This window comes from Watersipora subatra, chromosome 7 (genome assembly GCF_963576615.1).
Source record: "Watersipora subatra chromosome 7, tzWatSuba1.1, whole genome shotgun sequence".
In the NCBI taxonomy this organism is placed as follows: domain Eukaryota; kingdom Metazoa; phylum Bryozoa; class Gymnolaemata; order Cheilostomatida; family Watersiporidae; genus Watersipora; species Watersipora subatra.
Window position 1 is genome coordinate 25,146,584 of NC_088714.1, and position 102,647 is coordinate 25,249,230.

The 102,647-nt window shown below is 35.5% G+C and overlaps 4 protein-coding genes across 6 annotated transcripts; 1 reads left to right on the forward strand and 3 right to left on the reverse strand.

Moving 5' to 3' along the window:
- Positions 1 to 10,403: 10,403 nt before the first annotated feature.
- On the reverse strand, positions 10,404 to 11,933 carry LOC137400582 (general transcription factor II-I repeat domain-containing protein 2-like). Its single transcript, XM_068086913.1, has one exon. The coding sequence runs from the start codon at positions 11,931 to 11,933 to the stop codon at positions 10,404 to 10,406; it is 1,530 nt and encodes a 509-aa protein (XP_067943014.1).
- Positions 11,934 to 17,682: 5,749 nt separating this feature from the next.
- Positions 17,683 to 61,356, forward strand: LOC137400319 (uncharacterized). 3 transcript variants are annotated; one of them, XM_068086646.1, is made up of 15 exons: positions 17,683 to 17,781; positions 17,865 to 18,195; positions 18,646 to 18,794; positions 18,899 to 19,034; positions 20,440 to 20,589; positions 21,506 to 21,684; positions 24,008 to 24,130; positions 24,331 to 24,424; positions 24,502 to 24,605; positions 26,771 to 26,906; positions 34,143 to 34,282; positions 37,288 to 37,496; positions 58,992 to 59,166; positions 59,741 to 59,853; positions 61,051 to 61,356. In XM_068086646.1, exons 1-15 carry the CDS (start codon positions 17,695 to 17,697, stop codon positions 61,193 to 61,195), a joined length of 2,271 nt encoding a protein of 756 aa, XP_067942747.1. In that variant the 5' UTR covers positions 17,683 to 17,694; the 3' UTR covers positions 61,196 to 61,356. The 3 variants fall into 3 exon arrangements, with proteins under 3 accessions (XP_067942747.1, XP_067942748.1, XP_067942749.1); XM_068086648.1 differs by having other exon boundaries at positions 17,703 to 17,781; positions 18,026 to 18,195; XM_068086647.1 differs by lacking the exons at positions 58,992 to 59,166; positions 59,741 to 59,853; positions 61,051 to 61,356 and adding an exon at positions 40,297 to 41,001.
- LOC137400317 (ankyrin repeat and EF-hand domain-containing protein 1-like) lies at positions 41,144 to 54,023 on the reverse strand. Its single transcript, XM_068086645.1, has 13 exons — positions 53,888 to 54,023; positions 53,569 to 53,661; positions 53,144 to 53,273; positions 51,924 to 52,103; positions 51,168 to 51,503; positions 50,902 to 51,060; positions 50,544 to 50,780; positions 49,680 to 49,883; positions 48,912 to 49,092; positions 44,511 to 44,702; positions 43,524 to 43,750; positions 43,132 to 43,301; positions 41,144 to 41,694 (listed from the first exon to the last, which is right to left on the reverse strand). The coding sequence occupies exons 2-13, from the start codon at positions 53,602 to 53,604 to the stop codon at positions 41,398 to 41,400; spliced, it is 2,349 nt and encodes a 782-aa protein (XP_067942746.1). The 5' UTR covers positions 53,605 to 53,661; positions 53,888 to 54,023; the 3' UTR covers positions 41,144 to 41,397.
- LOC137400320 (stress-induced-phosphoprotein 1-like) lies at positions 61,331 to 88,290 on the reverse strand. The gene is made up of 9 exons (XM_068086649.1): positions 88,158 to 88,290; positions 75,084 to 75,210; positions 74,666 to 74,768; positions 72,924 to 73,044; positions 70,537 to 70,633; positions 70,217 to 70,378; positions 69,744 to 69,847; positions 62,647 to 62,804; positions 61,331 to 61,561 (listed from the first exon to the last, which is right to left on the reverse strand). Exons 1-9 carry the CDS (start codon positions 88,167 to 88,169, stop codon positions 61,489 to 61,491), a joined length of 957 nt encoding a protein of 318 aa, XP_067942750.1. The 5' UTR covers positions 88,170 to 88,290; the 3' UTR covers positions 61,331 to 61,488.
- Between the last annotated feature and the right edge of the window lie 14,357 nt (positions 88,291 to 102,647).

The following is a 102,647-nucleotide window of genomic DNA, read 5'->3' on the forward strand; positions in this document are numbered from 1 at the left end:
ACTATGTCTATACGCATACACAATACAATTCTAAGTGATTCAACTCCCTATTACAACTGTCATCATCACACATAGTCTGATGAAATGATGATGCAATACATAGTCTGATGAAATGATGATGCAATGCCAATATACATATTGAGTAGACAACTCCGACATTACAGTGATGTGAGGAGCTGAGAAGCTTATGCCGATTTCTGGTTGTATGTGGATTTATTAAGTGTTCAAAAGCACCAGAAAGGTAAGTTGGGCAAAGGTTATTCTTTATTAGAAAACCAGAGAAGCAGGTAAAGTAGATTGAGAGGGCTGGCAGAGGTAGTATGGCTGTCTTGTTTATAATTAAATGTGTTGATAGAGTTTTAGATTTCACTTGCCGGTTGGGTTTGAGACAGATGAGTCGGAGAGCTCTCTTTTGGAGTAGATATAGTTGGTTAGTGTGGAGAGTTGGGCTTTGTGAGTAATATAGGTGGATTCCGTATATGAGGTAAGAGTGGATGAAATTGAAGTAATACTGTTCTGAGGTGGTGAAGTCTAAGTGGTGCCTTAGATTATAAAACAATCTAAGATTGGAAGAAACCTTGCTGGAGATGTGTGATATGTGGCTTTGCCACTTGAGAGAATCGTTGATTACGAAGCCTAACAACTTAGATTGGCTTTTTTCCTCCAAGAGATGGCCACTGATACTAATGTTAATAGGGTTGGTTTTAGGGGCATTGATAAGTAGCTAGTGAGACTTAGAGAAATTTAGTTCCATTTTGTTCATGACACACCATTGCTGAATGAGTAGCATGTCTTGGTTTAGTTGCTGCAGAAGAAGTTGCAGGAAGAATTAAAGAAAGTGGTGTCATCTGCATAGGCATGGACTTTGCAATAGTGGGGCAAGGATAAAAAGTCATTGACGTATATTTGAAAGAGGGTAGGCGCTAAAATTGATCCCTGAGGGACACCAGATGTGGTTGGCAGCATGTTTGATAGAACGTCTCTGATTTTCATGCATTGGCGACGATTAGGTAAGAAAGATTGAAGGGTTTTCAAAAAGTTACCAGCTATTCCTTTGTGTTCCAGTTTGCTCAGTAATATCTGATGATTGACTACGTCAAAAGCTTTGCGGAAGTCTAGAAACAAAAGTAAGAGAAGTTTGTCACATTTGACTCATCAAGCCGAGTGGAGTAGAGATGGTGCATAGCTGTGGTGCAGGAATGCAATCTTCTGAATCCTGATTGGGCTACGTTAATGACTTTGTTAGCACTCAGATGAGATTGAAGGGCAGACAAAATGTGCTTTTCATATATTTTAGAGAGGACGGGTAGCACCGAAATAGGTTGATAGTTTGACAAAGCATTAGGATTTCCACCCTTATGCAGTGGTGTTACAATAGCTACTTACCATTAAGAAAGAAAGATGCCTTCTGTAATGCATTTGTCGAGGATGTCGGTGATTAAGTGAAAAATGAAGAGAAATGCTAACTGGAGGATGCGAACTGACAACTTGTCAAAACCGGTGGCTTTTCTATGGCCAATTGCTTTGAAGAATAGGATTACTTCTGAAGCGTTGATGTTAGGTATTGTGTGTATTAGGGGAGGTGGTGGTACAACTGATGTCAATGGTGTTGTCACATTTTTTGAGGAGCCAATTTTTGTTGATTGAGCTATATTAACAAAGCGATGATTAAGCAAGTTCGCTACTTTTGTGAGGGACGAGGTGCAAGGATCTGTCGGAGACTGTGGTATGTTCGGAATAGTTGAGGATAGCTGAGTGTTGTGAAGTACATTCCATAGATGTTTAGTTTGTTTGGTGTCAGATTGAGATACAAGATTGGCAACATTGTTTTTTCTTTTTCGGTATAAGGTTGGTGGTGAAATTTTTCTGATGTTTATATTCAGCCCAGCGTTGAGCTTTTTTTAGAAAGTCCCAACGTTGGATGCTTTGTTGGACTTTATGATCCAACCAAACTGGCATTACTTTTGATTTAACGTATCTAGTCTTTAGTTTAAGATGACTATCAACTATTGACTGTAATTTCATATTGAATTTATCCAGCATAAGCTCTGAAGAGTTGGCTTCATACATTTCCCTCCAGGAAGCAAAATTAATGTCTCTTTGGAATGATTGGGTCGAGAAGTTTTTCCAGTCATAGTATGTGATTTTGGTGCGGCGTTTTGTGGTTTGTGACGCGACCCCTAATTTGCGTCTTCCGTACACCATGTTATGATCACTTAAACCAATATCAATGATACCGTGTTGGTGGATGTTACTTGGATTGGTCACATAAATGTGATCAATTAGTGATCTTGAGTGGGCTTGAATCCTAGTAGGGGATTGGATAAGTTGTAGAAGACCAATTTGATTAATTAGGTCCGTCCACTTTTTATTTGATGTGTTTAGATCAATGTTGAAGTCTCCTAGAATAATAATTTCGTCACAGATTTCATCACATTTTGTAAAGTGTAAGGCGAAATGGTCTAACCAACTGGCTGGGGAATCAGGAAGTCTGTAGATAACTGAGGTGATAAAAGGTTTGGCTGAAGGTTGGGATATTTGTATAGTTAATGGTTCAGGAAGAATATCGTCAAGATTAGTTAAGACTATGATTAAAAGTTGAATGAATATAGGTCAAACACCGCCACCATGTTTCACAGCTCTGTCTCTACGAATAATACTAAAATTTGAAATATCGAGCAAGTTTGAGCTCAAGTTAGGTTTCAAAAATGTTTCGGAAATATGTATAATTTTCAAACTATGTTTGACTACATGGTGTTTAAGTTCATCAACTTTTCTAACCAGGCCTCTGATATTTAGATGCGCAATAATCATTCCAATAGCTTTTTCAGACATTGTTAACAGTATTGGTAGTATACAGAGGCTCGACTCTGAAGATCATGTTACAGGAGTCAATAGTGATGCCATCTTTTACGGCTGCAGCTAACTTATCTTGGTCTGTAAATATTATTTTGATTGTACGTAGTTTTTGGCCATCTTTTGAGAGCCGAGTAGTTTTGGATCCAGTGTATGCTGACTCAGTAGCTTGTAGAATGACATCATCAGAGATATCTAGTGGCACACTTCTCATCATACCTATGGTTGTGTTGTTATCAGGCTTAATTGTATGTCTGGCAGCAGAGCCACCGAATGATTCTAAGTTCCAGTTAGAAACAACCCTCTCTGCCTCTTCAGTGCTAGATAATTGTACCAAGTATTTGGGTTTGTCGGATTTAAATTTGTAGCGAGAGATGTTGTCAATCATTATTGGGCCATGATTTGCACTGAGAGTGTGCCTGATAGAATCATGGTTGAGGGATCTTATGTTTTCAGCAGACGTACCACTAATCACTACGCATTTCTCAAGTTCGAATTTGATATGAGATTTAACAGCCTTGTTTACATTTGATGAGCTGTCTTGATTTTTCTTATCAGAATGGCGAGAATTGTGAGCTGTTGAGGGAGCTCTATTGGGTTGTGTTGTCAGAGGTGGGGATAATGTGGCATCTCTGTAGGACTACTTCAAAGAGTGTTCAATCTTTGATATGCGGTTTGAGAGGGTAGACAAGCTCGCATCAAAAGAGCTGGTTTGGTTGTCTTTCTTGTTTATATTGTCAAGTTTGGACTCAAGTTTATCTATGCGTGATGTGAGTTCTTGAACAATCACTGATAGGTTTGTACAGTTATTACACTTGTTTGCACTAGATGGTTGATTACAAGTGTTGATCGATGTCTTGTTAGCAGGGTTGGAGCAAATATTATTGGTGGTGGACTCTAGTCCTAGAAGGTCAGAATCATTCAACGAGGTGGAATTATTAGGAGAGCTTGATCTAGACTGGGATACTTTATTAGGTTTTGTTACAATGTACTTTGGCTTAGTGATGCCGACAGATAGCATAAATTTCTCAGCAGCTCGCTCACTGTTAAAGCCTTTGTATACAGCTCCACTGAATCCTACCACCTGCTGCTCAGCTAATGCCCATTTGTCAAATATACCTATCTGTCTGCCCGTGTTGACTGCGTAAAGCTTGAAGCGGTCAGTGCCCAGAGGCATGACTCAAAATATAAAATCACAATACAAATATGTCAGAGTGGTTAATATAATAGCTAATAAAAACACAAGATACATGTGTAATAACCAAAAACAGTTAACAGGTAAACCACTAGTGTAAAAAAAGTTCCGCCATTTCCGGAACCGGAAGTCATGTGGTTTCATGTGGCCAAGTGTCTGTCTTTCTTGGAAGCTATCTTCTCCTAGCTCACCAGTAGCTATCTCACTCTCCACTCTTTAACACTTCCCTCTATATAATTAGGGTAAGTGCTAATATTAGATTAGTATAGCATTTATGCGGATGCTAGGCAAGTTTGGTACACTTTATGCGGAGTATACTGTATGTAACGACAAGGCTAATCCAAACAAGGAGATTGCACTGCTGCTTGGTAAATGAATTGAACGAGTTTATTTATTCTTGGCGACGAACAAATCTATACATGTTGTCCAACTCTTAATTTACCAATACACCGTGAAATCTAAAAGTTTAAATGAATATGTGACATGTGGTTTGCGTTACTAGAAAAGATATAAAAGTGTACATAACAGCCATAAAAACATGCTAGCAAAAATGAATTTTGCATTACATTAAAAGTAGCATACCTTTAATTGTCCAGGAGTTCCCTTGTGTACATATAGTAGGCATGAACTTCTGGAGTAAACAGCTATTATAATCCAAGTCCTTTAGTCAAGGCACGAAAAAACCTACTGCCCAGGCCTGTCAGAGCACCCACTGGTCGGCAAGAGCAATTACTGGTGTCTCCAAATCCCATTGGTAGGTGTAAGGCGATGACCTCCAACAAACCTGATCACAAGTCACCAGACTACCTGCTGCCTAGGCCTGTTTATTACAAAACAAACCCAATCACAAGTCACCAGACCACCTGCTGCCTAGGCCTGTTTATTACAATTAGTATACTATAGAATTACATGTTCCTGGTTGTCGTTCATAGTAAGTAAAGGCATAATGTTATCTGAGGTGTAATCTGTTCAGTATCTCGGTATAGACTGACTAAGAAAAAGAAATGCACTTGCTATTATACTGTCTTGTCAAGTGTGAGTTGTCTATCACTAGGCCAACAATATAATCATGGAGCGGCAACTCCAAATCTCAATAATTATGTGCCAAGCAACCCGGCACTGCTGGAATTATTAATGACTAAATGAATATGAATTATTCTACTCATATCATCGGCATGTGCTGAAATGTCGTACTCGTACCAGTTGAGTAATTCACCACTTAACTAAGAAGACGTACACCGTTCTTTTATGTGCCACTTTTGATTTGTAGCTAATTGCTTAGTTTTGTATTCTGGTTTTCTACAACTGTAAGCAAATTACACAAGCCTAAACTGAACTTGAGCATATTGAAATGGAATTCGCCCTGGTTAGGGGCAAACAATTTCCACTTCAGTAATTGGGGTCCTTTTCTCAGTGATTATTCAATCTTGTTGTCTTATGAGCTTACGTTAAAGATTCAGTAGCAATAACCAAAGAACAACATCAAGATCAAGACAAGTCGAATTATTATTAAGCACCATATAGATATATCATATAAACATTAGCTTACCATGGTTACCATTAATACAAAATATCGTAAGGGAAAGTCGTTAAAGCAAATAAATCATTGAAACACAGTATATAGTAAAAGAGTGAATGCATATACGTCATGTTACCAAAAAAAAGAAACGTTTCCTAGCTCTGCCAAGTCAAGAGTGTCTCTAAATCCTAAACACAACAAATCGGTCCTAGCTTTTGCGAGACTTTTTAAGAAAGCTAGCCTTAGTGCAAAAGCAGACTACTGCGGGGACAGGGCAACTAACCAGTAGTTGTGGGTTCCCGGCCAGCAAGCCACAGAATCGAATCTCACTGACTCGCTAAATCCGGAAATCCATTACAATATGTAGCATGAATATTTTTCAAGCTGGTTAGGCTGACTTGATGCATGAGCTAGCAAATACACAGAGACCAATACTTATACGCACACAAACAGCTATATTGACATTTATCATTTTTTAATGTCAAAAAATTGTGACTAGAATTACCTTGTTTGGTGTTCTTGGGACCTTGCCATTGATCAAAAACTGTAGAAATATGCAGTGCCGATCCAGATGACTGTGTTATGTCAAATAACTTACACTCTCGTAAGCAGACGACTAATTTCCTTTTCTAGGCTTTCTCTTCAAAGTCTTTTTAATCCGTAACCATTAGCTCACTCCTGTATCGCCAGTTACTATAATGTGATATAGCCAGATGCGCAACCTAAAAGTTATACATATATAACAGTAGTAAGCATCTAACTTTTGAGAATAACCTGGTCGAGGGCTTGAGATTAGTTTTAAGTTTAGATCCTCAAAGACTCTGTACACAAGATATGGTTCCAACATTTCTCCTCGAAAAAACACAAAACGATAAATTTATGAGTGCCACGTAGTTTAATTAATAAAATCTTAAAATAATTTAGCCTTTTGTACTGGTAGTTCATTCTCTAAAATTTTCTTAGATTTCATGAAAAGAATTCTATAATAGGCTTTAGATGCATTTTAATTCAAGTAGTGTTAAGAGCTAAAAAGGCTTTATAGTACAAGAGTTTGACAAGCTGACTTGCAGCTCGCATGCTGCATACCACTGTCCAAACTCGTTTTAGGCATTCAGTTGGCACATACAATTACATAGACAACAAACTAGTGTTCCGTTGTCTGCATACAATCCAACAAACTGTTTATACATTTTTCAACTTTCTTCAATGGTAATAGCATAGTGATGTAACCATCACTGCCTTTGTGAATTTGTTCTTTCATTGTCTTTAGCAAGCTTATATCCACAATTGAAAGTGTTTTAGTTTCATCTGCACATGTGCTTTTAAAGTCTGAGCTTAATATTTTAAATGTCCTCTTTTCAAGATCGTCATCACGTGTTTTAGGTTTCGCCTTGAATGTAATGTTTGATCTGCTCAATTGGGCAGCAACAGATCTCTTCACTACAATGTCTGCATGGTTAGCTACGACCTTTTGGTTAGTTTCTGATGTGAAGTTACACATGAGTGCCCATCCTAAATTGGCCAGTCTTGCAAATGGCTCGTGATCATCCTTTGCAATGTCTTTCCTAGAAATGAACACTTGAGGTAGATTACTACCAATAAGAAGGCTGAGTTATAACTTGTTACCTTCCTCTACAGATATTAGTTCCTTAGCCAAGTGTTGCAGATGAGGCTAGTCTTGAACTGACGTGACATTGGGAATATCATCAGCATTACTTGGTATCTTTGATTGACTAATGTATGTTGGTAGCTTGAGAACCTTTTGTCTGCGGTAACCACGTACCAGGAGCCCAGGTGCAGCTTCCTTTACAGACTTTGTTCCTTCTGTGTTTGTTAGCGTACTTATGTTCATGTTCAGTACTTATGCATGTACTTATGTACATGCATTGGCACGCATTAGCTTTCTCTTCATTACTGATTTTGCTTTGCTTTGAATTGTTTTGATTGCCAGAAGCTTGGTTTTGCATTTCTGATGCAGATTTGGCTGTATCATTTGTGTGCATATAATGCTCATGAAGCATTGTGAGTTGTTTTTCACAGTTAGCGTTTTTGCATTTTGCTGGATGTCTACATTCTTTCATTTTGTAGTTTGCCTTCGCACATGCAAAGCAGAGTTTATGATCATGAAATAGCTTTTCAATATCAACGTGTGGTAGCTTACCTAATTTGAAGCATTCATCTATGGTATGATTGTCTTTTTTTGCAATATAAGCATGGATACTTTACGCGTTTGGTTTTTGTTTTCACTGGATTTTGTGGCATTTGCTGGGTTTGTAGAGGTTTTACTCTGACATGTTGTAGAGTCTTTTGTTTCACTTGCTAGAAGCATAGTTGCCTTTTTGTCTGACTTTTGACTTGATTATTTTTCTTGATCTTAACAGATTTTTCTTTCTGGTTCTGAAGGGTTTTTGTCAGAAGGTTTTTGGCAACATCACAATCATCTGACAAGAATGTTATGAAGTCTTTCAAGAGAGGAAATTTTCCATAATGTTTCTCCAGCTTGGTAGCCTTTGTTGCCCACTTTTGTGCAATCTGATGTGGGAGTTTGAGGATCAACTGCTCATTTGCAGCCTTTGAGTTCAAGTCTAGCTCGGTGGAAATACATCCAACAACAGACTCAAAAAAGTCTAAAAAATCATGTAGTTTCTCACCATTGCCTGACTTGATTGCTGGCCAGCTAGTTAACGTTTCCTCATAGGCTTCAGCAATTATTTCAGGTTTTCCAAATCTCTTATCAAGCTTTGCCCAAGAGGCTTAGTAGGCAACCTCTGTCTTATGCCTCCAGTAACCCTCTACTGTTTTTAATGCTCAGCAATCCACGTACTGGCGCAGCTTTAGCCACTTTTGACCTGGTGTTACTTTTGAGAGGTCAAATGCTTCCCCAAATGGCACCATCCAGTCATGGTACTGGAGAGGGTCACCGTAAAACATTGGGGGTTCAGATGGGCGCTGGCGTACAGTATTTATGGCATATAAGGTTTCAGCGAATACCTCATGGTTAGAACTGATTGCGACTGGGGTGAGGGTAGCTGGTTGGATTGACTGGTTCCGAGTATCATATCTATGGGGCGTGTCTGCTAAAACACTTGGAAGCTGTGCAAGAGAGTGTGTGTCGTGTGGTGCATTCTTTGCTGTGGCGCACTCATTCGGAATGAATCTGTCACGACTTGGCTTTTGGAGCTCTTGGGATTTGAAATGATCATTTTGTGGGTTTGAAGGTGGCACTGGCTGTTGCTCAGATACATATCTAAAAACATTTGCACTGACAGGTGAAACTGAATAAGATTTGGGAGTATTTTTTAAAGGTCACTCATGTGACTGCGTAACTGGATGTGATGCTGCAGGATTCCCAGTTGAAACAGCGATTGGTTGATTATCTATTGTGGGTGGGTGGAATAATGATTCAACACCATCTTCAAGCGTCGTGTTATCACAAGCTGCTTTGCCTCTTCAGCCTCTATTTCAGTTTGCATTTTGCATTGCTGAATGGATTGCGACATTTTCAATACCTTTATTTCCAGCTTATGAGTTTTTCTTGCAGCTGCCAATCTTTTTTTCATAGCAGCAAAGTTAGCAGCTGTTTCAAGCTGCATACAACAAATGCTGAAGCTCGCCCTAGAGCTCACATAATTGTATGACTTGGACTTGAAGTTTGAAGTGTGTTTGAGTGGTTGAAGGCGCAGGCTCAGTAATTGAGAGTTCATGACTATGAGAAGCTAGTTGGTTAGTTGGTGATGGAATTGAGTGAGGAGTGCTAATAATTGGGATGTCAACCAATAAACTAAGTAGTACAACACTTACTCCTTACTCATTGTTTGCTCATTTGTTCCAAAATTTGAACAGCTAAATGTTCAATATCTGCTAATACTTTGTCTACTGGATTAACCAATTTTATATCTGGCTCATCTCTCTTAGTATGCTCCGTCACTAATCATGTGTTTGTTTTATAGTTTTTCATTCTTGTTCTAATTGTGCTTGGCATTCTGCCAAATGGTCATAACTCAAGTGTTCTGATACAAGATCTTTTACTAGCGATTTGTGAAAGAAACTGCAATTCTCAATGATTTGAAGTATCTGTTTAGCAACATTACTAATTGCAGTCCTATTAAACTTCTTCTAAGGTTCAACTTCAGTTGCAACATTTTCAATATTCATTTTTGGTTGAATTGTGCGATTAAAGTCTTCAGTGTTTTTAGTAGCACTTGCACCTGTGGTTTGTTCAAGTGCTAGCTCTACGCTATGAAAATCTTCATTGTGATCAGATAAACTACCTTTCTTAGACATGGTTGAATTATGATTCAGTCAACTGACTTGTCAGTGTTGCAAATGAGCAATTCAAACAAGTTGCAAAGAGAAGACAATTGCAAATCTTAGTAGGGTGTAAGGCAGTGCTGCCCAACCTTTTCCGAACATGGGCCGGATTTAAAAAAAAATGACGCCAGTGGGCCGGACTCACATTTCTAGTCTTACATTCTTTAATAGAACTATTTGAAATGGTTTGGAAAAGTATTCAGAACTGTAAATATTGATTGTATTTTTTATTTATAGAAATTACCCTTTATACAATTATAATTCATAACTCAATTTAAACATAGGGGGTCCTACATATGATACTACATGTATTTCTATTACTTTTATTGCTATCAAAAGATTATAGTCTCCAGATATTACATGAATACGAAATGATCATTAGAAATTTTGATTTAGTGCCTTAAATTCTATAAAATAAATTCAACAATTTATCAAGATTAAAAAAAACATTGTTCAAATGGCTTTGTATTTCAATAATAAAACAATTTCATTTTAGATGTAAACCGGTAATGAACGAAAATATCAGTGAGAAACTTGAAATTGTTTCGAGTCATCAAGAAGCTTTTCGATGTCTGCCGGAATATTTGTTAAGGCCAGTCGGAGTTCATCTTCGAGGTGAGCGTCACTCAAAGAATTTCTTTTGTTCGATTTTATTAATTGCATGCGACTGAAGAGATATTCACACATCCATGTCGAACCGAACAAAACGAGAAAGCGTTTTGCGTAGCATGTAAGATTTGGAAATTGAGTGTGAGGCAGACCGTATTTGTAGAAGTCCATCAGATTCCTATTTAAAAATTGACTCTTGACATCAAAATCACTTTGTAATTCATTCAATTCCATTTGAAGCTCAACGGGGGCATCAGCAGGATCCACGTCAAAAGGCATTGAAAAAAATTTCAGCTGGTCTTCACAAGCACGGAAATCCTTAAATCTCCTGGCAAATTCTTCCTGCATCCGTTTTAACTCACTCACAAAGAATTCCCGGTTCATGGTTGAAATGTGCGACTGTTTCTGAAGGCAAGGAAAGTGGGCATAATTGCTGTCAGCAATTTGAGCAATCCACAAATCCAGTTTCTTTTGGAAAGCTGTCACCTCCCCAAACAAATTATGGATGAGTTTTTCTTTTCCTTGTAACCGCACATTCAACTCATTCAGTTTGTCTGTAATGTCCACCAGAAAAGAAAAATCATTCATCCATTTGTCGTCATCAAAATTGATGCATAAATTTCCTTTTGCTTCAAGAAATGCTGCCACATGTTCTCGAATATCGTAAAAGCGTTTCAAAGTACGTCCACGGCTGAGCCACCTGATCTCGGTAAAGTAAGGAATGCCAGAAAATTCGGCGTTTATCTCATCGAGAAAATTTCGAAACTGTCGATGATTCAATGCACGACTCCTAATGAAGTTGACAGCTTTCACGACATTATCCATGACGTGATCAAACTTAAAGATTTTGGAGCAAAGTGATTCCTGATGTATAATGCAATGGTACCACAATATTTGGTCTTTACTCACATTCAGGGATTCCAGTTTTCTTTGGATGAAACCACGCAAGCCTTGCTCCTTGCCGATCATGGCCGGTGCACCATCGGTAGCAATTCCCACCAGACGATCATAAGTCAGTCCCGCCTTTTCGAGTGCAGTGTCGATTTCTTTGAAAACAGCAGCACCCGTGCAATTTCCTTTCATGGGGCATAGAGCAAGTAATTCTTCAGTGATATTAAAAGTTGAATCAACACCTCTCACGAAAATCGCCAGTTGTGGTGTATCAGTAATGTCAGTAGATTCGTCGATGGCAATGCTGTAAGTTTCGAAGTTTTTACAAAGTTCGTTCAACTGCATTTTCGTATTTTTGGCCAGTTCTTCAATCCTTCGGGTTATTGTATTACGCGACAAGCTAACACATTTTATAGCTTTCTCTTTCTCTGGGCACAGAATTTCAATCGCCGAGGTGATACATTCTTTGACAAAATCTCCTTCCGAAAAAGGTTTCATGTTGCGTGCAATCTTTTCAGCAATGACGAAACTCACTTTGGCAGTTCCCCACATTTCCACGTTTCACATTTCCAGTTTTCCAGCGATTCTCCTTGTCTACTTTTCTGATTTTTCTAGCCGACGCCATGGATGAACAAAATTTGAAATTTATTGTGAAAAAGAAACTACTGTAATTTGCTCATCGGTATAAGAAGGCTTCCTTATCAAAGGTTGTGCTGGAGTATATTTGAAATTGAATCACCTCAAAAGCCAGTTTTATTGATGCGGAAAGTCAATAAGGCGTGCGCGCCTCGGTGGAAAATACCATAGATATTTCAATAAGCGGTAAAAAGTTCAGCGTTTTCTATTGAAATATCTATGGTAATTTCCCAGCAGTCCTTCTTCAACCAGCTGAGGTGAGCGCCCTGAGGCTTTTGATTCGACGATCGAATCAATCAATCGTACACGCTGTGATACTTCACTTTTTATCAATTTTTCAATGTCAGCAAAGACACTAATTTTTGACCTAACGCTACTGAATTCTTCAAACTGAAAACTATTGATTAGTAGCCAATCATCTTCGAAGAAAAATAACAGTTGTAAGCTTCTGCGTTAATAACAGGAATAAGTTAAAGACTGACGCACGGGCCGGATTCTAAGGCTTCATGGGCCGGATCCGGCCCGCGGGCCGGACGTTGGGCAGCACTGGTGTAAGGTTTCAGTGCACAAGGTGATTGTATAAACATGGCTGTTTTACAGTCTTATCCACTGTCAATAATTTCTGCAAGGCTGTATACCCACATGCACACTGCCAAATACCCTTTAAAAGCAAATCGGCTTTGCTAATAAAATGAAGACAGATATCTTAACCACAGCTTATCCAATTTGAGTTAGATATTTGCTTGACATTTGATGTCGTCACAGTTGCAATTACTCTGTTACAATTATTCAAAATTCAAATTGGGCATGCAAATATAAGGTAAAGACAAGATTTTCTCCAACTATTCAAATTGAGTGTTCAAGTTCAAACTAAAAATGTGTGTGAGCGATTATACTTATTTACCGTCAAAATTCTGAGTAAAGGAATCAAAGTGTTAAACAACTTATCTAATTAGAAGGAGATGTGGCTGCTGGCTCTGGCTCTAAGCTCTTGCTTTTTGGCTGCTGGCTTATTGTCTGACTGGCTCTGGCACTATCTTTTCTTCTTTGCATTGGAAGTTGGATACTGTGGGGTAGGATTCTCATGTACTTCTATTGCGAATTGTTGTAGACGTATTATAGGTTCAGCTGCAGAATGTATTGATGTAGAATGGTGATTCTAAGTATATTGCAATTGTGAAGACACAGTCAGCGGTTTGGCAAAGTTATAAACTCTATGTAGCTGTGGTAGCTGTTCTGGTGTAGAAGGCTCACTAATGTTCATGTAATATGGGAGTATACGGCTATTTCAAGGTGATTAAAGCAGTGGGCACATTGGGTCATGACCTCCTTGGCAGCAATACAACAACGGAAAAGCATCCATCAATGGCAAGATAAAATTTTACAATTGAACAAAGAACCTTACAAGCCATTTTCCAAATAACTGGTAATTCACCGATGTTTAGCGAATACTGAAAAATAAAAGCCAGTATCTGACCGGTGACTAAAACATCAAGATTCAAATCTTCCCTTCACAATTAATCTGGGCCTGGGGCTTTACTTGGCTTGAGGCCAATGAGCATTTTTTCAATTCCTTTACTTGTAATCTGTATTGTTTGGTTAGCACCCTCATCACAGTCCACTGGATCCTTTGAAAAAACACTTTGAAAGCATGAGTTGAAAATCTCTGATGATTTTATAGCAGACATATTTTTAAAAGTGACTGAGTCGAATGATTTTACCATTTTTTCTTATACAAAATTTGTAAAAAGGTTTACTATTCCCACTGCTTAATGGTTCATATAAAGCTTCATAAAATAATTGTGTTCTAATTTGTGAAATAGCTTCTTATTGCTCCTCCTCACAGTTTTATATATAACCAAATCAGTTTCAAGTTTGGATTTTTTAAACTTGTCGTACAGATTTCTCTGTTTTTTCACTGCTTTTTAATGTGATTGTTAAACCAGGGAAGCTCTTAAAGTTTTTACTCTTTGCTACACACCTAGGTGCAAACTGAATGGCAGCAGATTTAAAATCACTCTCAGCTAAATTCCAGACTAAACTAATGTTTTGCTTTCTTCAATCGCCTGTTTTGTTGTTATCAGGGTGCGATTCAGGGCCTCACTGATTACAGGAAAGTTAGTTTTAATATACATTTTAAAAGAGGTAGTTCTATTCCTCGGATATCTGAACTGCGCTTCCAGTTCAAGTTCTACCATGTAATGGTCACTGAGACCAGGATTTACAACGTTTAGGTCATAGATGAAACTAGGCCTATCCGTTAAAATCAGGTCTATGGCATTACCAAGGTAATGGGTAGGTTCAGTTACTATTTGACTCAAGTTATGAGACGGTATGCAGTTTATGAATGATCTGTGAGTTGATCTTTGGTTAGAACATAGTTTAACCAAGTATTCAGACCAATGGATGTCCAGAAAATTAAAACCCCGATAACTATAATAGTTGATTTCAAACAATTCAAAAAATCAAGTCCCACAGCTCATCGAGTGGATCTACTGCATCTTTAATTAAACTAGGAGGAATATATACACACAAAACAACAAATACGAAACCACTCTTAAAACACTCGATATGAGTACAAACAAATTCAATAAAGAAAAATGACCTACGTAGTTGCACATGTTGGTGTAGTAAACTAGGTTGTAGAGCAATCATAACTCTACCCCCATGTCTATCCTTATGACATCTGTTTATAACCTTTTGCATTGAATTCAGAACCATGTTGCTATTACAACTGGGGTCAAGATGGGTTTCGGTCACACATAAAATATCACACTCTGAAGCCAGAATTTGCACCTCATTTAGCTTTGCTTTCACAGATCTGGCATTTGTTAACAACGATCTCAAATATTTATTTTCACTACTTTTTACCTGTATATCTTGAACTTTCCCATTAGATTTTCATCTCTTGTTTTCTATAATGTTTGAAATATCCGAAAATCCTAATCTCTTTCCTCTATAGTCATATCTAACTTGGCAAAAACCCTAGGTTTTTTCAGACCGTTGACTGACTCTTTTAACTATCTCCCATTTTTTCTTCTTTTGAGCTGGTGCAGATCTTTCAAGGCCTTATTTTCTGCCCTCTCTGACTGTTTTCTTCATTAATTCTGCCTAGTCTAAATATGTTATCTGGATCTAAGTTGTATGATATGTGGCAATCACCGAGTCAACTTTTTACTTTGTTCACCTGTATCGTTTTTATTTTGGCTCTCAATTCCGAAAAGAATCAGCTTTTTATTTCTGGCTTCTCTGGAATTTTCTCACTTAGATTAATGAGCTTTTGCGTGGCGTTTGTTATTAGCTGAGAGTTATTTTCTAGACTTGACTACACTTGCATATAAAGCTTTCATTGATTTCAGCTTCGGCTCCACCATACTACTCAGCATGTTTTGAATGTTGTTGATGGTGCTGTCCAGTTTTTTAATTTGGACAGGTATGTCATTGATCTTACTATGCAGTCTAACAATAGTTTTATAGTTGGAAACGTGGCACCCTTTACAAATGTACAACAATGGCTCAGACTGGCAGCGGGGCATTTCTGTATACATTTTGGCTGACATCCTGTCAGCCAAAATGACGTCCTGTCTATAACAATCTCGCATCGCATTTTATTTAGTTTATGGCTAAATAAAATTAGTACGTTTGTTATGTTATATTTTTCATTGTTGCTGGTTGAAACTGCATTGCTACAATACTTTTTTATTACTCAGTATGAAACATCAAACGTGTAACGATATTCATTTTCACAGTATTTGTTTTCTGTAGTTTGAATTTTGTTCAATCTGACCAATGGTATTTCTTGGTGCAACAATATACAACATGACCAATCTTGATTTTAAAAATATGGTGAAAGATTTGCGAATAGCCACATGGTTGTGGCGAACATGTTGTCTTTGATATGTTAATAGTCATTGATTGCTATACTCATAAATATCAATATAGGTTTTCAAAAATTATTGAAAAATCATAAATATAATTTTTTAAAAAGTACCCTACAAAATATCTGCAAGATACAAATATTTGACACATGGGATTAAACCTGCCAATATATAAAATAAAATATTAGTGTTAATATATGATCATGGAATGTTGGTCCTGTGCTAGAAATTGATGTAAAGCTAGTTCCTCGCCATAAACAAGCCTTTTTGTTGCTTTTTGTAAGGGATTCACTTGCACTAGTATTCCTTTGTTTAGATATCGAGTCTTCTTTTTTCTCAACAGCTCAAGTTAATTTTATCTTGTAATATGTACTTTCACAATTTATTGGAAATATAAATGAAGCCTAGGAGAATGTTACAATAACAGTTTGGCACTTTAAGTATCGCTGATGCTTGTTCAATATCTATCTACAGGTGCTGCAACCCCTCTAGCAATATGTACTTTCACAATTTATTGGAAATACAAATGAAGCCTAGGAGAATGTTGGAATAATAGTTTGGCACTTTAAGTATCGCTGATGCTTGTTCAAGATCTATCTACAGGTGCTGCAACCCCTCTAGCAATATGTACTTTCACAATTTATTGGAAATACAAAGGAAGCCTAGGAGAATGTTGGAATAATAGTTTGGCACTTCAAGTATCGCTGATGCTTGTTCAAGATCTATCTACAGGTGCTGCAATCCCTCTAGTAATATGTACTTTCACAATTTATTGGAAATATAAATGAAGCCTAGGAGAATGTTAGAATAATAGCTTGGCACTTTAAGTATCGCTGATCCTTGTTCAAGATCTATCTACAGGTGCTACAACCCCTCTAGGCAACCACTAGCATCCATTGAAGTAAACCCCTTGGTATTGTAAACATTTATATATACTAAAATCAGTATTGCTTTTGTAACCAACTGAGCATATTCTACTCACAATATGTGCGACATGCTCTGATGGAACTAATAGCCTTGCTAACTTGACTTAGTAAAACATCACTATTCTTTCTTTACAAATTTACTTCCAAGTATGTAATAAATATTTTTGTTTAGAGTTCGAGTTATAACACCTGTTATTTTATATTCCTTGTCAGATTTGAAAGCACAGCCACTGCTTTGGAGCACTTTTCTTGGGTTTTTTGTATTTGTTCATTAATGCCAAAAACTAGTGAGTTTTAATGTCATACCACGTTCTTGGCCAATACTCAACAGCTGTCAGGATCCCTTAGCATCGTATTTCAACTAAGCTTAGGTACATAATGGTGTAACAACTCCTGCTTTTTATGCCCTAGATGGCAACATGGTGAGTTCCATATCAGACTGATTCACTTAACTAGCCATTTGTATAAACTATCAACTGATTTTCCATCTTCGAATTGTGCGATATTAAAGCTGCCAAATTATTATTACTAAAGAAAAATGTTTTTTAACTTTACTGAATGAAAAAACACTGTAATAAAACTATTACATTATTTGTTTAGAAACAGAATACATGCACACCTGACTTTATATTTTTTATTTGAACATTTCCTGTATAGAATTGTGTCTATCGCAGTGTTGCTTGCTATGGCTATGGAAGGCATTAAGGTATCTGTTTGGCTTTTCAAACATTTTTATTGCTAATGCACAAGATAATGGTTAAAATTCCAAGATTAACCAGACTTAGATATTGATATGCATATAACCCCAGTGTACATCCTTTGTTAAATCATGTTATGGCAGGCTTTATTTCGATTTTGTAGAGGACATTAGGCATGAGATCCAGTAGCAAAAGAAAACTTTTATTCTGGGTTCTCATCATTGCCATTCTTGTCACTCTTGGATACAATATGGGCTTACAGGTGACTCCATATTCCTCTAATCTATATGTGAACTAGCATTTGTAAAATGGCTTCGAGTTAACCATGTTTAATAAATTTATCAGGGAGATAGATCGACAGTATCTAATCATCCTATATCTCCTATAAAGAAAAGTCATACCTCTCACATGACGGATGGTCGACTTACGATTCATCGAGAAGTAAAAGTAAAGCAACATGATGACTTTGGAGCAGCCATGTATGCTATTAGAATTTTGCATCCTAGACCTAAAGCAGAGGATGATAAAAATAAAGGGGTTGCAGAGAATGTCAGATTTCCAGAAAACTTAGAACTAGCAGAGAAAGTAGCATCAGATGAGAAATTAGGGTCCTTCGAAAAAGAGCCAGAAGAGGAGCATATCATCGTTCCCAAAGATGCATTGCTTCTCTCTGATGGTGAGTGTGAATATCTGGTATAAATGAGCACACTAAGTAACATGCAAAGATGCTTACATAAACAAAATCAAGTAGACTAGCTAGATCTTACCTAGCTTTAAAATTGTCTCTCTATTGGATTCCTTGTCGCAAGCTCTCCACCATTAGCTGTTGCAAAGCTCTCTTTCAACTAGCTAAAGCGTATCTTTTGCACAGATTAACCAAGGAAAAACTAACATGTTTGGGTGGCTTTATTTTTCTACTGCTCTAAACTTGAAACATTAACACCTACAGCAACAACAACATGCGGTCATGTTAATTTTTTATGGATAGTAACTTGGTTCGCCTTAAAACTTGTTGACTGATATACACAGCTTGTACTTGTTAGACAGCTTTCTTTCTCCTTTTCTCTCTCTCCCCTCTTGGTGTTTGTACATAGTGGAAATGTTGTACAACATACAATACTTACAGAAGGCAAGGGGATTATTCCTGATAAACTAACCTGTCAAGATTATCAAAAGTCACGGAACATTAAGAACGTGTGGACTTCTCCAGAGATGACTCTGCATCTCTGTCGTAACCACTGCTTTACCGTAAACTCTACTTTCATGGCACTAATGGTGAGTTGTGGTTATTATTGATTATTCGTGTAAACGACAAACATTTTCAAACTGTAGAATACCAGATAATGGTGGTTATTCATGTGCATTGTCAACTTTTTTAGAATGGCGACACATGTTTGTGTCTGAACCAGCATGGGGAGAGTTATGTTCTCAAGGAGTCAGAATGTGATGTGCTTTGCTCTGGAGACAACAGCACTCTATGTGGTGGGAGGCAAAAAATGATCATATACAGAATAGGTAGGAGGTTTACAGTAGAATTCAAACTAATACAGGTTTTTGTTACTGTCAGTGCTGTTTTCATTGTTTCTGGAATAGTACCTTGTAATCTGAAATCAGTTGGCTTAATGACTTGGTAGAAGTTGTTGTTGTTACTGTCTCTACTAGCGAGCACAGTCTACTATTCCAAAATAATTACCACTTGTGAAATTAGTCTGGGGGAAGCTTTCTTTGGGAAAAGCTTGTTGCTGTTTGTTTTTAATTCATGTTTGGTCTCTTGTTTCATCCCACGACCAAATGAGCGGAGCGAAGTTTGAGAGTTTTTATGATAAATGCATGTGCACACAACTTAGGAAAATTATTCATCAACAATGAGACGAACCCTTGTCCCGAAATCTCATCAACAAATTTAACCATCGTTTTGTAGAGAGTCGTTAAAGTATAATGACGATACAAAACACATATAAGCCTATTTAAACATGTTACCAAGTCTTTGTAAATTGTCGAAATTCTCTTAAAACTTACCCATCTAAACGGATTATACACAAATAGACAAATTAATTTGGCTGAAATTTTTCACAAAGCGCTTGACAAGCTTGGTGTAATAAAAGTTAATACTGGAAATTGAAACGCCGAGCGACAGAGAATAGAACGATTAAGTCGTGTGCATTTCACGGAAAAATAACGTGCACATTTCACCAGTCTATAGCATTGTCGAATTGCCGAAGGTTTCTGTAATTAACGTAGGAGTACTGAAATAGGAGTACTTTGGTATTCTAACGGATGTCCAACGCAGTGTAAGTAAAGGAAATGATGAGGATTTTTTTCTAACGATCCCAATGAGGTTATTACAATATTTAATTATAAGTTTGGATGACTACAGAACAATGACTACGTAGAACAGATTTTCGAAAAGCCTATATAAATATCACAACTTATTGATATTGCTAGCTATGACATTTTGAAATGTCGACAAAATTGTGCATTGGTTTTATATTATTACTATATTAATAATATCGGTTATTCTAATAGTATCATTACATTTTACTTCTAATATTAGCCAATATTACATTTCTCCTATTGCAGGGGAGAGATATAAACATATAATCTTTTCCTTTCATTATTGCCATTTGTTGTATATATAATAACTCCCACACCCAGTACATTACAGCTACCATTGCAGTTATCCTATTGCACTGCAGTGCCATTTGACTGCTAATATTGCATTTCTCAACCATCAGAGTACCCTTTCTTTTTTTCCAATATCTCTTTGGTCGTGGGCTGTATGACAGTGGAATTTCTAGTTAATATATTTCGACTTGAGAGTGTGTTGTGCATCATTGAATACCAGGGAAACATGTCTGGTGCTTTTTCTCAAGATGCTAAATAGCTTGTGGTTCATGCTGCGGTTTCTACTTGTGACTAGACTCTCTGGATGGTGAACAGTTTTGGTCCTCTTGGTCAAGAACATCAATTGCCAAACAAAGAGAAATCTGGACGAGGTTCAGGGGATGTTCACTGGCATTTAACTCATCTTCTGTCTGCACTGCTGAGTTACAGCGGGACTTTTACCAGGGTAAGCTTGGTACTGATAAGGTCGATACTGATAAGGTCGGTACTGGTAAGGTCGGTACTGATAAGGTCGGTACTGATAAGGTCGGTACTGATAAGGTCGGTACTGATAAGGTCAATACTGATAAGGTCGCTACTGATAAGGTCGCTACTGATAAGGTCGCTACTGATAAGGTAGCTACTGATAAGGTCGCTACTGATAAGGTCGCTACTGATAAGGTCGCTACTGATAAGGTCGCTACTGATAAGGTCGCTACTGATAAGGTCTCTACTGATAAGGTCGGTATAGGACTTTTTTGGCAGAAATTCTGTCACACAATGTTTTGGTGTGACGATTTCGGGCGCAAGAATTCTTGGCGACAAGTTCCGTATTTATCAATCTTTCGTTTTGACTTATGGCTCAACAAATTTTAAGTAAAAGTGGAACCGAGATTTACTCGAGTGCAACTGGATTTACGTATTTGACAGGTGTAGTTCATGAGATCCTTCAATCAAACGTTGATGATGTGAACGTATAAATTTTTTCTTTTATGTGTGTGAAGTTTCATGAATAAAATTATAGTTGTCCGCATTCTCTTGTTATTATCGTGTTGTTTATTTACTGTATATAAACATAAATAATTTTTTTGATGTAAAAATATCAGTGCTAAAATGTCTGGCACCAAAGAGTGTGAACCAAAAAGTCTGGCACCAGAAAACCTTAGACCGTGGTAAGGTACAGTGGAATAAGTATAATAAATGTGATGCACGTGAAGTACAGCCCAAATTTATAGTTTGAATTGTAAAAGACTATGTTCAGGATAATTGGCAATATCACTAAACTGTTTCTATGTCAAGTCATTTATGAACTCAGAACCCGTGCCAAACATTATCGCCATCTTAATTTGGTACAGGGAATGTTGAGTTATTATTTGTTTTAGTGTCGGAGAAGAATCTATTGGAGCGTTTTATTGGCTGTTTCACTTCAGGAAGCTTCGAAGACCTGACCTCTACTTTCATTAATTCGGTTGGGAATTTGAGCAATGCCACTACCTCAGGCTATAATCATTGCGTAGAAGAGTGTGCTCGCTCCCCTCCATCCTTTTACTCCGTAATTGTGGTAGGTTCAAGGCTAAATTGTTTAAACGCCGTTATATTTCATTATGTTGCTCTTCAGAAGAATTGTAAGGGTGCCATATCTAGCGTGAGAGCAGCATTTTTGGTTTTAGGGCTAAGATGCTACATTGTAGCTAGCTATATGCAGGTTCCCTTGTTTATCGTTGTCTTTTCTCAAATTCGCATGCTCTTGTTTATGGTCATTCACACTCTTTACTCACTTTCTTTTGCATAATAGGGAATGGTTATTTGGTGAACCTATGAAAGAAGGCGTTTGTTAGAGCCTATCTCCTATCTCTATAGTATAGCAACCAGTGAAGTGATTTTTCTTTCTTGTGAATTTTCCACAATGCATTGACAGTCATAACTAATAGAAAGACGCAAGAAACAGAGTACGAGTACGCCAATTATTAAAAGCAACGTTTTGCTAGGAAGACTTTTGACTCCAATCTTTTATTGCTAAAATGCACAATTAATATTTAGAGCGAATTTAATGAGTTTAATGCATTCAGCTGAGAGAAATCATTTTTACTATTTAGTTATCTCTTGTTTACAGGCAGAACTTGACTAAACTGTTGGTGTCAGATGCTAGTGGGCAATTATGTAAAGGACAACCATTCACACGCTTTGACAAATGCCTCACTAGAAATATTTATTGTTAATTATTGTTAATAAAGATGAATTTACTCAAAGTTTTAATAGATTTTCTCAGAAAGTATCGGTGTTTTTCTATCATTTGTGACTGTTTTTGATGTTTGAGGTCTGACTGCCAGGATATTTAAAGATTAAATCAACAAAACTTGATCGCGTTTAAAACGCTCAGATTTATGCGAAAGTGCGATTATGACGTTTATCCATCATTTTTTTACATCATCAAGCCATTTGCACATACGCTCATTCACGAAAAATCCGCCATATTTGTAGAAAACGATCGTTATTCTTTTATTTAATTGTACTTTTTGGTGTTGTTTTGATACTATAATAAAAAAAATTGCAAACGAAAGCATCGTTTTCAAAAATTCATTGCAAAAGCTTCGTGCTTTTAACGATGAAATTGTCTATAAAGATGGACAACAACGATAAAATGACGTCACGAAAAGACGAAGGTATCTTTCGTTGCACTTCGGCAAAGAGGCCAACAGAATAGAGACGTGTAACGCTACAACTTGCACTCAATAGCTGATATCCATAACGAGAGAAACAGGCAGCTGCCAAACTATTAACATCGGTTTTTTCTGAGCGTTTTAACCGCGATTAAGTTTTGTCAATTTAATCTTGAAACATCCTAGCAGTCAGACCTCAAACATCAAAAACAATCACAACTGATGGAGAAATACTGATACGCTGTGATTAAATCTACTAAAATCTTGTGTAAATTTATCTTTAATGGTTGATCCCTTTATCTTGGAAATAAAAGCAACTTTAAATGTCTGATTAAGTTCTATTTCAGACCAGCAGAAATACTTTTTGTAGTTCTCGTTTTCACAGCGCCAGGCATCATGTATTACCTGGCTCATTGAGAATAGCGAGATGGAGGCGTACTCGTATTGGTACAGCTGTGATGGTGTCTCTCCTTTCTATTGTGCAGCAAGAAAAGGTCTCAAAGCATGTTTGCACACTCATGGTTGTTGTTATGCCTTTTACACTTGAGATGCAGGAATACGATAAAATGAATCCCCACAATTATTAGCCTTGTGTACTGCGCTTCAAAATATGTGTTGTATTAGTTTGCATGTAGTTTACTGTAGAATCCAAGAATCCCAAGCTAAACGTAATTGTTCTGCTCAAGGAGACATATTACAGATGCACTTGTGATGTCACAGTTACATGATTTCAAGATTGTTTTGAGAATTCTTTTAATTATTTTGTTATATAGAGTAGAGAGATGCTGATCCACTGGTGAGTTTTTCTTGGCCGCTGATTGAAACAAGATGTGCAATAACATGGCTGACATATGCTAGCAAGTGCTTGGTCTATTGGTTCAGTTGAGACTGCTTGGCATGTGCTATCTCGCAGACAAGTGCATAGGGCTTATGAATTTATGTTACACCTCTCCACCTACCCTTGGATGCGCTAGACTCTAATAGAGGACATATGGCTGCTTTGCATTGCATAATTATGTATTAATTTATCTGAATATTTTTTCATTTCGTGTACTAATGCTCTCTTCTTGGTGTTCGTTTCCTAAATGCACCCTACTTGTCTACTATGTTCACATCTTCATGGAGAAAATCTGTACTTTGGAGTTGTTCTCTCATTCTATTGCTTTAAGATTTTATCCTATGCTGTAGTAATTCCCATTTTATCTGTAGCTGTTTTGCTTGCAGAGACACAAGTGCTTGTGCACGATCAGCTTAGGATGGAGCCAGACTACTGAGGCATGTGCCTACGGTGTAGGGGCCTTAGTCTATTCCAACACACCTATCTCTCACAATCGAGTTACTCTCAGGGTAATTTATTTATTTCTATTGAACTATTGATTGTAAATACAGATAACGACTATTAGCCAGTGATGTTATTTAGTCATCATATGAAGCTTTTTCACGATGGCAGGTGTGTATATTTGGCAGATATGCATTTGCATATTTTCAATGTGAACAACATGTGTCTATGAAGCTGTTCAAGAAATGCATGCCCTTGTGCTTTTTAGTTTGAAAAGAGAAGGACAGAGAAGAATGTAGCTATTATAGCCCACTACAGAGGTGGTAGTACACTCACTTCGGCTATGTTCTCTCTTAGAAAAGGTACAAACCTGGTACTTTTGATTGCTTTTGAAAAGAAAAGATGTGTTCCATTGTCTCACATCTTTGCTTGGCTGTAGGAAGCTTATCTGCTTTTGAACTTGATAAGCTGCTGGGCTCCAAGTGGCCTGGAGTTTCTATCATGGGTCAAGAGGAGGAGAGGTCTAGCATTTTTCTGAACAAGGTATGGCTAGGCGTAAGGCAATTCATGCTCATAGTTGATCTCTAGTTATAATTAGAGTTGCCCCGATTCTAATATCGGTATCGGTGCCAATATGGGTGTTAAGCATCTGAATCGGTATCAGCCGATCTTTTCTTAAAAATTGGAAACTCCAGATACTTTTTACAGGTCAACTATTTAGCAGAAAACCATATTTTAGCCTGCTACACTAATAACAAATCATCAGCTGCAAGTTCCTTCTTTTTACCTAATAATTTCCGAGCCTGTCACATCCACACAGCTGAGGAATATTTTGGCTTTAGTCAGGACGTAATCACAAAGTGCGGTATTTCCCAATTACAGTCATATGATTTATTGCAGCCAATCACGAACAAAAGACCAATCATGAGAAACATGAATGCGGTGTAATGTTTCCATTTACTAGCATTACGAAAGTAATTTGAGCAGCCGATGCATAAACCCCTAAAGTTATCTATCTGTCTCTTGATCCTGACTATATGATGTATCATTTATATCGCATAGTTCGCATATCGTTTTAACCTCAGTGGCTTTTCAGTATTTAGCCTGTCCTCCGTCATCTGTGGCAAGTGAACCTTCAGTACTACTGGCTTCATCGATAGTGATAGAAGATAAAGGCGTCTCACTGAGATAATTGAATCACTAACGGTAATAAAACGAAACACATTTATTTGCTCTAAACAGTACAGGCACAGCAGTTCGTTCAGCAGTAGAAGAAAGACTTAATTATCACAGATAAAGCTGTACCACTAACAGTAATTACCATTATTAATAACAGATTTCAAGAACCATGGACTGTTTTGTTACTAGATGCATGGTATGGCAGTATATGAATGTATATACATGTATGTCTTTTTTTCATAAATACAAACAAATAATACATGAATATTTATATTTTCTTTGCATTACATTTATATTTGCATGATAAAATTAACAATTATCTATGCAACCTAAAAGATCTGAATCGGTATCTGAATCGGATTATTTTTCAATAAGAATCGGTATATCGAATCGGTATCTAAATCGGCTGGTGAAATTAGAATCAGGGCATCTCTAGTTATAATGCAATGCGAATTTTTGCTGCAAATTAAAAAAATACTTGGCAGCTTTAGAGCTTTTATGTAAAACAGATATTGCCAATTATGATGGTACAGTCATACCTCGACATACAAGTGTTCCAACATATGATAAATTTGAGATACGAGGAGAATTCCAAGCAAATTTTTGCTTCGAGATATGACACAAATTTGAGATTCGAACATATGCTTCGGTTCTCAATGCGGTTGCTAGGTGGCTGAGTATGCGAGAGGTCGCTTACAAGAACAGCATCGCTCGGTCTTTTTCGTCGTAGTTTGAAAAACTTTAAAAAGGCCGGCTAAGAGTAAAGGTGAAGGCGAGGAAAAATGAGCCACACCGGAAAAAGATAATAATTAAAAATAATAACGAGGACGCAATCAGTATTAAGTCTAATGTAGTATTATAAAACTAATTTTTAAGTGTGCGTTTAGTAAACCAAATTAATTTAAATTAAATTCAAAGGTTATATTATGTTACGTAGCATCACAAGTGTAGCGTATCGAACTTGACATGTAATCTCTCTCACACTGTCGTAGCCGCTACCTCGGTCTCGAAGGTACAAACTCTACAGTACTGTATATAATAACGTTACATTTTATTGTAGACCATAACCACTAGATAAGTACCCTTTTTGTCACTTTGTAAGTGTAGGTCGAGAATTAGAACAATTAAATACATGTTGTTCATCATAATGTCTCATTTTTTAGGTGGTTTTTCGAAGAATAGGAATGGATTAATTTGTGTTTAGTTACTTTATATAAGAGAATTGATTTGAGATACGAGAGAATTGACATACGAGCTTGGTTCCGGAGCGCATTAAGCTCTTGTGTCGAAGTATGTCTGTATATATCTATAACATGTTAGTCGGTGTGACAGACTGTCATTTGAGTGTTCCAAATATTTGACGGTCAGCCAACCACCCAATCTCACTCTTAGCAACCAACTCAACGACCCCTTTTGTGACCTTTCGAAGATTCGTTTGAAGTTGCTTATATAACATTTAGACTTAGGACCTAATCAGATGCAGTGTGCTTTATAAGGTCTAACGGGTCAGGTGATTCTGCCATTTACAGATCCTGCCAGCGTGGTTCAGCTGTGAGGCCATCAACATACCTGCAGTTTTCTACAAAGTCTTCCCAAAGGACATCCGCTTGTACTTTGGATTTAAGACCATCTTGACATGTATCTATGCTGCTAGACATCGCAGAAGTAAGTGCTTAATGACATGTATATACCTCTAATTAAAAACCTTTAATTGAATGCAACCTCTATTTAACCACCACCTCCATTTGACCGCCACTATAGGAGAAGGGTTAAAAAATAGAACACCACCCTTTAACTGAACGCCACCGCCATTCGACCGCCACTTTAACATTCTTTGATCTTTATGAACCCATAATAGAAAGTGATCAGTAGAAAAGTGTCCTCAAAATCGTACTAATAATCACTCAATTATATCGATAATAATTAATTTTTGTGTGGTTGCTGTTCGTATCGAAGTTTGTTTTTAACTTTAATGCTTACGTTTTTTTCTGTAAAACTTTAAAAGCAGCACCATAGAAGTAATTAATAACTGTATCATGCTAATAGTAGCTCCTTGTTCAATGTGGTCTTGATACTTTGACATATTTTAAAAATGGTTTACATTTATAAAAGTACTAGCTGTGCTACCCGGTGTTGCCCGGGTAATAAAAAGTCTTTGGACAGAAAGTTGATTTGTATTCAGTATTAGACATATAACAACATTTGCCATTCTAACTTTCAAACTACATATCATGAGAGAAGTGTTTTGTGTAATTTGAATAAATTGAGAGAGAAAATAAAAACAACTGTAAAAGTTTTCAAACACTGTCAAACAGCTTTTAAACTTCATACCATGAGGAAAATGTTTCGTGCAGGTCAAATAAATTAAAAATAAAACGACTATAAGGTTTAGATGTAAATGTGAAATAATTAGCAAGTAATAGCTAAATTAAGTCGGTTTTGCTACGATTACAATAAACGATGATTCGGTAATATTACAATTAATACGAACTGAGAAAACAAAATAAAAATCCTGAATATGTAGAATTAATAATAACAATTCTTGCATAGAAGTGTGTGTGTATAAAATAGGTTACTGTTCCACCAGAAGCTATCCATCAAAACTTTGAATACGATGATACTGGTACCTCTCGATACCGGTACAAATGTAAAACTGAGATATCGTACTATTTTTGTCTGATTGAACAGAGAGATAATGTCGAGGCTCTTCCCACGGAGACATCATAATTGTCCGCGTGAGAAGAATTGGTCTTGACCACAGATATAGTCATTCAACCTTACGAAAAATACTTCTTAACAGGGGCATCGTAACACGTGGGGGCCGCATTGGTAAAATAATCAGCTTGCGCTATATCTATAGCCGGAATGACACACAGATTCACATACTTTGAGAAATATATATATTATATATATATAATATATATATTATATATAATATATATTTTATATATATACAATATATATACAATATATATACAATATATATACAATATATATAATATATATATTATATATATAATATATATGGATGACTGACTAGTTTTAGGCTAAAAGTTGTGCTTCGCGATGCTGCTAAAAGTTTATGATTTGTGCGAAATGCAACGTGTAAAAGTTTTGCTCTGCTAAAAAACTGTTTGGACGCTAATATCGACTGGTTCAGCAGTGCAGAAGAAAAGTTGAGGTCAGGTATTGAACAGCCAGAAGATGTTCGTTCCGTCGAAAGCAACAATCAGAGGCAACTGGCCAAGTAAACGAGGCAAATACTTTTGGTTCAAAAATGTTAATTTTTGCTTCTGCGTGCACTTTAAGTATGATTCGTTTATGTCACTTGTTCATAAATATATATTTGTATCATTTGATAGATTATTTTTGTATAACTTATAAATATGCAAATTTATAGCATGTTATTTAATAGCATCCTTGCGGCTATCTTAACACGGCTTACAATGGATTGATGTTCATAACTCCACTTCTATTGCATATAAAAAGCTAGTTTTGGCTGCAAACTTTAGCAAACAGTGCAATGAGCTTTTGTTCAACAATGTTAAATATAGATATAAAATAAAAATGTGTTTTCAAATTTAGATTGAAATAACCATTGAAAATGCCAACAAATTGCAAAGAAGGACACAATCTATAATATCGTCGCAGGTCAATTGCAAGCAATAGGTATTAACTGGTAGAGATGTTTCTTGGTTTCTTGAGAGTGTTAAGAGTGTTACATACTAGCTGTGCAGTCAGGCTCTCTTTTAGTAGTGTTTTAATTGCATAATTGTCTAATGACCCATAGCTATGGTATTACTAACTAGGAGCAGTTCCTTGATGTGCTTCTTACCAGTTAGCTGTGTTTTCTGTAATTGCTAGTGACAATAAAATACAACAAAAAGATCTTTGACAAGTTGACGCTAAGTTGGCGGATTTATTGCATCCAAAAGGTTTAATATCGCTCTACCGAAAAAAGAGCAAAATGTAGGTGACATTTGCTTTGCTCGTAATAGGACCAATTTTATTTTCCGAAAGTTCTGACGAGCTATTTGAAAAATATACCACCAGCCTCTATTTGAACGCCGCCTCCAAATGACCGCCACCATAGAGGAGAGGTTGAAAAATAGAGCGCCATGGCGTTCAATTAGAGGTTCTACGGTATACCCTATGGGATGAATTTATTCGCGGAGTTAAGTTTCGCGCAAATTGCCTTTTTCATGCATATTCGCGGATTAATTTATTTGTGGGTGAACACAATCACTCTCTATTAAGAGTTAACTCTATTGCGGCTAACAATAGAGTTAACCTTTCGCATGCTCACACCGCGTGTTTTGGTTTTTATTTAGCTTACAACTATGAGTCGATCATGCTAAGCTATAAATTTCTTGCTGCGTTCAGAGGTTTTCACGAATATTCATCGATTTGGAGGCCTTTGATGAACCAGCAACTTGTGGTAAGTAATGAGTTTTTTTCAAAACCGTTAATTAAATTAATAATTGAATTTTACTTTAGTTCTTCGGTAAAACGCAAATTTATTTTTTTCCATCCTACCACTTCGTTATTTGTTTTAGTGTGAGAGAGATCTTTCATCATACACGGAGGCACGATGACTGCAAGGTTGGTAGATGTCATTCCTAGAAGATCACCAATCATTCAGGGAGGTCTTGAAATTGAGGTAGAAGTGACCGCAGGTGCTAACAAGGAGAACATATCTGTTCTAAAGACGGAACAAAAATGCCTTTACGAGCACAAATTTTTGGCCAACCTGCAGAACTTTGCAATAGTATGCTACCAGGAGAGTTCTGATGATAACTCCCTTACTAGCCATGCAGTAGCAATAGAATCGCCCTTGACATCTACCCTAGACAGTGACAGCGATATAGAGCACCAGTCAGAAAGCACCATTACACACTAGTATTTACTTATTAAGAGTATCAGTTTAATTTTATTGCCAGACAACCGCCATATGGGCTAAACTGTTTTTATTTACTCCATTCATCATTTGTAAAATTTTATTTGTATTTGAAATATTTTATTTGTACACTCAAGTTTGCAATAAATTATAATATATCTATACATGAAATAGAATATATAATATAATCATATTTGCTTCAGCGATATCAAGGAGTTGTTGTTGATGAAGTTGGGTTGAGGTTGACTGGTTGCTTCTCTGCCAATATTCCTGCCTTGGTGAATATTACTATTTGTCTCTAGTTTTCGTAATCGGAATAGGTTCTGTTTCATTCTCAACCTGCAGTTAACACAAAAAAGAAAAAATATTAATAAGTGTAAAGGAAGTACAAAAACAATAGCTGAAGTATTTAATGAAAGCGATCAGTTTTTAAACAAAGAATTAACTAACACAGTTAATTATGAAAAAACGTATCTGCACTGCAAATCAAATACATACCATAATGTCCAGATCATAATCGTTATTGTCCTCAACTTCGGTATTAGAGGTTGATGGAGCTGATTTCACTGTAAAAATACTAGGAGAGAATTTTTTGCGATGACGAAGCCATGCCGAATAACTTGTGAAAACCTTGAATAATTTTGTAAAGAAGTTTGATGCATTGGCAATGGAGTTAACTCGAAGCACCGGTGATGATTTTAAAAAAGTTTTGGAACTAGGCTACGTTTAGTACTTCTGCCTAGTGGCTAGTTTTTAATTTGAGGCAGTAATTATTCCCCCTTGTGATTCAAAATACAGTCATACTTCGACTTACGAGCTTAATGCGTTCCGAGAATCAGCTCGTATGTCAATTTACTCGCATGTTGGTGCAATTTATTTATATATAGAACAATTAAATATATATTGATTGGTTTCCATACTCTAAAAAAATGCAAATAAAACACTCAAAACAAGATATTGTAACAGAAAGAACATGTTGGTTATTGTCCTAACGTACCGCATGCTTTCCAAAAGCAACAAATAAAAACTAATGCAAGGAAATGTGATTAAGTAAAATGTAAAATTAAATACATACAATAGCAGTAAACGCTAGCATTTGCCAGGGAGGGAGATATAAGTTATCCTTTGTTACAACAGTTGACTTTGATAAATTTGGATTTTATCAAAGTGTTAAAAGACAATCATAGAAGCAAACCTAAAAGCAAACTTTCATTTTTAACTAAACGTAATTAAAATTTCTTCGGCGTTCATAGTTTTTCATAGTTCAAGTTTTTCGCTAGTTAGCTAATTTTTCCTTTGTTTAGCTTTCACGACTAGCCGGCCATTTTAAGATAAACCTATCTAAGGACGTTTGCCTTTGTCGCCCTTTCAACATGTTGCGATTAGGACAACACAGGTGTCGTCCCAAAGGGTTAATGCACGACCACTAGCCAACTTGTTCGAATGTCTAATAAACAGTTTGGATAGATAGCGCCGGCCTTTTCACATAGCTTCGTTTCAGTTACGCTGTCACCGGCCAATTGTTTGTCCAATGTCATCAGCGGTCGTGAAGATCGCTGCACCGTTTAGAAACTATGGTTAGTCCTTTTGCGAACTAAATGCCCTGAATATAATCCTTCCATTTGATAATTTTGAATGTATTTCTGTCATATTGCCAAGCTAGCTCAATCAAGCATACACATTTCGCGTATTTTTCAATATTTTCCCGTTTAATATCAATTGTTATCATTTGCTTTCTCTTTTTATTATCTTTCAATTTACTGGCAAATTTTCGGTCTACGCGCACAGTACGTTTAATTCACATAATTCTGCACAGAAAATCGTGCACAAAAAACACGATACAAAAATATAACCTGAGCAGTTGAAAAATACAGAGTGATGCTGTTCTCATAAAACACCTCTGGCATACTTGGCAACTGACTCAAGTGCTCGTATCTCAAACATGGCTTGTATGTTAGTGCTAAAACTTGCTTGAAAGCTGGCTCGTGTCTCAAGTTTCTCGTACGTTGGAGCACTCGTAAGTTGAAGTATTACTGTAGAACTAAATATTCGCGGAATTTAATAATTCGTGAAATTGACTGTTCGCGAAATCGCGAATTTTTATATCTATCGAATATTTTCATCCTGTAAGGTATAAATTTTTATTAGGCAGTTTGTAATCGTTTTTATAAACAATTGTTTCACAGATGGTGCCACAACAATAAATGAATAAAGAGGAAGATATTGCCATGTGATGTCATAAACGCAAACAATAAAATTACATAAGGAAGACTTGAATCTACTAATTTCATGCATAGATCTTGATCTCTTTTGACAAAAGATTAAACGGCGTAGCAATACAATTGTTGAGTGCATCTTTGAGTATGTAGAAAATAAAATCATCATGACATGGATATCTGGTACTTGAGAGTTGGTGTCATACTAATTAATATCACAGCAAATGTTGTCAGTCTTTAGCTTCCAAATATGATTGCTCATTTCAGTTTGGTCTACTGTCGCTATATATGAATAGTGTTTTGTGTTTTCTCTATCTCATCTACTATATAGTGACTAACTATATTCATGCATTCTTATTACTGTCACCACACAGTATCCATAGACCAAACACAAGCTTAGTTTACGCTACAGCCGCCTCTCACCCGCTTATTAGTCATCTCTATTATGAGTCAGGGTGAAGTTGAAACCTTCAACATTGTCTCTATCAAGTTATTCACATTAGTTCTCAGAGTTTTGTATGTATATCATTGCGTATATTTACATACATATAGGTAGGGTGGACATTCATCTCATCTGAGAAGTTTTGTGGTGATGGCTTGTACATTTAATAATGCATGCAGCTTCCAGAAGCTTTCATAACACACCACATGCACCAATAATTTATGCGTTTTAGATGTTTTTTAGTTTAATTAGTTAAAATGCATATGGAAGTCTTCAAATACTGTAAGTGCTTTTATGGAGACATTATAGAAATGACCTCGACATTAGTTGTACAATGTATGTACTAGTGCTGGGCACGGGTAATAAAACTCGTTGAACTCGCCGGTGTATCTTCTCTCTAGTCTTGGGTAATAGAAATTTTGAGTATTTCGATCTTACGAGTTTGGGTTTTGACTTGCGAGTTCAAGTTTTGGTACACGAATCCGTCAAGTAGAGTGGACAAAAACTCGGTGTATGAGTTGAGCTATGAGCACCTTTTAACAACCCACCTGTTAACGTTGCGAGCACGAATATTGGGCGATAGAAAATAGTAACAAACAATAAATAAATGGAATAGAATTATAATTGCATTGTAAATTTTAAGATATGTTCGATGTTTGGAAATTTTAGACATGAAATCCGTATCAACAAACCCTACCCAAAAAGCCTGAAAACCCTACCCATACCCGAAAAACCTGTTGGCCAATAAGTACTCGTGCCAAGCACTACTAGCTACCCGATACTCTAAAAACTCGAACGGAAAGGGGCAGTCTCAACTCGTTGGCCAAGAAGTACTCATGCCCAGTACTAGTATGTACATACACATACAGTAGATCTAATTGTATGTTACAAACACTGACTTAGTCTTACGCTAGCCATCATTAAGCAATTTTGACAGTCAGGGTAAGGTGTCTACAATTGTTCTGCTAGTTGCCTAGTTTTGATTATACTGGGGTATAATGTCATTGTGATTGGCCAAATTTGTTTTCTCACTTTACATTGCAGCAATATTTTGCTTGCACTTCATGGTAAGTGATGAAATTGTATAATTGATAGCCAAAGAGGGATTTATCTACTGAGTTGCATTAATTCTTCATTTACTAGCCCATGTTCTGTGAAATCCTCATTGTAGTTATTATTCTATTGTGCTGACTATGTACAAGCATTTATTTCTATATTGATTGTTATTAATCAGATCATCACAATGTTCAGAGATGACATAAAGCACCACAACATTATTCTGTATTCTGATTAGGTTCTCATCTGCTGTTACGTAAGCAAATGTAAGCTTATTTTCTATGTTGTAGTGGCAACAGTATGTGCTCCCTTTTTAAGAGAGAAATGCTTGATGGCTCCTATAGTCTCCGTCAAAACTGTAAGAATTCTGCATGCAGGTACAATAAGGAAGGCCATTGCAGATTATCCGACAGTGCAATTTGTGCATGCGGTGAGTACAATTAGGCTATAACACGGTGCATATACACGCATATCTGTTTTTGTGAATTGTTTAAACCATAACTGCCACGTACAACTTTTATCATTTTTGCTAGGTAAACCAGACACACTGATTCCTATTTTTTACTCAAAATAAAGATTGGTCTACTAACTTTCAAAGTCATGAAAGCTTTTTCAAAGCGTTTCAATATTCGTCTCGAAAACAACACAATTGGCGCAACAAGCTCCGCCCATGAATACTACGTGACGTAACCTAGCTTTTTAGGAACGGAAGTTAGGGATGTTTAGTCCGGTTTAGAATGATAGAGATGGGTGTCTTAAAACCCATTATTATCTAAATTCAGCCTTCAAGATAATCTGTTTTTTATAAAAGGTTAATAAACTATTTGAAATTGCTCCTAGCTTGTTACAGGATGTTTAATAGGCCGAACGCCAAGAAAAATGAGCTCAAAAAGCGCGATAACAACGCTAGTTTGTGAAAAATCACGCTTTTTTGAGCTCATTTCTTCTTGGCGTTCAGCCTATTAAACTTCCTGTAACAAGCTACGCGCAATTTTAAATAGTTTATCTACCTTTCATAAAAGACTGAGATGTTGAACGCTGAATTTAGATAATAATGGGTTTTAAGACTTCCATCTCTATCATTTTAAATCAGGCTAAACATCCCCAATTTCCGTTCCTAAAAACCTGGCATACGCCACATAATTATGGGCGGAGCTTGCTGTGCCGATTGTGTTGTTTTCGAGACCGATATTAAAACGCTGTAAAAAAGCCTTCATTACCCTGAAAGTTAGTGAACCACTCTTTATTTTGAGTACAAAATCTGAATCAGTGTGTCTGATTTTCCTAGAAAATATGATAAAAGTCGTATGTGGCAGCTATGGTTAAACCTTGTATAATGATGTAGGTCTGCTTTTCAGAGTAATGTACTTATATGCAGTACACTGTTGTAGTGCGTATGTTTGTTCTAACACTACATGCAAATCTTTGCTATCATACAGTCTTGCTGTATTATGAAAATGCATATAGACTATAGCATATTATATCCATGTCCTGGTAGAGTATATCAGTGTTATAGTAGAGTATATCAGTGTTATAGTAGAGTATATCAGTGTTATAGTAGAATATATCAGTGTTATACTAGAGTATATCAGTGTTATAGTAGAGTATATCATTGTTATAGTAGAATATATCATTGTTATAGTAGAATATACCAGTGTTATACTAGAGTATATCAGTGTTATACTAGAGTATATCAGTGTTATAGTAGAGTATATCAGTGTTATAGTAGAGTATATCAGTGTTATAGTAGAGTATATCATTGTTATAGTAGAATATATCATTGTTATAGTAGAATATATCAGTGTTATACTAGAGTATATCAGTGTTATAGTAGAGTATATCAGTGTTATAGTAGAGTATATCAGTGTTATAGTAGAGTATATCATTGTTATAGTAGAGTATATCAGTGTTATAGTAGAGTATATCAGTGTTATAGTAGAGCATATCAGTGTTATAGTAGTGTATATCATAGATATAGTAGAATATATCAGTGTTATAGTAGAGTATATCAGTGTTATAGTAGAGCATATCAGTGTTATAGTAGAATATATCATTGTTATAGTAGAATATATCAGTGTTATAGTAGAGTATATCAGTGTTATAGTAGAGTATATCAGTGTTATAGTAGAGTATATCAGTGTTATAGTAGAGTATATCATTGTTATAGTAGAATATATCATTGTTATAGTAAAATATATCAGTGTTATACTAGAGTATATCAGTGTTATACTAGAGTATATCAGTGTTATAGTAGAGTATATCAGTGTTATAGTAGAGTATATCATTGTTATAGTAGAATATATCATTGTTATAGTAGAATATATCAGTGTTATACTAGAGTATATCAGTGTTATAGTAGAGTATATCAGTGTTATAGTAGAGTATATCAGTGTTATAGTAGAGTATATCATTGTTATAGTAGAGTATATCAGTGTTATAGTAGTGTATATCATTGTTATAGTAGAATATATCAGTGTTATAGTAGAGTATATCAGTGTTATAGTAGAGCATATCAGTGTTATAGTAGAATATATCATTGTTATAGTAGAATATATCATTGTTATAGTAGAATATATCAGTGTTATAGTAGAGTATATCAGTGTTATAGTAGAGTATATCAGTGTTATAGTAGAGTATATCAGTGTTATAGTAGAGTATATCAGTGTTATAGTAGAGTATACCATTGTTATAGTAGAATATATCAGTGTTATAGTAGAGTATATCAATGTTTTAGTAGAGTATATCAGTGTTATAGTAGAGTATATCAGTGTTATAGTAGAATATATCAGTGTTATAGTAGAGTATATCATTGTTATAGTAGAATATATCAGTGTTATAGTAGAGTATATCAGTGTTATAGTAGAGTATATCAGTGTTATAGTAGAGTATATCATTGTTATAGTAGAATATATCAGTGTTATAGTAGAATATATCAATGTTTTAGTAGAGTATATCAGTGTTATAGTAGAGTATATCAGTGTTATAGTAGAATATATCAGTGTTATAGTAGAGTATATCAATGTTTTAGTAGAGTATATCAATGTTTTAGTAGAGTATATCAGTGTTATAGTAGAGTATATCAGTGTTATAGTAGAATATATCAGTGTTATAGTAGAGTATATCAGTGTTATAGTAGAGTATATCATTGTTATAGTAGAATATATCATTGTTATAGTAAAATATATCAGTGTTATACTAGAGTATATCAGTGTTATACTAGAGTATATCAGTGTTATAGTAGAGTATATCAGTATTATAGTAGAGTATATCAGTGTTATAGTAGAGTATATCAGTGTTATAGTAGAATATATCAGTGTTATAGTAGAGTATATCAGTGTTATAATAGAGTATATCAGTGTTTTAGCAGTTTTTTTTACTATTATAGAATTTATCAGTTTTATATATATTAAGCTGCATATTATATGCACTTGTTAGTTAAGAGACCCAAGGGCCATGCATGCGTCTAGAGCAGCGTTCAACAAGTTCTACTCGGAAGACATTGTCCAAAGGCTAAAGGACAGCTGCTGGGAGCTAGTAGAACTTTACCGAGTGCTTGAGATCGGGAAGGTGCCGAATAACACACATGTCATACACTATGAAGACCTTGCAACAGATTTAATATCCGCAGCGACAAATATATACAGGTAAGTAGAGATCACTAGTTTAGTTGAAGGATATGTCTATGATTGGTAGAAGACCAGTGGTTCAATCCTGGTGATTCACAGTCTAGAGAACATGAGTTTTTTTTCTCATTTTCAAAAACAGTTGCACATGTCTCCTGTTACCAAACTAGAGATGCATCGATCTGGTAGCGGTGACGGCACCGATATAGTGGTAAAAGCCTTGATCCCCGTCAATTGATCTTTTTTTAAATAAATCTGATTCTCCAGATACTCTTCATGAATCCTATTCCTTGATCATAGTAATAGTGCCTCAGCCTCCACACTAACTATTATAGACTGCAAGCTTAAGTTACCGTTAAACTAGAATGTGTTAAGCTAGAATTCATCAAATATCAGTATTTGATGAATTCTGTTTCGGTCAAATTAGTCTTGTTTATACCTGAGCAATGTAGCTAATAGTTTGAGCTATTGATCTTTTTAGTTTGGTCAGGGTATAAATGAAATTAGTGATATTTCCCATTTTGAATACCCTATTTACTGGACTATTGAACGTCTTTGAATATATATTCATATTTAAAAAAATTTGCACCCACTAAATTGAAAAAGTGTTTTACATGAACAAGCTGCCCCAGACTATAAGCCTCTGATACAAGTCGAGGATTCTTTCAAGTATTTTGCTTTTTAGGATTTTGTATATTACAGGATATGCTTTTATTCAACAACAACTTTCGACACAACACAGGGAGAGGTCAATGTGAGAGTCGTCTATAGCAGCGTCGTATAGTTTCACAGAGTCCCGCGACCAACAGAAGCGTATACGGGAGCTTGCTCGATTCCAAACAAACGGGCCACGCCTACTATTTTTATATAAGTTATAATGGAGAAGCCGCAACATTAATCAACAAAAACTACTCCCATTAGCAGTCACTTTAAAATTGATTGTTGTATTATAAACCATTTGAAAGAAAATAAAATTTCCTACAAAAAGCTGCTAATAACGTTTTTGTAAAAACGTAAAGTAAATGCAAAAAAAAGCGGTATTGAGAGCGAGGTATGAATATTCCATTAGAGATCAGTATGTCAATCGGGTTTGTTTGGAATCGGACGTTTTTGTTTCCGGTTTTGGTCGCAAGACTTTTTAAAGCTATATGACTCTGACAGTACAGAGCTGTATAACTTCACAGAGTTTCGCTGCTAACGGATGCGTATATCGGAGCTCGCACGGCTCCAAATATTGTTTTATCCACTATTGTTTTATATAAGTTATAATGGAGATGCCGCAACACTAACCAACAAAAATTACTCCCATTGGCAGTCGCTCTGAAATTGATTATTGTATTATACACCATTTGAAAGAAGACAAATTTTCCTACAAGAAACGACAAATGATTTTTTGTAATAAAATAAAGTAAATGCAAAAGAGTGAGATGTTGAGAGCGAGGTAAGAATATTCCATTAGAGATCAGTATGTCAATCGGGTTTGTTTGGAATCAAGCGTTTTTGTTTCCGGCTTTTGGTCACGGGACTCTGTGAAACTATACGGCTCTGGTCTATAGTATTCAGGGTTCACATTGATGAAAATAAAAATAAACATAAACTTCATGAAAATCAGTAGCTTGTGAACATGTTGTAAACCCCCAAAATGAAACTAAATCCAACCGCACATTAAAAATTAGCAAACAAAAGTCCTCCACGCTGCTGTCTCCAACATCCCATCATCGATTCACTTACACCTAGGTTACGTGCAGCATCTCAATTTACTTCCTGGATGGACAAATTGATTGCCTTCAACTTGAAAGCTGCATCGTATGCTTCATGTATTTTCCATGATGATGGTTTAAAAAATATTCTGTTTGTCTGTGTCATGCTGCTTCCTACGTTGAAGCTCCAAAAAGTATGGGTAGCACCTTTTGTGTTGCATATACCTACTGCACCAACTGTTGGCAGCTAGGTAAGCTACAGCATTGTACAAGTCGCAAGGTCCAAAACATGAGTCAAAAGTTCAAGCTTGTAGTCTGGTAAATACAGTAATAAAAATTGTTCTAGCCAATCAGAGGCTTGGAATACAGTGTACTAGGTCTATTATTAGATTAAATAAAAGTACTCAAAATATTTTTTTGTGTAAATATAAACAAAGAAATATATGCTTACGTTATTGGTATTTTTTCTGATAAAATGCTTTATCAACTCACAAAAGCTCAGTATTAGTACCTGGATTAGGTTAGTCTGTGCTGATATTCAACTTATCAGGTCAGCTCTGTGATCAGTCTGGTGTATTCTAAATTAGGGCATCTCTCAGAGACCTCTCACCAAACTCATCAGGTGCGCTAGACAAGCAAGGGTCTTACTCCACAACTCTAGTGATTGCAGGCGTTTCCAGTGTCTAACTCACCTACTTGATTCAATCTTGCATTGCATCTCTTTCAGGCTCTGGCTACAATACAACTGTAAGGATGTTTTGTTTGTATTCCCTTCTAATGAACCTCCCTTCTTTAAACCAGTTTTATGATGCACCCAGTGACGAGTGCATGAAAGGGACTTTCAGTATTCTTTATTAAAAAATAATATTTACGCTTCGACAGATATTATGTAATGCTAAGCTTCATATACATAATGAAAGACTTCCTGCTGAGACTTGTTGTATTGTCTCACCAGTCTCCCTGTGTTTCCTTAAAAAGATTTGGTAGAGATGGGAATGGTAAAGAGTTGTTTCAATATTTTACTTGTGAATGATTCTCGATAGCTCAATTCTTCAAGCAAAGCAGTTCAAATCATCCAGAGCCATCTTGCTGCGTATTTAGGTACATCATGGTTTCTGTAGGTCAATGAATATGTCTCTCACATCTGACATTAGTTCCGCGCTACATAAAATGATTGGGGAAGGAGCTGAACGCGTCTCAAACTATGATGTCGTTCAAGAGCACCCTAAGGCTCGTATCAATGGCTGGACATGGTACAAGAAAAGATATGGAGCAATAGGGAAGGCGGATGACTCGGAGGAGTGCACTGCCTTGTTTAGTTACTACAAACACTACTACAGACCATTACAGTCACTGCTCGAGGAAAATCCACATCCATGGAAACAGCAATAAAGTAATTTATCTGTTGTTTTTATTAGCAGAAGATCAATTGGGTTTTAAATCCTTGTGAAGTTTTAGGTACTTTGTTAGCATTCTTTCTTTACCTTTTCTACTTGTTCTTTTTCTCATATGTATTGCTCAATATATACACTTTTCACTATCTTTGTAGTTTTTACTATCTTTGTTTTTTATTACCTTTGTAGATTCGTTTACTACCTATGTATTTTTTTCATATTTCAAAACTTTTGGAGGGTTCCTAACTGTTTCTCAGACCGAATATATTGTATTGGTGGAATATAGTTTGTTCAATTTCTCTTCCTTGCTTTTATTTCTGTTATTCTTCATCAAAAAGAATCTTTTATAATTGTTTATTGTGTTTTTTCATATTTGTATTAATTTGAGAGTTCATATTAAAATCTAATAAAGATTGATATTGCAGGGCTGCATTGTGTGCTGCTGAAATCATTTGTAGCTGTATTAGTATCCTGTCTGAGTTGAACTTGTAGTTTCAAATCTCTAGATTTATTCTGAAATTGTACATCACTTATACAAACGAAACAGTACAGTCAGTGACAATCGTTAGGCGAGCATAAATGCGTGCTATCCGTAATAACGATTAATACTGGAAGATGTTGCTCCCAATGTGATAAAACATCAAGTGCGAATGCTTGTCATCTTGGCTGGCAAAACTGTAGTGATATATACAGGATCAGAAATTAGCTCTTCTGCACATATGTGAAACAGTTATTTAGTGGTATTGCCAGTCGAAGAAAGTTTTAAAAATATATAAATACAAATATTTATATGGGTTTAAATTTTTATCTCTAAAGTCGTGTCTGCTATTATGGGTCTTCCTTTTCCATGATCTCAACTTTCTTGGCAATGTTGGCGAGGAAGGGCATCTGGAATGTATCAGGAAAGTCTTTTTCCCAGCCATACCTATCTCTGTTTTCTTGCCTCTGGCACATGAGATCTTGGGTGGTTGGCTGGTTAGTCCAGGCTTTGAGAGGCACATACGTGATGTCCTCACGTTCTTCTATCCCGCCTGCCAGAGCACTCGCAGCTCGTAGTATTGATCCCTTTCGAACTCTTGGCACCTGATCGTCTGGTGTCTGCATTGCATCAATTGATGCTATAGGCTAAAGCAATAAAACAGAAACACTTTATATTTTATGCTTTGCTTTGTCAGTTTTCTTATTGAATATTCTAAGTCGCAATAAAAATTTTAGAAAGGAGTTATTCTATTTTCCAATTTTTTGTGTAAGGCTAGAAACGAGCAAAGATGTAGTGAGTCCAACAACAGCACCTTTTTTCATCAACAATTATTGGCTTTCCCAACAAATAGTAAAGCCTATTCAAAAATTTAAATTATAGGTACAAGATTTCTCACAAAATAATTTCAACGGTATACTAACATTATAATAGCATTGATATGAAACCATGTATGGTTGATGATGATTACTGCAGCTGGCTTTATGCGATAAATGTACTAGTAAATTTTTTTCCTAAATGTGTTGATATCATTAATGCATATTTTGTATCAGTTATCTGCAGGTCATTGAGCCATGTACTCGTTTTTATATCTGACACGAATATTAAAAAGAAAATTTTTTTTCTCATTTTTTGGCATGTAATGGAAAACATCATTTTGTTGATGAATATTAATGTCCATACAAAGTTGTACATACATACATCACTGCATTTGCTAAAAATCTATTGAATTGATTTCTAACTTGATATGAGCACACTAGACACACTGCAAGCAGAGCAACAGGAAGCAAAAACTCTGCTAGGAAATGAATAATGCGTTATGACTGACTACTGGCCAACCAAAAGTGATACTAAATATTCACATCGTGGGAAAACTACGCTATAACTTATTCACACACAAGCAAGCAGTGCTACATAACCAAAGTCAACTGGAGGCATAAATCATAAGAGCGTGACTTGAATAAATGAAAATACACATGCAATCTGACTATGATTGTGGTGATTACCCTGGGAGGGGGTGTTGGCCGTAAGACCACCTCATCAGCACCCTTAACTTGTGACATGGAAGAGCTACGCTCATCAGGATTTACCTCCCCCTGATTAAAGCATTCGAGTTCATCAGCATCTATGCTAAATTATCAACTATGTCTAGAAACAGTAGATACTAAATGGTATGGTTAGCCACGTCCAATTCAACCAACCACTCCAGTGAGGTATTAATGTTGTTAAAAGGTTCACACATTAGAGCTCCAAGTCTACATGTATGTGCGCAAAGCCAAACGCTGCCAACTCTAGCTTTCACTTACGGTATTTTATTTGAATGTTGACATCACTAAAAGAAGACAATTCCAAAGGTAAGTTAAGGGAAAGCAAAGTGGCAGCGCTTGTAAAAATTAGATGGTATTATTGCGCCAATTTCAGCGTATTAACTAGATGCAGTGCAACATTTTCACGCTAGGAAACCAAAGGGAAGACAATTAAATTTCCTCAAGTGCTGCCACTCCTATTGGCAAGTTAGCAAGTATGACTTGAGTTTCGTTATGCATCTATGATATGGTAGTTACATGTATCAATGATGATCGCACCTGTGTTGAAGAAAGACCAGTTGTTGGTCTCTTAGCTTTAGGTGAGCCCTTGCCTCCCTTACCACCCTTTTTCTTGTCGCCGACACCAGGTAGTGTGTCCCACTTAGCTTTCACAGCCAGATAGACTCGGGGGTCAGCATAAGCGCCAGCGATATCCATTGGACTCTGGCCTGAGAATAAATGCCATAGATTCAGCACCTCAAGTCTGTTAGCTTCTTGCAATGAAACTATAATTTTTTAAATAATTGATGCCGTAACTACACGCTCTCAAAAGGACTTCTAGCATCCCGACCAGAGTGTACTCTGCTCATCAGGCTGTTTCCTGTTATTCTCTGAGTGAAACGTTTAATTTGGACTGACAATGACCAGCTGAAATTAGGACCTTTTTATACCTTTCTTGTTTTCTATTTGAAGTTTGGCTCCCTTGTCTATCAAGTATGTGACAATATCAAGGCTTGAAGATTCTATTGCTCTGATCAGCGGCGTGCCACCATTCATAGCGGGCGCATCTAACTCTGCCCCATTGCTAAGTAAAAGCTGGACTATGTCCAGCTGTCCTGAATGGCATGCATGGTGAAGAGGACTCCATTTGAAGTTATCTTTGGCATTAACATCAGCCCTGCAAGAGCACAGTATGCAATGGGCAAAAAGTTCAATGAACAAATAGTTCAATGGGCAAAGAGGTCAATGGACAAACGGATTAAGGGGCAAAGAGATCAATGGGCAAAGAGGTCAATGGGCAAAAAGGTCAAAGGAAAAGAAGTTGATTTGCAAAAAGGTCAATCGGCAAAGCTAAATTACAATACATGTACATGTAAATTTTCACATCTTTAAAGCTAAGGAAGCTGTGACTATTAGTACATTGGTAGTGAAGCTGTTTACATGCCGTATTCCCTGAGGCGGCTGGGCTGAGCCGTCCAAACTTTTTAGCGATTTTTCGGCGGCTGAGTACTAAAAATTGCAGTATAAGCTCATTCACTTGGAATTTCCAACTACTAATTATTAGCGCTCTAGCGCTAGTTGAGCTCTAGCGCAACTAATGCTAGTGCTAGAGCTCAACCTCAACCTCAATTGCTCAACCTCAATTGCTCATGAACCATAAGCAATATATTTAGTTATATTTTGATGCTTAAAATTGATTGCATTTATGCATACTTTGAGGGTTTTTGATGCTTAAAAGGTCCAGAGCTTTGAGACGCTGCCCGAAACCTGTTGGGGGGCTTACACCGCCCTCCAAACCTTCAGGTGTTCATAACTAGTCGCCTAACATTTGCAGCCCCAACTTACAACCAGGGAATACAGGCTTGGAAGCCAACCGCAAAATGGCAACCTATCGTATCTTTTCTAACTAAATAGTGTTAGAACCCATTTTTTCTCACCCCTTTTCTACGAGGAAAGAGGCCATCCTATAGTTTCCCTGTGCACAGGCTGTCATTAGCGGAGTTTTATAGTATTTATCTCTGACATCCACTGGAATTCCTTTTTCCAAATTCGACTTGAGTGTGTCAAAATCTCCAAACTTGGCTGCTTCATTCATATTCACAAATGTCTTATCAGGGTGCTTCAAGTACCTGTCAATGTATGTCAAATATTTGAGTATCTCCATAAAGTCAGTGGTAATAAGCAAGAGCATTGCAAGTGTGATAAAGTTTTACTTGCTCTCTTTATACTAGCAGTTAAGTAAAGTTCTCTCTTGTTAAAAATCCTAAGCAATTGGAATATAATAATGATTAAATGGGAAAAAGAGTATATGAGAGTTAATTATTGTTCTGTTTGTTCATTTAACAACAGACTGATGTACTTGTATGGCAGGGAAAAAGAGTATATGAGAGTTAATTATTGTTCTGTTTGTTCATTTAACAACAGACTGATGTACTTGTATGGCAGGGAAAAAGAGTAAATGAGAGTTAATTATTGTTCTGTTTGTTCATTTAACAACAGACTGATGTACTTGTATGGCAGGGAAAAAGAGTAAATGAGAGTTAATTATTGTTCTGTTTGTTCATTTAACAACAGACTGATGTACTTGTATGGCAGGGAAAAAGAGTAAATGAGAGTTAATTATTGTTCTGTTTGTTCATTTAACAACAGACTGATGTACTTGTATGGCAGGGAAAAAGAGTAAATGAGAGTTAATTATTGTTCTGTTTGTTCATTTAACAACAGACTGATGTACTTGTATGGCAGGGAAAAAGAGTAAATGAGAGTTAATTATTGTTCTGTTTGTTCATTTAACAACAGACTGATGTACTTGTATGGCAGGGAAAAAGAGTAAATGAGAGTTAATTATTGTTCTGTTTGTTCATTTAACAACAGACTGATGTACTTGTATGGCAGGGAAAAAGAGTAAATGAGAGTTAATTATTGTTCTGTTTGTTCATTTAACAACAGACTGATGTACTTGTATGGCAGGGAAAAAGAGTAAATGAGAGTTAATTATTGTTCTGTTTGTTCATTTAACAACAGACTGATGTACTTGTATGGCAGGGAAAAAGAGTAAATGAGAGTTAATTATTGTTCTGTTTGTTCATTTAACAACAGACTGATGTACTTGTATGGCAGGGAAAAAGAGTAAATGAGAGTTAATTATTGTTCTGTTTGTTCATTTAACAACAGACTGATGTACTTGTATGGCAGGGAAAAAGAGTAAATGAGAGTTAATTATTGTTCTGTTTGTTCATTTAACAACAGACTGATGTACTTGTATGGCAGGGAAAAAGAGTAAATGAGAGTTAATTATTGTTCTGTTTGTTCATTTAACAACAGACTGATGTACTTGTATGGCAGGGAAAAAGAGTAAATGAGAGTTAATTATTGTTCTGTTTGTTCATTTAACAACAGACTGATGTACTTGTATGGCAGGGAAAAAGAGTAAATGAGAGTTAATTATTGTTCTGTTTGTTCATTTAACAACAGACTGATGTACTTGTATGGCAGGGAAAAAGAGTAAATGAGAGTTAATTATTGTTCTGTTTGTTCATTTAACAACAGACTGATGTACTTGTATGGCAGGGAAAAAGAGTAAATGAGAGTTAATTATTGTTCTGTTTGTTCATTTAACAACAGACTGATGTACTTGTATGGCAGGGAAAAAGAGTATATGAGAGTTAATTATTGTTCTGTTTGTTCATTTAACAACAGACTGATGTACTTGTATGGCAGGGAAAAAGAGTAAATGAGAGTTAATTATTGTTCTGTTTGTTCATTTAACAACAGACTGATGTACTTGTATGGCAGGGAAAAAGAGTATATGAGAGTTAATTATTGTTCTGTTTGTTCATTTAACAACAGACTGATGTACTTGTATGGCAGGGAAAAAGAGTAAATGAGAGTTAATTATTGTTCTGTTTGTTCATTTAACAACAGACTGATGTACTTGTATGGCAGGGAAAAAGAGTATATGAGAGTTAATTATTGTTCTGTTTGTTCATTTAACAACAGACTGATGTACTTGTATGGCAGGGAAAAAGAGTAAATGAGAGTTAATTATTGTTCTGTTTGTTCATTTAACAACAGACTGATGTACTTGTATGGCAGGGAAAAAGAGTAAATGAGAGTTAATTATTGTTCTGTTTGTTCATTTAACAACAGACTGATGTACTTGTATGGCAGGGAAAAAGAGTATATGAGAGTTAATTATTGTTCTGTTTGTTCATTTAACAACAGACTGATGTACTTGTATGGCAGGGAAAAAGAGTAAATGAGAGTTAATTATTGTTCTGTTTGTTCATTTAACAACAGACTGATGTACTTGTATGGCAGGGAAAAAGAGTATATGAGAGTTAATTATTGTTCTGTTTGTTCATTTAACAACAGACTGATGTACTTGTATGGCAGGAAAAAAGAGTATATGAGAGTTAATTATTGTTCTGTTTGTTCATTTAACAACAGACTGATGTACTTGTATGGCAGGGAAAAAGAGTATATGAGAGTTAATTATTGTTCTGTTTGTTCATTTAACAACAGACTGATGTACTTGTATGGCAGGAAAAAAGAGTATATGAGAGTTAATTATTGTTCTGTTTGTTCATTTAACAACAGACTGATGTACTTGTATGGCAGGAAAAAAGAGTATATGAGAGTTAATTATTGTTCTGTTTGTTCATTTAACAACAGACTGATGTACTTGTATGGCAGGGAAAAAGAGTATATGAGAGTTAATTATTGTTCTGTTTGTTCATTTAACAACAGACTGATGTACTTGTATGGCAGGAAAAAAGAGTAAATGAGAGTTAATTATTGTTCTGTTTGTTCATTTAACAACAGACTGATGTACTTGTATGGCAGGGAAAAAGAGTATATGAGAGTTAATTATTGTTCTGTTTGTTCATTTAACAACAGACTGATGTACTTGTATGGCAGGGAAAAAGAGTATATGAGAGTTAATTATTGTTCTGTTTGTTCATTTAACAACAGACTGATGTACTTGTATGGCAGGGAAAAAGAGTAAATGAGAGTTAATTATTGTTCTGTTTGTTCATTTAACAACAGACTGATGTACTTGTATGGCAGGAAAAAAGAGTAAATGAGAGTTAATTATTGTTCTGTTTGTTCATTTAACAACAGACTGATGTACTTGTATGGCAGAGAAAAAGAGTATATGAGAGTTAATTATTGTTCTGTTTGTTCATTTAACAACAGACTGATGTACTTGTATGGCAGGGAAAAAGAGTATATGAGAGTTAATTATTGTTCTGTTTGTTCATTTAACAACAGACTGATGTACTTGTATGGCAGGGAAAAAGAGTATATGAGAGTTAATTATTGTTCTGTTTGTTCATTTAACAACAGACTGATGTACTTGTATGGCAGGGAAAAAGAGTAAATGAGAGTTACTTATTGTTCTGTTTGTTCATTTAACAACAGACTGATGTACTTGTATGGCAGGGAAAAAGAGTATATGAGAGTTAATTATTGTTCTGTTTGTTCATTTAACAACAGACTGATGTACTTGTATGGCAGGGAAAAAGAGTATATGAGAGTTAATTATTGTTCTGTTTGTTCATTTAACAACAGACTGATGTACTTGTATGGCAGGGAAAAAGAGTATATGAGAGTTAATTATTGTTCTGTTTGTTCATTTAACAACAGACTGATGTACTTGTATGGCAGGGAAAAAGAGTAAATGAGAGTTAATTATTGTTCTGTTTGGTCATTTAACAACAGACTGATGTACTTGTATGGCAGGGAAAAAGAGTATATGAGAGTTAATTATTGTTCTGTTTGTTCATTTAACAACAGACTGATGTACTTGTATGGCAGGGAAAAAGAGTATATGAGAGTTAATTATTGTTCTGTTTGTTCATTTAACAACAGACTGATGTACTTGTATGGCAGGGAAAAAGAGTAAATGAGAGTTAATTATTGTTCTGTTTGTTCATTTAACAACAGACTGATGTACTTGTATGGCGATATTAAAATTTAAAAAATGTCGGGTATAATACCGCAAATATTTTTGTCGCCTTCAGCTTGTTTTTCGTTTCAAAATTTAAAACAAATCAAAATATTTGCAAAACTACTTAGAAAGTTTAAACAGCTGTTTCAACAGAAATTGCTAAAATCTAGAGATAGAGTGGCATGCAAAATTTACCAGCCATTAAATAATGCAACGTAATAAATAAAAATAATAATATAGCATATAGAAAATGCTGTCATTGCTAGATGCACAATTGTTGGATTTTCAAATGTGTACAGGATGATTAAGTCTGCAAACCAAACTGCACTTGTTTCAAACTGAATGCAATACATGTACATTGATTTCTCCCCTACCCCAGACTCACCAAGCAGAATCATCTTGAAGAGGATGAGTTGGGGGCAGGTCTCTGTCAAACCTTGTATTGTCAGTAAAGTGTATATGACGAGGAACAAACTCCTCTGGTGGATTCCCACCCTCCGTCCTAGGTCCATCTTCTTTTGTGGCTATTGGCAGTGGAATCTTTGTCTTTCCCTTTTTCTTTTTACCTGTCACACAGCATCACAAACATTTTTATAGGACTTTGCATATGCTTACATAAGATGTTGTGTGTTATAGGAATTGTCCACTTTTACTAAGCCATCACTGCGAAGAGCCAGTTAAAAGTGCAGCTTGTGAATATTTGGCATTCAACTTTGCAGAAAGTTGTGGAACAGAGAGGTGTATCAGCATCCGAAGTTGGTACAGAGCATGTAATCAAATATGAAAATTATGTAGCACTTTGTGAGCCTTACCAAAGTCAGGGATGGATGATCCTAAACCACAAAAGGTATCGTGCTGAGGTTAGCAATGCATTCTATTTATTATAACAGAAGGCGGTTCATGCAAAAGGAGGGTTGGTTAGGGTGCAACAAACTATCTACCAGAACACCGAAACTCATGCTATAGAGTGCCGTTGGATATCTGTTTGTAATGGTTCCAGCGATGTTACCAGAGGTATGTTAGCGTTATTGCTGTGAATATGAGTTAGAAGAGCCACTTTAATTAATATACAATACTAGTCTTTATTAAGAACAAGTTCTGAAAAAAGAATCAGCATAGAATGATGTGAAAATCCTCGAGTAAACAGCCATACCTCCTTTTCCTCCCTTCTTTTTCTTCTTCTTTCCTTCAAATGATGCCATAAGGTAAAGCTTGTTGACGTATTTTTTTCCTGACAAAAAATCGTTGAAGTCCATCATACCATCTTTGCCTGCTTTTTCATGGGCCACCAGGAGTTTTTTAATATCATCTTCTGGCAGCGGCGCTGATGTACTTGTGAGCACCTCCATGAAGTCATCTATTATAGTGCAACACTTGTAGTGAGAAATAGAATTTAAGATTTTATACATATGAGTAAATCAGCCATAGCAAGCCTGCACAAAGAGAAAACAGCTTCATGGATATTGGTGTGTCATGAATGAAGGACTCCCAACAAGCTGAAAAAAACTATAAACCTGATTAACAAAATACATGCCTCGAGTTCCTAACCACGAGTTTAATTGATATGACATTTTCATAAATTCAGTGTCTTGATTTTTGACAAATTATCTAAATGTTAATTTGCAATTAATGTAGCTGTTCGTCTGCAAATAATTTAGCCAAAAAACATTGTAAAGCAACATCAACACAGACAATGCTTCTCTAAAACCTGAATCTGTATGAGTCTGCATGTCAGCACCCGAAAGGAGACAGCGGCAGCTCATTGTTTCTTGTAGCGGTAGAAAATTGTCAAGATCAGATTACTAGAATAAAGCCATGTTTTGTTCGGAGTTGTAGGTTTGTTCTAAGAGCATATAGGTATGAAAGGACATTATATGGATGACGATTTCTTCGGGAGAAAAATGCCATGCGTAAAACTTAACTCTTGGCTGAAGGAGAATACTGTTTACTTTTGTTGTACTTGTAACTAGGTTGTAACTTCTGCACGACAAATACTGATACATGCAGCTACGATTACCTCTTGTCACTTGACCCGTAGCATCTGGATCATACTTTTTAAACTGTTCTATAAGTGGGGCGGCTCGAGCGTATGTCCAATCATATAGACGAATAGCCCAAGGCTCATTATTCTTTCCTGTTCGTCCAAATGTCTTTTCCCCTTTCTTACACTCTTTGAGGGCTTCTTTGAATCCTCCATCCTTGGCTATCTGTTTTGCCACCAGGCCATCAGCGTTTTTCGGTTTTGGGTTGCAGCCTGGATGCGGAAGCAAAAGCAGAATGGAACATGCTTTGAAACCGGTGCCACAGCGGAGAATTAAGTGACAAAGTAACCTGGCATACTAAATGTAATGAAATGAACCTAAATAAATTCTTACCTCTCTGCACTAAGAATCTGCAGCACATTCCATGACCTTGAGCTGCAAAGTGAAGCGGTGTGTTCCCTCCATTACTGCCCTCCATTTTGTTTTTTAAATCGACTTGATCAAAATCAGCACCATATGCTGCCAGAGCAGCAAGACATGGCAAAGAACCAACTGCAAATATTCAAGTACTTGTAATTAACATGACACGAAGGAGTGAATTGAAAGGAAACAGAAGCAAAGAATTCTATAAAGTAGACGCCAAAGCAAAAAAAACATACTTTTAGCAGCGTAATGAGCTGCGTGTGAGTTCCATTTGTCTAATGAATTTGGGTCAGCACCCGCTGCCAGTATAGCAGCAGTCACTGTAGCATTCCCAGCTTTGCAGGCTGCCATTAGAGCTGTGAATCCTTTAATTTCATAAACACTGTTTGCCTCAGCTCCACGCTCAAGCAGTGACAGGCAGAACTGTTCATTGTCATTTGCATTTTCACAGGCTTCCACGAAAACAGGTTTTCCATCTTTAGCTTTGTTGTTGACATCTGCACCATACTTATGCGCAATGTCCATAATACGCGCATGCCTTTGAGTGTTGGACATACAGTACCACATGATTCCTAAAATAGTGATAAATAGTTTGTTCTGTTATGCAGCCTTGCGGAGTGGCATGCGCATATAAGTTCCGATATATAGCAAATAGTCACCTAAATTATTGCCAACTAACATGTGTGGAGTTTGCAGGGGCCTCTGCCTGCACTTGAGCAGGTGTTTGCAAAATGGTATTAATTTATGACATGCATATGAAATGTCGGCTGATCTTGAAGTAACATATTGTCAACAGTTAAGCTTACAATAGACCCAACTAATAGAAAAATCATATGCTATAGTAGACCACAAGGCAATTATAATGATTCCATCTGTAAGCAAATTTTTTACAAAACAGACAAAAAGCTCTGTTATATTATACTGAAAATAAAGTTGTATGAAAGAAATAACTTTGTTCAAAGTTTTATCTAAACCTGATGTGTTTTACAAACCTTTGCCTTTGACGTCTCTGATTTTCATATTAGCACCAGCAAGAGCCAGTTTCTCAAAACATTCCACATTGCCTAGCTCGGCAGCTCTCATGATTGCTGCCCTTCCCTTGAAGTCAACGACATCTGGGTGAGCGCCCAGTGACAGAATATGCTCCAATAAGATCTCATTGTTTCTTGTGGCTGTAGAAAAGTGTCAAGATCAGATATTTAACATCAAACCAAATGTTTTTTCAATTCCTAAGCTTGTTCTAAAAGCAAGTAGGTAAGAAAGCACATTATATGGATGGCAATCTTCTTTTAATAAAAGCAAATATACTGAAGGATAAAACTTAAAATTTTGATTGAGAAAGAATACTGTAGTTATTTTTGTTGTACTAACAACTATGTTGTCACATCTGCATAGTAAATTGTGGCAGCAATTATAAATACTAGTACCGTGACAGCCTGGTGTGCCATAAGAGATAGTCAGATGTGCCAAGAAAACTCACAAAGAATAAGTCTGTGCACAACTTATCTAAAATTCATAAATATACCTATTAGTGCAAGTAATAGCATACAGAGCTGCTAAGCCAAATGTCGCGGTTCAAATCTAGTACGATGCAATCTTTTAGAACCTCTATCCATAGCTTCGGACAAACAGATGAACAAACCTAGCTCTCATTATAGTAAAGGTTCATCACGAAAGTGAAGGTATACAATGTGTAAATGATTTAGGTCTGTTCATGCTTAGAATACATAAGTAAAACCTTATGTATTCTAAGTATATTCTAAGTTAATGTATCTATAAAATACATCAAATAAAGTAAATGTATCACAGATGTTCTAATGTATGCTTACATCTAGTAAAATATTTTACTATAATAAGAACCGCGTCCACTCATTTGCCGGAAGCCATGCCTTAAGGTTAGGGAAAAAATGAATCACTTGGGAATTGGAGAAACGGGAATCATCACAGGGACACTACCAACCGCACCCCTTCACCACCCTGCTGGTATAATTGTGAAGATATTTATTATACTTGGGTTTTTCCGGCGTACGGTCCTGCTAGCGTAGTAGTAACCCTAATAACTAAACTGTTATACTTCACCAGGGTAGAACATTTTTTAATTAGGCTGATGTGATCTTCTTTAATAATAACAATAATAATAATAATGAGAAAGCTAGTAGATGTGCTAGTAGCTAATACAAAAGCAAATAAGTTTGTTAAAATAAAGCATTACCTGCAATGCCAAGCGCTGTGTCCCCATTCTCAGGCTCATTATAATTGATTAGAAGAGGAACTCCATTTTCACATAGTTTGCTGATTTGTTCAGTATCATCTTCTCGACTGCATTGAAGCAGTTTACATACCTGTTTATAACATAATGGGATGCAGGTGTGCAGTTTAAAATATGATTAAAATAATAATTTCCAGAAAATTCAAATGTTACTTATGGTTATGCATTGTCGCTATAAGAAAAACATAGAAAGGCAGCAAAAAAGCAGCATCATCTAAACTAGAGATTCAATTTATTATCTACATCAAAGCACAGTGCTTCTAATCTCTGAACTAGAATACATATATCCTTAGCAACTAATGTATTAGCATGTAGTTCATGGTGAATTTCACTTTCATCAGCAACATAGGTAAAACGTGTAGGCTTACCTGCAGTATCTCTAGACGTTCTTTAGCAACTGGCATAATTTAAAGTGAGATTATAACACTTAAATTTATTTGCTCAGCAAACACTGACTTTGCCTACAAAAATAAAATATATCAATTGAGCAGTCATGTAACTAAATTATCCAATAAAGCCAAAACTTGAGTTTTATCAGAATAATCTTAAAATACGTGTGCAAATATATGTTTTAACTAAAATGACTAAAACGTGATATTCTTGTAGCCCTATTGGCTATCACAATAATTTTTCGTTAGAAACAAAGTTTTGCGTATGGCAAATTCTATAGAAGTGAAACAGGCTTACCCCTCTGCAATATCCACCAAATGTTCACCACTTACATTCTTTGCAATTATCGTTTAAAATATGCATAGAAATAATAAGTGCAAACTATTGGGGATTTTGTGTTACTTTAGATACTTAATATCTCTCTCATAACACCGACTCAACAGTCTTTTCACCGTTTAGCTACATGCATATTGGCTTTGCTGTTATTATTTTGCCTAGCAACGTATCAGCGACTCAAACTATTCGTTGAACTGATTACGATGTCGTTGATTTATTAGATGAGTATATAAATCAGAGCAATGCATACGTCTTTGAGTAAATTACTTTTACATGTACAGTAGTGCGAAATATTGAAATGCAAATGAAAACTTGGAGTACTTTTAAAATCTGAGGCTATAAAATTTGCTTTTTACTGGCTCTCTGTGCGTTTTAACAGGTAACGCATAACAATCAAATTAGGCTGCCAATTGCGTGCCTGCGTGTGTTTGCGAACAAGCACAATCCGGCGCTCAATGAAAAGGCTGACGTGTTCTCATTTATGAACGCGTACGCCATACTTTCTACATCGCACAAGCTTTAGTTTTCTTGAGTAGAGGAAGCCCACTTTGTTTCAGTTTATTAGCGAGAATTCCTAGGCATGTTAGTTGTGCGAAAGTAAACTGGCCCGAAATAGCTCTGTACGACACTGTCAAGTAGTTATAAAAATAACTCATTAAACGGTTGAATGAAAGCCAGAAATATTTTGAACGAATTTTTTTTTCTGTCATAAAAACACCTGCTGAGCAATAATGCAATTTTACCTTTTATTCGAAAGGTGAACGAATATATATTTATAATACGGCTATATTTAATATACTCCTTACTCATTTTGGACCTTCAGTGACGGAGTTCACCCCCAGGGCTGATACTCTGAAAAAAGCACCCACCTGGATAGGCCCAGGCTTGGATATTGTACCCCCAATCACCTGGTTGGTCAATTTGAATTTGGATATTGTACCCCCAATCACCTGGTTGATCAATTTGAAATACACCCCCTAAACACCGGGAGTTCCCAAGAGGGCGCCCAGGTTTCACGCCCCGCTAAACATCCAATATGATTCATGCATTAATAAAGAAAAAAAGCTACAAACAAAATTTTCAATTTTATTTAAATACATTTTGATTTCGGATTTTTCGTTTGTTTAGTATTGCAAAAACGATCGTTTTTTCTTCTGCAAACGGCTTATTTTTTTGTTGCTAACAGAGACAAACATATTGTAGTTTACTATTGGTAAACAAATTAAACAAAAAAGGCAATTAGCTAACCATAAATAAATTTATATAAACCGTTTGTGTGGCGACATAATAGTTGCTCTGCCCACTAATGTCAGTATCGCAAAACGACAAAATATCGCTATGCCTGCAAAAGGATTAATAAAACTGATTCCAAACAACCATCAGATCATCATTTCCATTCACAAAGAAAAACATAATGAATATCAATGAAATAAATATCATATCATTCATTCTGAGTATATTGCTAAAGGGTTGCTAAGATGATGCAGTGTCGACTGTCTCTTTTCCCTTCCTTTCCTGTTAGCAAGCAAGCAGCAGCAATCTGCTTTAAAATGAAGACTGGAATTTCGGTGCAATTTCTTAGTATTACTTTGGCTGAATAAAACCTTAACGAGCATGGGCCCTTTTACTGGCTTGCTTGTGGAAACACCCCCTAAGGTAGCAAATTCACTGACAGTGCCCTATGGTCTGAAAACCCCCCCTAAAACGTGATTTTGGGCCGAACCTAATGGGCCTTTTAGGGGAGAGTATCAGCCCTGGGAGTTCACCGACATCGTCTCTCTAGTTAATAGTTTAGAGCCGTATTCTGAAACCGCATCGTCTCTCTACTAGTGAGACTAGAGTGTCTCTAGTTAATATAGCTTGCAGTCACATTCTGAAACCGTTGTAGCAAACTAATAAAAACACAATTATTGAACTGCTTAGTTATGGCATAATATAGCATCGGTTTTTTTTCAGAAAATTTGAAAACAAAATCTAATCTGATTGAAAATCATCCGTTGTTAGCACTCTGACTACTTTTTATCACCTAATAAATTGATAATCTGATAGATATAATAAAAAAAACTAATGCCTCAATTCAAAAAGCTTGTTCATAATGTAGAAAAAAGGAAAAGCTTTCAAGCGTTTAAGCATAAATTGCTCCACACATTTAACATAATCTTCGTACCTCATACATTCCTGCATCATTTCAAGACCAATCACTTGGCTAGATTATCTATAACTATATCATAAATATAGGCAAATAATTGAAAATATCAACAATTTGCTCTATTCAATAGCACGATTCGTCATATGAAAATATGATTTGAATCTATTCGGTATTAAAAAGTCACTTGTAATAATTCGAAGTAACTGAAAAGAATATTAAATACTAATTTTATGTTACGTCATATTGAAAAAGGAGGACAATTATAATTGAATATATATCGTGGTATTTAAAGATTTATTCAAGCACTCATTGTGAAATCGTTTTAATATTAGCTAGCAAAAAGGTTACAAGTCAGTTTCACAAGTCCGTTAGTGGGTTGATATGTAGATTTGAATACTTCAACACCAGGCCCAATGGCAACAATTATGGTTTATAGTCCGAACCTCGACTGGTTTGAAGCTCGACGAGTTTGTATATCGACAACGGTTGGTCCAATCTCGACAGCGGTTTTACTATTTTACCATCTACTATTTTCATAGTAAATGAGCGATTTATATGTAAAAGATTTATTTGTGCAAAAATATTTTGTGATCCATTTGATGCAGCACTCTCCAGCTTATGTAGGCCTAACAATATTTTGCCCAACCTAAATATAGAACGAATGCTAAAACAAGTAACAATCATAAATATGGTTGACTGTTATGCTAGCAAAATGTTTTATTTGAAATCTAAACTTGAGTGAGTAGCTTTGATTTTTTTTTGAAGTGAGGATAGAACTGCAAAAAGACATTTATTATTTGTTGAAGATTAAATTATTGTAAAACTGCATCAGCCTTTGTCGATGTTCGGACCAACCTTTGTCTAGATTCGGACCAACCTCTGTCGAGATTCCGACTTGTCTAGGTTCGGACTTGTCGATGTTGGGACTGTTTCCCCAATTATGCACTACCTGCTGATCCTCAGGGCAATTGCAAGGGTGCCAGGAAATATAAGTAGCTGATTATTAATAGTAAAATTATAACCAGAACATGTGTATAAAACTTACTACACACTGAATAAAATTTTGTGAAAGCTTGAAAATATCTTGTTTGTTAACAGTTTGATTTGCTTTTGATGCCATTTTAACAGTATATGGATAAGGAATAGCTGTATGACTGCTTATTATAATTTTGGAGATGTTTTTGCAAGATGCGAATTTGCAACATTGTTTTCCTCAATGTGCTAAAGGTTAATTCCAATAGGTTTTACAATCTTGTTAATGTACATGTATAGTCAAACATGGATAACTCGAACTTCACGGGACCGAGCGAAAGTGTTCAAGTTATTAGAGCGTTCAATTTATCAGAGCACTGTCACAAGTCCATGTTTTTATTTATTTATTAGTAGATACATGCACATATACAAACTATAATAGAAATCAAAAGCATAAATGGTTTGTTTCAAATCAAATGCTTCTAATGTAAAGTTTAAAACTTTTTTATTAAAAAGTATAGATTTTTCTATCACTTGAGATTGTTTTATTGTTTGAGGTGATGTTATTGCCAGGACGTTTTTTAGATTAAAATTGGCAAAACTTGATCGTTGTTGAAATGCTCAGAAGAAAAGACATCTTTTTCTTTTGAGCGTTTTAACCGAGATCAATTTTGCCGATTTTTCTTGAAGTTTTCGCGAAGGTCACCTCACTTTTCCATGCTTCCGAAAGGCGATCGATCGCTAAGCGGATGTTTGGTAAAAATCAAAATTCACCAAACCTTTAGAAAAGTCGTTGACAAAAATATTTTGCTGATGGTGGTAATAACGACGCCTATGATTTACGAAAAGTTGAGGTTTACCTCTATGACTTGAAATAAAGTGATTTTCTAAAGCGATAACAACCGTCTCGGTAGGTGTTGGGCAAAAAACTGTTCGAGTTAACAGAGTTGAGTTCGAGTTATCTATAGCAATTTATCATTACGTGGGAACGGACCAAAGAAACAGTATGAGTTAACCATGTGTTCGAGCTATCCGTGGGCGAGTTATCCATGTTTGACTGTATTTGTTTTTGGTAAAAACAAAGATGAAAAACATTTTTTTGTTAAAATTATTTTTATTGTGTTCAGAAATAATTCAAACATTTTTTTCGCAAAGAGTGAATTCTAAAGCCTCTGACGGATCTTAGAGCTTCGTTAGCAATGATCACAGGATTCTTAACATAGGCACTCATTTCAAGTTTTAAATTTTATTATTTTTCTGTGTTTCAGATGGTCAAACACTTTTTTATACAAGTGTTAGTGGATAACTGGCAGCACCATTTTTTTATTACAATAACGACAGCTGATAACATGGCAGATTGTTTCAATATTCTTTTCGTGTAATTTTGACCAAGCACCTGATTTTGTCAACATTTTCAACTCATAGAAATGTCCAGAAAGATTTGCGATTTAAAAAAAAATTGACTGGGAATAGCTGCGATGCTATAAAAAAATATTATATTAAAATTAATTGTATTCAAATTGCTTATTTTTTCAATTAGATTTTTAAAAGCTGTTCATTCAAAAACCTCATTCATGAATGTAGAGTATGCATTGATACATTTTAAACAGCTGACTTTCAGGAATAGCTAACTTTTTAAAATGATTTTTTTAATTTGCTAGTCATGTAGAGAAAAATTTTACAATTCTGTAATTCTACAACCATGGCTTGAAAGTTAATGCGGGACTTATAAATATTGCGGAGACTTTCTCGGTATTTGTGGAATCTGCTTGGACTTTGCGCTAGAATTATGTCTTTCTGAGTAGACATAACATAGTGTGAAGGCTAGATGGGGGGAAATGTATAAAAATGGTGTCACTGAATATATCTCAAGTTTATCAAAAACATTATTAAGATGCTTCATGGACTTATACATGTATATCGACCACGAGCTACTCTTTTTAGATTGATCACAATGAATACTTATGCCATTTTACTAACTGCGCTACTGGCATTATGCTCAGTCAACCTTAGCTATGCTGCCGACAAAAAGCTACAGATTGGTGTGAAGAAGAGAGTGAACCCAGAAGATTGCAAAATTAAATCAAAGAAAGGTGACAAGCTGGAAATGCACTACACTGTAAGCCATATAACCTACTGCCCTATAGTCACGCTACCTTCACACATTGACGAAATATGCTGTTTGTGCAGCCAATGTATAATCAAATTTGTTGAACGCGTTGGTCTGTCAGTAGAGCAGCAACTAATTCATTTATGATTGGCCCAAAGAATTGTTTCACAACAAAAATACTGACAGTTCCATTTTATTCCTTTACAGCACGATCTGATTTTGTTTGTGATTTGCTTTCAAATGGTGACAATGGAGATACACACTATCAACTATTTATATGTATACAAAGACATCCTCGCCTGTAACAGATATATGAAAGCTGATCAAATTTATTAAAACAGAAGTTGTACTCTTGTACGACGTATTTCATAAACACAAATTGTTTATGTACTTATCATCAAATTGAAGCTCTAGTATGCTACATCGATGTCTCGTATTTAGTGGGTGGTGTTATCTACATTCCGTATTTGGTGAGTGGTGTTATCTACATCCCGTATTTAGTGGGTGGTGTTATGTACATCCCGTATTTAGTGGGTGGTGTTATCTACATCTCATATTTAGTGGGTGGTATTTTGTTTTCTAGGGAACATTGGAGAGTAACGGGGAGCAGTTTGATAGCAGCATTGGAAGGAGTCCATTCTCCTTTACTTTAGGACAAGGCCAAGTGATCAAGGGATGGGATCAAGGATTAATAGGGTAAGCCTTGTATGTTATGAAATGAGAATAGGGCTGGTTTGGTAGTACATCCATAAATCATTTATGACCACCCCTACATGTGAATTTTTAGATGTACAATAAAATATGAGCTATGTCCAAGTTTTTTGGAAACGTTACAGTTCTGTGAGTACTGTAATCCAAGTCTCAGCCATAATTTTAACACTTCAGAACACTTATACTACTTTCCAGACTCTTGCAATTACTATACATATGCATGTAAGTATATGTCCTTGTACGTCGAGCATACTTGTATAATGCATTGTATATACGATACTGATCCATTAAGTGATTAACAAAACTGGGGCTAGAATCGAAGACAAAGTCGATGATTCGTACCTTTCTGATGATACTGACAGTACATTGCATCCAAATGAAGGCAACTGACAGCAGAGGGAATGCACTGACGTCGCATAAACTGACTAATATTCAATTTAGTTATACTAAGACGATGACTTTCTAACATAAGTTGTCATTAACTGAAGATTCTCGGATGGCTGCCGTTTTTGAAAACCCATGATACATCGATAGTTGAAGCCGCGTAGGAAGATGTTTGAGTGAATCACACGGCATATGTCGGTCTTGCAATCCACCCCCAAACCTATGCATTGCCAAGCCTGCATTTTAATTCACATATCTCTAGTAAATTAACCATAAAAGCCTTATTTTGTTAAGTGCTATTACCAATTCACCATTACTTCATTAACATAGTTTTTACATATAATTGAGGTAGATACATATGTTTACAAACTGTTTGATATGATCAATTTATTATATATAATTCCCGAAGTAATTGTTATTGCCAAGCTATGAATCATACAAAAGACAGTATATTCACACATTACAGTTGTTTATAAACATGATGGTTTCTTGATATGAAGCAAACGCCGGAATGAATTAATGTGACAAGTCAATCCCTAGGACTTGTCTATTAGGACTTGCCTTGTCTTCTTTCTGTCTTTACAACACTATTTTTACTCTATACGCTTTTGATTTTCCATGTGATGTTGTACTAATCACATCACTAAAGTTCAGGTATTTCAGATTGATATGATCATTGCTCATGTTCTTGTAAGTGTAGGCACAAGTAGTGGGGTGAGGTGAGGCGGGGCATCACTTCCACTCCCTCACCTACTCAAATGCTATACTCAAGTTATCACTTGCCATTTTTCATTGCAGGATGTGTGAAGGCGAAAAAAGAAAACTCGTAATACCCCCAGAACTAGGTTATGGTGACCGAGGAGCTGGAGAGAAGATTCCCGGAGGGTCCACCCTTGTATTTGAAGTTGAACTCTTAAAAATAGATCGGAGAGATGAATTGTAACATTTGTAATGCTAAGCTGACTCATTTGCTCTTTGGGGTAAACAAACTTCCAATCTGAACTATTTGTATTCAATGTACAGACACTAATTTTTTCTTAATTTTATTGCAACAACGATAATAATAATAATAATCATAATTCACAGTAGTGTTACTGTCATATATATTGCGTATGCATGTCTATTGTGAATGATACTTGGAAAAATGTGGTGACTAGTGGTCCAAAGGTTAAGCTGTGCAATCGACAAGGAAGCATTAAAAGAATGTCCTGACATACTCCAGGTGGTGTGGTGTGATCAGCGGATAGCAATTAGGCCAGATTCCAGCAACTTCTGAATTTTCCCAGCTACTGCTGGGTTTTGTAAATGCCTGCAAAGATGAGCAATACATTTGTTAGGACATACATGATTCACTAAAACGGCCATGCTAAGGAGCATGGACTGGCGATGACATGAATATTGCCTGGCTACCTCTCAAAATATATTTGGCGCAATTTATAATCGCAAAACAAAAATTCTAAAAACGAATCTGGTTGGAGACAATAAGCCATCACTTGGCCATGTTTGTACGGAAATTACGTCTGGTTCCTTGAGACAAGCCTTCGCCACTCAGAGCACTAGATCACTCAGACCGTAACATGTTCATTACAATCAGGAAGATGGTGGAAGTAGAGTAGAAATATAGCTGTAGGAACCACCTAAAGACTCATCATCTGATAACCACTACGGCATCAACCCGGCTGTAGACATGAATGACATGCTTATATGTTTTAATAAAATAAAGATATGTTAAAAGGCGCTTTCAGATGACAAAAAACACCATAGAGGGGGTATGCATGATGAGATGTTGAGAATATATCTATCATAAAATGGGGTGTATAGGAAGCATTGGGTTAGAATGTAACTGAAGACTGACTGTTAAAAATCCAGTAGAAACTTAGCATACAGAAAACGGACGTTATGTGGCAAGCTTCCGGTTATTGCACCCTAAAACCATTAAAATATAAAGATATCGGGTCACAGTTTATCCTGAGCTAATCCATTTTCAATATATTTGACCTTACATTTACCAAAAGCATACAACAGATTTTGGAACTCAGTACACACACAGGGTACACCATAGCGAAGGGCACACAATAATTTTTTCTACAAAATTTTAGGCTTTCAAGAGCGCCTTATGCCCCGAAAGATCCTGTACCCTAATCAAGACAAAAAACTACCAAAATTGTGAGGGGTGGGTGATCGAAAGTGAAAGCCATGCATATACCCAATCACATACCCCGTATGGATAGAGAATCCGAAAGCACCATGAAAAGAATAGATGTAACAAATATCGATTGAAAATACCGCTAACATGCTTTTGCACCAGAAAGCTAAAGTCTACACCGAATTTTCTTACCATAAGAAAAGAAAAACATGGCTAGTAGGGAAATAAGTAAATATAACTAGACTCACTCTTTCAAAGCTTTAGGATCCTTTTGCATTTGTTCCAAAATGAGTCGCATAGCGGGATCACCGAGAATCGCTTGGACCTCAGGATCATTCATCGCTCTATTGCGTACTTCCTCAGCCGTCTCAGAGGTGGCACACTTCCTGTAGCCATCAAGTGCTTCCTGGCAAGCAAGTAAAACGATGTTACAAAACAAAAGTGCAGTGCTAACAATGCCTGCCTTAACTTATGTACATGCTCATAGAATTCCCAATAAATTGCTGATAGTTGCGGACACTATTGCCAACTCACTTGATTTGAGTTCACAGGCACATCTGCCTGCACCTGAACTATGTAGCCGCAAAATGGCATTCATTTATAGCATCGAAAAGAAATGTAAGCCCATCTTGAAGAAGCATATCCAAAATGGCTAGTGCCCAGCGGAAACAACTAATTAATCTCAAGTTAAAACACATATATTATTGCCCTAGCTGAAAGCTCGGGTAACAAAAAGACTGGACAGAAAATTTATTTTTATTTAAGATATATACAACATGTACCGTTCTAACTTTTAAACCACATATAACGAGAAAAGTATTTTTTTTGTGCAGCTCAAATGAATTAAGAGAAAAATAAAACTGTTCAAATATTATTATCATAGTAGTTTAGATAATGTTGGATTATGTTTTAGAGTTGTCTGCTCGTCTTTATTATTATTCAACTTATATTTTACCCACAATTCTATTTCTTCTTCCCTTGCTTGATTGTATCCTGATAATGGTGGCTGTATAATAAAAAGGACTTAACTATAAATCCCTTATAATCACGTATAAAACAATAAAAACATCTGAAGGTTTTCAAACAACTGTAACTTTAAAATTTCATATCACAAAAGAAATGCTTTGTCAAAATAAATTAAGAGGAAAAATAAAACTGTAAATGTGTTTGAACGGAAATGTAAAATCGATCGTTAGCAATGGCTAAACATGGTCTGTTTTGCTACGATTATAATGAAAAATTATTTGTTGTACATTTATATGATTTTAATTCGATTCAGTGTTGGCATCATCAGGCGAAAATATCGTAGAGTGGTATAGAAACCCATAGTAATCAAATACAAACACCTCCTGGTAAAGTCATCAGAATTTTATATGCGAACTAGACATATTAAAAATTAGTAACAAAACAATATGTTAACCTTAGTAACAACTATAGTTACCTACAGTCACTTCAGTGCATTTAGTGGCTATGATCGACAAGAAAATGTAACATTACACTGTACTACGTGTATTATGTCCCGTGAAGGATTCTTACCTTCGAGACAGATGTGTAACATAACACTGAATCTAACTTGAATAAATATTTTACTAAACTTCAAACCTTTAACTAACATTTTATCACTTTTCTGTTTGCGAATCCATTTTTACTATAACAAGGAACGCTAAACTGAGATCACGTATATCTCTTTCAAGCGTTGTCGGAGGTATTTCGGCAAATAGCATATCAATATTTTTGTTATTTCATCGTAATCAGTACTCCAACCGCCAAATTTTAATTTCCAGAGAAATTTTTGTTGATATCACAGGGTTGGCTCGGTTTAAACCAGCTCGAAAAAACCGGTTTTTATGGTTTTTTTCATTATTTTTTTGTGAAAAACAATATTTTAAGCTCCTAGCAGTTCATGTGCGGTGGAAATGCAATTATATGTAATTATCAGCTGTGGAAGTTTATTTAGGACACAGTACTAAATTGATGGCAGAGCTCAAGTTGAAACTACATGAAATCCTAGCACAACAATGAATTAGTGAATTTCATTTTCAATTAGTTTTATCAAGTGATATGATGATCTTTTTACTGATGAAATATAAAAACCATGTGAAACATACTAATCCAATCATCGTCTCTAATAATGAATGAATACTTTCTCAAGTCTGGCCAGTGAGAAAGGATTACGTACAATTAGAAATCAAAACTATAAAATCCTTTTGGGCAAAAGCTTTAAGTTTGCAAACTAATATTTCATTTATTGGGCACAAGCCAAAGTAGTTGGATTATTAGAATTCAGTTTATCAAGTTTTTTGTGTTTTGAAAAGTTAAAGTTGTGCCTCAGATTTCCAACATGCCTCGCAAACAGGATCCAATTTGGCAGTTTTTCACTTGAACTGCAAAAGGCAAAGGTTTTAAGGCAAAACGTAATAGGTGTGCTGTCGTAATGCGAGGTCACGCAGATAGGCTTAAAGCTCACGTAGCAAAATGTCAAGCTGAAAACACCAATTTAGACAGTGATGCTAATATTCAGGTGATAGAAGTTGAGTCATCTGCCACTGCTCCAAACACTAGCAATGCATCTGCATTATGCTCTGCTCTACACTACCACACGACTAATCACTGGGATTAAAGTTCCTACTTATACATAGAGCTGTATGTAAAATATTCACTTTATGTGATAGGATTTCTGCTCTGTATTTCATTGATCATGTTTGATTTAAGACTCATTCTAAAATTTTCATGTTTTCTCTCTTTTTTCCCATAACAACTCCCACAGTACAATCTTTAACAGTGATTCCACATATGTATGTTCAATACTCAATCATGCAGCTATAGTAAGTGATATTAACTAGACTTAAAATTGCAAAAACCTTGGTAAAATTATAAAAGCCATAAGAACCAGTTTAGACCATAAAAACCGGTTTAAACAAAAATAACCTGTTTTTTTTCATAAAATACGTGGGTTTTTCAACCCTATGATATCGTATGACGGAAAACAAATTTGATCTAGTATGGCAAGGACGACATAGCATCGTGTTTCATAAATTGAGGCGAAAAAATCTTATCACAGGGGGTCATCGTAACCCATAGGCGCACAGTATTAATTAACATGTAATTTAGTGTGTGCAATTGGGAAAAGGGTATACATTATATGGCAAGAGAGATGGAATGGTTAAAATGGCATAGCCTTATGGTTGGATGCGCATGTTTACAAACTTTCAGTTGCAATCTTCGTGAGTTCAAATCTAGCACGATGCGAATTTTTCATTCCTAGATTTTAATAGCTATAGTTGAACAGACAAGGAATGACAGACAATGACAAACTTTGATATTTATACATAGATAGCTGTGCTTCCCGGCGTTGCCCGTGCATTAAAAATCAGCTTAGAAGTAATGAGAGTTGCCTGCCACTTGCTATTAGCTGGCACATTGCCAATAGAAAATTTTAGTAAGCTTACTAATGAGAGCTATTCGACTCACGACTCACGTTATGCAATCACCCTGCTAGTACGCAAAGCCAAAGGGTATTTGCTCCTATATAACGACACATATCAGCTACTGTACAAATCAATCTATGTGGCCTAGTTGGTATGTTGCCGGACTGGTGAACAGGAAGATCAGAGATCAAGTCTTATTCGGAACGGATTCTTTATACCAAGATTTTAATAGCTATAACCGGAATGCAGACTGACAGATCCACCGATGACATACTTTGAGAAATATATAGATTGCCAGCAGCAGATAACATTTCAACTTGTGTCAATAATATTTTTGTGTAATTTCAATTAAAGGTTATGCTTTATCCTCCTTATCTTGTCGCAAAAATGATGGAAACTTCATGAACTTCAAAGAGGTGACATTGGTCTAGCCAATATCACCTCTTTGGTCTGGCTGTCTTTGTTTGTCCGTGTTGGGTAAGCCTAATAGGCCCCTATGCAAGTGTTTGATGATTTTAGGTGTTATTTAGCATTTTTAGACTGTTAGCAATAGTTGTAAGGTGAAAACGGAATGATAAAATGAATATTTTTCAAAAATATCGATTTTTTTGACCCGAAAATATCCTATCTATCGGCGATATATATATATTGATGATATATATCAAGCGATATATATCAAACCAACCCTGCTTTTATGCTATATGTACTTTTACGCAAGGTTTACTTTTACACAAGGTGTACTTTTATGCAAGGTGCGCATTTACGCAAGGTGTACATTTACACAAGGTGTACTTTTACACAAAGTGTACTTTCACAACTGTCACTTAAAAACATTGGGCTAAGTGGTTGTTGACCTAATATGACACTTGATGTGTATGTATGTATGTATGTAAAGAATTTAGATGTCACGATCAATTAAAGAATAGAGAAAGCATATTATTATTATGCTTCATTAGTTATCTTGAGGTGTTGACTGATGTTCTAAAAAAGAATCAAGGAGATTGACCCACTAGAAGCTGAGATATAGCCAGCCAAACACAGGTCTACCTAATAAAGAATCAGAGGAAAACTTTTCGAAAATCCCGAGAACTGTGACGTATGAAAACGACTTAATGATCATGTGCCGGAGTTGCGCACCCTTACCGCCGTTACGTATAATGATTGTTTTGGCTACGAGATGTGAAACGCTTCTCGCGATAGAAAATAATTTACAGACTAGCTCTGGTTTCTCAGGAGAATCAAGCAAACATTGTGTGGTAAAGGCATTTGCCCGCAACCCCTCGCCATGATTTTTCAAAACAGAAGAGCAGATTTTGACTATTGTGCTTCAAAATTTAACTCGATCTCCACGGATATGCTCCGAAGATCCTCTGTTCAACGAACGGCGCGTGTATAGTCTATATGCGACATCCGCGATTTGCAGTTTGTTTAGAATAAGAAATGGGAATGTGACTTTTTGTTCATTCATCAGTTTTCTACTGTGTATCTACTGCAGCATTCAGTTGCTTTTCATGATTATCGTCACTATTAACAGACTGTAAGTTCACTACAGCCATAATCTTAAAAAGAATAACTTGACCGTGCTGCTCTTGCTGTAAGAAAAGAAAACGATAACTTTTGATTTGATTTTTCTGTTGATCTATTATCTATGATTATTTTTTATGATTAATATAATAATCATAATGCATATTATACAAAATAATAATATAACTGCGTATAGAATAAATGATGTAACTAATATAATTTGTAGAAAATTCCAAATGATAACCGAGATTGATTTAATTGATTCCATTTATTAGCTATAGTTAAAAAAATCGGAACAACGCTAAAGATGAGTCTGAATAGGGAAGCTAAGTAGGAGAACAACAAAACTGAGCTGAACTAGCAAGATAGTGAAATGTTGCGAAATAATAGATGCGTGTAATTATTTTATGCTAAAACTAATCTACACGTCAGAGGGATTGGTTCGGAATTCTCAGAGCAATGATTGTTAGGCCCAATTTGATTGTTCTATACTTTCAGGGATTAAATCAATTAAAACGCCGTGATTGTTATAGGAGAGCGCATTAGTTGGCTTAATTGACCAATGGCACACAAGTCGATTTCAAACACTTATGTTTTTTTGGTAGACATGTGTTTGGCTGGCTATATCTCAGCTTCTAGTGGGTCAATCTCCTTGATTCTTTTTTTAGAACATCAGTCAACACCTCAAGATAAATAATAAAGCATAATAATATTATGCTTTCTCTATTCTTTAACAATGGCTCTGGTTAACTTTATAAGCTATTTACAATTAATCACTCTATATAATCAGCAGGTAATGGATTGAGTTTTGATTAAAATTACGGTAGATCCTCACATGTAAGATTATCTTACATATACGCAAACCCTATAAAAACAACCATGAAATCAGGTAATTTATAAAAACTGGCATATAAGCCAACCCTTCAAATTGTGACACGCTGTACGAATCTATCAAAACAAAAGGTTGTGTAAATGTAGTGACTTTTGCAGACTTAGTCCAAAACATTTCTGATCGGCGAGTAGTTGTTTAACTAGCCTAAGGTACCTCAGCTTAATCGAAAGGAAACAATTATTTGTTTGCGTAGAGCCGATAGAAAACATGTTTGCATCTCACTTTGGCCTCTCAGTTTCGCCTTTCAAAAGCACATCTTCATAGCTATTTGTTCTTCGTGATGATCAGACGCATTACAGCTATATAGGTTTCACAAATTGTACATCACTAGACTTTTCATGATTATCTATTGGACAATAGTGACAGCGAGTATCTATTTGCAACAGTAATGATAATGCCGTAAGCTATAGTAATAGTGGTAACTCGTCTGACTCAGAATATGCTTAACTTGTACGAAGTAGTACACGTAGGATGACGATAGTATGTAGTATGTATAGATGTATGTAGTACGATAGTATGAAGAGGAGAAAATAGTGTCCGAACTGACTCTGCAACATATTTGTGACCCTTTTATAGCATCAGATGATAAAATTTTATGCTAATTAAATATGGTCAAATGTTATGACAACTTGTGCAATGTGCAAATGTCAAATATTTGGTTTGCTTAATATTTCTCTTTATAGAAATTTATTTGGTAATGAAAGAATGAATGAATGAAGAGTAACTCTTTCGCTACCAAAAATTTAAAGAGTAACCTTTATTGTTGTTATAATTTTATTACTAAAGTTGAGTAAATAAAAGCTTGAGTTTTAGTTATAAAAATTAAGTTAACATAATCTCATTTCATTTGCTTTCAAAGTTAAACACATATAAGCCGGATCATTAAGCTTTGTAACCAATTTTTGCATTATAAAATCGGCATGTATGCCCGGATATATGATACATCGAATATTAAATTAATATATATTGTAAGTGTCAAGCAACTACAACACATGCTCATATAGTACAATAAGGTAACGCCTTCGACTATTATCTCTTCCATGCACCCCACGAACTTAGGTAAGACCTATTCATTTAGAAAAATCATATTAGCAATAATGCATCATTCCACTTGCTAAATGACACAACGAAGAATTAATCTTTGAAAGTTGGCAAGGCATTGCATAACACATAACTGATGCAGGCAAAAACTATTGCTACTTACATCACTGAACAGAAGAATTGAAGTTTCGATAAAATGTGCAAGTAAGACAATATGTGAATAATTGAACCAAGGGAAATGCTTAGATTTTCTAAAGTAGATTAGCAGTGAAGTGGAAGTGAATTATGCAGAAGTGTTCATCATGGCAGATTGCGCAGAACTGTTGAAGCTTGATGCAGCATGACAGATGATTCAACATAAAAATGCTTTCTTATAAGGTGAAAGATGTCTCAAAAAGCACACATACCAATGATGATGATAGATAGCGATGATACAATGAACACATATCACAAAGCCTACCTGACACTTGGGGTCCAGCTCCAAAGCTTTTTGGTACGCAAGCTCAGCTTTGCTGTTCTCTTTCAATGCTATATGACAAGTTGCCTTCCTCAGATAACCTTTGACTGTGACAAGGAAATGTTAAAGATATATTCCATAAGCAATAATCGAAGACTTAAGCAATAGCATGAGAGCACTAAAAGTTTCAGCTGTATAAACACAAGATTGGTGAATTACAAAATGGAGAAAAATTGAAAGACTGCCAATGATAACACTTTAAATACTGCAAGCAAGTTTCTCGCTATTAAATTACATGCATCTTGCTCTAAATCGGGCATAACTATAGCAAGTTTGCTGACAGTTTTGTAGCCAGCAAACTATCAATATTGTTGGAAACGCAAACTGATTGAACGAAAGTTTATAAAACTTCCGGCTAATCAATGCCAGAAAGAGTTTATTAGAATCAAGTAAACTTCAGCAATGAGTGCGCCTACCAAATGTTGGGTCTAATTTTATGCACTCCTCAGCATCTGTGAGTGCGAGAGGGAACGCCATCAACTTGGCATAGCAGGCTGATCGGTTGGAGAAAACCTTAGCATCCCTTCGATTTCTTTTTATTGACTCGGTGTAAGCAGCAACGGCAGCTGGAAAATTTCCTATCAAAACACATGGTAGATGAGTAAAACTCTAGAAAAAGACATGGAACAGGTTAAGATAATATAATAGGGCAAATATCTAAACATCTAGCTTACATCTTGGATGTGGCTCACTAAAAGGATGGCAACCCTCAAAGGCACATCCACTGCTGTCTTACCTTCAGTGAAGAGCTTGTTTCCTTTTTGTTTTTCTTCAAGTGCCATTTCTGGATTCTCATATGCTCGTTCTTCTTTTTCTTTTATCATTTTCTGCAGCTGTTACAGATTGACACTATATGACACTATATGACACTATATGACACTATATGACACTATATGGGACACTATATGGGACACCCATTGGGATATACATGTATATATAGTACTTTATTCGGCAATAATTTCATTTCAAAAATCAAAATGTTTTTCAAAATAGGCCATACAGCAATAGTGAGAAAAGGGCAACAGTTAGCAATTAGAATCGAATGAATAGTTTGGCAAATAGTGTTTAAAATGCCTTCCACTGCTAAGAGAACGGATATTAGGTGAAAGATTGTTGAAGCAGCTGGCAATGATGTTTTCAAAATGATTGTTAGCGGTTGTATGCGATTTGTTCATATCACGTAAGTTGAAATGAGTTGAGAACCTGTAACTGTCACTTAAAAAACAAGGACACAAACCATGAAAAATCTTGAAACCTTGAATTGAAGTAAAATAAACATTTAGCATAGGCAGAGTAAAATGCAAAGATTTGGAAAGATCATTCGTTGGAATAATATATGCAGAAATATGATGTAGATTTGCAATTGGACAAAATGCTCTTTTTTGCAACGAAAATAAATCCTTTGTGACATATCTTGGAGCTAGACTATGATAAAAGTGAATACTATAAATAGTATGGCAAAATATAAACTATGCTAATAAAGCATAATTTAAAGGTTGACTTGCAACAAAATTCACATTACTGTTATTTGGTATCAAAATATTCACCATCTCTTACTCTGCTGTGTTGTAGGTGCAAAGTATGTGGAAATATGATTACAGGCTCTTAAATGCTCAAAAACGAAAAGCTGCTGTAGATTGGAATCTGTTTATTTCTCTGATGTTGTCATTACAGTTTGGTTATTGTCTTGTCATGTAATGTTCTCACGTGCGTCGAAAAGCCAATAAAAAGCTCAATATAAACTTATCGTAGCACTAGTTTATGACAAACACTTTGGGTTTTACCGAAGACCCGTATCGAATATAGATGCTCGCTAATTTACAGTTTTGTTTCGGCTTGATCTAATCGTCAAGTCGTAACCTGATCATGTGACCCGATACTTCGAAAATAATTTTTGCAGCACTTTTCGATTATCACAGGTGACCAACAGGCTCGTCATGATTATCAGACAATGATATGCACTCCTTCGAGCTAAGGTTAAAAAATTAAACAAATTTTTATGATAAGCTAAAAGATACCAGTGCTAAAAGTGACAGCATTACAATGACGATAAAATAGACGCGTGAGAACAATAGACATGGTTTTATTGAATGCGTGAAGTATATTCGTGAAAATATTTCAACGAATAAGGTTGCATGAAAGTGTAAACAGAAACCATCTCCCACAACTACATCACATTTGAGCCATTTTGAAAAGAGAATCCAATCTACGGCGGTCTCGTGTGGCTGCGATTAACTGTTCGTTTTTTAGCTTTTAAAAGCTTGTAATCACATTCCCACATATTTTGCACCTACAACACAACAGAGTAAGACATGGTGAATCTTGTAATACTAAATAACTGTAATGTGAATTTTGTTGCAAGTCAACCTTTAAGGGATAAGCCAAAATAAAGCTATGCTAATGTAGACAGCTGCTGTACCAGAGTTGTTAAATGTTGTACCCGTTAAGAAGTGTTAATCCTGCAGTACACAGACTGACAATTATGTAGGATATTCAATGTTTCACTTCAATACCTTCAAGGCCTTCAATGTTTCACTTCAATACCTATTATACTTCCCAGATATTTCTAGTATGGTTAGTAAGTTACTTCAATGCTTGGAGGGAACTAAACAAAAAAGGCCCTAGGCCACATGACTCTTTATCTGAACCAATCAGATGTAAAATCATTGTGTAGCTAGAGTGATCGCGATGGTCGTGATCATATTTTTTGTAAACTTTTGTTACAGCTGTCACATGAGGCACTGCAGGGTTAATTACCTTACTACAAGTGAAAAAATGTTTTCAATTCCAAATAAGCATAACCAGTTAGGTGTTAGGATCAGAAGATACTCTCCATTCTCTTGACATACCCAGAAACACCAAGGGCTTATATTTTGGAGGTTTAAAATAAAATCATCTGTAACGTTCTCAGTATCTAGCGAATGTAACTTCAACTGATTGACTTATGCCTCATGGTCTGTTAAATTTAGGTAGATAACAGCAACATCTATGAGGCACAAGATATGGCTACCAACTTCAAATTATTAAGACAGAAAAATTGGGAGAACTGCAGTAGTTACATTGCAGAAAAACTGAAAGAGAACAATACAGGAAAAAGGCGCACTATATGACGATGCTACCAACCTCTTGGGCTTTCTTCACCACTGCTGGGTCTCTACACTCAGACAAGGATTTATTATAGTAAAGGAGGGCATTGTCGAGGTCATCTTGTTTCAGATAGGCAAAGCCTGCTCTCGCGAGAGCTCTGCATTGGTAAAAGAAATGAATAAGAAAGTATAAAAATATGCTTGAAATGTGAACAGTGTTCACCTTGATCACAACATGTTGAATACATGTACACACAACTGTAATAGACATCTATAGCAGAGCCATTTGCTCAATTTCCGACTTGCCCACTATATTACAAGCATTATTCATTTATGATATAGGAATATCCACAAAATAAATTTTGGCAAAGACGCACTATTAATAAAGTGCTGAAACCATGAATGCGATGCCTAGTACATCTCGTTAGATATAATAATATATACAAACAACTATATGGGTCGCGATCTCAGAAACCATGGTTAAGTCGCAAATCATGAAGTTGAGTTATCAGACTTTGAAGCTGCACTAACGGCATTTATAATATTGGTAACGATTTTTGCAACACGTACATCAGGACCAATCAAAGAGTGATCTTTCCGAATCTAGTCAGTTTAATCTGAAGTCAGTTTAGCCAATAGATGTCTCCAACCCTCGGAAAAACCCCTTAAAACCGTTGCTATGCTAAACAAGAAGTACTGTAAAATGGCATCCGATAAAAGTAATCGATTCTTTTTTGCCGATTTTAAAGAGAACTCTGACATTTTGGACACTTGTAATGAGTGCTGTGGTATTCCAGCTGATGGCGAAAGCGGTGAAAGTAAAGGGAATGACGATGATATTTTCATAACGATTCTTATAATATTTAATTATAAGAATAAGTATTCGATAAATTTTATAAAATTTAATTATAAGAATAATTATTCGAGTTTACAAGATCGGAGTATATAGTGTCTTATAGTGTGCAATATGTTACTGTTATTATTTTTCTAAAGATTTTGTTGGAGATACTACAGCTGTGCCCAAAATCGCGATACTGCCAAGCTGTTTTTAATATCTGCAAAATTAGGAATAAGTAATACATTTTCTGATAGATATACAGATATTTCAATGACAGCCAGCTAAAATCTGTTTGGATTTTTAAATTCAGCATTATTTTTTGTATATAAATACAGAAATCTAGATAAATATCACAACTTCTTGATATTGGTTGCTATGACATTTTGAAATGTAAAGAAAATTGTGCATTGGTTTTCGTTTCTCAAACTTTAACACCAGTTTTCTCATAACTATGATTTCGCACTAATGGTGAATGTGCATTCAGTTTATTGACCATAAAATCTGCTGTAATTAAGCTAGAATCATTATTTTTTTGCAAAATAGCTGTGGGAATTTTCTCCTGCTAGCGTAGATGATTCCAAATTTCACACACCCGACTTAATCATGCTTTCTGAGATTATGACCCATATGATGAATGCAAAATGGCTGTGTGCTTTTCCCAGAGAATTTACGAAATTTTATATATTGACTAAGTATTAGTTTAAATCACTTATTTTACACTAACTTTCGTCATTAATGAGATGAGAATGGCGATGAATGAGTTTATGTAAAGAGGGAGTCAGTCAACTCTGATATCAGTATTAGCCTTTGCACCCGAGTAGCTACTTTAATATTCCAACAGCCAGAGTGTCAATGAGAACTGATGCTTTGTTAAAAATGATGAAGATTTAACTGTTTGGGAATACCGAAGCAAACAAACGAAAAGATATACTAATACATACTTGGCTATCAGCTTGAAGTCCGCTCGATTCGCTCTTCCCACCTCGACAGCTTTTCCACATGTTTCAATGCAGAGGTCATAATGAGTTTGTTCGAAGTATACAGCTACAAACGAAAGCATCTATTCGCAAGCTGGCTGGAAATGGTCCACCTACCCTGAGATGACATTTTGTAAACATCTATCCAGGTAAACCAAGAAGGCAATTTATTTAAAACATTAAACTTTTTTATCATAACTAACATCATTCGGCAAGCCTCTAGAAAGAACTCCCTACAGAACATCATTAATTAGAGTAGCTTAGTACTACTGAACAATACAAAAGCTGGTGTAGCTCTAAGCAATTGAGGTTGGGTACCTACATAAGGGATGAAAGCATCATTGTATGGGCACACAAAGACACATCTGAATGCACCGCTCACCTGCTTTGTTGGTGTAATATACAATGTTATCTGGTTCGAGCTCTATTGCTTTGTCATAGTGACTGATTGCTTCGTCAAATCGTTTTGCTTTGTACGCTGCATTTCCTTTCTCTTTTTCCGCTTTTGCCTGCAAAACACGACATGCTCGCTTACCCTAATTACTTTTTTGAGGATAAACAAGACAGCTGGCAGTCCACTAGGTTCTCAGACATGCTAATGGCAATTTAGATGCCTGGTTATAAACCCACTCAAGGGTGGACAGGCTTAAAGGTTGACTTGCAACAAAATTCACATTAGTTATTTGATATGAAAAGATCCACGATGTCTTACTCTGTTGTGTTGTAGGTGCCAAATATGTGAGAATGTGATTACAAGCTCTTAAAAACGAACAGTTAATCGCAGCCACACGAGACCGTCGTAGTTGGGATTCTCTTTCCAAAACGGCTCAAATGTGACGTAGCTGTGTTAGATGGTTTCTGTTTACACTTTCATGCAACCTTATTCGTCGAAATATTTCACAAATATACTTCACGCATTCAATAAAACCATGTCTATTGTTTTTACGCGCCTATTTTATCGTCATTTTAATGCTGTCACTTTTAGCAGTGATATCTTATAACTTACCGTAAAAATTCGTTTGATTTTTTAATCTTAGCTTGAACGATTGCATATCATCCTCTGCTAAACATGATGAGCATGTTGGTCACCTGTGACAATCGAAAAGTGCTGCAAAAATTATTTGTGAAGTATTGGGTCACATGAACAGATTACGACTTGCAGATTAGACCAGGAAGAAACAAAACTGTAAAGTAGCGAGCATCTATATTTGATACGGGGTCTTCAGTAAAACCCAAAGTGTTTGTCATAAACTAGTGCTACGATAAGTTTTATATTGAGCTTTTTATTGGCCTTTCAATTCACGTGAGAACATAACATGACAAGACAATAAATAAATTTCACGGCTACGTCAGAGAAATAAAGAGATTCCAATTTACGGCGGCTTTTCGTTTTTGAGCTTTTAAGAGCTTGTAATCACATTTCCACATATTTGGCACCTACAACACAACAGAGTAAGACATGGTGAATCTTTTGATACCAAATAACTGTAATGTGAATTTTATTGCAAGTCAACCTTTAAGAAAGAGGTCCTCAGTTAGACAAGATGTGTAGCCTGTTGCTTGCTCACTCCTATTTTTTGGTAGCCATGTTGACCAAACAACTAGGTCACATTCATGCAAAATTAAAGACTGACATTCATTATTCTTCGACCATCACAAAATAATTGTCCAAACAAATCCTAAGTAACAGTAATGATATAAGCATGGAAACCCCCTTTTATTTGTTACAAGGATGGTTTATCTTGCAATTATGAGTCACTCGCAGTAACTACAATATTTATTTGGTAGCAAAGACAGTTGCCTGAATGTGCAGATACTGCATTCCAAAACTGATGTTGCATCATGCACCTATGTAAAACCTTAAACCATTTCTAATGAATTTACCAATATTTACAGTCATGAAATTTTTTATAGCAAATACACGAGTCAGATTTCAACATGAAATTGACGCTTTGCAAGATTTTTTACTTTAGCAGATCTAGCTTACTTAATGAGTACATATCATCAAGGAAACAGGCATAAAAAGGAAACACCAAGTGCACAAAAAATGTGTAGACATTGTGCAACAAACAATTGGATTTATATTTTTTGTTTTATATGCATATTTACTATTTTTGATATTTTGTATCTTTGTGTTAATTTGTATTCCCAGTTTCAAACAAATCATTTGAGCTGGATGTACGTTCTGCATCATATGTTCATACACCTTAAATGTATACAGTCCAAGTTATGATGTCAACTTATTACTGGTTGGTGAGAACCAATAAAAGACATCACTCAGATATTGAGTAGGGGAGACCGGGGTAGGTTGATCATTGGGGCGGGTTGATCATTGGATTTCTTGCAGCAGGTATGTTTATCTCAACAATTATCTTATCAGTATAGTGGACAACCTTTAAGGAAAAGGTGAAGGTCAACTCAGCAGATGAAGACATGATGCAAAAAAATTAGAGCATTTTTTCTGTTTTTACACCTTTTGATCTCAAATTTGATACTGACTGGGTATCCAATACTGGACACAATATTCATTGTTGAACATTCATATGCTACAATTTATTTTAGCAAGATACATGTTTTACCATGCCAAAATAGTGCATACCTAGTTTCAATGCAGGTTTTGTAAATTATGAAAATTTTACAAATGGCACGCTGGGGCAGGTTGATCATTTGCATTTTAGGACAGGTTGAGCAGTGATCAACCTGCCCTGTGGTATTTTATTTTTCATGAACAATTATAATGTTACCATCAGGTAGCCCATGATAGACTGATATGGTCATAAAGATAACTGCTCTACTAGCCATGTATATCTGCATGCAAAAGATGATTGTATCAAGACAATTTAACCACCATATAGGGGTCCTATGATAAAACCCATGAATTAGGCACAAAAAAAATCTGTTTTCAGTAACACTGGAGGCCATATTAACTGAAATAAGATAAATTAATTGTTGTTATAAGACTTTTTTGTTATCTTATAGTTCACAGTCGGTGGTCGAGCATTTAGAAACAGCCTTCTCCCTTAATTATTGATGTCCAGTTTTGAACCTTTTTTTCACACAACTGTTTGTTAGCGTTGCTTGTCCTTTTGTTAGGCAATCATATGTTAGTGACTCTTCACATGTTATGGTGATACTCATTTGCTTAGTCTCTTCTCTACCTGTGTGTTAATCTAACTCTATCATGAATTATGCACTTGGTCATTATGTCAATTCTCTTGATTCTCGATAATCACTCATTTCATGTTAGCATTCAGGGGATCTGAAAGGCTAAAGAGAATGGGATAGTAATGCTCACAATACCACCCCTTACAAGCCATCGACTCCAACACCTAGACGTTTCGATATATAGACCGCTCAAAACATACTATAACCAAGCAGCTGATGATTGGATGCGCAATAACCATGGCCAGACCATACGGATTTTATTGTTAGTGAGTTCATCAAGGATGCTGCCATAAACGCCATGACCTCTTGTAATATTCTGTCAGGGTTTCAAACCACAGGAATAGACCTTTTAAATTCTGGTATCTTTAAGGAGCCTGATTTCGTAGCTGCAGAAATCATGGACAGACCTGAGCCGGATAATGCATATATAACACTAGAAATTCCACTGTCATACAGCCCACGACCAAAGAGATATTTGAAAAAAGAAAGGGTACTGATGGTTGAGAAATGCAATATTAGCAGTCAAATGACACTGCAGTGCAATAGGATAACTGCAATGGTAGCTGTAATGTACTGGGTGTGGGTGTTATTATATACAACAAATAGCAATAATGAAAGGAAAAGATTATATGTTTATATCTCGCCCCCTGCAATAGGAGAAATGCAATATTGGCCAATATTAGAAGTAAAATGCACTGATATTATTATAATAACCAATATTATTAATATAGTAATAATATAAAAACAGTGCACAATTTGTTTACATTTCAAAACATCATAGCTAGCAATATCAATAAGTTGTGATATTTATATAGATTTTTAGAAAATCTGTACTACGTAGTCATTGTTCTGTGTAGTCATCCAAACTTATAATTAAATATTGTAATAATCTCATGAGAATCGTTAGAAAAACATCATTGTCATTTCCTTTACTTACACTGCGTTGGACATCAGTTAGAATACCAAAGTACTCAAAAGTGTCTAAAATGTCAGTTACTTTGAAATCGGCAAAAATGAAACGATTTCAGTACTCCTACGTTAATTACAGAAACCTTCAGCAATTCGACAATGCTATAGACTGGTGAAATGTGCACGTTATTTTTTTGTGAAATGCGCACGACTTAATCGTTCTATTCTCTTCCACTCGGCGTTTCAATTTCCGGTCTTAACCTTGGTAAAAGTAAGGCTTAGCAGGTTTTAATAACGATTTTCAGCCAAATAAATCTGTCTATTTGTGTATAATCCGTTCAGATGGGTAAGTTTTAAGAGACTGTCGACAATTTACAAAGACTTGGTAACATATTTAAATAGGCTTACATGTGTTTTGTATCGTTATTATACTTTAACGACTCTACAAAACGATGGTTAAATTTGTTGATGAGATTTCGAGACAAGGGTTTGCGACTTTGTTGATGAATAATTTTTGTAAGTTGTGTGCACATGCATTTATCATAAAAACTCTCAAACTTCGCTCCTGCTCGTTTGGTCGTGGGATCAGGTAGATGTTACAAATATGATACGCCTGTCGAATCGTATTTGTAATGTCGCCTCAACATCTAATTTTTTGAATTTTAATCTCAACATCTACTTCAGAAGTCCAGGCTACCCCTCTGTGGGTATAGAGACATCGACCGGTGAAGACCAGAGCGATAAATATGTTTCTCCCTCGGATCTATTTCCAGCACCCAAAGCTGGGCCCCTCAAATAATGGAAGCGTATCAGAGGTCGAACACCCTTACTGACTGACACCCAAATGAAGCTACAGCTAGAGGCCGAGGCAGCACAAGGGGCTTGACCAGCCAGTTGCTAAGCCGGAAAAAATAAAGGGAAGAGAAGCAAGAAATCAAAGATCCTGAGTCATCAGATAATAACCAGAAATAGAGTGTCCTAACTAACAGATGAGGAGGAGGCTGATGTTATCCCAAATTTCAATGTAAGAGTTAGTGACTATGTATTGGTCAAGGTAAAACAGTAAAACTCGAAACCAATATAAGAAGTATTTATCGGTAATGGCTATGATAGAAAAGGATGGAGATCGGTTCGTAACCTTCCTGAAAAAAGTAATCGCCAGTAAAAATTTTACAACAGAAGATTGGGTTATTGGCTCTGAAGTTATGAGAGTTCTCCCAGAACCAATTGTAGGTAATCATTTTGAGAAATTCCCTGAGGATGTTGATGCCGACTAAACTATCCATAAATGGCAGTCATTTTTTTCTTACACATAGTTATTGCACGGACATGCAGTACAGTTTTAATTTATCTGCTTACTAGCATGTAAAGAACAGGAGTACTCATTCATTAACCAACAATGAAAGTTTTCAACTCTCTTGCATCTCGATGTTTTACGTTCACTTTTACCAATAATTACATAGATGTTGCATAAGTGCTTTTGTCAGTTGGAAATTCTACTTGTTACATACTGTAGAAGAAAGTTTAGTTCTGCTAATTCTTCACTTTTCTGAAAATCACAGGGAAGGTACTTCTTGGTGACTTTTTAGTTCAATTATTTTACATTCAGTTTTTTTCGTTACTGAGTGAATAGCCCTGGCTTAATTGGCTGCTAACTTTTTTATGTTATTGTGTATTCTCATGAAAATGTGCAGTTATATGACTAACACTCACTAAAATGCACCAAAAACATAAATTTGGTTGTGAGTGTTTCAAAAACGCTCAAATTCAAGTTTAGCTCAACCTGCCCCATGTATGATCAACCTGCCCCGCACCAATGCTCAACCCACCCCATGTGTGATCAACCTGCCCCGTTTTATTCGGCCCACTTTTTCCATCATGGTGTGGTATCAGTTGATTCTTAACATCAACGACTTTAGTGATAGTTAGTCACATATACTCTGCATCTTTTCCCCAATTTTGAAGTCGTTTGATCTATTGGGTGAGAACTTATGAGACTTTGTCAAAACAGCGCTCAACCTACCCCGGTCTCCCCTATATATAAAGCTGCAATAAACCAAATAGACACATCAAAATGATATGTAGTAAATTAACTAATTATAAAATAACCACCAACAAAGGGTTTTATTGCTACTTGCCACAAATACGAGAGCCATTCAACAAATAAAGTGACTTGCTTTGTAAAACAAGTTCCATTACAAATGGCACAATTATTTCATTTGTGACATAATCTGCATGCCATGACACACTACCATTTGATAAACCAAATACTGTAATCTAAAGTGGGTTTGTGTGGAACTGAGCCCCGTAACTCATCTCTTGTATACATCATTACTAGATATACTTATAAAAATTCATTCAAATTTAAAATATTGAAAAAATTAGCAACTCAAATTATAAAATTTCCTTGTTAACTGCAAACAAAATATACCAGCTTGAAAGAAGCTCTCTCAGCTTTTCGATGCGTATTTATTTAAGGCTTCATGACAAGTTCGAGGCGAGTTACAGCTGCTTTTTGATGGCGATGTCTAACATCCAAATTTTGCTACTAAATAGCTTAGGATTTATGGCATGTCGGGGCCGATTGAGTTATTATGATTCTTGAGCAAGATCGAGAATGTAGACAATAGTAGCAATGTCCAATGACACTTGCAGATTGTTTCTATTGGTTTGGCTGTTGAACACAGGGTTGGTTTGATACATATCGCTTGATATATATTATCGATATACATCGCCGATAGATATGATATTTTTGGGTCAAAAAATCAATACTTTTGAAAAATATCCATTTTTATCATTCCGTTTTCACCTTAAAACTATTGCAAACAGTCTAAAAATGCTAAATAACACCTAAAATCATCAAATACATGTACTTGCATAGGGGCCTATTAGGATTAACCAACACGGACAAACAAAGACAGCCAGACCAAAGAGGTGACATTGGCTAGACCAACTAATTAGTGTTTAAGTTGAGAAGAGTTTTCAGATCTAAATTGTATTCCTTCATCCCAGTGCTATCTCATTAACCTGATAATCTCATTAATGTTAAACTTATATTTTATTGCCTTATTGGAAAACCAGCCTGCTGAAAACCCTTTGAACTTCCTAATCCATGATTTTGAATTGAACAATCTGACACCCAGAAACAGAATTGTAAGCACATTACACTGACTCACTGAGATGTAACTCTGACTGCTAGTGTTGAGTGTGTGTTTTCATCGTGTGGACTGGTTCACAGCAAGTTGAGAAATTGTCTCAGCGTGGTGAAGGCTGGCAAGCTGGTGTTTGTTTACAAATACCCAAACTAGACAAAAGTAGGACATTAGAACATGCTTGGACTATTATATTGTGAATTTACTATTTGTACTACTTTGTTTGCACTTTGTGTTCATGTCATTATTTCCAATTCAATGTTTGACGAACATTTTCATATTTATAAATATTATTATATTAGGCCTACAATAAATTAGTAGAGCAGGAACATAAACTTATCTTTCAGCCTTTTCCTTCGGAGGGTGGGCTACTCAAACTAAGATGTTTTATAGTCAGAGATTTATGCTGAATTCAATTATAATGTTTCTACACCTATGTGTTTGCACATTTCTGAGCTAGAGAGCATTTTCGAAATGGGAGGGAACAACTCCAAGTTTGCTGGGAAAACCTTACATATCAGACAAAGAAAACTATTTTATAATCTCAAAAATTAATAAATGCTATTATTTGAGATTAAGTGAGTCAATTCTCAGCATTCCTTAACCCATGACAAGGATGCAGCAAAACCGCTTGTTTCACTGTCTTGATTAGTCTGTGAATGAAACCCTAGTCAGAGTGACTAAACTTCAATATGAGACAGCCATACAGTATTCAAACAGATGGTTGATATTAGAAGAGAGCATTCAATGTGAAACTGCTCAAAAAGTGCTAAGCATTGAGAACTTTGATGAGAGTTCAGACTTGTTGTCATTATGCCTGTTATAAAAGGTAGTGTAACAAACTCGTTATGGAAAGAGCTGAGAAAAGACATGAGAAGAGACAGAAAGAATGTGATACAGCAGAAGAGGTGAGATTAGATATTTATAACTTTACAAATTCATAATGATTACTCCAAGATGATGGTACTTTGGTGGGAGAAAACGAAAACATTTTCATTTTTGTCTGCACATTTTGTGAGCAGCAAAACTAACTCTTTGCAGTTTACATGACGTGTTATACACTACAATTTGGACATGAATTTATAGATAAATTACATGTATGATCCTTCCTTGGTTTTTTGCATATGACCACACAAACTACGCTAGATATGGCATGCTGTACTATGCAGAGATGACTAATCTGAAAGTATAGCGTAGCAAGGTGTATGAGGCTCTTATGAAGAAGAGGTGTTTTACTTATCAATCACGACATGACTGTCCATTCAGCTCTATCGCTTGTGATCAATCTTTTGAGCAAACAGTTAAAAGAGACTAAGTCTCACGATGGAATCATATGGTTTACCAGAAATCATCGGCCTCTCAATGCGGGACTCTATCTCACCCAGAACGAACAGCTGTACATACAGACATGAAGATGCTAGTGCTTGGTGATTCGGATGCCGCAAGTTATGAGATGCGTGAAAAGGCATGGAAGGTTGATGAAGAAATGAGGGAAGTCATGAAAGACTCATAACAGCAAGAATAAACCTGTTTGCGTTTCAAACCACTAAGCTAGTACATATTACCAGTGTTGCAAAAGCCTTCATTGAAGTGAAGCAGGATCTTGAAATGGCAAATGTGATAGGAGAGAAACAGCTTTCAGAATTTGTCCAGAAGAGGTTAAGCACCCAAGATATTGATTTCAATGCATCCATCAAGTCAAACAAGCTCAAAACCTTCCCCACATTACAATCAGCTAAGAAAAGATCAAAAGAAAAAGTCCTAGAGTGTTCGCACAGACTGTTTGAGAATTGGTTAGTGATCAGCCAACAGCGTAACTTGGATTTGAGAAAAGTGTTATCATTCTCTCTTGGCAACATCAGCTGGTCCCTGGCTAACTCTGATGGCTCTATATTGAAGACTGCCAAGTCGGCTCTGATGGCTGCTGTTGAGGAAGATGTTGATGATCAACCATCAATCTATGTTAACCAAGATCAGCTACCAGTCATTGACGCTGTTGTGGTTGATGCTATAGCTGAAATTCAGACCCTGAAAGCTCCTCCAACTTTTGGCATGGTTGCAAGTCAGCTTTTGCAACGGATAGTTAGTATTGCAAACGTATATCACACATGTCGTGTGGATTTTGTTTGTGACACATACCCTGATATCAGCATTAAAGGAGGTGAGAGAGGTCGTAGAAGTGTGAAAGGAAGGCAGAAGGTTGCTGTGTTTAGTCCAAAATAATCAGTGCCAAAAGGGTCTGAATTTTTAGCAGATAGCTCAAACAAGACTGCCCTAGTGAAACTTTTAAGGATACATGGAGGAAGTCAACTGTGAAGCAGAAACTAGATCTTGTAACAGCTTTTTCTCAAGAATGCCACATGATCAGCTATGACCTTGATGGATCAATCGCTGTAAGCCAAATAGATAGTTTGACACCAGACCACGAGGAAGCAGATACGCGCATGTTATCACATATCGCAAAGATAATAGAAGACAAACCCAGCTCAAAAGTTCTAGTCAAGTGCCAGGACACAGATGTTTTCCTAAGCTGTCTATCTCTAGTGGATGAGCTGCCATCACAAAAACTCATTTACTGCTGTGGTAAGAAGCAGTTGAGATATGTAAACAGGCAGTCTGTCTACGGTCCTCACACCCGAACGATGCAAAGCACTGCTCGGGCTCCATGCTCTAAGTGGATGCGACAGTGTAAGGGCATTCTATTCCAATGGGAAAATAATTTTCTTCAAGCTGCTAAAAAACGATCTTGAATTCTGTAACACACTGAAATCTTTGGGAGCAGATTTTGAAATTGATGGTGCAATAAGATAATCTATTGAGACATTCATATGCAGATTATATGGTGAAGAGACAAATTCCATCAATGAAGCAGGGTAGAAGATCTTTTGCTCACCGTCTCGCACATCACAACCAAACCTACCACCCACACTAGATAAGTTAAATCTCCATATATCTAAGGCTGCCTATCAGGCCGCAATATGGAGAAGAGCCAAGCAAATCATCATCAATGCCCCATCCCCCAGAAACATGGATGGTTTATGGAAGATGGAGAGCGTAAAGCTAGATGGATAACGCAACAACCAGCACCTCCTGACGTGCTTGTGGACATGTTTTGTCGATGCAAAACTGGGTGCCACAATACAGATCTCAAGTGTACGGACATGTGCAGAAGCAGCTGCTGTAGCAATAGAAATAAAGAGGATGGAGCTGAAAGTAGTGATGCAGAAGGCTCAGATGACTGTGAATTAGGTTAGTATTCGAGTGGTATTGTAACCAAAAGAGCACTTCATTTTTGATTACAATACATATGTGTCACACCGTATGAAAAACTGACTAATTGCGATTTCACTTGCATAATAAAGTAAACGGTTCAACATAATAAGCATTAATGATGAATATATGTATAATAAAATGTTATATATACATGGTCTGAGTCTTTAAAAATACTTTTCATTTTGTTTTGCAGATCTGTAATGATATATGAGTTGCGGAATACCAAGGACAAACTGTAAAGCTGCCACAATATCACCCAAACTGGGAATACATAATATTATATAATACAATTCTAATATTATAATATTTGAAAAATAAATATTTTAATGTTATCAGAATTGATTCCAACTTAGGTTATTGCTAATTATTTAGTATTTATATGCCATTTTCATTATTACATTGTTGGTAGAAGCACATGGAACATTACAGACATTTATTTAACTAAAATAATATATTAATTAAATTGCTCAAAAATGAACAATCTAAGAGGTGTAAAAGCCAGATATATAAAATCAGCTCAAAATTCTGATCTAGATGCCACTCTTATCACATAGCCCACCTCCAAAAGGAATAAATCACTTTTTTGACAGCTTTTTGATGCCCTCCTGCTCTACTAAATCAAGTGTTTGGTAGTTTACTATTAAAAATTGCTGGCTGGTACCATACAACCTATAAAATACATCAATCACAATGTAAACAAAATACAAGTTCAACCCAGCTTCAAAATTTTTTCAAAAATATCATTTGTTCTAAAAGTATCATAAATATCAATAAATATCATGATATATATCAGTGATATATTTTTAAAAATATCGAAATTTTTGCCAACCCTGGTTGAACAGGGGCCTAGCATTGTCTTGGTGAAAAATGACCCCAGCTGCATGTAAACCTCGACATTTATTTTGACATCATTTACTCGTGTTATAAATTTACAGTAGGTGTTGTTGACAGTGGTGTCTATTTGTGAAAGGAAATCGTGATAGGCCATTACGTGTCCCAAAAACAATAAACATGATATTAAGGGTAAGCCCTTGCAACTTGAATTTTCTTGACAGGAGATTTTGCTGTTTTGACTTGCCTTGAATTCTGGTTCATAGTACCAAATTAAAGTCTCGTCACAAGTGACAATCCGAAAGAACTCATCACCTTCTCTTTCATGGTTCATGGTTCAACTTTCAAGGTTCTGTTGACACAACTCAACCTTGATCTGTCTGTGCTCTTGGATCAGTCGTTTAAGAACCCAGTCATAGCTGACTTTAGAGCAAGTCAGATACTTGTGAACAATTTTGTGGGCTGTACCAACTGAGATACCAAATTTATTTGCAACATCTTCCATTGTTTCCCTTCTCTCAGATTAAACAAGCTCATTAACAGCTTTCATTATGGTAAAGCTTGCTACATCAACAGGTCTACCTCATCTCTCTTCATCATCCATACTTGTTCTGCCTACGCTAAACAATTTTGCCCAGTTGTAGACATTGTTTTGTGACTAAAACAGTATACTCGACTCTCCTGTAAATCTCACTGGGTTTACAGGCTTCAAACACCAAAAATCTGATTTGAGCATGTGCTTGAAGGGTAATTTGGGAAAACCTCAAAAAAGAATTACAAGACTAGATAATTTTAAAGAAAAAATGTGGGTCATTATTAGGGATGATATATAAACCTTAAAAATAGGCTTTTACTTATAATAGAACTCTATTTTTTATAAATAAATTCATCTTATTTCTTGAATGGCCCTCGTATTTCAAAATAAAAATCAATGTTGAGAGTATACATGAAACTGTTGGGAAGGTACTACAAAGGCATGCAAGAGCTTGGTGGTGGTGGATCGTCTCCAAAATATTTTCTTCAAATACTTGTAGTAATTTTCAAAACTAACTGTGTACTCATCATGTATGCCTTGATGAGTAAAACTGTAATCGAGCTATATTGTCCATTTCACTTTAGATAACCTTCCTTTTTGAGTGTGCATAGCTGGCCATCGGATACCATCAACAGTAGTTGTATTGACAACATGCAAAGGGAATGAGCCAAGAAGAAATGATGAACTGCTTTCAATGCAGTAAATTATATATTGTATGACTAGTTTATAAGTGTATAGCTGCAATGCTTCAAGTTTGTAATTGAAATTGTAAGTTAGGCCCTGATTCGGTTTTAAGGCTATTTCACACTGTATAGCTATGTCAGCAGTAATCACAAGCTACCCAATACTATTAAACACCGTCTTTGATAACATTGTTCACACTATCGTAAACCCGTTTGCGTTTACATTCTATCATTTCATTTATAGGATGTAGAATATATCAAATTTACGTCCTATGATTACTTCAGAAGAATGTTAAATATTAAATTACTGAATATTAAAAAACATATCATTGAATGGGGTACATGATAAACCGTTATGTAATCCTATGTCTATCCATAAACTTGGGAGTTATCCTCTATAAAATGCTACTTTCAACAATATGCAACCAACAGGGTGGTTGCACTGCAATGACCCATGAACAAGTCTAAGAAAGATTTTAAAAGCATAAACAGATTGTTTGCTAAAATTATGTTGGCAAACTTATGTAATTCAAACATGCAGATGTTAAAAATAATCTTATAGCAAGGTGTCAACAAGTACACTTACATTTTTTGGATTGCTAATTCTACTTCATGTCCATGCAACGAATCTTGTACTAGCAGCCTGCATATATATCCTCCTTTGCAGCTGGCAGCATCATTTATTCAATATAGACATAAATATAATTTAATATACCGGAAACATCACAGAAAATAATAGTTATTAGGTCAAGCGTTATAATATTTGATGGGGGACACCTACTCCGCAATGCTGTTTTTGCATTTATTCGATTCATACAAACTATTTGTTATTTTGTATGAATCGTATAAATGAATGTAATTAAAACAAAAACGCATTATGTAAACAAATCTATGTATATTACACATACCTGCTCAGCCATTGTTGGCGGCTTTCGTAATACACGAGGTTCACTTCTGCACTAACAAAAAGGTGCGCGAGCTACTTCTGGAATATTCGTAAAACATGGTACGTCGACTATTGAGACCTCTACACAAGAGAACTTACTGATTTGCATTAGTATACCAGTTTCCGATAAAATAAGTGAAAACAAGGCTATGAGTCGTAAGAAAGGTTACGTTATACGTAAGTAAGCGTATGCGACCATATATTATTTGGGTAAACAAAAATGCTTGCAGAAATTGCCGAGTAGCTCTTTGTTTCACTAGTTCTGAATAAATTTGATTTCCGACCATAAGCTTTTATTCATTTTGTTCTTGTATAATTCTAACATATAATGGTCAATATTATATGCTATTTTCAACTAGTCAATATACTATGTAAAGATGTATTTACAACAAGTAGTTGCGAGTTTCATCACAAAAGTATTTGAATGTAGACAAATTTTAATAGTTCGGAGTTGTCAACTCTTACATAAAGCGCCCATCAGGTGAACAGTGTCATGTGTTGTAAGTGTCATTCCATCTATATGTATTTTTAGTAATTTTCCTGCACATCTAATTTATAGTGTTTTAAATTTCTCACATTTATAGCCTTGTAAAGCAATGCAACAGAATATTTAGGCAAATTAAATAGCATTATTTGCGAAATAAGCACAAGGAAACCCATTAATGATATGAGTGGCTAGTTGCAGACGCTGACATGTTTTTTATGCAAGTAGGGCGCAATTCAGATAATGCGCTAGTTTAAACGGTCTTAAAACCTCTAACATCTTGTGTCTGGTAATAGTTAAAAATCTTGCCTTCATGTGAAATCTTTGCTTGCGGATGACCAATGATATAAAACCCCCCACGGGGTTTTATATCATTGGGATGACTGAACTGGAAGAAATAATACAACCTCAATGTTTGTAGTGATATTAGAACCATCGTAAAATAGCCTGGTGCTTGTTTTATTTCAAACCGTTAGTTGGAAAAAATATAATGCAACTAATGGCTGCAAAGTTTATGTTTTTGCAATGTACGCTAAGACTTTAAAGAAAACGGTCTGCTGGGATAGCTAAGCAGAAACTTCAATGAGTTGCGAAAAGGTCAAGTAAAAGTCTTTAGTCAATGCAAAGCCATTAAAGTTCGAACAATTAAAACACTGTGCAACCATGATAAAAAACTAAGCTTTTGAAAACAATGCTATGCTGCACTCATTGAGTGTGATTATTCAGAATATTTATTATCGATTTAGTAGTAAAATGAATTAAACAAAATATAATGCACTCTAAAAAATACTTTTTCAACTTTTACAGTTTTAGCATATGAAGCAGGCATCAAAACAATCTAACACCGTATGTAAGATTTAACTGTACGATTGTGAAAGTTTTTAAATTTTGTAGTTCATTTTTGTAGTTTAACAAAGTGTTATAAGAAACAAACATTTCTGCATTTCAAGCATTTTGTTTTCATGCTATGAAATCTGATAAAACAGCTATTTTTCCCATTATTATAATAAATTATTTTAGACAATATTCTATATAAAAACTAAAAGTTCACACTTGTCACGTTGTAGGACATTACCCCAGCCTCACACACTCAGTGGTTGTAGGTTGTAGTTACGCCTGAGCCTTTCTATCCTTGCCAGCCAACACTGTGAGGGCAGCATTAGAGTTACTTGCACTTATTTATGGGAAAGATAACTCTAGTTTTACTCCATAAATGTTGGTCCGTTTCAACCAGGATGCTCTGGTGATCATTGCCTGCTAGTTACATTTTTCTGATGCCACAGTTACAAAAAAACTTTTGATTCTCTATTAGAAACAGACTTTTAATACAAATGACAGCGGATAGGTCTGAGTTGCTATCAGCAGTTCCCTGTGTCAGCTTCCACTACAAGGATTAGATCAGCTCATCTTTCTAAGAGCCGGCTTGCTGAAAGATTTGGAGCAATAATCACTCGCAAAAACTGAAAATATTAGCTTGCTCTTGTTAGATGCTAGGTGCAAGTGAGAGCGGATCAATGGTTCTTAATACAACTGTGACAAGACTGTGAATGTTGAAGTATTTAATTCTTGACCTAGTTGTGGCAAGACTGTTATTGTTACATTTTTTATAATATAACTGTAACTGTAATGCCTCCGCTTGCCATAGATATCAGGAAGTCACATGATCAATATATACATCTGCAAATTTTATGAATATTCAAGACTTGTTTGGATGTCCTATCGATGTAATCAATACATATTGAATGTACCCTTTTTACATCTTTTTAAAATGTCAATGAAAGATTTTACAGCTCGATACATATTTTTTTAAATCTTCACATTAATCCGTTGCCTTAAAAAGCTATAGAACTTTAAAAAATATATGCACTTTCACCAAAATACTCATCAACAATCTGAATGAATACCTTGTCCCAATTAAATGATGAACACATTTAAAGTTGCTTTATGCTTACACGCACTTTCTTACGTTAGATTAGATGTTAGATCACGCGTTAGATTAGCACGTTAGATTAGATATGAGATCACACGTTAGATTAGATGTCGAATCACGTGTAAGATTACATGTCAAACTAGCAATGTTAAATTAGATGTTAGATTACGTGTTAGATTAGCACGTTAGATTAGATGTTAGATTAAATGTTAGATCACGTGTTAGATTAGCATGATAGATTAGATGTTAGATAATGTGTTAGATTAGCATGTTAGATTAGATGTTAGATCACGTGTTAAATTAGTAGTTCGACACTCTATCACTTGCGCTACTCAACCGCATTATAAAGGTCAAGAACAATCTATAATACCATTCCGTGAGGTTCCGTGATGTTTCGTGATGTTACGCGATGTTCCGTGATGTCCCGTGATGTTCCGTGATATTCCGTAATGTTTCGCGATGTTCCGCGATGTTCTGCGATGTTCCGTGATGTTCTGCGATATTCCGTGATGTTTTGTGATGTTCTGCGATGTTCTGTGATGTTCCGTGATGTCCCGTGATGTTCCGTGATATTCCGTGATGTTTCGCGATGTTCCGCGATGTTCCGTGATGTTCTGCGATGTTCCGTGATGTTCTGCAATATTCTGTGATGTTCCGTGATGTTCCGTGATGTTTCGTGATGTTCCGCGATGTTCCACGATGTTCCGCGATGTTCCGTGATGTTTCGTGATATTCCGTGATGTTTCGCGATATTCCGTGATATTCCATGATGTTTTGCGATATTCCGTGATGTTCCGTGATATTCCGTGATGTTAACAAACTCTCACATGAGAGAAGAGTTATAAGAGCAGACTCACTACAGCTTAATTAATGTACAAAATCAGGTCAACTTCAAATAGTGTCAGACTCAATTGGCAGTCTAAGAATTTTTGTTTCCTGTATAAATGTACCACAGTCTATCTGATTAGAAACTCAAAAAACCGTATCCACATTCATTAAAGACAATTGTCCTCGATGAGTGCATTCATGGATTTTTGTCATGAAACTATTTGCTTTGAACAATAAAGAAAATGTGAGCATCACCAGGCTTAATAATAATAGTTCATACTCTTTACTGTTTTTTAAATACATATCTTGCATTTGTAAGAAGCAGACAAGTTTCCAACTGTAATATAAAAGATACAAAGATGATACAAAAAGTGTAATGTTATTGCTTACCTGCCATTTAAAAATTTGCTCCAGTGATGTGTAATAATTGTCAATTTAGCTATACGATTTTGTGGGCCTACTCTGCTTCTTCCCAGATATCATGGATTTGATGTAAGAAATGTGAATAGTTCAGCTGTCCCATGAAGCAGTCGTAAAATGTAGACAAATCTTTAGTTGAAGATAAACATAAATCAATCTTTTAAAAATAATTTCTTGAAATTTGATCCATCAGTTATTTCAGGAATGTTACTGACTGCCAGCATATTGCTAAGTTTGTATACAGTGATAGCGTAACGACACCCTCTCCCCTCCTTTGAAAACATGCCGCATCGCTCTCATTCTGTCGTAGTTCAGTGTCACTGCTTGGAAGCAAAACACCCGTGCAATGTGTCATCTTTTTGCCATGAAAGCTGCCATAGCAACCAACGGAGTACAATTGTGTGCACGCATAGGTCTTGCTTTCCTGTTACTTCATATGCAGATGTACGGTTTGACATAATTCAATGAGCAACAGTCACTCTACACTCTACCATCACCCTATAGAAACTCGATCTGCTTGTCAACCCAGTGTAGAGCTTCAACGCTGGTACACCGGTGCATACGCTGTCGCTGTTTAGAAACATAGTATGTAATGTGAAAGCAAAAGGTTCGCGTTAAAAGGAGGCAGCATGTTTGTACCAAACATGCTGATTTAAACTTCAGAAGCAAGCCTTGCATGTCAAGTTATATGAAACTAGTATCTGGTAGTACGGTGTATCAAGAGAGATCGCCAGGTGTAATAACTATCTGCACAGTTATTCTGTAACAAGGGAAAGCAGTTGATTGGTGCAAGTGGTAAAGTATTGTGCCAAGGTTCTAAGTGTTGTGAGTTCGAAACCTGTTACAAGTAATCTTTTTTTAAGCCTTTAGTTGTGGCTACGAACGGACAGACAGGGCTCTTATTATGGTAAAGATTGCTTCATTTGCATTAACTTCTCGCTGTCATCATTTCAATTTCCTGCATCATAACATATTTCTCTAAGCAGTATATTTTAATAAGTATTTCGCTTTACCTTAAAAATCTAAATGAGTTTCACAGAGCAGTGACGCAATTTCTTTATGATCCTGCATTATAAGTGAATACGCTTGTCTGTCCCTTTGAATTCCAATACAATTTTCATCGTGTCTACCGAGCTTGACAGAATACCATACTGTAGTGGTCTCATTTCTGCACTGTCCTGTTTCTTAAGCTGCACATACCTATTATTTTGGACCATGAATTCTAGTATATATTTTATTTCATCTACAGAATATGACTAATTAACATAATGTAAAGACGCCACTTCTTCACGAACTTGTAATATTAGTAATGTCTATTGCCTGGTGCTATGAAATCTAATACATTTCACTCTATTTGGCAAACCTAAATAACTCACCTCCTTCATTAGTCTACTTGATGAGTAATGGTTGCCAATTTTTTTGGTGTGTTCAGTTCAACTAAATATTTCAAATGGTTCTACTGGCAATCATGGTGAAGCAGTGGCTTTCCTTTAGTATCTTGATTCCTCTTGTATCTTGTATCTTGTACTCGTACAGTAAGAGCAGCTTATATCATTGTTAATCTAATAGATATAATGTATTTTAAGGTGTCTATGTTTTTATGTGCCTGTAAATCTGCGATGCATATTTGGCTTGTTAGATGCTCGCTCTTTCTATGAAATAAAAACCTGCAGGTAAATTGTTTGGAGTTATTCTCTCAATACGAGATGTTATTGAAAGGTATCTGTATTTGGTTCTAACAAAATCTATCCTTTCTTACTCAAACAAGTGAGAAACTTTTGTAAATTTTATACCTTGCAAATATTCTTGTAAATACTATTTTTATACTTGTAAATACTACACCTTTTACCCGCACTACTTTATAGCATGCCAATAGTTTTACTTGTGGAATAAAAAAGATGCAATAACAATTTTCTATTACTGTCTAGCTTGTGTCAAATAGCAGAGATACAAGTATGCAAAGATAGTAAATTATACACACATAAACAGATAAATAAACAGAACCCTGAGATCTTGTGTGTTAAACTTTTAGAAAATGTAGAATCAAATAAATCTAAACAAGTTTTATTGACCTGATTAAATGTAAACATCGTGATTAAAGCTTCTACCACAATGCTTTTTTACAGTCGAAATTTTATGGGCTTTAGTTTTTCTTGTTTTCCGTGATAAAACCTGCTTTTGTTCCCAAATCTTTTCCAAGCAACTTTAAAGATGAACCTACATTTAGTAGATTTTGTCAGAAAGTATCAGTATTTTTCTATCATTTGTAATTTTTTTTTGTATGAGATAATCTAGCTGTCTGGATGTTTCTAGATTAAAATCGACAAAACTTGATCACGATTAAAATGTTCCAAAGAAAAGTATGTGTGAAATGATGTCACTAGTTGTTATCATTGTCATAGTTGATATTAGCTATTGCTTTTAAGTTGCAGTGTTATGGGTCTCTATTCTGTTGGTCTCTTTGCAATTATAAACATCACGATCACACTTTTACTCGATTTTCCTTGATCTAAGCCTTTTAACTGCTATCAAGTTTTATCGATGCTAATCTTGAAACATCTTAAACAAAAAACAATCGCATACGATACAAAAATACCAATACTTGAAGACAAACTCAACTAAAGCTTTGTGTAAGTTCACCTTTCACATTAAATGAATTTAAGCAATATGAAATAGTTAAAGAAAATTAATAAGCTTTTATTATTTAAACTTTTCCTTCTATGTAGAACTATACAATAGAAAGTTGATTTGTGGCACTTTAAGCAAATATAAAAAATACATACTTTGCATGCTGAAGGCTAATTAACTCTCAGTTTTTGTCAGCTGTTACATACCTAGAAATTTTTTTAAACTGGTGTATAATACCAGTGTAAAAAAACTGCGTATACAACCAATGTATACAATCTGTACATGCAACCTGTATATACATGTGCAACCTGTGTGGACAACCAGTATATACAGCCTTGTACATGACTTGTGTATATAACCGGGGTAAACAAATTGTGTATGCAATCAGTATATAGAACCTCTGCATACAACCAGTGTATACAATCTCTGCATACAACTTGAACATACAGCAACTGCTGCATTGAATAGGTATTCAATGCTGAAGTTTTGGTTAAAAACAGATCAATGTCTAGACTGAATTATTGATGATTACAGCAGTCAGAAAAAGTGCTGCTTCTATACCTTTTTGCAATTTTTCACAAATAGTTGTTAGAATTTTTGTAAAACCTTGTTAAAGCCAGAGATATTTTAGGGTAAATGAACTCAAAAAGTACACTTATACTTGCTTGACGGTTTTCTTATTTGACCTTTGAATATTTCCTTAAAAAATCAGCAACATTTATATATATATATATATATATATATATATATATATATATATATATATATATATATATATATATATATATATATATATATATATATATATATATATATATATATATATATACATATATATACATATACATATACTGTACATATACATATACTGTACATATACATACATATACATATACTGTACATATACATATATATACATATACTGTACATATACATATATATATATATATATATTTCTCAAAGTTTGTGTGTTTGTGTATGTCCAACTATAGTTTTTAAAATCCTTGAATGAAAAATTCACAAAAGATTTGATCTCGGACCCTCCCATTCATCAGACCAATCCTTGACCAATTAAGCCACATGAGCTTGATCGATTCATTAGGTGATATATGTCATTATATGGGTGCAAATACGCCACACTCTCATCATAACATCATGGAGAGTGGTTAGTTAAGTAGTTAGCTCTTATTAGTAAACTTAATCACACTAGCTATTAGCAATGTGCCAGGCTAATGGCAAGTAACAGGCAACTACATTACCCCTCATTGTTTATAAGCTGATTTTTAATACCTGTGCAATGCCGGGAATTCCGCTAGTGTATATATACATAATAGCGGGAGTAGCCTATAGTATATATATACATATACACACACATATATATATATAGCCTATATAAATACTGTATATATATAGCCTATATAAATACTGTATATATACATATGTATATATATCTATATAGCTTACATATATAGCCTATATAAATACTATATATATATATATCTATATATCTATATATATATATATACTTATATATATATATACTTATATATATATATACTTATATATATATGCTTATATATATATATACTTATATATATATACTTATATATACACTTATATATATACTTATACATATATATATATATATACTTATATATAATGTATGAAAACCTGTAAACTTTAAAAACTATTTGGTACTTAAAGTTTCATGGTTGTTACCATTCATCAGTTAAAACTGAAATGACCTGGAGCTCATGTGACTGTATGGAAAAACTTATCAAGTAGCCTGAAGATTAAAGCCAGCAATACATAATACTATAATTTGTTTATGTGATAGCATTGTATTTGCCAGCAAACCAACTTGCCACCTAATCAACCCTACTAAGAGCAAACTTGGCAACATAAGTAAGAACATAGTAACATGCATAAACTTTAAAATAAACAGCGCCATCAGCATAAATCAATGGACAAACGCTGCGCGATCTAATCATATGGTTGGATGCTATTCCTAATAAGAGAGAGTGCAGATTTCTATCTTTTGATGTGGTTGAGTTCTACCCCTCTATATCTATTGACCTTCTAACTCTAGCTTTAGAATTTGCTACTAATTACGAGACTGCAATACGTGATGAGCACAGAATAATCTTGTACACCAAAAAGACCCATCTATATGGTGATCATGAAGCATAGGGAAATCAGAACATGCAGACTGCTTCGATGTGGCTATGGGTTCCTAGGATGGAGCAGAAATATGCATACTAGTTGGCTGCTTTATACTATATCAAATAAACAGATCACAAAAGAGACTTTCGGACTATACAGAGATGATGGACATGGCGCGGTGAGAACAACTCCCAAACAAACTAAAAAGCTCAAGAAAGATTTGTGCACATTATTCTGTCAATATGGACTGAAAATAACTGTAGATGCAAATAAAAGCTCTATTGACTTTCTGGATATGTTTTTAGATCTACAGGATAACATCATTAAGAACATTCCAGCATCAGTCAATCTGCGGCTTTCCACAATATCATCCAATCAAGATATATTCAGTCAACATACTAAAGAACACCAACAAGCGCTTACTAGAAGTGGTTACTATCACAACTTGACATTAAGTGAGATTGCAACACGACATAACACCTGAACTAAACGTAGGAGAAATATACTTTGGTATAACCCTCCTTTCTCTGAAAATGTTGCCACCAACCTAGGAAAGTACTTCTTCAAAGTTCGGAAAGAAGAATTCCTCAGAGATTACAAGCTTCAATCGATATTCAAGAGAAGCAATGTAAAACTTAGCTATAGCTGCATGAAGAATATCGAACAGATTATTGCGAATTAAAAAAGAGCCTAGCTATCAAACAAAAAGTCAACAGCAACACGCAACTGTCGAGACAAGAATACATGTCCATTGACAAATGCGTGCTCGTCCAGTTCTGTCATCTATCAGGCTACAGTTATGACTAATAAACCTGATGCCACCAATCCAACATATGTTGACCTAACAGAGGGCCCATTCAAAACGGAATAATACAAGCATTGCAGCAGGTTATATATGACAGCTTACAGATCGGTCCATTCAGTACAACATAAAGTGGAGAATATAGAAAAAAGCAAGTACGTAGTTACAATAAGACCAGTAAACGCTGTAATTTGTGCACATGGGAGAAATACTTGATTCGATACAAGCCTGAGCGTGCAAGTTCAAACTCATGAAACTGTCTTGTGTCAAAGTGCAGACATTCTAATAAACAATTGATTTGCAATGCTGTCACATAAACAAATTATAGTATTATGTATGGTTGGCTTTAACCTTTAGGCTAATTGATATGTTGTTGCATACAGTCACATGAGCTCCAGATCATTTCAGTATTACCTGATGAATGGTAACAACCATGAAACTTTAAGTACCAAATAGTTTTTAAAGTTTACAGTTCTTAATACATTATATATATATATATATATATATATATATATATATATATATATATATATATATATATATATATATATATATATATATATATATATATATATATATATATATATATATATATATATATATATATATATATTATATAAATTTCTTATATATATTTAAATATATATATAAATATATATATATAATTATATATCCCTATTGCCAGTCACCAGCTAATGAAAAAGACAGCTACCAAATAGATTGGAATATATAAAATAACATAACAACAAAATATGAAATAAAAACAAACTAGATTAAATATACAACTTCAACAAAAAATAAAGTTAAAAATACATAATATATATCATTGAAAAGATATTGAAAAAAAACCCTTAAAAATAAACTGGTGTTTGCAGACTTATACTAACAGAAAAAGACAGACATCATTGGCTAGGAATGCAGCCTACAGACATCATTGGCTAGGAATGCAACCTACAGGCATAGAATAGAAGCCAGTTTAACCAAAGAACCTTTCTTCCTTTATTCCAAACTATTCATGCGCTAAGAATTTAAAAATCAATAAACTGGTCATTTCTCTTATGTATTACTTTTATAAAAAGGAAGCTATAAAAGGCTAAGCATAATGCTGAGCAAGCTCATTGAGACATGTCTGCTCTATCAAGGCTGTGATTACTACTAGCTCCAAATAGTAAGTAGGTTGTTTTTGCTCTATAACCTTACACACGAACGTTAATAGGCATCTTTGAATCTAAGAGCATGATTAAGACAGAACTGTCTACATGTCTATGATAGGTGCTAAGTTATGTATACTCAACATAGAGAACACTGTATTTGGAGATCAAGAATGTATGCCGTAGCCTATTACTCTAATTAATAACTTCAAAACAGGTAGATAGTTAAAAAAACATGTAGATAGGTAGAAAAATAGGTAGATAGGTAAAAAACACGTAGATAGGTAGAAAAATAGGTAGATAGGTAAAAAAGAAGTAGATAAGTAGAAAAATAGGTAGATAGGTAAAAAAGAAGTAGATAGGTAAAAAACAGGTAGATATGTAGAAAAAACAGGTAGATAGGTAGAAACCAGGTAGATAGGTAAAAAAGCAGGTAGATAGGTGTGTGCTTGTTACCAAGCAAAGAGAAGTTTCATCTTTGCAATCAATAATCATCTGATACCGACTTGGCACAATCTCCAACCATAATCCATGAATAAATACTATTATTTGATACCATTGATTTTCCTCTTTACTTTTCCTGTTCAACTCATAATTTGGCTAGTGTTCTAACGATATCATGTGACTGCGTTGTCACATTCTGCTACACTTATAGCCATGTTTGAGATCAACTGATCTCTGTCTGGTCTAAACTAATCACACCCAAAGCAAATAATGCCTTAACCAGTCAATACGATTAACATGAATGCATTAGATATAAATACACGCATAAGTGTAAATTTGGCTAAAAAAATCAGATTTACGGAAACAGCAAAATTTCAGCAAATATTAATATATACGAATGAATAAATTCGTTGATAATAAAATGAGTATCTATTTGCTAACCTTGATAAAGGCATACAGATTGAAAGATGAGACGACATAACTGCTCAATAAATCTATTCACCTCTCCCGGCACTTATCATTCCATTCAAATACATTTGCTTGTCAGAGCAGGTACTGAAGGCAGCTGACTTGAGTCAACTAACATTTGCATCGCACTGACAATATGCTAGACGCCAAAATTCGAGGGTCTATCGGGCTCATCTTTGTAATATTACTGGCAGCACCTAAAGCTGAGACAAAGCAAGCAGAGTATTCTATCCTTCGAAATCAGGTTTTGAAAGATGAGGATTGTTCATGGCAGGCATCGTATATAGCAAGTAAGTACTGCTTGAGAGTAGCTAATATCTGATGATGACATAAAGATGGTTTCTCTAAATTTATAAATTGTGAAGAAGTCCGTTTTGAAATTAAGGTAGCAGTAAGACATGTTGTGTTGATTTCTTTTTTAAAGTTTATTTATAAACTAATTTCTAAGCTGATATATTAAAAAAATTTAAGGCTAATCATCTAATTCTAACTCAAAATTATAAATAGAAAGCATAAAATAATTCACTTGGTTGGAGAGGTTGGTTCATTCAGACGATGAGAAACAGTTAAAATTCTGTCTAATCTAAAACATCTTGCTTCCCATACACATCACAACCATACATGCTGTCAACTATACATACCACTACTATACCTGCTGTCAACCATACATACTACTATTATACCTGCTGCCAACTATACATATCGCTACTATACCTGCTGTCAACCATACACACCACTACTATACCTGCCTTCAACCATAAATACCACTCATACCTGCTGTCTACCATCCACACCACAACCATACCTGCTGTCTACCATCCACACCACAACCATACCTGCTATCTACCATCCACACCACAACCATACCTGCTATCAATAAATGAATATCAATTGTATGAATATAAACTAGCAAAAGTAGTTGAGGAACCAAAGTAAATAAATTCTGTCAAAATATCAATTTATGTATTACCTACCTACTGTACCTTCCAGTCTTTGATTTTACACCAACAGAGCTCTGTGTCAAAATAATTTTTTCTGTTTGGTGTATGTTAGCTGGTCAAACACTAAATCACTGCTAACAAGCTTAGGTAAAAGTTACAGATCCCACTTTCTATTCTGTTTTTCATATAGTTAACAATAACTAAATGAATTAAATTTTTTCAGCAATTTTGATATTCTTTTTGGGAGAATCTTGTTCATATATATTCACCAGAACTGAATTGCACAAAATACAGACACCATATTGTTTTCGAGGAATCTACAGAGAAGTAACTCTTTTTTGAGTAATTTTCATTGCCTCTCGGTTATGTCACAAAAACTACCACTAGCTTTTATAACTCCATAAAGCATTATGACCAAAAGGTACATAGATTTATTTTGTCCTAATACTACATGCACCATGTTTCTTTCCAGCATATTTAAAAGTCTAAAGACTGAGAACAGACTTACAATTCTTAGCTAGGGTCTCATAAAACTGAATATATAATTTATGACTGCTGTGCTGTAAAACAATTAAAAGAAGTATATACACTTGGAAATCTAATTAATAGGCATATTAAAGTTTAATGTAATATTCAGCTATGAGAGAACTTTGTATTCAATCTAACCAGTGAACTAACTCACCAACTAAATGATTAATCATAGATATGGGAGAGCAGACCTAATAAATGGCCTCACTTGCAATGATGTGTTGGGTGGCTCCATAGATATATAAACCTTTATATATCTATGGGTTTATATATCTATGGGTGGCTCATACACCTCTTACCTTCTGTTGTTCTCTCACTAATTACATATTACAGTACATCAGCGTTAGGTAGAAAGTTAGATACTTCAATCACATGCTGACATGATTGCGTTAACAGCTGACTAGACTCTAGCATAGTTGTTAGAGCTGTGTACAGTTTGTATGACACCCTGATGTATTTGTAACTTTTACTGATGTATTTGTAACTTTTAACCATTAAAATATGCAGCATTTGTATATAGCTAGAAACTCATACGCCGATCTGAGTTATATTTTTGTAAGCAAAAAACTGAGAAAAATTGCGTTATACAGTATGTATTTTTTATGAATTTTAAACTCATTCAAACTTCAAGACTAACATAAGAATCATTTTATAACATTTAATAGAATTTGGAAGGTTATAATATGAGCAACAAAGTTACACAGTTTGTGTGGAAGTTTGATAAAGAAAATGCTTACTGGCACTTAAAATATTTGCTGGATTGTGGAGAGCTGCTTGTTTTAGGCATACTTCACGCATCTTTTTTAGACAATAGAATCAGTATGAACAGAGCTTTGCGTTTTAATTTTTGCAGATTTATATAAAATTTAACGTTTTTTTCCTTCCAATGCTTCATTTTATTCATATTTTATTAGAATCAATCAATACACAAAACTATTTTTGCGCTGTTTGCTTGCCCTGTTTAAAAACTTATGCATTGTCTAAAACTGTGAACTCGATGGAAGTAAATTATGTATGACTGTAACAAAAGCTAAGCTATTTAAACAAAAGAAGATAATTGACACAATGAAACTTTTTTATAAGTTCTGGCGCTATAAGTAAACATCCAAACTTTAATCGGTTACTTGAGATTTTTGGAGAAGATTTAATAAAAAATGGTGTGCACGTTTGTTTTACTTTCATTCAGACGAGGTCTCGCTTTATTCCGTTTACAAACAGCAGCCATATACATCTTTTTTATTTACAAGTTAGCTAGACTATGTATGCTCTAGATTGTATCTCTACTAACATGTCCACTATCAACCTGGTGATCATCGGCAAGCTATATAAATAAAATTGTTTCCTCACCTTGATTAACCCAAGTGGGTGGTAATGTCTGCTCAAGCTCAGGTCCCCTACCAGAGACCTGGGAGTTTAAACGCTCACCTCAAGATCTTAGCTGTTCCAATAACACCATTTTCTACAACTCACTTTGTGTTGGCTGTTGCCGGTATTTGGCCAAACCACATTGGATGTACATATATATATATATTATATACGTGTACATTATATGGTGTACACTTATACAGTGAAACTCGGATAACTCAAACTTCAAGGGACCGAGCAAACGTGTTCGAATTATCAGAGCGTTCAAGTTATCAGAGCACTGTCACAAGTCCATGTATT

Coding starts and splice junctions, on each gene's coding strand:
- LOC137400317 (XM_068086645.1), bottom strand. CDS start 53,604: ATGCCAGTTGCTAAAGAACGTCTAGAGATACTGCAG. Junction 44,703..48,911: donor CTTCAAGATGATTCTGCTTG/GTGAGTCTGGGG, acceptor ATACATTGACAG/GTACTTGAAGCACCCTGATA. Junction 43,751..44,510: donor TCTTTCCTCGTAGAAAAGGG/GTGAGAAAAAAT, acceptor GTGCTCTTGCAG/GGCTGATGTTAATGCCAAAG.
- LOC137400320 (XM_068086649.1), bottom strand. Junction 73,045..74,665: donor GACTTCAAGCTGATAGCCAA/GTATGTATTAGT, acceptor TTACCAATGCAG/AGCTCTCGCGAGAGCAGGCT. Junction 69,848..70,216: donor AAAATTAGACCCAACATTTG/GTAGGCGCACTC, acceptor TCCTTGTCACAG/TCAAAGGTTATCTGAGGAAG.
- LOC137400582 (XM_068086913.1), bottom strand. CDS start 11,933: ATGTGGGGAACTGCCAAAGTGAGTTTCGTCATTGCTGAAAAGATTGCA.
- LOC137400319 (XM_068086646.1), top strand. CDS start 17,695: ATGAGATCCAGTAGCAAAAGAAAACTTTTATTCTGGGTTCTCATCATT. Junction 19,035..20,439: donor AATGATCATATACAGAATAG/GTAGGAGGTTTA, acceptor ACTTGTGACTAG/ACTCTCTGGATGGTGAACAG. Junction 59,854..61,050: donor TGGGATCAAGGATTAATAGG/GTAAGCCTTGTA, acceptor TTTTCATTGCAG/GATGTGTGAAGGCGAAAAAA.